The sequence below is a fragment of the Amia ocellicauda genome, chromosome 6 (assembly GCF_036373705.1).
Source record: "Amia ocellicauda isolate fAmiCal2 chromosome 6, fAmiCal2.hap1, whole genome shotgun sequence".
NCBI classification, from domain to species: Eukaryota; Metazoa; Chordata; class Actinopteri; order Amiiformes; family Amiidae; genus Amia; species Amia ocellicauda.
Genome location: NC_089855.1, coordinates 40491072 through 40599727, shown reverse-complemented (window position 1 = coordinate 40599727; position 108656 = coordinate 40491072). Strand labels below are relative to the sequence as shown.

Here is a 108656-nt window from a genome sequence, read left to right as displayed (position 1 = left end):
ATTTTGCAGTTGTCACACTACTGAAATTATTTCCCTCTAGAGATTAAGTTTAAGGTAAAAGACTCCATTTGTCTGTCCATCCATCCATCTGTCCTTCGAGTGATTTGGCTTCCAGCTTGGAGAAGCACGTGGAATTGAAAGCCTTTTAAAATGGAAATTTGGGTGATCGGCAGGCAAATTGACCTGAAATCATGTGAAATCTCTAGACGTGTTCTGTCTAAGTTCTGACATTCTATTGCCTATTTTAGTTTGTGTAGGAACATAGTAACAAATAGAATAGGCTACATGTTTTCCCCATTCAGGCTGGTGTCTATTGTGTACTGTGGTGTAATGTAAACCTATAGTTCATCTTATCTTTCTAGAACCACTTTAATACCTGTATTTCTTACACTTACACACCAACCACCTTAATCTTAACACTTGTATTTTTGATTGGTTTAACCTGTATATTAAAGATGTGGAATTAAACTACTGAGCTTCCAAGCTTCCAGTAGATGTACATTTGGATTTTAAGTCTTGGCTCTCAAACAAGTAAAAATAATTATTTTAAGTTAAGGCCATTCTTCCAATAATTAGTTTCCCCATTTCACTTAGGATTTCTTGACAAATGCACATATGCGTGCACACACACACACACACACACACACACACAGACACACACACACACACACACACACACACACACAACTAAGCATGTTTACATTCTCTGGATGCAAATGATTTGGCAGTAGAGTGTGACTGTTACCCCAGCGATCCACACTCAGAGGAAAGGCTTGAAGCAGGAACTCTTCAATCGGACTCTGATCAGCCTCTTTTAAGAGAAACAAATTGGCACACCACCTTCAATGACTTCTCCTTTTCTCTTTCAGTTTAAAAGCAATTTTGGGGGCACTAAACCCCTGAGGCTGCAGGCTGCGTTTGTTCCGTTGTATAAAAACATTGCTCGTTCCAAGGTGGTTTATGTAGATTTACTTTCTGCACGCTGACAGGACTGCAGTTCTTGCACTGTTACTGACAAAGCCTTTTGTCTGGTTGGAGCACAAGATGGCAAATCAGTTTAATTTTAATATTTAAAAATCAAGCCCATTAAACTCTCAATATTTCAAATGAAATCATGTGTTGTAGTGCAATTCTGGGTCATTGGAATTTTCATTACTCTAGGTACCGAATCTTATGTTTTTTACAGAAAACTACGGTATCATGTAAATAGCATGATAACTGAACATAACCGTAACAACCCTAATTGAGAGTTTATCGTAGACTAGGCCATTTTGACAGCCTGTATGTTATAGACTGCTTGAAGTACAGAAACATCTAATTAAAAAATATTGTTTTTCAGGTTATAAATTATAAGTAATATTATAATTATTATTAACAACAAGAATGTAAAATATCTGAAGATACTTTGTCTGCATGTGAGGGTATGTGTTGCAATATATATATTTGGATATGTACTATTTTTAAACATTGTAAAATCATGTACAAGTATGGTAATGTGGTGAAACAGAGTAAAACCATGGTAAAAATATGGTATCAACATGTGGTAACATCCCAGCAAAATAATGAAGAAAATATAGTAAAAACATGGTAACAATTGGTAAAATCTTGTTAAAAGATTGGTTAAAAAAAATGTTATAGGGAATGGACTAAGGTATGCAGGCTATTTTTGCCTTCACAAGAATTGAATTTTAAGTATTCTGCCATTGTCTTCAATAGGATTTGTGGGGGTTTTGATTGATTATAAAAAAATAATGATTGATCATATCAGCACAAAAAGCACAAGCAACATAATTGGTACCATGGTGAAACACTGAATAAAGTTTGTTAAATGTAGCGCAAGAAATGTTTGAAGAATGAGTGTATAAATTGCGTGGAAGTGGTGAGGCTTCAACCATACTGTGTCTGGTATTATAGTACAAAAATCTATAAAAAACTTTTATGAACTATATTATGAAGCAAACACAGCAGTTGTCATTAATTGTATACATGTATAATTGACACACTATGGACACGCAGCTGACTCATAATTCGGCGGTTGAAAATAAATCTTATGACTGGTCCCTCTGCAGCTGACAACATAGTGACCAACCTGTCGGGGTAAGATCACAAATCCACACAAAAATGACTTGGGAGGCAATGCAAGTGGTAAGTGAATGTATTGGTACTGTACCTGCCTCCACCAACATATTTTAGCTTGTTGAACTTGCCAGGACAGGTAAATGAGCAAGCTGGTTAGCTAGCAATGGAGAGATTTTGCATATACCCTTCTATATATATTAAATATTGTAAAACAATATTGTAAAACAATGGCCTCCAGCCTTCTACGGAGGATTGGCCAACTCCCGTGATTACGAGAACACCGGTGAGACAGCATACTCCGCGGACCTCAACATGATCACCTCTGAGGTATTGAGAGAGCTGTCTTTACCTCAGGATCTTGTGTCGTTCCTGGAAGGTCTCCGTGAGGAGGACGTAGGAACATACCTCCTCTTACCAGCCATACCTCCTAAACCATGCAGGGCATTCCATCGCTGTGTCACGTGCCAGGACAAGCTGCCCTCTGACGATGGGCATGGCCACAGCTTTCACTGACACCACCCGCTGGACCTCCCTATCCTCCTCCATGATGAGCAGATGTGGGAGCAGGGGAGCAGCCAGCCTCTCATCATCTGGGTCGACAAGGCAGCTAACACTGCACCACGAGGGTCCTTTCCCTCATCTTCCTCCTCCTCCAGCCCTGAGCCTTCCCCCTTGAGAAGATCACTCTCTCCCTCCACACTGTGTATACATGAGCGGTCTCAGGAGATGTGCCTGCATTCTCCGAGGAGGAGATCTCCACACAGGTGCTTGTGATCGTGCTCATGCTCCCCCAGATGCACTCTCCTGAGAGGCACTCCACCCCGCCAGCCTTCTAGTGTCTATTCCAAAAGACACTTAGAACAGGGGATGTGCCAACTCACTGGAAGACAGCAAATGTCATACCAATCCACAAGTAAGGGGACAAAACTGAGCCAGGAAATTACAGACCAATCAGTATCACCTGCATTACTTGTTAAATGTTGGAAAAAATGATTAGACAGAAAATTAAGGAGCATCTTATGAAAACCATATTCTTGGAGATAGTTAAAATGGGTTTAGACAAGGCAGATCATGTCTTACTAATTTATTGGAGTTTTTTGAACATGCAACTGCAGCTGAGGATAATGTGAAAGCATATGATATGACATTTAGATTTTCAGAAAGCTTGTGATAAGGTTCTACACCAAAGACTGATCCTCAAATTAGAAGCTGTAGGCATTCAGGGTAAAGTAAGTAGATGGATTATGAACTGGTTGATGTATAGGGAACAGAGGGTGTCGATTAGAGGAGTCGCTTCTAACTGGAGTGAGGTTGTTAGTGGAGTTCCACAGGGATCAGTAATAGGGCCTGTGCTTTTTCTAATCTATATTAATGATCTGGACTCTGGGATAGTTAGCAAACTTGTCAAATTTGCAGATGATTCTAAAATATGTGGCTCAGCAGATACAATCTTGGCAGCACAGGCTATTCAAAGGGACTTAGATAATATTCAGTTGTGGGCCAACACCTGGCAGTTGAAATTCAATGTGGACAAGTGCAAGGTAATACATGCAGGTAACAAAAATGTCCATTATAATTGCACTATGACAGGAATAGAACTAGATGAAGTAACGCATGAGAAAGACCTAGGAGTCTACATGGAGTCCTCACTCTCCCCATCCAAACAATGAGGGGAAGCAATAAAAAAGGCAAACAGAATGCTAGGGTATATTGTAAAAAGTGTAGAATTTAGAACAAGGGAAGTAATGTTAAGACTGTACAATGCACTAGTTAGACCTCATCTGGAATACTGTGTACAGTTTTGGGCTCCACACTTCAAGAAAGATATCGCTGCTCTAGAGGCAGTTCAGAGGAGAGCAACCAGACTTCCAGGTTTGAAGGGAATGTCCTGCTTGGAGAGACTGAGGGAACCGAACCTTTTCACCCTGGAACAGAGGAGACTACTTGGGGACAAAAATGGAAATTGAGCTTCAAAGCATTCAAGACAGAAAACAGGAGACACTTCTTCACACACAGAGTTGTCACAATCTGGAACAAACTCCCCAGCAATGTGGTTGAAGCTGAAAATTTGGGAACATTTATAAATAGACTGGATAGGATCCTTGGATCACTCAGTTATTAATGGACACCAAACAAGCACGAACTTTCTTATGTTCTTATGTTCTTATGTTCTTCGCTGATCAGGAGACAGGGAGCGTAGTCCTCCTGGAGGGAAGAGGAGGCTGAATTTAAGGCGACCTTACTTTGTCAGATGGGGGAGATGACGAAGACAATGTCCAAGCAGATGCCAGACACAATGTGGGCGGAGAGATGAGCACCACCCAGACAGGAGGCCCCACCATCGCCTCCTCTACCACCACCGCCAGTGGAGACACTGTCATTCACAACATCGCGCTCTGACGTGTTGGACCCCCCCACGTTCACTGGGAACACGGAGGAGATGGGCTCACTCCCGGAGTTCTTCACAGGGCCAAAGGCGGAGTTCCATGCTCTCATGAAGAGAGCAGCAGAGGTGGTGGAGGTTGAATGGTCCACCCAGGAGGAGGTGCCACCCAACCGGCTTATGAGAGAAGCCACATCCAAGCTCTCAGAAGCCCTCCCCCTCTTCCAAGACTACGTGGACATCATCCAGTACACATGGCCACACCCAGCCTCAGCACCTGTGACCTTCAAAAGTGCAGAGGCCATGTACGTGACGGAGGGGGCAGACTAGAAGAGCATGGGTTCTTTCCCACTGATTGGAGACTCAATGGCACGTCTGGTCCAGGTGGATGCACTGTTAGGCAAACATATCCTCATCCTGTATATGGGGCACCTGGCCCAGAAAATGAGGGAGCAAACTTTAACGGGGACAGCCAAGGAACTGGAGCTCGTGTCGGCTTACTTAACCAATCTGCTACTTGAGGGGGGCAAGGCCATGGGGTGGTCCCTCGCGGCCATGGTGGCAGCCAGGCAAAGCTCCAGGACAAGGAGAAGGTGGTCCTGTAGGATCTCTCCATTGAGCGCTCAGCCAAGGCAAAGGAGACGGCGTTGAAATAAGCCTACAGACAAGGAGGCAACCACCAGAGCAACCCTGGCCTTTCCATCATCAGCAAGACAGTGGGACAGGCCGGCAAAACCCCCCCAGAGGCCTCCCAGGACTCCTGGGTGCTAACGACCATGAGACAAGGCAACGCCCTCCAATTTCAAGCTGGCCCTCCTGCATTAAGGGGAGTGCTGACCACTACTGTCGAATGTGAGAGGCCTGTTGCAGGAGATCTCTGCAATGCGGGAGAAACAAGCGATACAACTAGTGGACAGAGACAGAGGGTTGGATACCCCTAGTTTAAAATTGATATTAATCTTAAACTGTAATATGTGTTGAGGTTATGGTTACTGTTATCAAATACACTAATACAGTAATTAAATTAATGTTTGAACCTAGGCTTGAAGAGCAATAAATAGAAACTCCTTGACCATCACCAGAGTACTTGTGTGAGGAGAATGAAAAATGGTGAATTGTAAAAAACTGCATATTTTTATTTGCTGATTTATTGGGGAAAATAGACTGTTTTTTTGGTCAAATTAGAGTATACCCACCTCTACAGTTGTCACTGCAGCACTGTGTCTGTATCCTAGTTATGGGGAAGTGATTTAATTGGCAGAGTAGGGCCAGGGCCGGGTGGGGTGGGTTGTTGATGGTGTTTTATTTACGCTACCGGGGGCGGGAGGTGGTTACAGTGCTTCTTTCATGCTAGAGGGGGGGTGCTGATGGTGTTTCTTTCATGCTAGTGGGGGGAGTGCTGACGGTGTTTCGTTCACACTAGCGGAGGGGGCTGACGGGGCGCTGGAGGGTGGCAGCCAATTGTCACGCTACAGGGAGGCAGCCAAATGTCAAAATGCCACCTCAAATTCAAGTGCCGCCACAGGCAGCTGCCTAATTATTATTATTATTATTATTATTATTATTATTATTATTATTATTATTATTATTATTATTTTTATTTATTGGCAGACGCCCTTATCCAGGGCGACTTACAACATAAGTGTAAAACAAAGTGCAAAAATACAGTTATGTAAAAGGCATCAATCATTACAAATTCAATTAAACTAAAACATAGCAATTCAAAATAATACATTTTACAAATTCCAATTTACAATTTAAACAGGCAAGTAAAGTAAGTGAGGTCCTACATCCTGGACGGTAAAAGCTAAGTGCTGTCAAGATGTAGGGTCACAGATGCGTCTTGAGTAAACGCCGGAAGGAGGTCAAGGACTCTGTTGTTTTGACTTTGGTGGGCAGGTCGTTCCACCATTTAGGGGCCAGGGATGAGAAGGAGCGGGCTCTGGAGGAAGGAGAGTGGAGAGGAGGTAAAGTTAGTCTTCTGGCACTGGAGGAGCGCAGTGGTCTGGAGGGAATGTATGGAGAGACGAGTGTCTGAAGGTAGCTTGGTGCAGTGTGGTTGAGACAGCGGTAGGTGAGGGTCAATGTCTTGAACTGAATGCGTGCCGGTATCGGCAGCCAGTGGAGGGAGCAGAGCAGTGGAGTAGCGTGTGCGAATCGGGGCAGAGAGAATCCCAGACGAGCCGCAGAGTTGTGGATGAGCTGGAGCAGCGGGTAGTAGTTGCGTAGTAGTAGTGAGTAGTTGAGTTGAGTAGTCAGTGAGGAAGGGACGGATATGTTGCTCAGGAAGAATCTGCAGGTGCGTGTCAGCGTAGTGATGTGCTGGGTGTAGGAGAGTGCAGGATCAAGCGTGACTCCTAGATTTTTTGCGGAAGAAGAAGGAGAGAGTGTGGTGGATTCCAAAGGGATCAAGATGGGGAGGTCAGCAGAAGGTGAGGAAGAGTGGGGGGAAAACAGGAGATCCGATTTGGAGAGGTTGAGCTTGAGGTGGTGTGAGTGCATCTAGGTAGAGAAAGCAGACAAGCAGGAAGAGATGCGAGAGGGGATGAGAGGGTCAGAGGAGGGAAAAGACAGGAAGATCTGGGCATCATCAGCATAGAAGTGGTAGGAGAAACTATGGGATGCGATGAGGGGGCCCAGGGAGCGAGTGTAGAGAGAGAACAGGAGCGGGCCCAGGATGGAGCTTTGGGGAACGCCTGTGAGGAGAGGTTGGGGGGTGGATGAGGAGCCTCGCCATGTCACTTGGTAGGTATGGTCGCTGAGGTAGGAGGAGAACCAGGTGAGAGCAGTTCCAGAGATTCCAAGGTCAGCGAGGCAGGAGAGGAGGATAGAGTGATCAACGGTGTCAAATGCTGCGGAGAAGTCAAGGAGGATGAGGACTGAGGAGAGGGAGGCCGCCCGAGCAAAGCTGAGGGAGTCAGTGAGCCAGGAGAGCTGTCTCAGTGGAGTGAGCTGTGCGGAAACCGGATTGCAGAGAATCAAGGAGTGAGTGTTGGGACAGAAAGTCAGAGAGCTGACGGTGGACCGCCCGCTCGAGAGTCTTGGAGAGGAATGGGAGTAGGGAGACAGGGCGGTAGTTCTGAGGAGAGGTGGCGTTAAGGGTTGGTTTCTTGAGCAGTGGGATGACAGCAGCTTGTTTAAATGCAGAGGGGAAACAGCCAGAGAGGAGGGAGGATTTGAGGAGGGAGGAGATGAAGGGGAGAAGATCAGGAGCGGTCACTTGGAAGAGGCGAGAAGGGAGAGGATCCAGGACACACGTTTAGGTTTGTGACTTAGGAGGAGAGCAGAAACAACAGCCTCTGAGAGAGGTGAGAATGAAGAAAAGGAAGCTTGATCGGAGGGAGGTTTGGGTGTGATGGGAGAGGGGGGTGGAGTATTTAAGAGCCTGCGGATGTCTGCAATCTTGGAGGAGAAGAAGGAGGCGAAATCATCAGCAGTGAGAGATGAGGGAAGAGGAGGGGGAGTGGGTGTAAGGAGGGAGGAGAAGGTGGAGAAGAGTTTGCGGGGGTTGTTGACAGTGGATTCGAAGAGTGATTGGAAGTAAGACTTCTTGGCTGAGGTGAGTGAGGAGGAGAATGTGGACAGTAGAGAGCGATAGACTTTGAGGACAGCTGGGAGTTTAGTCCTTTTCCACTTCTGTTTGGCTCATTTTAATTGCCCATGTTAATTGCTAATCTTGCCTAATGAGAGGGCTGGCCCTGTGGGCGCCCCTAAGGATGGACGGCGCCCCTAGCATTTGCCTATGCCACGGGCCAGCCCTGTGTAGAAGGACACACAAGGACAAAAGTGACAATTTAGAAGTTGAATCGCAGAGGGTGGTTGATGTGATTGGTTGACCCTTGTGTTCGAGTGATCAGGAAGGTGAAATGTTGTGGTAAAATATAAATCAGTTTCTTTTTGGACTTTTTCTTCCATGAGTTTAATTAAGAAAGGAAATTGTCTCAATCATAACAGGTGAAGGGGATGTCATCTTACCAAACATAAACTCTGAAAAAGCCTTCACTCTACATCCCATATTATACAAGCAGCCAATCACAGAGCAGCATTAAAAAATATAACTCACATGCCTAAGAAAAAACAGCCAATCAAAGAGCAGCATTTCCAATTATAAAGCACGTTTTAAAAACAGCCAATCTTAAAAAAAGTATGATATTTCTTAGCAGACGCCCTTATCCAGGGCGACAATTGTTAGAATGTATCGGGTGTGAGAGATGGTAAGGACCTTGTTAGCATGTAGGTGCAGGTAAACCAGTTCGTAAGGTAAAGTAAACAGGTGCCTGAGGACAGGAGTCACAATCAGATGACTGGACGCAAGAAACAATATTCCACAACTAGATGTTTATTAATTCTCCCTGCAAATTCCTGTAAATTGCCTTTGTTAATTGCTCATTTTAATTGCTGTAAATAAACAGAAATATATATTTTTACAATAAGATCTACATTCACTATAAACATGAAAAATACAGTTAAATGTTGATCTTAGTATTATATAAATCATCCTGAATTAATCATAAACAGAACTGGAAACTTACATCTCCGCATTGACGCACGGATGGTGTAGAAAAACGGCAAGGAAAGGAGAGGAAATTTGTTGCTTACAATTTTGCAAGAGAAAAATGGCTACCTAAGGAAATTTCTAGAAATGGCATGAATTAAATGTACGAACGTGAACACTAGAGGGCGACATCACAAGATAAATGGACTTTCTGACATCGGGTCTACGTCTTTTCATCACGCACTTTTCATTACACACGTTTCATCACGGGTGTATTTCATCACGGGGTACAGTTCATCATCAGTGTCAATTCATCACAGATTTGTATATTCATCAGCAATTTACATATTCAGTTACAAACTACACACGCGCACGGTCTTTTTTGATTTAGATCGATAATTCTTTAATGACCTACGATTCCAAAACAGACTTTTATCAAATCCAACATTGACGGTAGCTTTGGTGTGTTTTTCAACTCTTTAATTTCACCCACCCCTTAGTTCGAATGTTTTTCAACACTAATTTCTCCCCCTTTTATCGATTAATACATGACTCAGTCTGCAGTCAGTGTGAAGGAAGCTGTTTAAGTATGATCTAATATTCCACTAATACATACTGGGAGGAATACTTATATGAATCAGCAAGTACATAATATGCACTACACCAGGTGAATATTTGTAGTTTGTGTTCACTCAATGTAAGTTTTTGATGTATTAAATACTAATAACACCGGGTAACAAATATGTATATATATGTTCCTGGGTAGTAAGTGTTATTTCCTAATTGCTTATGCCTCAAAAGTATAGAAAATGTGTATTATTCCCCACAAACTTTGCTTTTGTGACCAGGACAGTGATGTTAACTATTTCCAATGAGAAATATATATTCACATATAGTCATATTAACAAATTAAAAGATGTAGAAGTGAGTAGTTTGTCGAGTTTTACGATTATACAGTATAATCGTAAATCTCGAAAAACTACTTACTTCTGAATCTTTTGTAGTCATTTTTGTATTACTTTAGTATAAATACATATTAATTTGGATTCATGTTTTTTTTCTTACTTTATGTGAACGAAAAGACACACATTCGCCCATTTTCTCATTGGAAATAGTTAAATTTCAAAATATCACTGTCCTGGTCACAAAAGCAAAGTTTGTGTGGGAATAATAGCCATTTTCTATACTTTTGAGGCATAAGCAATTAGGAAATAACACTTACTACCCAGGAACAAAAACTGTGTTACATAGTGTAATTAGTAGCGAGAGAGATGGGGAGGAGGGGGGGATAATAATAATAATAATAATAATAATAATAATAATAATAATAATAATAATAATAATAATAATAATAATAATAATAATAATACTACTAATAATAATAATAATAATAATAATAATAATAATAATAATAATAATAACTAGTCGAGAAACAGAGACGGGGGAAGAGGAGGGAATAATAATAATAATAATAATAATAATAATAATAATAATAATAATAATAATAATAATAATAATAAATTGCAAAAGCTGCACAGCGGCTATGGTTAATGTTATTGTCTGCTCTTTTTATCTGACCTATTTATTCATTGTACTCTATTGTGTGAATAAACTGCTCTTTTGGGCATCTTTTTGAATTACACTTCAATATTCTTACTTTAACCGAAGGGAACCTGTGTGGGTGGTTTCAGTATTGTTATATGCTCTATTTCACTTATATCCAACTCGAATTCAACTATGTAGTTATTTATTTCGTTGTTCCCATATATACAACAACGAAATAAATACTTGGATTAATAATATATATATATATATAATGTATTTATTCATTCATGTAGGCCTATGTATTTCGTTATTTATTTATGTATTTATGATTGCACAAATTACCCTCCTTATTTATTTACCGAATTGAATATGTACTTTGAAAAACCGACTACAACTGCCGGTCTAAAAGTCTGTTTTGGAATCGTGGGACATTAAGGAATATTCGATCTAAATCTAAAGAGACACACACTGTTTGTAATTTGTAAATGAATATCCATATTGCTGATGAATATGCAAAAAGATGCGCTCCCAATATATCACATTATATTTACGTACAAATAATCGGTATTCAAATCTTCATTGTCTTTTTCTTTACTGGGCATTGATCGAATTCATTAATTAATTATCATAATAATAATAAAAATGAACTTTCCATTCCAAGAAGTATACTAATTAGTTATCATAACTAAGATGTAGTGATAGAAATATAGAAATAGCTCTTTGTAATAGAAGTCTCAATTATTGCCTGAAGACAGATTGGTTTTAATATTAGTCGTATTACTTCTTCCTCTTAATATCATTATTTATTTTCTGAGTTACTTTCTTCTTCTTTTTATGTTTACTATGGTGGACAGCGTTGTTCTTATATAAAACGCAGCGATTGGTGGTGACGCGTTTTGTGGTGGATCTGCACTGCCCCCGAACGCAACCCGAACCGGGGCTCTTTGCAGGCAAAAAATAAACCGTATTTCCAGGACTGTTCCGGCAGCCCCAGATGAGATCAGAAGAATATATCCTAGCATGGGCGGTCCAGAAATCCTTGAAGGCTGAAAGTGAACTCGCCTGCGTTTCTCGGAAAACTGCGGAGTCACTGTGGGTCGAGTGGAAACACACAAGACCGTCATGGTCAAGGTTGCGATCAGGGTGAGATCCAGGTGATAAGTGTTCCAGCAACGACGGCCATACAGCAGTGACTGCAGTGACGTCACAGAGCCCAGACTGATCTCACAGACTAGAATCACAATAAGCAATCAACTGGCTACAACATTATTATTATTATTATTATTATTATTATTATTATTATTATTATTATTATTATTATTATTGTCTCGCCCTCTCTCTGTTAAGCCTTGTTTTCCCTTCAGCTAAGCACGTCAAAACATTTTGCCACCTTAACCAAAAAACGATGGGATTCGGAGGAGGGTGGGGCGACAGACGTCTTCTTCCTTAAAGGTGCCTTTGATATTGGCAAAATCCCCTAATTTAAAATCTCTTTCTATATATGAATGTCTTCCAATGTAGAGGGGGCGGGGGGGGTTGTTGGATTGGATTTCCTACCACAGCGCAAGGCCGTTTACCGGTTAGGTACACTTGCTCTGTTTACTATTTGAGCCCCCCCCCCATCCCTATAGTTCCGCTCGCCCTCCCATCTATCCCCCCTGATAAGCGAGTTGGGAAAGAGAAGGAGGAGTTACATCCCCCCCCATTCCTCTCTCCTCTGCTTTTGGGAAGAGAATGAGAAAAATACAAACGGGGTTGGGGGGAGGGTTGGTTCTTTGGTTCTTTGGTTCTTTGGTTGATTTTATAGGAGCGGAAAAGGCGTCACTTTCAGCACAGGGGAGAGAGTTGGATGAGTCTTGGTGAAGCGACTGGGGTTAGAAACGCACAGATCTGGGGAGGGGGGGCAGCGAAGGAGGAGGAGGAGGAAGAGGACGACGACGACCAGAAAATAAAACGAAAGAGAGAGAGAGAGAAAAAAAAGTGTGCATAAACAGAGGGATAGGAGGAGCGCTTTATTTTAGCCCTGGGTTTAAAGTCGACGCGATTGCTAGGGGGGGGGGGAAAGGGAGAGAATAACGCGGGTGCACTTATTTTATTTTATATATTTTTGGAAGGGGCGATAGAGGATGCTGTGTTTTGGAACGACGTGAGGAGATTGCGTTTTTTGTATTATGAGGATGGGAGTTTCGTTATTAATTAATTTCCCAAGCTGCGTTTGATTGAGAAGGACCGACTCTGTCTCCCTGGCGCCCCGGGTTCACGCCGGGAGATTTGGAGACGTGCTCCCCCGGTCGCCGGTGCATGTTGGCCCCGGACGGTCGGGCGCTATGCGACGGCGCGGCGAGGGAGCTTCAACCGAGGAAGGGTAAACGACACCCCGGCGTTTGAGGAGACAGGGCTCACCGCCTGCTGCTTTCACCACACAGAGACCCACAGATACACATCCCTGTCCTGTGTGGACCTGAGAGAGAATCTGGCAAAAATAAATCAGCAACAACCACAATCAAAAGCGAGAGAGAGAGAGAGAGAGAGAGAAAAAATCATTGTGGGAGAATAGTTATCGATGGCTTTGCTGCACCGCGATGGCGAGTCGCAGTCCTTATCCGCAATGAACATTTGAGACACCAAATACAGGCGATGGGTGAGTTGTCGATGTCATGTTTATTTATTTATTTTTCTGCTGTTTGTGTCTCTATGTGTGTGTGTGTCTTGGGGGGGCGGGGGTTGTATAATTGTGGACTGTATAGGATCATACTGTACTATACCCGAAAGTGACACATATGGACGTGCAAATAGCTCATAATATTATTATTACTGTGATTCCTGGGGAAAGTCGGTGTTTTTCTTCCTCTCTCTAACGCATTTGTGTTTTTTTCTTGCTACAATAGACCAAGCTGTTTAGTTAATGTCGTCTTGATTACACACACACGCACATATATATATATATATATATATATATATATATATATATATATATATATATACCCTTTTGGGTATAAGTGATGCGTAATCTACGGCGCCAGAGGTATATTAAAATAATGTCAAAACCATTTTGCAACGTAATGCTTTTCACGACGCTGTCATCTCAGTGTGGCACAAAATACGGTACAGAATCGTTCATTTTGGGGTTACATTGCGAAAATACTCGTTTGTGTCTGTTTATGTATTTGTGTGTCCATCTATCTACTTATATCCTCATGGGGAGGGGGAGTATGAGTAAGTGAAATGAATGCGTTTCATCTCATTGTCATTATTAAATTGGCAATGTTCGGAATGGCCTCGTTTGGTACATTGTGTGTTTTTTTATCTTGTTTTTTCCGTTTTGTTCTACATGTGGAAACGGTCCAGATAATTCTAGTTTTCTACAGCTGAGTTGTTCACAGGGAAGAGGCAGCTTTTATGGAAAACACAGAGAGGCAGAGGGAGAGATGCAGAAACAAACACAGAGATGGACACAGTGATGGAGAAACAGAGAGAGATGGAGAAACACACAAGCACACAGAGAGAGATGGAGACGTAAAGATATGAATTGAGCAAGAGATTGCTTTGGCAATACACTGTTTATGGGATACCAATAAAGCACATTGAATTGAAAATTGAGTCTAAAATGTATATTCTGTATTTTCGTTCCCCGTTACTGTATTCTTGAGCACTAGACGTGCCTCTCAATGCTTCTGCAACACTGAAGACACTTAGTCATGCCAATAAAGCTTTTTTCAATTTGAATTGGAATTTGAGTGATAGAGAGAACACACTACCAGAGACACGTACACACCACACACTTACACTGTCTCGTTCACACTCGCTTGGACACACACTCTCACACACACAATTGCTCAGTTATACACTTACTGCACACTCACTCACACACACACACACTCACTTACAAATGAGAGACCATTCGACCCATCATGAACATAAACACTCACATGCTCGCACTCACTCACTCACACACACACATACACACACACACACACACACACACACTTATTTACATACATGCATGCATATATATATATATATATATATATATATATATATATATAAATATAAATATACAGCTCTGGAAAAAATTGAGAACACTTAACATATATTAAATAATATATATAGTAAACTCTCAGTCCCAGCTCTGTGATTTATACAGCAGTGGCTGACTCTGGTCTCCCAAAAAGTGTGGAATGCCTCTTCTGTTTATTTAAATAACTTTCACCCCCCCAATTTTTGTAAAACAGGAAATGTCACCAGATTGCACAATTTCCTGGAGCTTGGTATAAGGGCTCTGTTATTAGGTTAATCCAGGGGAGGCGTTCTTTTGCAAATGAGTGTGTGTATGTATTTTGTATTCATCACAATCTTGTAATCTGTGCAGTGTTGTGGTATATTTGCAAAGGGTGCAATACCTAACAAATATGGCTTGACTGATTTATTTTGTGATGCTGTGGCTGGAACACAATGCTGGGTGCTGGGCTCTTGAAGTAGGTGGGGTCTAGCCCCAGGTGTACACAAAGACCATGGAATGGTGATTTGAAGGTGTGTTGATTATTTAACAGTGCTCTATCATACCAAAATAAATAGACCTACAATAACAAATGATACCCCAGCTCCCGTCAAGCTTAACTAGTGGCTGAATGGGTCCCTCCCTACACATGGATCAATAAACTGATGAACATAAAGAAAATGTACACGCAAGCCCAATCCTGCATCTGTAATCATAAGCATGTTGGTAAGCAAAGTCCCTAACCAGGTTGAATTGTCCTCCAGAATGCTCTCTGTTTGGCACTCCTTCCTACCTTTCCTTCCCGTGAAGCACCCCCTGCTTTATTTAGTCGGGGAGTTACTCGCGGGGGGGGACACGGCCCATCAGGTGCCCTTTTGCAAGTCTGGCTGCGCTATAAAGCAGTGTTACGCAGCCCTGGCCCTGGGGGCTCCACTCTTGGGTTTGTTTCTGTTTCAGCTCTACTCTCCATTACCTGACCACTCCCTTAGCTGAAGTGATCATTTGAATGGATGAAATCATGTATGAAGCCCTCGGAAGTAACAGCGGAAAACACCACTTGCCCTTGATCGCTGAGGTATTTTTGGCACCATTATCATCTATTGTCATTTATTCTGTTCCTATGCTTCCCCCCACCCCCTCCCCTTAGCACACACCAAGGACAGAACTGTTGTGTGTTGCACTTACTATATTTTACTGGCTTTGGAAATGTTTCTTAGGAGAAACTGTAAGTCATGCTGGGTAAGATACACTGCTAAAAAAAATTAAGGGAACACATAATCATCACAGTATAACACCAAGTCAATTAAACTTCAGGGATATCAATCTGTCCAGTTAGGAAGCCTAAGCGATTGTGAATCAATGTCACGTGTTTTGGTCCAAATGAAAGTGACAACAGGTGCACTGGAAAGGCAACAGCAAGACAACCCCCAAAAAGGGAATGGTTTTGCAGGTGGTGGCCACAGATAATTGCTTTCTCCTTATCCTTTCTGGCTGATTCTTCTCTAGTTTTGCATTTTGCTAGTGTCCTTGTCACTACTGGTAGCATGAGGTAGTACCTGCATCCCATTCAGGTTGCACAGGTAGTCCAGCTCCTCCAGGATGGCAGATCCATACGTGCTGCTGCAAGAAGGTTTGCTGTCTCTCCCAGTACAGTCTCAAGAGCATGAAGGAGATACCAAGAGACAGGCCATTACACGAGGAGAGCTGGACAGGACTGTAGAAGGGCATCAACCCAGTAGCAGTAATCTGCTGCTTTGTGCGAGGAGGAACAGGAGGAGCACTGCCAGAGCCCTACAAAATGACCAGTGGGCTACTGGTGTGTATGTTTCTGACCAAACTGTCAGAAACAGACTCCATGAGGGCCCGATGTCCTCTAGTGGGACCTGTGCTCACAGCCCAGCACCGTGCAGCGCGATTGGCATTCGCCAGAGAACACCAGAATTGGCAGGTTTAAAATTAACATTACTTGCACATTTTTCATGCTCAATTCATCTTGTTCGATAGTTTTTTTTCATCATGTGTGGCTTTGGATAGGCACCTACATTTTGTGCTACCTTTTTCTATATTGTGCAGGGGTTAATGTGATTGGTCTTTTTAAAGGATTCCAAAAGTATATATAACGCAAAACAGTGCAAAAACACTGCCAGTCATATCCATTACTTACTTATCTCGGGTTCTGCTCAGCCTCTGACCAATGTCACCAACCATCTTCTAAGAGAGTATGCAGTGAATGCAAAACTGTGTCCATTGGGGTGCGACTTCGCAGTATGTCCAGCTCCACAGTTCATCTAGTTGTGCGTTTGAGCGATTATGTGTGTCTGTTACATGGGTGTGGTTTTAACCCAAAGCATTGTGGAATACATGCGAAAGTGAGTGACTACAACACGCATTTACGGAAGGCTGACATCCAGGCACAGTATCAAATATGTCACATGGTTAATAAAGCAAGATAATTATTTTAAAGTACTGTACACCTATGTCCCTTTTCCCACAGATAATTTAATAGAAAAATTAAAATAAATGTATGAAATGAAATAATATGATTAACTTTTTTTTTTACACAAAATATTATGCTGTTATTCCGAGCTACTAATCTAATATTCTATAACTGACATTCATTTTTTTTTCTATCCGTTTATAAATTTGTTCAAATTAAATTGTAAATCATATTTCCTTGTAATAAACAGGTAGTTGTACTTTTAAAGGCAACAGAAATTTAAATAATTATTACTCCTAACTTGTGTCAGGACATTTTCAGCCACCTGAAGTTTCCTGACCGTCTCTTGCCCTGTGTGGACACATTCAAGGGTTCAGGGTCAAAGGTTGCTTGACCAATGAAAACACGGAAACGTAGCACAGAGGTTTGCGGAGCGGTCCATGAAAATATGGCCTTACTGAAGGCGCATTTGAAGCGCAGCCAATGGGCTTTTGTATTTCTCAAGCCCTTGCTAGCTGCACACATCTCCAATATTTGAAATCGCAATCATTGGTAAGTAGTCTTAATGCAAAAAGATTAAAACGAAAGAATTTGAGAACTTGGTAATTATTTATGGGAGTGCAGGTTTGAAACGCCACATGTTGATTTACTTTTGGGCGTGTCACAAAACATTGGCCTATTTTTGTTTTCATTTTATTAATTTTGGCATACTACTACTAGTGCATTTTGATTTATGGCAACCATGTGTAGGACACCAAGCCGCTTCCAGGTTAACTTCAAATGACATTGTTATATTGATTACAGACTGCTTTGGTCACTTGTGTTCCTGTACAGTTTGTCTGGTTTGGGGAGTGTCTGAAAGCCTTACTTACAGACGTGGAGGGTGTGTGAAAAAGAAAGGGAAGGGAGTGGTAGATATACTGAATATAATGCATGTATTATTGCACTGTGCTGAAGAAATTTAAACCAGAGATTTTAGGTGATGGAGAGAGAATGCATACAGTATCATGTTGTGCTTTGTCAGAGAGAGGGATTGTTCTAGATATGGAGAGAGAGAGACTGTAGTGTACAGTACAAAAGAGAGAGTATGTGAGAGAGAGTAAGCCTGTACATATATTTTCATCTTTAAAAGTGTATTTACTGTAGGCCTATTTATTGTTCCCATACTGTATGCCTTGACCTGTCTGTCACGGCTTTGGCAACACTGGCAGCAGTGTGGAGTAGTCAGGGCTCTCGACTACTCTGCAGAGGGTTCTGGGTTCAATCCTACGTAGAAGACACTGCTGTTGTACCCTTGAACAAGGTACTGTACCTACATTGCTACAGTAAAAACACAGTTGTATGTTTGTGTGTAAAAAAAATAATGTGATAGGCTATATTGTAAATCGCCCTGGATACGGGTGCCTGCTAAGAAATATAATAATAAATATATTCATAATTAAAAAACTTGTGCCTCGGTTCCACTAGCTTAAGCGTCCGTGCTATGCTGTGCCGGATGTGTCCGTTGTCGGACTCATCCCAGAGCATTTTGTAAAACGAAGCCGTTGTCGGAAGTCCATCCCCTGTTGTGGGAGGAGCAGAGCGATTGTGGGTTTGGTTTGTGTTTTGTTTTAAAAACAAAGACAGAAAACAACACTATGAGTGATAGCCTGATGTGGAAAGGACTTTTGTGTTTATTTGATTCTTTATACTTTACATGATTGGAGACATTTTGAAATCAAAGAGGTGGTGGGGTAGTATTATATGTCAGAAATGACATTGAAGCAGAAAAACTCAAATTAGATCCTAGTAAAGAAACCATCTTTGTGGGTTAAACTTTTGAATAAAAGATCTGGAGGATTAGTGGTAGGAGTGTGTTACAGACCACCCAATTCAGATATTCAGAAAGATGTTGCATTGTACAATGTAATCAGGACTGCATGTAGCAAGGATGTGGCTGTTATAATGGGGATTTCAATTTCCCAAACATAGATTTGGAAAGCCCAGTTGGGACTACAGAAGCAGAAATAGAAATGATTGAGATGGTAAATGACTGCTTTCTAACTCAGTTTGTCAGAACCAATCGTAGAGCATGCATTCATTGATTTTATGTTTTCAAATCAACAAGATAGAGTCAGAGGGACACTAGTCAGAGGCAAACTGTGATCACAGTATGGTTAGCTTTGAGGCATTCTTCCAAAAAACATGGACCAAGTCTAAAACAATGGTCTACATTTTTAGAAAAGCAAACCTTGAAGGTATGAGGTGGCACTTAGAAGAGTTAGACTGGAGCACACTGGGTACAGATTCAGTTGAAAATGGGTTATATTTTAAGAATATACTATTTGAGACTCAGGAGAAATTTGTACCAAAACTTAGCAAATTGAGGACCAGAAAACATTGGCCAAAATGGTTTAATTGAAGTATGCAAAAAATATCAAGAGAAAGAAAATGTTGTATAATGCATACAAAAGGGATAGAGGCTAAACAAAATACAAAGAATATGTTGAACTGCAAAGAGATCTTAAGAAAGGGATTAGGAAAGCAAAGAGGGAAATAGAAAGAAACATAGCTCTTGGTGCTAATACTAATGCAAAGAGCTTTTTTTCAATACTACAACAGCAAGAGGTCAATAAAGGAGGCAGTGAAACAGATAAAGGGCAAAAATGGAAGTATCTTGGAAAACAAACAAGATGTGGCAAATGTTTTAAATGAGTGTTTTCACAGAGGTTTTTATAAAAATCAGATAACATGCCACAGGTTAACAATCAGTCCCATCAAACTCTGAGAGATCAGGATAGATTAGTTACTAAAGGAACTAGCAGAATTAAAAACAAACAAATCACCTGGGCCAGATAATATATTTCCAACAGTACTTAAATTATGGAAATGTATTTATAGGCTGCTAAGTAAAATATTCCAAATTACACTTTTGTATTGAAGTGAGTGTGAGAGAATAAATGCATAAGTGGACATCAGACAGCATCTGTGTCTGCAGCGCTGACCTAGTCGAGCCTGGCACAGGGATTAAAGAATGCACCTGAAGTGGCAATCGCAGGCAGCTGGCATGTCCCTGATGCCAAGTGTCCCGGGCTACAGACTGCAGTGGGCTCTGCAGGCCTCCAATATGTCATATTAACACTGCTATTATTTGATGCTTGATTTTATTCGCATCTTTATTCTAAATACATTTTCTGCTGCAGAGTCATTGACTGGGCTGTTTTGTTTGCTGTCCTACTGCAGAGTCACAGTGATGGTGAACATCACAATTGGGTAAAAGTGAGAATGAGGCATACAGCCTGGCCACCGTTCACATCTCCCAGAGTGAGCCCTCAATGCCACACACAGCCCTGCATGGGAAGTAAGAGGGGGTTTTGCAAAAAAATATGTTTTGCATGTTAAAGCTAACCGCCAGTCTGTGCCATTATATATCTGACTTACCCTCCAACTGCTGAATGCATCAGTAAAAACAATGCATCTAGTAGTTTTGGAAGTCAAATGAAGTGCACTAGCAAGCCTCTCTCTCTGTCTCTCAAAGTCAGACAAAAAGCTTTATTGGCATGACCAGTTAAATCATTGCCAAAGCAGTAATGACAATTGTCAAAAACAATAAGCATAAAAGATGACAATAATAATCAAAACCATAGTAATGACAATAGTGACATTAACACAGGTACATTTATAGATAAATAAATAATTACATTGGAGTGATTAGGGTTAGTTATTCCTCTGTGTGTGTATATATGTGTACTGAGATGCAAAAAGCTAAACAACACTATAGCCCAGTGGTAGTGAGCAACCTAAATTAATCAGTGGGCCACAAGTTCGGCTGTCAAATAACCGCCTGGGCCACAAGACCCCTTTTACCACAATTACAAGCCACAAATGCCACATTTTAATTTAAAAAGAGCTATATAGCCCTAATGCAGTAAATACATGTCAATAATGTACTAAGGGATGAATGCATTGATACAATATATTAAGCAGTTGTCATAAATATACTACTTTATTATAATTGTTTTGTTGGTAGTGGGGGTAGGGTGGTCGTGGGCCGAAAGTGGATACCCAACAACTGCTACAGACTGTAGTCTTGATCTGCTTCAGTACAAAAATATTTTAGTCTTTCTTTTATTTAGATTCCTGCAACACGAAAGCAGTCAGCATTTTTTTTTTTTTTTTCTCCCAATTTGTCTTGTGCTCTGTTTTGGCAGAGATCCTATTGCTGTTTTCCCCATTGGCGTTTCCTGGAATCAGTTCTGCGTGTGATATCCACACCTCTCTCTGCCCTGTAGGTGGGGTTAGTGTGTGTATGAATGTATGTATACATAAACCTATCTTTGTGTGTGTGTGTCTGTCTGTGTATGAATATGAAGGTGTGCGTGAGTGTGTCTGAGTTCTTATTACCGCCCATAACTACTGATTATTCTAGATTGTATGGCAGAGTGATAGAAAGAGAGAGGGGGTGTTGGAAGAGAGAGATGGGGTTACAGGGCGAAGGCAGAAAAGGAAAGCATTATGTGGATTGAAAGAGAGAGAGGGAGTGAGTGATTGAGCGCTTCTGATATTTGAGAAGAGAATGAACAGAGGCAGAAAAGTGTCCATTGTCTGGGAGCTATGTGGGATTGGACTAGCTGGTACAGACTGGCTGCAAACAGTGACTCAACGACACACACACGCAGAATGACGCAGACACACACACAATGAACGATCTGGTGAAGGCAGTTCCCAACCATGTTAGCTACTCTGCCCCTCTGCCTGTGCTGTTGGGTGTTAGCATTGGTTTGTGGTAGAGCTCACATCAGATTGGCTTTTAGATGCGTTTTAAAGTGACTTCCTGTTTTTAATGGAAAAATCCCAACAACAAATCAAACAAAAGAATTCAAAATGTGAGTGCAGCTCCGAGCCCAGATGCGTTTAAAGTACTTGGGAGGCATCCCAAGCCACTCCCTTGCCCCCTCCTTCCTGGGCCTGTGGGGATAGAGCCAATATGGCCACCATCTTTGGGGATGTTACTGTTCCTCTGGGAGCGGGGGAAGGTAGCTGTGTGTGTGCTCCACGGCCCCCGTCCATGGGGGTGTATACCACCACATGCTTCTGCACAAGAGTAAACGGACCTAAATGTGTTCTACCCTTACAGAGTAAACAGTCCTGTTACCATAGGTGGTAATCGTGTTACCTTATACCCTGTTTCCACTATCCATGCTTAGGTGCACCTTGGCCAGTCTGTGCCATACCAGTACACCTTAATATGACTGCCTGAGTTTGCATTTTTTTTTTCATTTTTTGTACTGTATTTTTAGTTTCTTTATTTTGTCACAGGACACTGTATTGCAGTCTGATGCAGTGCCTTCTCCAGCAGGGTTTTCATGATCTTTTCTAACACTTTTAAATGTCTTACTGCTCCAAGCAATTGATCCTGTGTGGCACATTCTGACCATACATGAATAAGTGCTCTAATTTCATAGTTTTCCCAAGGTAAACGCACTCATTTTTTCTTGGGGAAAGAGAATCTCTAGCATCGATAGCCACCATTATTGTAGTTACAATTTCAAAATGCAGTGACATTGCATAAGGGGATGTTATAATACTTCCGCCTAGACCCGTTTAAGACTCGGCAGGTACGATATATTAAACTGTACCTCCTGAAACTCATCTGCACACAGGCTGAGGTGCACCTAAACATGGCCAGTGTAAATGGGGCATCACAGAGTAGACAGTACTGTTACTATAGGGGCTATAGATTTTCACACAATAACCCATGGCCACACACTTCCACAAACTGTGTGTGTGTGTGAGTGCAAGAGGCTATGTTGCTCAAAGATGCACAAAGCCACTGACGCAGCTAGGAGAAACAGTAACTAATCAAGCAATTCTCTTTCATTGCCTTCTCTCAATTCAGCTCCATTCAAATTAGCTTTATGGCTCTTTGGTGTTGCCAAATGTTTGCAATACACGACTGATTTATATAATGCATTTAAAATGTACCATTCTCACAGGGAAAAGCACTGTGGGACATACAAAAGAGCTGGGTTTGCCATGGGATTCCCCTAGGCTCCCAACAGCCTAGCACAGCAAGGAGGCATGCTGCCCCGACCCTCCCAACGCTGGCTATGTAGGGCAGCCTGCCACAGCGGCACTTCAGAACGCCTCCACAGTGCATGGAGGAGGGGAAGAATCCCACAGCCGCACTGGGATGGGTGCTTGCTTCAACCCCTCCCTTTATCCCATCTCTTCTGTGCATTTTGCCCTCAGGGGCCCTTTAAACCTTTATGTGCAACTGTTAGCACTACCAGGAAATGGTGCACTGCTGGTAATTATATGGCATCCTGCATTCCACACCCATGGTGTGCAGGTTCTGATGGGCTCAGCTGACTACATTCCAGGTTCCAGAGCCTTGTAGCCCGACCCTGAGTCGCAGGACTGCTGCTTTATTCCAATGCCCAGTTTCAGGTAGAGCCACCATTCACTTTAACAGAAGGTGTCTGTAAACAAACTCGAGGAGGTAGGGAGAGGATTATATGCGGTTATGCATCATTGTATTTATGTTGTCTGTTATTGATATTGTAAGAAGAATATGTAACATTTATGTTGCTTAACTGCTTTGGCAACAGTGGATTACTCCCATCATGCCAATAAAGCAAATTTGAGAGAGGGAAGGATGGGAGGGGCAGCAAGATCTCACCAAAGACTGGAAGAATGAGATGCATAGTTAAGATCTATTTTTAACAGGTGTCTGTAAACAAACCAGGGCAAATGCAGATGTTGTGGCGGGGTGGGGGGAGCGAGAGAGCAAGCAAGCAAGTGGGCGGGTGTTGGAGGGAGGAGGAGGGATTGATCTCTTTGGAGACCAGAAGGTTGAGATACATATTGAAAATGTATTGTAGTCTGTCATCTATACATTCATCTTATAAATGGCAGAATCATGGCAGCTTTATTTGCACTGTATTTGCACTGAATTTAATTAAATATTTAGATTACAGACTATGTTGTAAATGTGTCCACTGTATTTGGAATATACAGGAAAGGAGCCATGTTTTGCATACTCTGTTGGTTCTGTAAGGGTGGGAGATTGTGTTCAGGCATTTGTTTTGAAGGACAGCACTTGAGGATGCTGCAGTGAGATCGTGTTATCATGGGGCGGATAAGATGACTCGTAAACCACAGCCTAGATGGTTTCATTTGAAAGCTGGACCCACAAACCGATAGCAATTTGACTCTGAATTTCCATACTGTGAGGGAGTGGTACTCCTCTCGCGCTGTTTATCTGAGATTTGTGTTGCTCTTGCAGACAGTGCTCATACCGGGCTGTCTCCAGTCCACCCTGTGTTCTTTTCCTTCTCCCTCCTCTCCATCTTCTTCTAGCTTTCTTTCTCTGTCTTGCTTCACACTCTGGCCAGAAGTTTTGTTCAAAATGGTTTTCCTTTTAAACATGGTTAAAAGTGTGTGTGTGTGTGTGTGTGTGTGTGTGTGTGTGTGTGTGTGTGTGTGTGTGTATACACATACATACATATATATATAAATACAGTGAGGGAAAAAAGTATTTGATCCCCTGCTGATTTTGTACGTTTGCCCACTGACAAAGAAATTATCAGTCTATAATTTTAATGGTAGGTGTATTTTAACAGTGAGAGAATAACAGCAAAAAAATCCAGAAAAACGCATTTCAAAAAAGTTATACATTGATTTGAATGTTAATGAGGGAAATAAGTATTTGATCCCCTATCAATCAGCAAGATTTCTGGCTCCCAGGTGTCTTTTATACAGGTAACGAGCTGAGATTAGGAGCACTCCCTTTAAGAGAGTGCTCCTAATCTCAGCTCGTTACCTGTATAAAAGACACCTGTCCACAGAAGCAAGCAATCAATCAGATTCCAAACTCTCCACCATGGCCAAGACCAAAGAGCTGACCAACGATGTCAGGGACAAGATTGTAGACCTACACAAGGCTGGAATGGGCTACAAGACCAATCGCCAAGCAGCTTGGTGAGAAGGTGACAACAGTTGGTGCGATTATTCGCAAATGGAAGAAACACAAATTAACTGTCAGACTCCCTCGGTCTGGAGCTCCATGCAAGATCTCACCTCGTGGAGTTTCAATGATCATGAGAATGGTGAGGAATCAGCCCCGAACTACACGGGAGGATGTTGTTAATGATCTCAAGGCAGCTGGGACCATAGTCACCAAGAAAACAATTGGTAACACACTACGCCGTGAAGGACTGAAATCCTGCAGCGCCCGCAAGGTCCCTCTGCTCAAGGCCCGTCTGAAGTTTGCCAACATCTGAATGATTCAGAGGAGAACTGGGTGAAAGTGTTGTGGTCAGATGAAACCAAAATCGAGCTCTTTGGCATCAACTCAACTCGCCGTGTTTGGAGGAGCAGGAATGACCCCAAGAACACCATCCCCACCGTCAAACATGGAGGTGGAAACATTATGCTTTGGGGGTGTTTTTCTGCTAAGGGGACAGGACAACTGCACCGCATCAAAGGGACGATGGACGGGGCCATGTACCGTCAAATCTTTCCCTCAGCCAGGGCATTGAAAATGGGTCGTGGATGGGTATTCCAGCATGACAATGACCCAAAACACACAGCCAAGGCAACAAAGGAGTGGCTCAAGAAGAAGCACATTAAGGTCCTGGAGTGGCCTAGCCTGTCTCCAGACCTTAATCCCATATAAAATCTGTGGTGGGAGCTGAAGATTCGAGTTGCCAAACGTCAGCCTCGAAACCTTAATGACTTGGAGAGGATCTGCAAAGAGGAGTGGGACAAAATCCCTCCTGAGATGTGTGCAAACCTGGTGGCCAACTACAAGAAACGTCTGACCTCTGTGATTGCCAACAAGGGTTTTGCCACCAAGTACTAAGTCGAAGGGGTCAAATACTTATTTCCCTCATTAACATGCAAATCAATGTATAACTTTTTTGAAATGCATTTTTCTGATTTTTTTTTTTTACTGTTATTCTGTCTCTCACTGTTAAAAAACACCTACCATTAAAATTATAGACTGATCATTTCTTTGTCAGTGGGCAAACGTACAAAATCAGCAGGGGATCAAATACCTTTTCCCCCCCACTGTGTGTGTGTATATATATATATAATTACACACACACACACACACAATATTATTATAACTAAATATTTTAAATAACTAAATATGTTACCTAGAGAGAAACTTAATTTTACTGCCTTACTGAGATCTTGGGTCCTTTGAAGGGCGTGGGGAGAACAGGCAGTTTGTAGGGCACCTAAAAGATGCCATTTTGGCATTAATCTTCCTGTGACGGTGACTCTGACAATATAGGGGGAAGGGTACACAACTCCACACATCTTTGCGGAAGTCAGATTTTTTGTGGCTTTTTTCGGGTTGACAATTTTTTTTTTTTCTCTTCCTTAAATATCTTCCCTCCCCCTTCATCTCCCCCAACTGCAAACGCCCATGCACTGCCACCTGAAGCCTAAGTCAGCAGAGATGATGAGTCCTCTCTTCTGAAGGAGTGTTGGAGGGGAAAGGAGGTGGGGGAGGGACTAACGAGCTGGGCCCGGGGGAACCAGGAAACCGAGGTCCACATCTCTTCAGATACGAATATCAGAGCAAGAATCCCATCACTGAAACATCAGCAGGGGAGGGGGGAGGAGGGTTATGACATCCAGAAAGATTGCCTAAAAATATCAGCGTCTCTTGTGTATAGAGTTCCTGGTAAGTTGACTTAATCTTTTTCTTCACGTTGAAGAAAGTCCTATTCCAATACACAACCGAATTGGTGCCTGCCCTGCTTCTGGGGTGCTTCTGTTCTGGTGGTCAATGGCTTAATCAGAGCACTATCTGAGCTCTTCATTAACCCTTAACAGTGCTGCTGTTTTTCTTACTTTTGTTTTGGCTTGCATTATTTGTAACTGTTGATCAACGTGGGGCTCGATATGCAACCAGATCGGGGTTCTGGAGAGTAGGGAAACTCCCCAAGGGTCAGATCGGACGACTTGTAATTTCATATTTGGTCTCCGTTGCAGTTGACTGAGAGGTTAGCTGGAATAGCAGCCAGCAAGAAGGAAGGAAGGAAGGAAGGAGGAATGCAAGGCTGACGTGTGTGTGTGTGTGTGTGCGCGTGTGTGTATATATGGGGACAGTGCATCTGTGTGTGTATAGTATTAAGACCCAGTTTGAAGCTTGTGCTTTGGGGACTAGTATAGTATATGTGCCCAGACTGGAGGCAGTGCTGTGTGGACTGCAGTAGTTTGGTAGGGTCTGGGTAACTAGATAGTGTTATGGTTTCCTGTATTCCTGTCTAATGCAATCAGAAAAGCCTTTGGTTGCTGCTATCTGGGGGCTGTTTAGATTAATCTTTTTACATTCACACTGCAGATTATGTGCCATAAATGACAGCAGTAAAGCCACCAAGACAGGAAATGTCTCGGAGAGCATGTATGGAGCGCCGTTTGTGTCAAAAGTGTGTCAATTCAGCTGGCAGTTTGGCCATATAGTAGTAAATTCATCCCGTAATCTCAAGTAATTTGTTAATTTGTCCGATTTATGTCAATTAATCTGTAATTACATTGATAAAACAGACAAACTTCCAGACAACCAGGCCAACTTCCAGACAAACTTCCAGACAAACCAATGAACTTCCAGGCGAACAGACCAACTGTCAATCATGCACTGTGACAAACCCACTTGAGTCTTCCTAGCCAATAGGAGCAGACTCGCCTATTTTAACCAATAAAACTCCAGGCTCACATAAAACGGCTTCAGCCAATAATGGTGCAGTTTATTAGAAAGGGCGTTACTGGCGTCTCTGTAACCGTATGGAAATTAAAATCACCATTAACATAGGCTCGTTTATGAGAAGATGAATTGTTAGAATAGGCAAGGCTTAACCACAGATTTGCCTAGAGTAAAATAAGTATGTTTAATCACTATATATTGTACATGCAGCCTAACATATTTTTAAAATACTGTCGAAATAAGTGACAGATGTGATGTTTCTTTTTTCCTTAAAAAAGGCTTTGAAATATTAAAATATAGAAAAAAGTTTTAAACTTGGTTGTTGTTTAATGTGTCTGTACTAAACCCTTACCTAAAGTATTTATTACCGAGTGAATATAACTATTTATCTGGTTACAGCGATCTGTGTCTTCTCTGAATACATACATACATACACACATACATACATGCATAACTTTGTTTAGATGAGCTACAGATTATAAACATTGAATTCCATGAACAGCTTCAACTTCATAGAGAGGATAGAGCAGTGGCAGCTATGCCCCAGAAGTACATTGGTTTGTAAGTTTGTTTGTAAGTTGGTCTGGTTGTTTGGAAGTTTGTCTGTTTATATTAATTAATATCCACATTAATTACATAGTTGATCAGTGTAATTACGGATTAATTGTACACGAATCGGACAAATAACAAATTACTTGACAGATTACTGGATGAATTTACTACTATATGACCAAACTGCCAGTTTAATGGCCAAATTGACGAATTATGAATTTCCCAATGAACTACCAAATTGACGGAAGAACACTTTTGGCACAAACGGCGCTGCGTAAGCAAAGTGTTAGTGTCCCACGATAAACACGTTATCCACTTCTCCCCCCCCCCTGCGCAGATAAGAACAACACGGAAGGAGGTTTGTCGAGCCTTCGGTGTTGCCCCTGTAAGTCAATGGCAACAAACCTTGGCTGTCATGGATCGCAACGCGCGCTGCACACGGTAATACAATTAATAAGGCTGATTATTACAATCATCATGATCACCATACGTGATTTTTATTTTATTCAGGCTACGTTTTCCATTCACTTATTACACGAATTCAACCAAACTTACTGGGCTGCTGTGTTTTTGTCCACTATTTTAAGTAAGTTCTAATTATTGCTATTAATAATACTATTGTCACTCAGTATTCCCACCCTGGGTAAAAAGCGTCTGCTATTCAATACATCATCATGCGGTCGGGTTCGTTCATTTCGGTACCACTGTCGTTGCCTCGTTTTTCACAAAGAAGTCGAAAAGCAGTCGAGTACGAACCCCCAGATCAAGTGTCGCATACTGACCCTGTTTGTCCAGTCGTGTGAATAGCAAGAGAGTGAGTGAAAGCAAGCAAAGGTCGGGCGTCGAGAGAGACACACACACACACACACACACACACTGGGCGGAGATCACGGAAGAGACCATGTCAGGAACAGTAGACGTTTATTGACATGACAAGAGTCACTGGAACGGCCACAAGTGAGAGCGCGAGAGAGATCGATACGTATGTATGCATGTCCGCGTGTATTGATTCATATATAAATGTGTTTATTTGAGCGTGACGCTGTAATGCGAGGAGTGCGCTGGAAATATCTCGTGTCTGAACTTGCAGAACTCACGCGCCAAGGAGTTGCAAAACTTTTACGTGTTTCATAATATATGTACTTTTGTGTGCATGTAGTCGCTTTTTTACCGATACTTGGTAAACCTTTCGTTTATTCATTTAACTTATTTTCAGCTTTTTTTAGTTTCAATGCGTGTACATAATGGCTGTACGAAAGGTGAAGATCTTAGGCTTTAAACCCGAGTGTGTTTGTGTGGGCGTGTCTGTGTAACCCGAGCGTATTTGTATAAATGAGTGTGTGTTGTTGCTCCGGCTGTTGCTAGTTGAAGTTGCAATACAGTACAATATAGACCCTACGATGCAGTGCAATGTAATCTCAGTGCAGGGGGAGAAAGGAGAGGAAGACGGGAAAGAAAGACCAGGGGTCAGAGAGAGGAGTGGCTGGAGGGAGAATCCAGTCAGTGTGAGATGAACATTAGGGGGTTTTCAGGCGACAGGATTGACCCATCAGCTGCAGTAATTCTCACTGTTGACTGCAGTAATAAACCACTATTCAATAACAGAGAGCAAACACTACTTTATGGTGTAGTGCAGCTGTCTACAAGTCTTCAGCCCTGGTCCTGGAGAGAGACAGTACAGTACAGCAGGGTCTCCAGCCCTGGTCCTTGATCTGTAATCCTTTAAGGTTTATAGGTGTTGTCCATCAGTATAGAGATGGCAACCTAATTTGGTCTCTACACATTAATTCAATAACTGGTTTCAGATAAGTTAGTAATTAAGAGCTAAGTTGTAATGTAAAGCAGAAAATCCTATTGCTGCAGGACCAGGGCTGGAGACCCTACTGTACTGTATTATACACAACTTGATACAATTTATAGACACTGCCCTCTGAACTGCAGTGGGCTGGCTTGTCTGTTCAGTGACAGTTGGAGATCATAGTAATCCTCTTCTGTCATAACAGCTCTCAAAATAACACTTGTGGAATTGAAAAGAAGAAAAAACACTGAAAGATGAAAATGCACAAAGCCACAGTCTGTAGTGGTGAGAATTAATTGGATAAGGGCATCTGCCAAGAAATAATAATAATTGAACCCTCGGTCAGTGTGTGTGAGAGGGTGTGAGCATGAGGTAGTGTGTGGCAGCCGGTGTGTGTTAGTGTTTGAGTGAGTTGGTGTGTGTCAAGTGTGTTTGAGTGTGCGATATGTCTGTTTAAGTAGGACTTGTTTGTTCAGCCTGTCAGAAGAGAATTATACTTTGGCCAGCAGGATACAAAATATGCCCCTCTCTCTCTCTGTCACACGATCTCTTCCTCTTTAACACACACACACAGGATCTCGCTCTCAATCTCACCCCCCCGTCTCTCCTCTATCTTTATATCTTCTTGCTCATGAACTTCTTCCTTGTCTCCCATGGCAATTCTTACCCTCCGCCTCTCCGTGCAGTGTCAAGGTGTGTTCCCTGCCCCCTGGTGCAGTTCTCCTCGAGCGTATAGCTGCCCATGGTTGTTGCATGCCACTGCTGTCGCTGGCGTGTGCAGACCATAATGTTGTACAATGTCAAGGTCTCTCAGGTGCAGGAGCAAGTGTTGTTTCTAATGGATACCGCAAATGTCTCTGTAACAGGGTTGGAGGTTATTTATATGTGGTGGTGTATGGGGTCAAAGCTTATTTACAGCTGTGAACCTGGGCCTTACACTGCAGTGCATGCATGTAAACATGCACTGCCACTCCACTGATTGATTGGTTTTGTACGTCTCCAACCATCCCCTTCTCCTGCAGTGCATCTGGCGTGAGGTGGTAAAGATCTTTATTGGTGTTGGTGGTGGTAGTGTTAGCAGGGGGTGGTCCTCTCCTACCACAGCTATGTATTTACATTCCCTTATATGCTTTTGTGGGCTGGTCTTCACACCACATTATGGACCTGTGCACTTCCAAGGAGCTGCCAGAAGCACAAGCGGACATGGCACAATGGTGTGAGCACCAGGCTGAGAGGGGCAGTGAGACACACAGAGGAGGTGCAAAGTGAGAGTGTGTGTATGTGTGTGTGGGGGAGTGAGGGAATAGGGAACATATGTGTGTGTGGGAGTGAAGTAGTCTGTGTTTGCAGCACCTGAGCAGTGCACTGAGGGACTGGGCCTTTCCTGTATATTATCCATAATAATTCTCGCTCTCTTCCCCCCCCCCCCTCCTGTACCCCACGCCCCCGTGCAGGATGAGAATGCGGCGTCACCGAGTGTTCCTGCTGTGCACGGTGGGCCTGTGCGTCATCTCTTTCCTGCACTACTACAAGGCCCTGCACTATGTGTCCCTGCTGCGCGAGCTCTCTGCCCCCTACCCTAACATCCGCTCCTTCATCATGGTGTCCGGCTTCTTCTGGAAGGACGGGGGTGGGGCGGGTGGAGAGAGTGGGGCCAGCTTCCCCAGCGCCCACCCTGAGGGAGCCCCACCGCCCCCAGCCCCCCGCCGCGCCTCAGCCCCTCCGGGGGAGGTGCTGCCCCAACCCTGGGACAGGGATGTGGGTGAGGGGAGGGAGGAAGAGGAAGATCGGGATGGTGGCAAGAGGAGCAAGCCGGGGGAGATTGGGGAGCTGGATGCTACTGAGGTGAGATTTGTATGTTTTGGGGTGTGTGAGAGTGTGAGGTTTGGTTGGTCAGTTGGTCTCTTTCTTTTTTTTTTTGGTAACCCCTCTCTCTTGCTCTCTCACACTCTCCCTCAGGAGCTCTGGACCCAGGATGATCACGCCCCCTCCCAACCCCACCCCAACTCTGCCCCACAGACCAGGCCCAGCGCTGACGCCACCGCCCCCAGCCACCCCCAGTCCCCCCGGCCCCGACCAGACCCCATGGGGCCTCTGGGTGACCTACACCGCCGCACCTTCCAGCTGCAGGAAGACGAGACGCCATACTTCGTGCGCACACGCGCCGGCGCCCTGTGCTTCCGAGAGGGCACAGAGATGGCCCCACCCCGAGGGGGGGCGGGTGGGACCGGGGAGGCTGGGGAGGGGGCAGTGCTGGGGGTGCGGAAGATCCTGCAGGAGGAGGGTAGTCGTGCAGGTGGTGGGGTGGCAGGCACAAGGCCACGTGGTCGAGGCCGGCGACTAGTAAAGTGTGTCTGCCGCCCCGGCTGGCATGGGCCCTACTGTGGGGTACCCACCATGGTGCAGCACTCCAACCTGCCCACGAAGGAGCGTCTGGCGCCCCGCGAACGGCCCCGGCGTGTGCTGAACGCCATCAACGTCAACCACGAGTTCGACCTGCTGCACGTGCGCTTCCACGAGCTGGGCCCGGCTGTGGACCTGTTCCTGGTGTGCGAGTCCAACTTCACGGCCTACGGTGAGGCCCGGCCACTGCACTTCCTGCAAAAGCTTCTGGATGGCACCTTTGACTATGTGCGCCATAAGATCCTCTATGTCTTCCTGGACCACTTTCCTGATGGCGGCCGGCAGGACGGCTGGATTGCCGATGACTACCTGCGCACCTACCTGACTCGGGACGGGCTGGCACGGGTGGGCGGGGCACGGCCAGACGACGTCTTCATCATCAACGATGCCGACGAGATCCCAGCCCGCGAGGGGGTGCTGTTTCTCAAGCTCTTCGACGGCTGGACCGAGCCCTTTGCCATCCACATGCGAAAGTCCCTGTACGGCTTCTTCTGGAAGCAGCTGGGCTCGCTGGAGGTGGTGGCGGGCTGCACGTTGGGCATGCTGCGTGCCGTGTATGACAGCGATGGCATCAAGCTGCGCAGGCGCGAGTACTACACCCTGCCGGGATTTCGCCGGTACGAGAACATCACTGGCCATATCCTGGTGCAGTGGTCCCTGGGCAGCCCCTTCCATTTCGCCGGCTGGCACTGCTCCTGGTGCTTCACCCCCGAGGGCATCCACTTCAAGCTGGTATCGGCACAGAACGGTGACTTCCCGCGCTGGGGCGACTATGAGGACAAGAGGGACCTGGGCTATATCCGGGAGCTCATCCGCACAGGGGGCTGGTTCGACGGCTCAGTACAGGAGTACCCCCCCTCCGACCCCCGTGAGCACATGTACGCCCCCCAGTACCTGCTGGACAACTATGAGCGCTACCGCTACATGCTGGAGAACCCCTACGCCAAGCCGGGAGACCGGGGTTGGAATGGCGGCCGGGGGGGGGCAGGTGGTGGTGGGGCAGGTTAGAGAGGAGAGGGGAAGAGGTAGGAGGAGGAGGGCAGGGGAAAAGGGGGAGGGTGAGAACCCCCTAAGCCAAAAAGGGAGAAGAAATGGAAAAGGGGGTGTTATAGACTAAAAACCCTGATGTCAAGAAGAGAAGGAGAGGAGGGGTGAGTTGGGGAAGGAATAGAGAGAAAGGGAGTTGGGGGGAGTGCAGGGGTCTGGGTGTGGATGGATGGACAGAATCTTGGATGTGTGCGTCCTGATATGCGGGCGGGCGGGCGGGGGGGGGGTGCACTCCTGCCCCGAGCAGGCAGGATTTCACAAAACTACATTACAGATACACCCTCCCTAATCCCCCCTTCTCCTTCTATCCATCCACACCCCCCACCACCACAACAGGATTTGGGGGCAAGGTTGCAGGTGGGAGGGGGTTTCGAGGAGGTATGGAGGCCTGTGGATCAGAACAGCTTCTGTATTTTTGTTTGTTTTTGTTTTTATTTTTATTTTGTTTGTGTCTATGCGTGTGTGTTTTGTATTTCTCACCAGAGTGGCCCAGCCCTCCCAGAACTCCATCCACTCGGAGTCAGTATTATTGTCACGATGAGGGCAGTTACTAGCTCTGGCAGGGATGTGCAGAGACGGTGGGGAAGTGGTTCCTTGCCAATAAAGGGGGGGGGCACCACCACCCCCATTGCAGTCAGTAACGTAGGGGGGTTGAAGTTACGAACTGATGGTCATAACCGTGTGATGTGGGTGTGGGGTCTGGACAAATTGGAGGCAGGTGTAAATACCAGGGGCACAGTCCGATCAAGGCACTTGTGGGGGTGTGGGCTGCAGAGGACACTTTGGGCTCTGTGGTCCAAGGGGGCAGAGGCTTGTGCCACCCCAGACCCCCCTCACAAAATTGTGAGCTGGAGGAGCAGTGCATTGTGGGATCTGTTTGTTGCTTTGTTGAGCATCTCCTCCTGCAGGGCTCAGTGTGGGCTGGTTGTGGTCTTTCAGACAGTTGTTTATCTGGGTTTAAAATATACTGCAAGGAGTCTCTCTCTCTCATCAACACACACACTGCTGTGTGGACTATAGCTTTCACCTGCTAAGTCAATGCAAACAGTGCTAGTTTCTAAAATCAACATACACATGTGCACCCACACCCACTTAAGACACACACGCGTGCACCCACAGACAGACGCACTTTGACACACAATTTCTAACTGGGATAATGCCCTTGGCACACACTGAGGTGTTCAGTCCTTAAGCAATCCACAGCCTCCTTGGCTCACAATCAGTCGGTCAACTTCTGATCATAAGATAGTGTTATTCTGTTACAATATACTGTACTAGACTTCACTTCCACACAGTGATTTCCTATGCATCGAACCATTTCAGTAGCTGTCTGACTGCGACACTGACTGACTGTCTGATTCTCCACACTATGCACATCCCAGAGCCTCCTTCTGTGCCCGTACCTGCTGTAGTGTCACAGCTGGCAGGACTGCCCAAAGCAGCTGGCAAGCAGGTCTATGATACCAGCACAGGTGTAATTTGTTACATTGTCCTCTGATAGCTAGTGTATTTTTCTTTTATTTAACAAATTGTCTTTAGTGTTATATTTTACTTTTGTTACCTGTACTATGTTTTTCTTTTTTTTTTTTATTGCTGATCCACTCCTGGATTTAAAAAGGGAAGAGACAGGTGGGCAGACAAGCATGTGGCCTGTGGACATGGACTTTATAATTGTTTTTTGATTTTCATCTGGTGGGGGAGCCTAGGAGGCAGGTTGGCAGAAAGACACTTCAAAACCATGAACAAATGTGTGTCTGTCATTTTGTCAGACTCTCTCTCTCTCATATATGACACATGCATATACTGTGGAGTAGGAGGGTAGGCTACTTTCATTTAGTTTTCAAACTGGAATGAATATATACATACTGACTGCCTGCCACACTGCTCACAGCAAAGTGAGCCCCTTTTGTCTCCAGTCTGACTGGTTTGTAAGAGACTATTCTTTAACTTCCCTCTTGTTCACTGTGGTTACATTGTTCTGCATAGTGAGTTATCTGTAGGTCAGCTATGTTTGGCATTTTTACAAAATCACTTACTGATCACTTCCCCCTGTCTCTTGTAGGGGTGTGGTTGTGCCACATGGGGGCAGTGTGGCTCAGCAGTCAAGGCCTGTTTTGCAGAGGAGAAATGTACTGCAGCAAGAGGGACTGCACCTGCAGCAGGCCTCCTGAGTGGTCCCAGTCTGTCTAGAAGTCTCTGTCTGTCTCTCTAAATCTCCAGCAGTCGCCCTTGTGTCTGTGTGGTGTTTGTCTTTCTGTTTATCTCTATATCAGTCTTTCTATCGGTGTCTATCTCTGTCGGTCTCTTTTGCTTTCCCTGTCAGTTTCTTTATATCTATCAGTCTAGCTATCTATTCATGTATCCATCCACATAATTTATTTGGAGGCCTCCCCCCCCCGTTCCCAAAGCACCAGTAACCAACCTGTTCCTGTATTGATTATATTTTTTATTTTAAATATACATATTTTTTATGCTTATCCGGGAGCTCCTGCTTCCCAGTCTAGCCTCAGTGCAGCTGAAGTACTGCGCTCATGTAGGGAAGTGGAGGTGCTGTCTGGGTGTTGTTTACAATACAGCTCTCCTTTCAGGCAGCAGTTTCTCCCAGGTAGATATGGTATGTGCACAGAAGCCAAACTTTCAGCTGCCTGGAAGGCCCATTGGGTTGCACAGTTCGTTTCTTGTGTGATGGGGAATGGTGGTGGGTGGGGGGTGTCAGTTGTAACCACTTAAAAAAAATATATGTATATATATTATTTTGTTGTTATTACCTGTGACTCCAGCCTGCTGAATTGCACCCAATCCTGGGCCACAGTCCGTTGAAGAGTCTAGGACTTGTACACAGCTGCAGCAGGCAATGCTACCCCCTTCCCCCCCCCATGACAGACAGTGTGATGCTGCCATTGCTGTAGTGTAATAAACACTGTCCATTACACTCTACTGGTGTGTCAGGGGGAGCTGTCAATCATCTGTGGAGACACTTATTCAGCCCCAGCGAGATGACTGTCCAGAGTCCAGCTGGCTGAACTGGGCTAAGATGGTATGGGTGTGTGTGTGTGTGTGTGTGTGTCTGTCTGTCTGTCTGTCTCTCTCGCATACGACCACTGACGCAGTGGGAACACTACTGATCACATTCTCAATGGACTGCTTTGCCTTTTGGCATTGGAATCGCCACCTGCACTGGGCCGTGCACACCCCCTGCCAGAGCCCTGGACGGAGCTGTTGGGGCTATGTGCCCACAGTGCTAGCCTGTCGACGAGGGGGTCAAAGCCACTATTACTCTCCTGGGTGCCACTTTCGTATACCCTACCCTGGACAAACTCTCAGACTGAGGGAAGGAGAAGGGGGGGAGGGGAGGAAGAGAGGGATTTTACTAACAGAAACAAACAAACCCTGAGGCATATTATTTCTTCTGTTAATAATGGAGGGTGTATATTTATGAATACATGAGTACATAGATAACGCACTATTGTTCTGTATGTGAATGGCTGTACGTTAACCTTGAGCTGGGAGGGGGGAATCAAAAAAGGATTCTGTGAAAAATAAATATAATAAATTAATTTTAAAATTTTGCACTGCTGTTTGTCTTTTTACTATTATATATATATAAGTCCAATTAAGGGGGGCAGCTGTCAGTCGACTGTGAAGACCCTGATTAGGACCCAGAGAGATAACTGTTCACAGCGTCCAGCTGACTGAACTGGGATTAAGACAGAAGTGCGCTGTGTGTAAACCATGGACTGGATACTGGATAAGATGTGAATACTACGGAGCCCTGGAGGGGACATGAAACGAGTGCTCGACTCAGATCAAAAACACCGGTGTGGCAGACTGGGTAAACATCAGTCAGCTAATCCACACATCCTGCAGCGTGTACCTTAATAATTTTATTGCGATTCATTACTAATTAACAGGAGCTAAACATATTCACATATTAAGCAGGAGAGGCAAACACTCTGATATGTTATCCCTCATTATTTGTTGGTTTTCTGTTTAAAGTGTGATTTGTATTTCTCTGTAGAGGCCAATTTCCAAATGCCGTTTCTGTCTCTTACAGTGACCCGGTGACCATAAAGTCACATGACGCTATAGACGCTATAGATGACGACACTTGCGTTGGCCGACGGGAGAAATCGAGGCTCACCTCTCCCCAGCACGGCACGAAGACCGCCTTTTTTCTGGCGCCAGACACAGTTATTTATACACCACTAAAAGCTGGCAATAAAAAAGTCAAACCAAGCTCTCTCTCTCTCTCTCTCTCTCTCTGCAGTAATTGTATTTTTTTTTTTTTGTTTATGATAAAACCTCAGTGGGTTTAACCACTAAGGCTGAGGAATGCATGTAATAAGAGTGTGAGTATTTGTATATGTGTGTGCAAGTGTGAGGCAAAGAGTGAGAGACAGGCAGAAAGAAACAGAAAAGCAGAGAGAGTGAGAGGCAGATACAGACAGGCAGAGACAGAAAGAGAGAGAGAAACAGACAGTGACAGACAGGCAGAGACAGAGAGAGACAGGCAGACACACGGGGGGATTAGAGCAAGGACAGATGGCCCAGGATGAAGCAGATTTGCGCTCCATGTAATGCAGAAATGATGAACTCTGGGGGTCAGCTGAACAGTATTTCCCCACAAAAATAATTACCAATAACACAACACCCTGATTCCTGAGTATACACTGATCAGCCATAACATTATGACCACCTGCCTAATATTGTGTAGGTCGCCCTGAACCTGAACGGTCTGCGGCTACGCAGCCCCATACGCAACAAACTGCGATGCACTGTGTGTTCTGACACCCTTCTATCAGAACCAGCATTAACTTTTTCAGCAATCCTCTGTTGGATCGGACCACACGGGCCAGCCTTCGCTCCCCACGTGCATCAATGAGCCTTGGCCGCCCATGACCCTGTCACTGGTTCACCGCTTTTCCTTCCTTCGACCACTTTTGATAGGTAATGACCACTGCAGACCGGGAACACGCCACAAGAGCTGCAGTTTTGGAGATGCTCTGACCCAGTCGTCTAGCCATCACAATTTGGCCCTTGTCAAAGTCACTCAGATCCTTACGCTTGGCCATTTTTCCTGCTTCTAACACATCAACTTTGAGGACAAAATGTTCACTTGCTGCCTGATATATCCCACCCACTGACAGGTGCCATGATAATGAGATTATCAGTGTTATTCACTTCACCTGTCAGTGGTCATAATGTTATGGCTGATCGGTGTATATACTATGGGGTGTACAGTGTCTATAGACAGTGCAGTTACTAGGGGGTGTACAGCACAGTACATACACACTCATAGACATTCACACAGACATTCTTTGTTTAATCGCCATATATTCAGAAATACAAATGTGAAATGAATGCTATGTTTATTTACAGCATTAACATATGTATTAAAAATTGCACATTCATCACAGTAGAAAAACAAAATAAAACGTAAGATCAGCCAATGGGATTTTAGCACCATATTGTAGGTCAAGACATTGAAGCACCAAATATCTGAGATTCTTATCCATATGTATTATCCCTACTATTTATTTATTATGAATAAAAATTATTAAATTAGCACATCTCTGGAATGTGGTGTGAGTAAAGGCTGTGACTGGATCTCCTAGTTGAGTGTGTAACAGTGTGAGTGTGTGTGTTATAGATTGGGAGGTGGAAAGAGAAAGAGAGAGTGAAGAGGGGTTGAGTGGGAGAGATAATTATTTAAGTTTTTTTGTAATGTATTATTTATGCATAATGTATTTATTATGTATTTATACACCCCAGCTATATTATTATTATTATTATTATTATTATTATTATTATTATTATTATTATTGTTTCTATTTATAAATTGTATCTCCTTTTGTAGCGCATTGGCAATACATTATCCATGACATGCCAATAAAGCACCTTTAAATGAATTGAGTTAAGAGAGAGAGAGAACTGGGGAGGAACAGAGGGGATAGAGGGATTGAGGCCTCAGTCGGGCACCACCAGGTAGCCGTTGAAGGTGATGTAGACATCCAGCTGGTCGCTGTACACGGCGTTGTCACGCTCCCGCTTGTACAGCCGCACCCAGGCCTCGTCGCCCCGGGCCAGTTGCAGCAGGATGCTCTGGCTCTGCATGATGCTGCGCTCGCTGGGCTGGGCATACAGGATGGCTGTCTCACGCTCATTGTGCATGACGTGCAGGTAGGTCTCTTTGAAGTTCCAGGTGTGCACGTTGACATTGAAGAGGTAGACCCCGGGTAGCTGGCAGTGGAAGCGCCCACGGAACATGCTGAAGTGCTCGTGCAGGTTGACGAAGACTGTGTCAAAGACCAGGGCCTGGTAGTAGTCCAGACTGTGCAGGGCCTTACGCCGGCCCACCGAGAAGGCTGCCCGCTCCACTTTGCAGGGGTCCCCCGGGGCGCCTGCCTGCCCCTTGCTGCCCTTCGCCCCTGCTGGGCCCAGCCCCCCTGGCAGCCCCTCCCGGCCCGTCTTGCCCGCTGACCCTCGGTCGCCCTTGTCACCCTTGTCGCCTGGGGGGCCGGAATGAAGAAAGAGGCACACAGACACAGAGGCACAGAGACACAGACACACGCACACAGCCACAGAGACACACACACAGAGACACACACACACAGACACAGAGGCACACACACAGATGCACACAGAGACACACAAACAGAGACGCAGAGGCACACGCACAGACACAGAAGCGCACGCACAGACAGAGACAGAGACATAGAGGCACACGCACACGCACACAGACACAGAGACAGATACACACACACACACAGACAGATGCAGAGACACACACAGAGAGAGAGGGGGAGAGAGAGGGATAGAGGTGAATGGATGGTGGGTTGCAGAATACAAGTGATGTTCAACCCCAATCCATCCCAATCTCCAGTCCAGTTAAGCCCCCACACACTCTCCCTGTCTCTCTCTCGTCTCCCTGTCTCCGCACAGGCTGAGACACTGAGACACAGACAGAGAATTAACACAACAAAGAGAAGACTGAGCGACAGTGCTTAATGTATAAATTACGAGAGTGGATGTACAGGCCGCAACTGTTAGTGCTGTCAGTCAGGCTTGGGGGGGTGGGAGTGTGGCCGCAGTAGGGTGGGGGGGGCATTACACCACTGCCATAGCTGGAGCTGTACTTTTGGAAATGGAGCCGCTCCAGCTGCGCAGTGAGCTCTCAGAACCGGACATGTGTTCAGTACAGTCTTTTGCAATGAATGATTTTCATATTCAATTTTGAATTTATATACAGCCATATATTTAGGGAGAGGTGCCTTGGAGAATGCCATACCATACCATACCATACCATACTATACTATACTATCCTATATCATGTTATACTATACTGAACTATCCACAACTCTAGCACACTATTGTATACCAGGCAGTGCTATACTGTGCAGTGTGAGGTACCTTTGAGAATGGTGATGTTGATGTAGGGCCTGACCTCGGGGAGCAGGTAGGGGGTGGTCCTAGGGGCGGAGCTCTCTGGAGTTTCCAAGGGGTCGCAGCAGCGCCTGCAACCAGTGGGGGGAGAGGGGAGGGGTGGGGACTCTGTGGGGGGCGGGGCCCTGGTCAGCTGGGGGAGGAGCAGGAGGAGGGGCAGAGAGACTGTCAGCATGGCAGCACCTGGGGGAGGAGAGAGGAGGAACGATTTTGCTGTGTGATACACTAGTGTACACAACTCCCAGAACCACGCTGACTAGGAACAGAGAGTATGTGTGTGTATGTGTGTATTTGTGTGTGTGTGTGTGTGTGTGTGTGTGACTGGGGTCAGACCGGCTCTCAACACACCTCTGGAATGTGAGCTAAAACCACCGTGTCTGGCATTGTTAGTCTATCTATTGATCACTACACCAGTTATACTATCACTTTTGTATTGCTCCTGTAAGTCGCCAGCCAAAAAAAAAAAAAAATCAATAATAGCCGGGGGCGTGGCAAATGTCCTGGCGATTACCTTGTTGAATAGATCGGTCAAGCTTAACAGGGAAAGCACGCATTCAAAACACACACACACACACACACACACACACAGACACACAACTCGGAAATGCTGGACTTCAATGTGGGCCACACGTTACAGCTGTTAAAGGACATTTGATTGTATCAGTCACCGGCTTCTATGAATGCAGCTTCTATAACTACTACTAAATAATAATAATAATAATAATAATAATAATAATAATAATAATAATAATAACATTATGTTATATTTGGTATTTTAAGACTTTTACCCGTGTTGTTGCGACAAATACAACTACTTCTACTACTACTACTACTACTACTACTACTACTACTACTAAGATATTCACTTATATTTGTTTTAACGCTTTAAACTGATACTTATATAATAACAAATTATAGTAAATTATATATTAAATATGCACATGTGTAAGTGTGTTTTAACTATTTTACATATTTTCGACGCCCAACCCTGGTTTATAAACTCAAAACAAATCAACACATACATGCATACGCACAACAATACATACACATAGGCCTACATACATACATACATACATACATACATGCATGCATGCATGCATACAAGGGGATATCCGATTGAATCAGTACACTATAGTTTATAAGACAAACACAAAACTTACATAGATAAAAACGTACATAGACAAACACACACGCACACTCGGATGTCACATCGTGAGTGACACTACATCCCCATAACAAGTGGCAATCAAATTCAAAACCCGTCTGGAGTTTCCCCTATTTGTCCTGAAGCCACCGCAGCCTCGAATAGCGTCGCGTCCTTCTCGTTATTCCAGACCGCGGAGCTACGGGCGCATCTGCAAGCGTCTGCAAAACTCGACGCATTCAAACCACTTAAATTATACCAAATTCAATTAAATGTTTTTTAGACAACGCTCCTGGCTTCAATTTCTCAGTGTCATTCTATTCTTCTCCTTCTTCTTCTTGCACACATTTCGTTCTACTGCAGAGATTAAAGTAAAATTTCTTAGAATCGGCGGCTCGATAACTCACCTCTTCGCAGCTTCCCTACAATTGCTGTCGTGTCTTGACAGCTGGCAGAACGGGAGTGCCTTTCCCTCCTCCCCCCCACCCCCTCTCTTTCTAGTTCCCTCTTTCCCCTGTCTAATTGTGGTATTGCCTACCCCCGTCCCTCTCCTTCCCCCTTCCCTTTCTGTCCTTTTCTCCCTCTACCTTATTTCATCCCTCCTCTCTCTCTCTCTCTCTCTCTCTCTCTCTCTCTCTCTCAACCCCATTCACATTCAGATCCCATTCAAGCCCCTTTAGAGACAGTGTGATGCTGCCATTGCTGTAGTGTAATAAACACTGTCCATTACACTCTACTGGTGTGTCAGGGGAGCTGTCAGTCCACTGAGGAGACACTGATTCAGCCCCAGAGAGACAACTGTGTGTTAAACTTTACTCCCACTTCTTGATGTCCATGTTTCTAACTGCACACAATCTCTTTCTCCAACCTTCCCTGCCTGCCTGCCCCCGCCCCTCTCTCTCTCTCTCTCTCTCTCTCTCTCTCTCTCTCTCTCTCTCTCTCTTTCTCCTCCCCTCATCCCGTCTCCCAGGCACAAGTGAGGAAGTCCATTTATATCTGTTCATTCTCAGTTAAATGCTCCCCCCTTCTCCCCCTCCCACTGTTCCTTTCTCTCCCTCCTTCTCTCCCTCTCAGTTTCTGTGGGTCAGAGCTAGGAAGTTCAACCTTTCCTTCCCCATTTTGCTCTTACTCTTTCTCTCTCTCAACTCAGTTGCATGCCATATATGATGTATTGCGAAAGCATTTCCAAATCAGGTAAAAATGAAACATAGAAACAAGAATAAAATGGGGGTGGGGGGTGGGGGGTCTATAGGGGGGACTAATGTGGTTGACTCTGATCTGTGACCAGTGCTGGTCTGAAGCTGGTCAGTAGTGTTGTAGGGCCAGCTGATGGAGTGGACTTTTATCTGGGTTGAGCTCTTGGGTTTTCAGGGTCTTGTACTGCAATGAGTCCTGGGAGATATTAGTCTCCTTTTGATGGCATAGAAGGCCCTTCTGGCTTTTCCTTTAAATTAATTCCCTCCAGGGTGAAGCCCCATGGCACACTGATGGTCAGACTGAGATGAGTGTAGTGTGTGAGTGTAGTGTGTGCTGTGTTCCAGGGCAGTGTTTCATAGAGTGAAGCTATATCTGTCTTCCTGACATCTAGCCTTTTTCTGAAAGACCATGATTTAAGTTTTCTTCATATTTACTGCCAGGGCCCGGGTCTGACAGTACTGCCCTAGCAGCACGAGGTTCTGCTGCAGCCCCGTTCTGTGGGTGACAGCAGCACCCGGTCATCTGTGTAGAGCAAGAACTTGGGCTCAGTGACGTGGAGAGTGAGGCCAGGGGCTGCAGACTGCTCCAACAGCACTGCTATTTCATTAATGTAAACATTGAACAGTGCTGGACTCGGACTGTAGCCCTGTCTCACGCCACGCCTCAGAATGAAGAATTCAGTTCGTATGTTGCCAATTTTGATACTGCATTTTTTCAGTCCTTTGTGCCAAAAATAATCAAATGTTTTTTTAAAGTCAATAAAACAAGCAAAAACATTTCCCTTTTCTGTTCGTTTTTTTATGAGGCTGTGCAGGACACTGTGCTCAGTAAGGTCAGAATCCGGGCTTTGAGGATACTGCAGAACGCCTCCCCCAGGTTACAGGTTCAGTCAGTCAGTCAGTGTGTCAGTCAGTCAGTGTGTCTGTCAGTACAGGACAGCATTTGTGTCTAAAACTGTAACCCGAACCTCATTGCCATGGGACACAGAGAGAGAGAGAAAGAAAGAGAGGGAGAAAGAAAGAAAGAGAGAGAAGGGAGGGTGGGGGAGAAGCGGGAAATAACTTCTTCCCTGCTAAATTCAGCAACCAAACCAGTCTCTGTTCCTGCTGTCTAAAGTTTCAGTACTATTAATGATAATGATATTACTACTTATAATAATGTCCAATAATGTAGCCACAGTATGGATTGATGCACATCTGGCCATTAATCTGAGCTCAGCAGATCCAGATGTGGGGGAGCAACAGCTGGAGGGCAGCCAATACACACTAAGAGAGACAGAGAGAGGGCAAGAAGGGACAGGGAGAGAAAGGGAGAGAAATATACATTGAGGGATGGAGGATGAGAGGCAGAGCAAAGGAGAATGAAGTTTAGTGTCTCTGACCCATGTCAATCACCTGTGTTGTTGTGTACAGACAGTGTATAATCCATCTGCCTCTCCTTCTGCCCCTCTTCCACTCCCCTTCCCCTCTTCTCTTATTCTCTTCCTCTCTTCCCCTCCCTCTCTTGCAAATTGTCAGCACGGGTATTATGATGATGATGATGATGATGTTTATTATTATGATCATTATTATTACTATCATTATCACTACCCCTATACATGATCAATAATACACCATGCCACCCTGACTCTGTTTGCTCATCGTTCTCAGAGTAGGTCAGTATAGCTCAGATTGGCCCCCTCTATTGGTATATTGAAAATGCAGATTTAATATACATCTGCTGCTGAGGAGGGAGGGAGAGAGAGAGAGAGAGAGAGAGAGAGAGAGAGAGAGAGAGAGAGAGAGAGAGAGAGAGAGAGGGAGTGGTGCAGATCCTACTCTGCATACGTGTTCAAGCATCTGGATCCAATTAGTGCCCCCAGGGTCACAGCCTGGGACCAGATGAATATGTAAGGGCTGCGCAGAGCAGAGCAGAGCAGAGCAGAGCAGAGCAGAGCAGAGCAGAGCTGTGCAGACGGTCCCAATTCTACAGAGTTGAGTCAGAAGCAGTGGGGCTATAGAATTTCTCTCTCCCTTTCTCCACCTCTCTCTTCTTTACCTCTCTCACTCACTGTCTTTGTGTGCCTCTCTCCTCCTTCTTTTTCTTCTTCTTTCTCACTATGTCTCTAACCCTCTCTCTTCCCCGCTTTATCTCAGTCTCTGCCCACCCTCTGTCTCTCTCTCACTCTCTGGATGGATCGTTCTAAGTCTCCCTCGCCCTCAGGGGTTTCTACCTATATTTCTCAATCTCTCTTTTAGTCTTTCACTCTGTGTCTCTAAATGGAGAGAGGGAGGGGGAGGGCAAGAGAGAGAGAGAGAGAGAGAGAGAGAGAGAGAGAGAGAGAGAAAGAGAGAGAGAGAGATAGAGAAACATCCAACGTCAGCAAAAAAAAATCAATTAGCAACACATTGGAGGTATATGGTAATGGTCTGCTGATTACTCCCTCCCTCCATGTCTGTCCTTCTCCCTCTGTCTCTCCCCCTCTCTCCCCTCTCAAATGATGAATTTAAACAGGAATAATACTAAAATAGCAGGGGGAAATAAACAGGAAAACAAAAAAGGTTTAGATGCACAGTCACACAAGTATAATACACCCTTGTAATTACAGTAATTCATTATACTCGTAATATTCAATATTGTTACTACAAACCTAACTTCATGTTAGTATGGTTTAGTTATCTCAAAGTTCATTTTATCAGTCTCAAGTACCGGTTCTGGAGAGATGCTCACGATGCCACCAACAGGTATAGCAATATATTTTTTTAATGTATTGTTTTGGTTGATATCAATCTGCTATTTTATTAACTTGCTCTCAAATATCTAATGATGAAGATCTCTTGATTATACACCGATATACATCTATGCTAGTTAGGTTCAAATGTTAGATTATGCAAAAATAAATTAAGCAATGTGCTGTTATATAACAACAACACTTACAACGCAATATTTATTGTGTTCATATATAACAAATATTCAGATAGTTATCAGGTCGTCCACCCTAGTCAGCAGCTGATAAGGATGCAGGCAGAGACTCAAGGAGCGTGTCCGGGAGCAGAGGAGCGACGGTCCGGTGATGCCAGCCTCCTGCCTGCGGTGTTTCAAACGCAGATCCGAAAGATCATAGAGCAAATTAAGCTTCTCAGTTACTTAAATATTCCTATTTGGCGGCTCTTCGATGAGGGTCTCGCATGGTCTCTGGTGGGGATGCGGGGAGACAGTTATCTGCTGTCTTGGTAGTGTGGGGAGTCTTTAGCGCAGACTGAGGAGCTATTGAGGTGAATGATTCCAACACAGACGGAGCCTGCGGTTCAAAGCAGAGCACCATATCTTTATAGAGCGTTCCTGCGAGCGCTGATTGGCTTACGTCCCAGTTGTGGGCGGCGGTCTGGACCCTCGAAGTACACCCTCATTGGCGTAGGTTAGACACACCGCCTAGCGATTGGCTTCTCACCAGGTCACTGTCAGTGAATTTATACTAACATCCACTGACTGCAGTTTTGTCTAAAGCCCAGTCTTAATGCACTTTCTTGCCTACCACTTTATTGAAATAACCAACAGTTATCTAGTAGCTGGTCACTAGAATAGCACAGTACAGAGCAGTGCAATGTGCAGTACAGGACAGTGCAGTATCAATGACAGGACCTGGCTACAGCCTGGTGGCACTCATAGCTACCTGTAGAATGCTGGTCCCAATGTATTTTATGGGGTGTAGTTCAGCGCAGTGTAGTATATAAGCCCACTTAAATTAATGCTGGGGGGATACATGAAAGACAGTGTGTGTTTGTTTTATGTTACTTGCCTGCATATTTTGTCAGGCTTCCAGAACTGAAAATTATTGTTTTTCAGCAATCCCTTCCCCTGAGTTGAACCACAGACACACCCCTGTGTGTTTGTGTGTCTGTGTCTGTCTTTCCAGACAGTTTCCTTATTGAAACTTGGCAGGTGTGTGTGTGTGTTTTTCTCTCCTTGTGTCAGTGTGTGTCTGTCTCTGCGTGAGTGTGAGAATGTGATTGTCAGACATGTTAGGGCAGCTTGTGGGTCTGCTTGAGAGGCCAGTCATTCAGCACCTGGGGTTGCTAACATGTATTACCAAACCTCTTTAAACCACCCTCCCTCTCCCTCCCACTCTCTCTCCTTCCCTCTCGCACTCTCTCTCTCTCCCTGTGTAATGGCCTGCTCTATCAGAAATGCCTAGCTGTGTGGAGGCTGGCGCGGTTGGGAAAGGGCCCAATGACTTGACAGTACTGTATTACTGAGATACAGCCCAGCCCCGCACAATATCACAGCATATCATAGCTGCAACAACACAGGGAATTAGCAATTCTAAGCCCACAAGGGGGCAGCAGTTCCATTGCAATCCAGTAGCAGAGCTCACTCTTAGTCAGTCAGTCAGTCAGTCAGTGAGCTCCACTGGTAAACAGAACTTGTTTGCTCATCGGAGACAGACGATCTGGGGGCCCTGATAACACTGAGTCTTGCCAGGTCCTTGACACACTGTGCTACACACTCTCCTCTGTAGAGGCCGGCCCTCCAGCCCCCCCCCCCCCCTCTCTCTCTCTCTCTCTCTCTGTCGTTCAATGTGTCTGAACAGAAAATAAGGCTGTAGTTATTAGTATTGCAGGATTTATTTTGGTAATCCACTCCAGTACAATGCAGCTTAGAACAGTACACAAGAGTCCAATCCAGAAAAATAGAGTCCACTACAATCCAGTCCACTGCAGAAGGGTCCACTATATTACAGTACAGTGGATGTTGTCAATACATTCCCAAAATGACATTATACATTGACATAGAAAACTACACTGAAAAGAAAAAGACAGTCACAAATGGTAAAATCACAACAGAACAAAAAGCTGTACATACTGTATATGTGCCTGTGAAATTATACAGTTGTGCCCTATGTGTATGGTTCCAGAGAGGGCCATCTGAGATGTGCAGACAACATTATTGTGCCACAGACAGAGAACACAACTCGCTCTGGGTCAGACCTGTTGGCTACATTTCTCTCCCACTGTCTCTGTCAGAACTGAAACACAACCAAACTGCAACCTTCACACAACATCGCCAGAGCGCCATGTACCGGCTGGGGCTGTGACAGAAACACACTGACTTGAATACATGATGGAATTATTGGTTCCGTTTCTGTGAGTGTCCCTGTGCTGTTGCTGATAAAGTCAACCTGAATGTGACCTTTGCCCCTTTTCCACTGGCACATCCGACCCAAGTGGGACCAATCCGGAATCAAGCCGGAATCAAGCCGAGTTGGCCTGGCATGGGTTGGGTGTTTTTCCACTGCAATATCCAAACCGAGGTAAATGACGTCACACGCTATGGACGTCGAGAGTTGTGTGCATGACATTGAAAGATAGTCAGGTTTTTCAGATGACAACAATGGAGGATCTTGAGAGTGTGGTTGTTCTTGTCATTTACATTTTTTTAATTTTTTACTAAATGGAAGTGAAAACAAACTGGTCTACATTAAGCGCTTTTGGCGATGTAAAATAAAATACAGGTTGAATCTCACAATAAGGAAAATATGTAAATATGTCCAAGTCCTAGCCCATTGTCAATAGTAACACGAGTAATGCTACTATTACGATACAATGACATTTCAGTACAATTAAATATTCTGATCTTTCCCTCGTAGGAAGATTTGACTTCTATTATTAGTTTACTTGTACAAATAATTTTGTTTGAAGAATCTAATAAAAACTTGTCTAACCAACAACATGCCAAATACAAAAAAAGGCAAGAAGTACCTAACAATTTACAACTTGTGAGAAATCTACTCAGTTGTAAAAAATTTAAGGGAAAAAAGGTGAAGGCTATACAATTTATAAACTCACTTATTTCAAAAGCTGTATTTGGAATAATCCTTGTTACCATGGTTTAATTTTTAATTTAAAAGCTATCATAGACATAGATATCGAGAGAGGCCAGAGAACAAGTTACAAAAAGTTATCGGACGTTAGAAGTTAAAGACCTAACTTATAGATGAAGAAACGATATGTTATAAATTATTTTATTTAAACTCTTTGTGTATATCAATCCTATTTTTTTTTACCAGTATTTAAATAACAGTAGTAGTGTGTTAAGTACTTGTGGAGTATTTGTAATGTATTTAAACCTAGTAATAGGGTAGACTGACGTTACGTGATGACAAGTTCAGTTAACATCTCACCCCAGCCTGGCTCGGCCCCGGGCAGCACTAGGTAAGGAGCATGGCCGAAAATTCTGGTTCCGGGTCAGCTAAACTAAATTGCCAGTGGGTAACATGCCAAGCAGTGCCATCCTGGTTCTGGCGCAGGTCAGATAAGCCAGTGGAAAAAGGGTACTTGTGACCACCTCCTCCCACCCTCTCCAATTCTTCTCTCTCACCCTCTCCAAAACTCCTCTCTGTATCCTCCACCTCCTCCTCACTGCCTTCCTTCTATGCCCCTCGCCCCCCCTCTCTCCTCCCTCTGTCTCAATTTCCCTCTCTCTCTCCCCTTCTCTCTCTCAGACCCCATCCTCTTTCTCTCCCCTCTAAAGGGTGGTGGGCGGAGGGGCCAAGGGGAGTGCGCTAATCAGAAGGCCATCTCTCGGATCCAGGCGACCATCTTGGTGATGCGGGTGTAGACACCGTAGTAGTGGGGCCGTCCGCAGCCCACACCCCAGCTCACCACCCCTGCCAGGAACCAGCGGCCAGAGGGCTCCCTGCAAACCAGAGGACCCCCAGAGTCGCCCTGCAAACACACACACAGAACAAACACACACACAAAGTGGAATGAATTAGGAGAATAATACAGTAATGCATGGTACAGTGCTTTCCTATACCATCTGTCTCTGTCAGTCTCAGTTTTGTATTGGGCATCTATGGCTGCCTTAGGCAAGGACAATCCCCTACTTTCAGATCTAGACAAATTAACACAGCACCATGGGGTAAGGTTTGCCTCAGAGGAACCTGCTAGAGCTGTGTGTGTTGGTGGCAGGAGAAGTGGTCGGGTGTTTCGGGCGGGAGGGCGGCTGTGCACTCCCTGACTGGGAGCTGTGGTTTTCTGTTATAATGGACAGAGGGTATGGTTTGTAGGGGGAGTGGGGCAGGATGGGGTGAGGGTTATTTTCTGTTTTGTTGTTGATTTTTCCATTTTTTAATGTTTGAATGTTCTCATTTTGTATTAAATTAAGGCATTGTTCAAATTTCTCTCTCTCTCTCTCTCTCTCTCTCTCTCTCTCACTCTCACTGTCTCTCCCTCTCACCTGGCAGGCATCCTTCTTGCCATCAGGGTAGCCGGCGCAAATCATCCTGGGAGATATCCTGTAGCTGTAGGAATGGCTGCAGATGTCCTGACTGATGAGCCTCACATCCACCTTCTGAAGCACATTACTATTCGGCCCTGAGAGCAGCAACACAGCCAGAAAAGCGCTATCGCATAGTGTTGTGTAGTACAGTACAGTACAGTATAGTATAGCATAGTGTAGTATAGGACAGGACAGTAAACTACAGTATAGTATAGTACAGTATAGGTTACTATAGTTCAGTATAGTATACTATAGGTTAGCATGGTGTAGTATAGTTTAGTATAGAGCCCAGACTGACTATAGTGTGGACTTCCCCCGACTTTCTGTCCCCATCTCTCTACCCTTTTCTCACCTCCTTCCTTCTGAGCTCCCCAGCCGGTGACCCAGCAAAGCAAGCCGGGCTCCAGGTGGTGAGAAGGGGGTGGCAGGCAGGCGGGCCGGGCGGCAGTGGGGGGGGCCACAGCCCGGTCCAGCCTGAGCAGCGCCAGGTCGTAGTCGTGGGTCTCGTCGTCATAGTAACGGTGCGTCCGGATCTCCTGCACTGCATAGGAGGCCTGGCCTGGGCCCCCCTGGCTCAGAGACACCGACCCCAGGTACACTGTCCACTGGGATGGGGAGGACAGACTGCAGGGGCAGGGGGATTGTGTCAGAGGGAGGTGCAAGGGTAGAGAGGAGGGGACAGAGGGAGGGGTGGTGGGGAGGAAAGAGGGAGGGGAGAGTGTGGAGGAGAGGAAAGAGGAAGGTGAGTGAGAGAGAGTGGTAGAGAGAAAGAGCATGACATACACAGAGAACAAGAGTGCGAGAGAGGGACAGACAGAGAGAGGAAGGCTTCTGTTCGTCACCTGTCATCCTGGAAACAGTGTGCCGCGGAGACAACCCACTGGTTGGAGATCAACGTTCCCCCACACAGGTGGCGCCCTTTGACCCGGAGACTAGCCTGCCATGGCCACTCCCCCTCTGAGGAGTTGACCCCACCCACCACACGGCTGGAGAGATGCTGCAGCCCACAGTCTGGAGAGACAGAACGAGAAGAGAGAAATAAAATAATAATTCAAATGAAACAGGGGAGCTATCTAAATTCAGTAGACTCTCGAATATCTGCACTAATGACAGGGCGGATGGCGGTGGATAATTTAAAATCGTGCATCATCCAAAAATATCAATTTCCTGCCAAAAATATAGAGATAAATTATGTGTAAGCCTTTAAACTCACAATGCAAAGCCTAATTTAAATATATATATAGATCCTGTTGATATTCCACAACTTACAAATATTATAATGATGAGTAGAAAGGATAAAGTTAATGAACAAAATAAAACTTTGTAGTAAAGAATGTATTGATCTGCTTTTATTATTATTATTATTATTATTATTATTATTATTATTTATGTTGTAAGTCGCCCTGGATAAGGGCGTCTGCCAAGAAATAAAAAAATAAAAAATAAAATAATATTATTAAACATCCTTAAAAATCTTTGAGTTATTCATTTATGTAAAAATCTCAGGTGCACGGTTAATCCGCAAATCAGATAAACTGCATGCGGATAAAAGAGAGTATACTGCATTTATAAAAACACAACCCCAGGGCCACAGAGACAAGGCTCGTAAAATGGGGGCACAATTCTCCCTCACCACAGCGCTTCTCGTCGGACAGGTCCGGGCAGTCGGACACAAAGTCGCACTCAGGGTTGGGCTTCTTCAGGCAGGTGCCGTCCGCGCACAGGTAGGTGGTGGTGCTGCACTGCACACCTGGACAAAAGAGGGACAGAGCACAGAGCCTCAATGATTGACTTCCCACAGGGGTCTACAGCTACTGTCTCTCTCCAGGACCAGTGCCAGAGATCCACACAGTCCAGCTCAGAGACAGTGTCCAGCCTACCCTCGGTGCAGTTCACCTCATCCAGGCCCTCTAGGCAGTCGGGATGCTCATCGCACAACTTGTAGTATTCCACACAACGGCTGTCCTCGGGACACTGGTACTGAGCCGAGCACACTGGCCAAGACAAGACAGAGACATTTCCATTTCCGTTGTGACTGTGTGTCTTCATGTTTGTTTGTGGGGGGGGTGTATGGATTGTTGACCAGGGAGGGGTGTAGGGAGATACAGACAGTATGCTGGTGGGGCTGGGGGGGTGGCTGAATTAATGACAGCTATTAATACAGCAGGCTCTGGTGGGGCCACAATCAGAATAACTTAGGGCTCTGCGGACCAAAGGGGCAGTGGCTCGCACCCCTGCTGACCCCACCTGTTTGTGTGTGTGTGAAAGTGTTTGTTCACCATTTTTTCTTTCACAGATTTACAGCAGTTCACACACAGTTGCCATATGCACATGCCCTGACTGGAACACTGGCTCACTGACACACGGAATTGCTGGCTGACTGACTGGGAGGGACAGCAGAAATAGACACTAAAAGTAAGCAAGTGTGTGTATGTAACACAGGACAGTGTCCTCCTGTGACCTACCGCAGTTTCTCTCATCCAGGCCATTCTCAGGACAGTCCTCGATGCCATCGCAGGCAGGGACACACAGGCCATTGTCTGCACACAGGAACTGGCCGGGACAGGCTGGGGGAGACACAGAGACACACACAAAGATACATAAAAACATAAGAAAGTTTACAAATGAGAGGGGGCCATTCGACCCATCGTGCTCGTTTGGTGTCCATTAATAATGAAGTGATCCAAGGATCCTATCCAGTCTATTTTTGAATGTTCCCAAATTTTCAGTTTCAACCACATTGCTGGGGAGTTTGTTCCAGATTGTAACAACTCTCTGTGTGAAGAAGTGTCTTGAATGCATTGAAGCCCAATTTCCATTTGTGTCCCTGGGTCCGTGTGTCCCTGCTGATCTGGAAAAGCTCCTTTGGTTTGTGGTCGATGCCTTTCATGATTTTGAAGACTTGAATCAAATCCCCACGTAGTCTTCTCTGTTCCAGGGTGAAAAGGTTCCCTCAGTCTCTCAGAGTAGGACATTCCCTTTAAACCTTGAATAAGTCTGGTTGCTCTCCTATGAACTGCCTCTAGAGCAGCGATATCTTTCTTGAAGTGTGCAGCCCAGAACTGTACACAGTATTCCAGATGAGGTCTAACTAGTGCATTGTACAGTCTTAACATTACTTCCCTTGCTCTAAATTCTACACTTTTGACAATATACCCTAGCATTTTGTTTGTCTTTTCTATTGGTTTCCCCCACTGTTTGGCCTCAGAGACTTCTGGGTCATTCTCATGCATGACTTCTTCCAGTTCTATTCCTCCCATAGTGTAATTATAGTGGACATTTTTGTTACCTGCATGTAATACCTTGCACTTGAATTTAATCTGCCAGGACACAGAGCAACATAGAGACACACAGAAACACAGATGCACAGAGACATTTTTATACAAAGAGGATCAAAAACAAGCAAAAATGCTGCCTTGTTTTGGGAAGCTTTTGATTGAAAACAAAAAATCTCTGACTGAGGCAGTACTCCTGGTCTAATTATTGTGTCAGGGGGCGAGAGGTGCGGTACTCAATATCTTATTGGAGTGTCAGGGGGGTGAACTGGGCCGTACTCACGGTCTGATTTGTTGTAGAGGCTGTAGAGCACCTTCACTCCTGGCCCTGTGAGGGATACCTGCGAAGTCATGGATATGGTTGTTGAGGGAGACAACAGGTTGATTCTCTCTGCATAAGGCTGTAGAATGCGGTTGCCACACAGCCTGGGGCACAGAGAGGGAGAGAGGGGTCACACTGGGGTCAATGTGCTTGGGGACAATAGCAGAAGAAGAGTCACTACAGTACAGCAGGGTCACCAGCCCTGGTCTTGAAGAGACACAGCACAGCACAGCAGGGCTTGTGTCCAGTCTCACCTGCGGTTCTGGATCATCCACTGGCCCTGGGTGCAGACCTGGTTGTAGCTGGCTCTCTGCAGCTTGTAACCCTCAAAGTGCAACGCCAACCCATACCCCACTGATGGCACCTGCAGCACAGACACACTGACTGACTGACTGATACACTGACACACTGCTAGGACCGTGTCCTATATTGTATTCTGCACCTATTGCGTCTGATTGTATGAACTAATGCTTTTGAGAAGTTTATACCCCTGGGTAACAGCATCTGCTAATACATAAATAAGTAAATAAATAAATAATAACTCTGCTCCGAAATCCTGAATTGGACATTTTTAAACACATATCTTTACTTCTTACTTGCTGTTGCAAAGGGAGGTGAGAGAGAGAGAGAGAGAGAGAGAGAGAGACGGTGTGCCCATAGGGGCACAGCATGTAAGAGAAAATCTCCACTAATATGATTCTAAATACTTTTTCTCTAGTTTTTCTACTGTTCTGTTTGTAATATGTTATATGTAAGTGTAATTACAAGGATGTATTATTTATACAAGTGTATTATTTATACATTTCTAAGTGACCCCAAACTTTTGAATGGTAGTGTATATATACATATATCTTTTTTGTGATGTATGTATTATTGATTAATTCATCCTCCTCCCCTATATTATTATTATTATTATTATTATTATTATTATTATTCATGTTTTTATTTATTATTTATATCTCATGTAATGCTTTAGCAACATGTTGCATCTGGCATGACAATCAATAACCTTGAATTGAACTGACTTGAGAGGGTGGGGTGTGAGACGGATACAGAGAGTGTGAGAGACAGAAAGAGAGAGGGAAAAGGGGGAAGAGAAAGACAGACAGAGAGAGTGAGAGAGAGAGGGAGAGAGATACTGTTTTATTGTTTAAAGTATTTTACATTACAAATAAAAACATTTCAATTTTTAATACTTATGATTAAAAACTTTTTTTAAATCAATTCTTAAAATCACTTAACATTTTTAAAATCTGTGTGATTTAACGAAAACAAAATACTTAACTTCAAATAAACAAGTGCACAAAACAACAAAACAAACGTGATTAAAGCAAAACTGCTACCAATAAAAGTCAAATACATTGAAAATAACTGAAAATGCATTGGACAAAATAAAGAAACAATTATAAAGGTAAAAATAAAAAACAAACAAAAAAGGTCCAATGCATTTAAAATTAAATCCAAAACGGACAATATATTTGACAAAAGAGGGAGAGAGATAGAGGGAGAGGGAGAGACAGGGACAACGAGAGAGAGATAAAGAGAATGTCAGAAAGAGAGGGGTATCAATGGCAGTACTCACAGTGAAGCGCCATGTACAGGAGGTGTCCGGGGGGTAGTAGCTGGGGTAGTGGGGGGTGCTGACACTGCCCTGGACTCCAGACTGCGGATTTAGGGTGATATTGGCAGAACAGTCTGGGGAGGACCAGGACACAGACTAGGATGATAAGTATATATGTGTGTGTGTGTGTGTGTGTGAATGAACAGTGTGTGGAATTTAACACAGTATAATATGATATGGAGGCCTGTGATTGGGTGTCATACCCTGAGGGGGCGTGGCCCGGGCAGACAGCCGGAAGGGGTCATAGTAGCTGTACTGGCCCTGCCGCCATACCACAGACATCACCGCCCCCGAGGACATCAGAACAACCACTGGCTCCTGCCTACTGCAGCCATACAGACTGAGAGAGAGGGAGAGGGGGATAGTGTGTTTATAGAGAGGGGAAGAGGGTGGGTACAAAGAGAGAGAGGCAGGGTGAAAAGGGGGGAGAGGAAGGGAAGGTGGAGGGGGGGAAGGGAGAGAGAGTGGTGGAGGGGGAACGAGAGAGGGGGAGACAAAATGATAGGATCAGCTTTTGAGCACTGTAGAACAGCACATCTGAAGAGCTCCTCTTTGCTCCCCCTCCCTTTCCTTCCATCCCCACATATCTCCCCCTTCCAACACTTCCATATCACCCCTGTCCACCCACCCTTCCTCCCCTGTTCTCCCCTTCCTCCGATCCCCCCCCAGTGCTCACGAGGTGAGGAAGCTGGTGTGGGAGGGAGTGCCGGAGTCGTAGATGAGCAGCCGGTCGCGGCACTCAGGCAGGACCCACTGCAACCGCAGCTCCACGCGCTGCCCGGGGAGGGCCTGCAGCAGCCACAGGCAGGCTGCCTGCCGGGGGTCAGGGCCTGGTAGCTCACTGAACTCACCAGGGCGCACCGACATGTACCGGGAACAGCCTGTGGGAGAGGGAGCAATATGACTGTCTGACTGATACACTGACTGACTGATACAGTGACTGATACACTGACTGACTGACTGACACACTGACTGAGTGACTGACTGATTGACTGACTGACAAACTGACTGACAAAATGACTGACTGTGCGATGGCGAGAAATCATACCAAAAGAAGCTTTCAAGACATCTGTAACTTTGGAGTCACATTCTGCAGAAATAAATGCATAAATAAACATAATAAATAAATAAATAAATACATGCACATAATACATAAATATATACAGTGCCTATAGAAGTCTACACCCCCTTTCACGTTTCACCTTTTGTTACTTTATAGCCTGGAATAAAAATGCATTAAAATATGTATTTTGAAATGCATATTCACATTCTAGCCCACAATGTCCAAGTGAAAAAAAAAATCTAGAAATTTGTAGAACATTAATTCAATTTAAAAACTGAAATAGTCTGGCTCAGCAAGTGTCCACCCCCCTTGTAATAGCAATCCTAAATGAGCTCAGGTGTAACCAATCGCTTTCAAACACACACCAAGTTAAGTGGCCTACACCTGTGTTAAATTGTAGCGATTCACATGCTTTCAGGATAATTTGAGCAGTTCCTGTAGGTTCCCTCTGCCTACAGAGCAAAGACTCCATGAGCACCAAGGAGCTTTCAGAAGGACTCCTGGACAAAGTAGTAGCATGACTTGAAGACTGCTGTCCATCAGTGCTCCACATTTTTGTGAAGAAGAATGGTCTTATGTGGCCAAATCTCAGTGTGCAAAGTCGGTAGAGACCTATTCACAGCTGTAATTGCTGCCAAAGGTCCTTCTACCAAGTATTAAAGGGGAACTCCACCAAAAATCCATATTTTCACAGGTTATTCTATAAGTGGAAACATATTCTGTGGAGTGTGCTTATCATGTCCAGCTCATTCTATGTACCAGAAATCAGAGATCACGAAATAGGCGATGACGTCACTGGGGATTCAGAAAAGTAACGAAAATCATTAAAAAATAAAACTGTATGCACGTTCAATGGCTTTTCTGAAAGAAAGTTTGTAGTTATAAAACGTTTATTTCACCACCCAGCAGTCATGTATTTTATTATCATAAACAGTTCTGGGTGGTGAAATAAACTTTTCATGACTTTTCTGAATTTCCCCATTGACTTCCAGCAAAGCAGCTCCAGAGTTGGCACCCACGTGACATCACGGCATATTTCTTGATCTCTGATTTCTGGTACACAGAATGATCTGGACATAAGCAAACTCCACAGAATATGTTTCTACTCATAGAATAACCTGAGAAAATATGGATTTTCGGTGGAGTTCCCCTTTATTTTATTTTTTTAAACATATATATATATATATATATATATTTTTTTTTAACATAAAACTTTAATAAGTAGAAAAAAACTAATTTAAAAGCATGAAACTCTGAGGCACTGCCACAACAAAATGTGAAAAAGTTCAAGGGGGTTTTGATTTGTAGGCACTGTACATACATAAAGAAAGAATTAAACTAAAGAAATACATAAATAAATAAATGCAGACATACATAAATAATAATTCAACATGTCTAGTCCAGCACACTCCACACCAGCCTAGTACACTGCTGCACAATATACTCTAGCACAGTAGACTGCAGTCCAGTCCAGTCCAGCCCAGTGCAGTGCATTACTGCCCCCCAACCCCGGACACCCACCGGTGATGAAGAGGGAGTCGATGAGCAGCAGGTGCCCACCCAGGTTTGCCACGCTGCCCCCATTGCCCTTTGCACTCAAGCTACAGTGCAGGCTGTCGTTCACCCTGCTATCCGTCACCCTATCCTGGAGGCTCTCCGGTACTGACAGCACCAGGGAGAAGTACGCCACCACACTGCCCTCCCTGGGGAAACAAACACCCCGTGATCACAAAGGTTCTGCCCCCGTCAACTCAAGAGGAGAGGACAGACTGGCCGCTCATTCCAGAGGGGGCAGAAACACCCTTGTGTTTTTTCCCTCTGCCAGTGGATACACAATAACAGGGCAACAATATCAACTGTTTCAAATGCATCCTATACACCGATCAGCCATAACATTATGACCACTGACAGGTGAAGTGAATAACACTGATAATCTCATTATCATGGCACCTGTCAGTGGGTGGGATATATTAGGCAGCAAGTGAACATTTTGTCCTCAAAGTTGATGTGTTAGAAGCAGGAAAAATGGCCAAGCGTAAGTATCTTAGCGAAATGACAAGGGCCAAATTGCGATGGCTGGACAACTGGGTAAGAGCATCTCCAAAACTGCAGCTCTTGTAGGGTGTTTCCAATCTGCAGTGATCCGTACATATCAAAAGTGGTCCAAGGAAGGAAAAGCGGTGAACCGGCGACAGGGTCATGGGCAGCCAAGACTCATTGATGCACGTGGGGAGCAAAGGCTGGCCCGTGTGGTCCGATCCAACAGTAATCTACTGTAGCTCAAATTGCTGAAAAAGTTAATGCTGGTTCTGATAGAAAGGTGTCAGAACACACAGTGCATTACAGTTTGTTGCGTATGGGGCTGCATAGCCGCAGACCAATCAGGGTGCCCATGCTGACCCCTGTCCACTGCCGGTCTAGTGGAGTCCATGCCTCGACAGGTCAGGGCTGTTTTTACGGCAAAAGGGGGACCTACACAATATTAGGCAGGTGGTCATAATGTTATGGCTTATCAGTGTATATGTGTCTTATACTACATAGGGGGGCATTTTGGCACTGGGCAGAAATATAAGGCGCACACTCTTCTACCCCATGTTACAGATTTGTGTTTGTTCTGTAAGGGGTATTGATAGTTATCACTGGGGATTGATGCTATTCTTCATGCTGCGTACAGACAATGGGGCTCACCCACCCGAAGGCAAAGACCGAGCTGGAGTTGTAGTAGCGGGACAGGTCTGAGGACTGCACCAGCTGCTGCATCTTAGACACAGAGATAGAGCAAAAGTGAGACACACAGAGACACAGAGTGTGAGGGACACAGACACAGAGAGAAAGGGACACTGAGACACACAGAGACACACAGAGAGAGGGACACTGAGACAGAGAGAGAGAGGGACAGAGACACACAGAGAGAGAGGGAGACTGAGACACACAAAGAGAGAGGGAGACTGAGACACTGAGGCACAGAGACAGAGAGAGAGAGAGACAGAGAAAAAGAGAGGGAGACAGAGAGAGAGAGAGGGAGAGACACTGAGACACACAGAGAGAGGGAGACAGAGATACAGAGAGAGAGAGAGAGAGAGAGAGGGAGAGAGAGAGGTAGACAAAGACACAGAGACACACAGAGAGAGGGAGTGAGGGAGACAGACATACACCGCAACACACAGAAACTGACACAGAACACACACAGACAGAGAGGGAGATAGACACGCAGAGGCACAACGTCCTGGGGAGGGGACAGTCTCACTGTGTCCTGCAGGGCTTTGGCCTCGGCTCTGAATGCAGGGCTGCCTTGGGAGGTCAGCTCCTGGGAGAAGTTCCTGTTCAGAATGCAGAGGCTGGAGGTGTAGTGCAGAGACACGCGGCGTTCCAGGACCCACAACCTGTACTCTGTAACACAAGGCAGACACACTGTCACTGTAACACTGCACAGACACAATGTCACTGTAACACTGCAGACACACTGTCACTGCAACACAGCACAGACACACTGTCAATGTACTCTGTAACACAGCGCAGACACACTGTCACTGTAACAACACAGACACACTGTCACTGTACTCTGTAACACACCACAGACACAATGTCACTATAACAGCACAGACACACTGTCACTGTACTCTGTTACACAGCACAGACACACTGTCACTGTACTCTGTAACACAGTGTGTCAGTCACTCAGTCATTCAGAGTGTCAGTCAGTCAGTGCATTAGTTGTGTTGTTGTTCTCAGCTCAGAGTTTTAATCCCCTCAGGCTGGGATTTCCACTTTTGTAGAGGTTGCCATGGTGGCAGTTTCTGTTGCTTGGCAGAGCTGCCACCTGTGCCTACAGCCATGCCCCGGGGACCTGGGCACACCGGAGCACACTGTACAGTCACGCAGCACAACTCCTTTTTGAAAAACATGCAATTATTTCCATCCCTTGTGAAAGAGACCATAGTGCCCTGAGGTACTGAGTACAACCAATTAATTAAGACCTGGGCAGGTGCACAAGCTCCCACTGCTTACCCAGAAAGTACCAGGCCACGACCCCACCCCCAGCCAGCAGCAAGACAATGCTGATTGGTGCAACCACCCAGCAGAGCTTGGGAAGTCCCGCCCCTGTCCAAGGAGGGGGAGGGGCCAGTCCATTTTCACCTGCCTAAATGAGAGATAAAAAGATGAAAGACTACAGAAATGTTCCATAAGCACAAAAATCTTAATTTTGTGAACAGGTGTGGCATATCAAGAAGCTGATTAAACAGCATGATCATTACAAATGTGTACCTTGTGCTGGGGACAATAAAAGACCACTCTAAAATGTGCATGTTTAACATACAACACAAGGCCACAGATGTCTCAAGGTTTGAGGGAGCATTGGCTGCTGACTGCAGGAATGTCCACAAGAGCTGTTGCCAGAGAATTGAATGTTCATTTCTCTACCATAAGCCGCCTCCAACATTGTTTTATAGAATGTGGCAGTATGTCCAACCGGCTTCACAACCGCAGACCACATGTCACCACACCAGCCCAGGACTTCCAAATGCGGCCAGCCACCTGGACAAACTGTCAGAAAGCATCTCAGGGAAGCTCCTCTGCAGCTCCTCATCCTCACCAGGGTCTTGACCTGCCTTTAGCTCTGGTGGACATTCCTGCAGTCAGCATGCCAATCGCACACTCCCTCAAAACTTGAGACTTGAAATCCATAGATTAGTGCCCAATTAATTTATTTTAAGTGACTGATTTCCTGATATGAACTGTAACACAGTAACAGTTTTTAAATTTTCTGAATTAAGAAATGCAAAACAGAACAACACCAAAAGGGGCAACTTCCTTTGTGTGAACAAATCCCGAGGAGTGTTAAAACACAACAAGCCTTTTATATGTTTTAACACTTTCTCCCTAAAAACTACGTCAACACAAAACCTCGCGTTAATGTACGCCAAAGACTAAAAGCACTTTATTCGAGGTACACTTTTTAGTATATTTAAAACTCAGAGACTGCCTGCCAATGGATAACGAAATGATACTCACAAACATACACACACACACACACACACGCTAAACACACAATATAAAAATACATAATATAATAAATAAATAATAGAACGTTATGTTTTGCTGTACTAAATAAACATGTCGAATATTACGTACCGAGTGTGTTCTCTTGTTAGGTTTCTTTCTAACTACTACTACTACTACTACTACTACTACTACTACTACTACTACTAATAATAATAATAATAATAATAATAACGTACGTGGTTAGGTTGTTCTTTCGCGGAGTTGGCGGCACCTACCAAGTCAGTAAATCCATTTTCTCCAGCCATGCCGAGTGCCAGGGCAGCTGGAAAAAACTAAAAAATGAAAAGATGCGAATGATGTCTAAAACAAAGAAATAACAGCCTTTTTTCCTTTTATTTGTCGTTCCTTGTGTGTGAAGACGGAGTCAGAGAGAGCCACCAGGACTGCCACAAAATAATACATACATAAATACATAAACACAGAAATACAAAATGTCAGCCCTCATAACAGACTTTGACATCTCTATTAGACTTTAAAAAGTCCATGCCTCCACCATTTGTTTGGAAATTCAAAGGTCTCTGCGGATCAATATCTCTCTGCCTATGTCGTGTTGCCTGCCAGTATCCTCAACTGGCTGTCAGGGAGATGACATCCAGAAACTACGTTACTTAAAAAACAGAAATACATAGTTTTAAAATATCGAGTTCAATAATAACTGTTCTGGAAATAGATGAGTTCCAGATGATACTTTGCACCTTACCGGTCTCTCTGTACAGCTCGAATATAGACAGGTGTGTGTGGAGGTGGACAGACAACCGACGCGTAACACATTCCCGACGAGGTCCTAATGCCCAACTGTATTCATTTGATTAAAATGCAGTTGTTGTCGTTTGTTTAGTTTAGTCAGTCAGTGTGTCAGTCAGTCAGTCATCTCTATGGGAAGCTTGCTCCAGGCCTCCACCACTCTTCGCATCCTTCACCTGTTCTCAGTTCTTAGACCTTGCGTCGGAGAAGAAGCAATATTGCATTGTGTTCAGTCCACAAGGGGGCAGCAGACTCACATTGTGCAAGACTACAGGGCTATAGTATATACAATACAATCTAATGTGCCCCCCCCCACTGCCACTCACTCACCCAAGCCCCCCACATCTTCATGTAAGTGCCTTAGCCCTTCTGTGGACAAAGAGGTAGAGCTCGCTGGCCCACATCCCAGGTGCAGCGCTTCTTGCCACTGGGCTGTGCACTAGATGACAGAGCATCTGACTTCCTGTACAGCGACAAGAACCCGGCGCAGTCTCCCTCACAGGGTGGCAGGCGGCGTCTCTCCCTTCACACTTGATTTCTTTACTCATTTTCTGTCTCTTTCTCTCCCTCTTTCCCTTTCTCCCCATCACCCTCTCTCTCCCCTCTGGTACATAAGCTTGGACAACCATTCACAGCTGTAAATAACCTTTGACCCCATTCACAGCTGTAAATAACCTTTGACCCTTTTAATGACCCCTGACCCATTCAGAACATCTCTAAACAAATCTTAAGGTCCATCGAGAATGGCTGTGAATAACTGTTGACCCCATTCACAACTGGTATACCTATGGCTATAGGGCATTTACCCCAAAGATGGCTGTAAATAACCTTTGACCCCAACCTTAGCTGTAAATAACCCTTGACCCCATTCACAGCAGTAAATAACCTTCAACAGCCATGGTATAGGTCCCACATTAACCCCATTGATGACTGTAAATAACCCTGGGAGTGGGGTGGGGGTGGGAGTGGGGGAATAACAGCTCCATAGACAGGCCGGTCCAGTCAGCAGTATTTTATTGACTTTAAAAACAGACAGGCTGTCAGTGAGATTTACATCTAAGGTATCCTAGCAGCACACTTTCAGTTCTTCTCTCTCACTCTCTCTCTCTCCATCTCTCTTATTCTTAATTAAATATTTCAATACAGACTCACAGCCTGAGTGAATGAAATAAACCACACAAGAAAATATATTAAACAATTAAAAAGGACACACTAATAATAATAACAATAATAATAAAAAATACATATCTGATACTGAAAAAGGAAAAAAATATATAAAGTTGGTCTCTTCTTCTGTTTTATTTATAGTTGTTTGTAAGAAAAAGCAAAAGGGCCCAGACAGAATCCTGCGCTTTCCAACCCTTCCATATGCAATAAAGACCTATTTGTTACATTTTACATTTACTTAACAGCTCATAATTAAAAAAACATTCTGTTCAGAAATGTACCAAGGGTTGTGAGGTTTTGGCAGCAGGATAATACTGATATGATAGGTAGGGCTCCCAGCTCCCATGAGAGACAGTGTCGTCTCACACACACTCAGTTCAGTCAGATGGACTCTGGACAGTTGTCTCTCTGGGGCTGAATCAGTGTCTCCTCAGTCGACTGACAGCTCCCCCTGACACACCAGTAGAGTGTAATGGACAGTGTTAATTACACTACAGCAATGGCAGCATCACACTGTCTCCAATGGGGGTCTGGGAGCACTGCCCACTGCAGCTGTGTCTAACTGGCTTTTGGTGTCCTGGATTGAAGGAAATACTTGTTGCTCAGAATAGGGCTGCTGGTCAACCTTTTGCAATGCCTGTACAGAACAATTTTTTTAAAACTGGGTGGAAATGTGTGCTCCTATGTATCTGTCCCCCTATGCCAAAAAAGTCTGTAAAACATACAGGCTGTATTTGAAACCTATGGCAGTCTGTCATGCATATATATTTTTGTATCAGTTGAAAATGAATCAGTTACTTGCTACAGTACACTTGCAACACTTTTTTTTTGTATATGTATCACAGGACTAGAATATATTTCAAATACTTCCCACATACTGGAAGCAGACCAAGACCAGAATGGCAGAGGGAGACAGACAGCATGTCCACCCTGTGTTAAAGAAGAGACGATTACTCTGGATGGACACATCTGTGGTCCTCTATAGCCCATAGGAGCGATGTACGCAGTTGCTCCTGGAGGGCTACAGGTCACGACCCTGACTTGTTCGCTACACTCCGAGACGTCTACAAACAGCTGAAGGCACAAACGTAGCTTATAAAATGGTGCTGAGAATCGCAGCAGGTTGTCTTGAGACTTTTTTTTGCAATTATCCGTTCTCCTCTTTTGCTACAAGGTGTTCACGGGCAGCTGTAGCTGAAAAAGACATTGGCGCATGTTAGCTGTCATTGATTGAAGGTCACGCCCAGGGAGGTGCCATGCCGCCCCCACCCCCAACTACTCCTCATGGAGCCCAATCCCACAGCCACACTGGGATGGGCACTAGTAGGGTGTAGATTACCATTGTAGGCTGCTGTGCATTTTGACTACAGGTGCCCCTTGAAGTTGTTGTCTGAATTTTAGCAAGTAGACAGGAGTGACTGTCAGGTGCAGGAAATGGCATAGTGGGTGTGTTGAGGGACTGCACAGCTCAAAATGAGTGGCGCCCCAGGAAAATGCAGCAAGTTCAATGTAAAAAGAATCCTCTCCACTCCCGTCCTCTCTCTTCTTTCCCCCAACTCCTCTCCTCTCTCATCTGCCCTCCCTACCCTATTTCCCCTCCCATCAGACGGACTGGTTGCTGTAACAACCCTGCACATCCCTGACCGATAGGTACCCCCCTCCAGAAGGCTCCACTCCTCCACCACCACCACCGTCATCGCCAACCCCTTGCCCCAACCCTCCCAGTCCCCCCAGCCCAAATGCCCCCAAGCCCAGCCCTCTGAGGTGAGGGGGGAAGGGCAGATGGGGCAGGAGTATGGCAGAGTGCGGCAGCTGGGGCTGTTGCTGGGGCAGGCTGTCCTGTCCCAGGGTCAGGGGAGGGAGGAGGATGAGTGGGGGGCGGAAGAGGCCGGGGGGAAAGGGGGCAGGGGGCGAGGCTGGACCCCAGCCCTGTGCAGACACCCCACCTCCTGCCTCCTCCAGCCGCTTGCCCTGAGGGTCAAGTCTCTCATAGGAAGAGCAGGGGCAAATCGGGGTGCACACCTCTGCATCCTCCCCATCCTCTCCTCTCTGCCTACTCTCCTCCTCTTCCTCCTCCTCCTCTCCTTCCTTCTCCCCCTCCGCCTCCTCCACCACCCCAGGCTGGTAGCTGAAGTACACCGGGCAAGGCTCTAAGTCGTAGGAGCCAGGATGTTGCTGGGAAAAAAAGTAGCCCATGTTGGAGAAGCAGGAAGATTGGCCACTGCTGTTGCTACTGCCGCTGTTGCTACCACTGCTGCTGAGCTCCCACGGACCCCTCATCTGCAGAGGGTATTCCTTGGGCCACAAGCATGTAGTGTCTCCCTCTCCACCTCCTCCTATTCCTCCCTTCTTCTCGTACACCTCCACTGGTGAGACGCACTGCTCCTCGCGCAGTGTGTCGAACGACTCCGGGGTGAACAGTGGGCTCAGCCACTTCTGGGGAAGGAGTGGGAATGGGAAGGTTAGGGATTGTGTCGAGTGTGTGCATATATCTGTGTGTGTCCAATTCAAATGCAAGTTGTTGTCACTGTGTCTGTACTTAGTCAGCATCTGTCTTTCTATTGTATTTTAAATCTTGATAAAATAATTTGCCAGTTGGAGTTTTCTGTGTATGTCTCTCTCTTTAGGTCTATATCTTTGTGTGCATATATGTGTCTGAATGTGTGTGTGTGTCTGTGTATCTATATCTGTGTGTCTGTATGCCTGTCTCTCTGTGTGTGTCTATATCTGTGTGTGTGAGTGTTTATATGTGTGTGTTTGTGTATTTATATCTGTGTGTGTCTGTGTGTTTCTCTCTCTCTGTGTGCTCATATCTTTGTGTGTGTGCGCACCCCGCCGCCCCCCGCCGTATGTGCATGAAGTTATATATGTGTGTATGTGTTGTCTCAGTGCTCAGTGTCTCAGAACTGAACTCAAAGCTCTACAGAGAAACCACACCAAGGCTCAGTCTCAGAGAAGAGATATCCTTGTGGAGCCTTTTGTGCGGTCAGGCACTTCCTCACACTAACACACACTTACACACACACACCTACACACACAGACTTTCACACACAAACTCTCTCTCACGCACACAAACACACACTCACACACACACACACACAAACACACACACACACACACATTCACCACAATAACGGAAATCCAGAGAAATCTAAATGTGACCCTGTTAGGTTGGAAAATATAGTGCAGTGACGTCAGCTGGAGACAAACGAAAATCTCTGGGCTGCAAGTTTCTCGGAAAAAAGGTGACATACAGAAAAAACGAAAAAAACAGTTGGTACCAAAACAGAGTGAGAGAAGCTGACTTGACTCTTTCTTTTGGAGGAGCAGCACCAGGAGAGACAGAAGGCAGGCAGCTTTGAGTATGAGTGAGTGTGTGTGTGTTTGTGTGTGTGTGTATGTGTGTCTATATTTGTGTGTGCCATTGAGACAGGAAGTCAGCCTACAAAAGACAGGAATTTGGAGTACAAATTAAAGGAGGTTTCACTGAAGGGAGAAGGGGGTGGATTTCTGTCAGCAACAATAGTGCAGTGGAACTCTGTCTGGACCATGATTCATAATATAATACTACCACCTCCCCTCCCAAAAATATAATAATAATAATAATAATTATTATTATTGCACTATTTAAAATTATTATTATTCATATTTTTATTTTTACAATTATTGTTATATTCACTCTTGTTAATCAAAGCGATCTAATTTTGAAATATTATAACTTTTTATTACTATTATTATTATCATCAACATTATTATTATTACCTCTCTCTTGTTAATTGCAGCTCCCTAAACGAGCTTGCTTGTGTTGCCCCAATGAAGGGACTCACAGGAAATGGCTGTCATACTAAATCTATACCAAATGCACCATCTTACAATTCAACCACACCAATCCTCCTTGCTCCCATTCTCAACATCCCCTCCCTGCCACCAATTTCCCTTACCTGGAAGTTTCCCTCATGCACAGACACCAAGGGGTCGAAGTATTTGGAGGGGTCTGGGACGTGGAGACAGGTCCCCTTGTAGGCCCTGGGGAGGAACAGCAGCACAGACATTGCATTGCATCCTCATCTGTCTAGGATTGTATCAACCTCTTTGTGTCTGTCTTTGTGTGTGTGTGTGAGTGTTTGTGTTCATCTGTCTGTGTCGATCAGTCTGTGTTAAAGTGGTCGTTTCTCTCACTTACCATCTGGGTTTCCTGTAACCGCAGATGAGCACGGTGCAGCACAGCCCAGCCGTTGCGCTGATCGCCAGCACCAGCATTGGTATCAGAGAGTCCTGCATATCGGGGCCTTCCATGACTGCAGGGAAACAGAGGCAGGGCTGTGTGAGGATACTGCAGTGTAGGGTAGTGCAGTGTAGTGTCCCAGTTGTTGCCTATATGGTTCAACTTGCCTTTGTGGATGCCATTCACCCTGTAACCAACGTCAGAGGTCCACTCAGTGATCGGGCTCCAGTCACTCCACTGGCCCTCAAATCCCTTGTTTAGAGTGGGCTGGACTCGGACCCTGGCCTGGTACTGGGCCCCCATTTGCAGACCCCTCTCGTCCAGCTGGAGCCTTTTATCTTCTGTCAATTCGCTGGAAAAAGCTTCCTGGAACACAAACATACACACTCTAACACACTGACAAAACTCACACACTTACACAGCTCACACACTGACACACTAACACCCTGACAATACTCACTCACTTTCACCCTCACAGACTGATGCAATGATGATCCCACTCACCTCCCAGCTCTGGTTCCTGCATTTGAACATGAACTGAAAGCTGCGTGGCTGGATCAATTCAGACACCAGGGGCCCCTCATGCCAGGACAGCACGGACCTGTTCACCGTGGGAGCTGTGGGGGGGTGCATTTTCACTGAGACACAGGAGGAGAGCAGAAAAACACACTGAGAATGAGTATTGAGAAAATTACTACACTGTACCACCGTACTGTACTCTATACTTTATTGCACTGCAGTGTAATGTACTGCACTGTGAGCACTTTACCACACTTTCACATCGTATGCTACTCTATTATACTGGGCAAAACTAGCATCTTATTTTCTCAACTGTATTTTATTACCATAATGCACTATTCTCTAGACTATCACATTTTACTACTATATACTATAGTATTAGACTACTGTCATATTCCAAACTGTATTATACTGTACTATCACACTCAGAGACAGACACACTCACTCACAGACTCACTCACACACACACACACACACACACACACACACACACACACACACACAGGCTAGGCTGCTGTCTCAGGGCAGGAGACCCTCACCATTGAAAGGAGGTCTGAACCCAGAAATCTGGGCAACTGGCTGGCTGGAGCTGGGACACTGCACAGAGATCTGAAGGTTATCGATGTATGAGAACACCTGATCCTGCCACAGAAAGAGAGAGAAAGTGATAGAAGTAATGTAACAGTGCAGTGGAATATAGCACACTGCAGGGAAACACAATGTCATGTAGTATAGCATTGTACAGTTTAACATAGTGTAGTATAGTACAGTATAGTGTAGAAAAGTGCAGGATAATATAATATTGTGTAGTATTACACAGAGCAGTTCAGTATAGTGTATAATAGTATTGTGATGTACACAGTAATATAGTAGCTTTTACTGCAGCATAGCATAGTACAGTGTAGTGCACTACAAAACAGTATAGTATAATATAATACAGTACAGTAAAGTACAGTACAGTGTACTGCAGTACAGTATAATAAAATTGAGTGTAGTACATTATAATACAGTACAGTGTAGTTCACTGCAGTACAATACAGTGTAGTGTAATATAGTGCAGTACAGTACAGTGCAGTAGATGTGTCTTACCTTGGGGTTCTTGCCGAAGCACATGGTGCAGCTACGGAAGGAGGAGTCTGAGTCATGGGAGGCTGTGAGCTTACATTCAGCCTTCAACTGCTTATTCCATCTGCACACGACAACAGCACAGAGTCAGTGTGTCAGTCAGTCAGTGAGTCAGTCAGTCAGTGTATCAGTCAGTCAGTCAGTCAGTCAGTCAGTCAGTCAGTGGTACATACTTGTCTGTGTGCAGAGTGCAGTCGGAGCTGGGGTGGCCAGTGCTGTGCCAGTGGCAGGTGATGGCGGTGAGGTAATCAGTCACACACATCAGGCTGGGGGGGTCTGGACGGCACAGGGCAACACAGACATTCATCACACAGCACAGCACAATACAGCACCACAGCACAGTACACTATAATACACTATTGGACAGTACAGTGCAGTACTGTGAATATGGTACAATTATGTACAGTACAGTACAGAGACAGAGACAGAAAGAGAGGGGGGAGGGGCAGGGAAGTACAGTCCAATTCACCAGTAGTGTAGTATCTCACTGAACCAGGCACAGCTACTGACACTGTAGAGAAACACAGCACAGACTCACCTGGGCTGGGATTGGTGTGAACTGATGCTGTTGCCAGGGTGACCAGAAGAGCTGTCAGACACACAGACTTCATCACTGCACTGTCACACTCATCCTGCACAGAGAAGGGGGGGAGAGAGAGAGAAAGAGAGAGAGAGAGAGAGGGAGAGAGACATGGGAAAGCAAGAGAGAGAGGGAGACAAGGGAAAGAGAGAGCATGAGAGGAGAATGAAAGTAAAAGGAAGAAAATGAGATGTATAGTGTTAGTTGCAATGACAGTGCCAAAATCCAGTTCTGACAGATTCAGTTGCAGTACTGAATTCGGTCACTGGCATCAGACACTATTGGACAGAAACAATTAACAGAAACTGAACTCTTGAGATCTTAACTAAAGCAATAATGAATACTATACAATACCAGACAACACTGCATAAAACACAATACAATACTGTACTGAACACAATACTGAATACAAAGCCACACAATGTAACAACAAACCGGACCATTCAGGATCTCTATACCAGGCGGTGCCACCGAAGTCACAGACTTTTCACTTATGGTACTGGTGCACTGCTAGACTTAGTCTAACAGACTAAGAGACAGTTTTTACCTTCAAGCAATACAACTATTAAATAGTGATGCTAAATAGCAAATCAGCAAATCCAATTTAACGTAACTTTTTTTGCACTAGCTGTCCTGCACTCTTTTGTACACTTCACGTTCATACTTTTTACCTCACTGACTGTACAGGCAAGCCGCTTGTATATACCATCAATATTGTACATTAGATTGCTGAAATTACTGAAAAAGTTTAATTTTTATCTTTTATTGTAATTTTTTTCTTTTTTATCTGAATCGTTGATTTGGATATGTAACTAAGCATTTCACTGTTAGTCTACACTTGTTGTTTACATGCGTGTGATGAATTTTGTATATTTTATTTGATTTATAGCTGATGTACTGATGGCCAGGACCAGGTACGTGTAGCTTGTGCAGTGCTGTAGTGTGGTGCGACCCAGGATGAAGTGCTACCTGTTTCCCTGAGATCTGGCTTTCTTCTGGAAAAACATAACTCTGGTCTTAATTGTCAGTGCCCATTTCTGACAGTACTGAGGGCAATAGCAGGACCAGGACATCTATGTAATCTCTGTCTCTCTCTCTGTGTCTTGCTCCCTGTCTCTCTCCCTCTCTCTGTGTGTCTCTCCCTCTGTCTTTCTCTGTGTCTCTCTCCCTGTGTCTCTCTCTCACTGTCCATCTGGCATATAAGTCACAGTAAAGTCACACCAGCAGTGCAGCAATCCCAGAGTGAATGGAGATGGAGTTTGAAAGTCTTGGCAGCATTTTTTCCTCTTGTTTTAAAAAATGTTTAGGGGGAGGGGGGTGTTGTTCATTCACTTACATGAAAAAAAGAGAGAGAGAGAGAGAGAGAGAGAGAGAGAGAGAGAGAGAGGGTGGCGTGCTGCTGTTGCACAGTGAGACTCTCAGTAGAGGGATGAGTAAGGCCACACAAGCAGCCCAGTCATATGGAAACCCCCAGAGAAATAAAACTTGCGTACAGAAACTGCAGGTAACAGCACAGCACAGCACAGCACAGCACAGTACAGTACAGTACAGTACAGTACAGCACAGTATAGTACACAACAACACCGCGCAGCTCAGCACAGCACAATACAGGGCAGGGCAACATGTTCCCCTCCATCACACTTTGTGCAAAAGTTCACAAAGATTCTTCAGACACATTGTATTCACACAATGATTGTACTGTATTTTCTGTACTCTCCTGTGTCTCTCCAGGACCAGCACTGGAAATCCTGCTATTTTGTACTGTACTGTACTGTGCCTCTCCAGGACCGGACTGCAGTCAGCTACTGATACAGACATCATAAAACACAAAGCAGCTATAGAGGACAACACAAATCTCTTACCTGCAGAGCGAGAAGCACAGACAGAATCTCTTTCGCTCTCCCTTTCCCACTTTCCCTCCACACAGAATCTGTGCCACCAATGCCCAGTGGAGCCAACTGAATGGAGTACTTTAGACAAGAAAGGATGATTTTATCTTATCTGGAGTGGAGAGGCTGGTGCTGCTCAGTCCAACTTCAGTTTCAGGCTGAATCCATCTTAACCTTAAGGTTTCTGTTTCTTGCAAACAGCCCAGATCAGAAAAAATCCCTTCCCACACACAGAGACTGATCTTCAAACTCACTCACTGTACAATCTCTTCTCTCTCCCAGATATATACTCAGATCACTGTTAAAACTATTTCAACACAGAGATGTACTTAAACTAAATTAAAACAAATATTCACTCCCTCTCTCTCTCTGTTTTTTAGATCTCAGATTACATTCAAATCCTTACTAAAACAGATTAAAACAGCTCCCTCTCTGTCGCACGCTTTTTCTCTCTCTGGTTTCCCTCCAACTCTCTCTCCCTCTGTGACTTAAATCTCTGTTAAAACTGTTCAAACAACAATATGTACTTCTACTGTACTGAACTTAACTCTGCGCTCTCTCTCTCTCTCTCTCTCTCCAACTCAATGCGGGAATCAGCGTCAGCAAGTTTTGAAGAAACAAGTGGGCTGGCCAATCTAAAACATTTTCTCTCTCTCTCTCTCTCTCTCTCTCTCTCTCTCTCTCTCTCTCTCTCTCTCTCTCTGTCTCTCTCTCTCTCTCAGGAAAGTGACCTATAGCAAACTGCAACAGACCCCTCACCCCCACCCCCGAACTGTTGACCTGATTGACAGATAAGAAACACAATACAAGCCACAAAACCATTAATCTAGAACAATAGTAACTCAGGAAGGAAACCATATGTTGGACTCTGCTGAAACACGCACTAAATCACACACACACACAGACACACACTCTCTCTCTCACACACGCACTCACTCACACACACACACTCTCACACACACACACACAAACACACACTCACCAACACACTCACAGAAAAAACACACTCACACACACACAGGCACACACCCACACACATACTCACATACACACAAATACACACATATTCGCACACACATATTTACACACTCACTCAAGACTATAAGAACACACGGCCTCCAGCCCTCTACACACAGGAATATAAATAGCGTACGAAGCTCTTTCAAGCCACTTCCTCTTCTATTTGTATACGTGTTCTGCTACAGACCCAGACCGATCATACGCACTGTGCTGAAGGTGAGAAAAGACACACTCACATACACTAATAACGCACACATACACCAATAACGCGCACACACACTCATACAAACAAACAAATATGCAGGCTTACTTGATAAAATTCACTACAGGACCATGTTCAAGTTATCATGACTTGACTGGGGCATTCCCATAGTGTCACATGTACAGGCCTATTCTGGCTCAACATGCCTTCAGGGAATACCTCAGTTACCGTGCTCAGTGGCCCTGAGGCCTGTTGACTCTGGTAGACCATGGTTTACTACACTCAGTGCTAGGTGTAGTAAAGCCCAGTGAAGGCCCGTTGGACAAGAATACAATACATTACACTACACTGTACTGCACTACACCACACCTTGGCTTGACTCAAGTTAGGATTTATTAGGCTCTAATGACTGGACAATATAACCAAATTTCTTCCTTTACAAATCGCTATTACAAAGTGGACATGGTTAGTATACACCATTAGTAGATGTGTAATAAGCATTTAGTAGCTGTTACTGGAGCTCTTGTAACCTGCAGTGAACATGAAGGGGGTTAGTTGGGATTGTCTCCAATGATGGGGGGATTGTTGGGTATAACAGGCAGCCAGCGTAGGTCCTATGTGACTTATTGAGTTACATTGTGTCATGTGAAGACTTGCTTGAAGGAGGAGGAGGAGGAGAGGAAGAGGAGGAGAAGAAAGATCAATAGGAGAAAGATCAGTGTTGATTAAGGTCTAAACTACCAATATAGTACACTTACTACAAATACTACTACTGCTGCTGCTATTACAAGTGCTACTATGGTTGCTACTATTAATATACTGTTGTTACTATTAATACAATTGTTACTATTAATGCATATATTATGCTACAAGTCCACTGTTGCTCCTGCTACCACTGATGCTACTACTATCAAGACCCAAGGCTGCCTTGAGCTCATGATGGTTTCTGACACATTGCCAGCCCCCGGTCTCAGCGTGTCGCTCTGTCTTCCTGCCCCACAGCACTGCTGCTCCTCTTGCACTCAGACACTGCTCTCTAAAGGTCACTTTCCTGTCTTCACAAGTGTGACTACGAGAGCGTGTGTGTCAGGTTGTGGGTTTGTGTGTGTGTGTGGGGGGGGGGGGGAGGGGGACAGTGAGAGGGTGTGTGCGTATGTTTTTTTCTGTGTGTGTGTTTATTATTTTCTGCGTGTTTTTTCTTTGTATGTGTATTTGTGTGTTTCTGTGTATGTGTTTCATTGTGTCTCTGTGTGTTTTTTTCTTTGTACTTATGTGTTTCTTTGTGTGTGTGTTTTTCTTTCTTTGTATATGTGTGTGAATGTGTGTTTCTGTGTATGGGTTTCCTTGTGTTCTGTGTATGTGTGTGTTTCTTTCTGTATATGTATTTCTCTGTGTGTGTATGTGTGTGTGTGAGTTTGTTTCTGTGTGTGTGTTTCTTTCTGTGTGTGTTTCTTTACATATTTGTGTGTATTTGTGTGGGCAAGAGTGTGGCTGTGAGGGAGTGTCTGTGTGCATGTGTGTGCGCATGTGCATGAGTGTCTGTGTGTGCATGTGTGTGTGAGCGTGAGTGTGTGTTTGTCTCTTGTACTTACATCCGGTATTAACACTGCCTCTGAAAAACCATAGAGACCTCAAGGTATGATGGAAAGAGAGGTGGGGGAAGGTGGGGTTATAGTAACTTTCAGCCCAGCAGGGAATCATCAGCGCTTGTAAAACAGTTTGCACTATACATAACAACTGCTGCAGAGTTACTGGTACTGTTAAGTAGTTAATATAATGTTTTGCCAGTGTGTATGTGTTAGGGTTTGCGAGTGTGTGTGTGCGTCTGTGTATTTGACAGCGTAAGCGCATGTGTGTCTGTGTTTGTGTGAGAACTACTAGTATTGATCAGCGCCTACAGAATATTGAACTTATCCACATAATTCAATTGGTCTCCTAAGGGCCTTTCTTTCTGTGCCGTGAGAAGTCTGTAGCAGACAGAGACACTTGGTTCCCAAAAGATTGAATGTTCCTTGCCGTGACACTTTCAGGGGATGAGGTAACCATGGTTACATTGATAACAAACCTTCCTGTTTTTTCTGAGAGTTGTCCACAATGTCACAGAAGTGGTGAGATCGAATCTAACCAAAGAACCTGAGAAAGGGTCATCATATTTACACATGACATATCATGCTGATTGTTCACTAGCCAAGGCTGTTAGACTTGCATATCAATCAGCATTTATTAATTGATTATGAATTGATTCTTCCTATCTGATCCAAGGTCTCAACTTATAAACTCTGCACTTATTTTTCTTGTGGCTCTGAACCTTCTCTGAGTCTGGGGATCCTCTGTATCTCTGTCACCTGTTTCTTTAGATTATTTTATTACCAAATAAGCATCTTATTGTTTCGTCATTGTCCTGTAGATTCCTTAGGGTGCATGTGTCTGTGAGTGTGGGTCTGTGTGCTTCAGGAAGGAATCAATGTAACTGGAGACTTTTCAGGTGGCTGCGCGAGGCAGAGTAGCATTTGCAAACACATGCACAGCAGCAGAACACACAGCCCCTACATGAGCTGCAGGTGGCAGGGCTCAGTCACCTCCCACTCACTCCCTAATCCTCCCATTTCAGAAGACCATTGAAATTCTGAACTACATTACAGTTGCTAATTTCTCCTTCTGTGTCCCCTATGTATCCTTTATAACCACTTTATTCGCTGCAATTTGTTCGCTCTCACTGAGAGCTTTCATTGGATACAGAATACCAGTTGTGTCCCGAAATGTCACATGCACCCCACCAGGTCTCAACACCTATTTCTCTGCTCCAGCCGGCCGGCCACTCAACGTTTCATTCCACACAGTACAACAATGTGATTTAAGAATAAAAGTCATATACATTTGAACTAAATCAGACAAGTATAGTTGCACGGGCCACACCCTGTATCATCATGTAGAGCAGTTCTCACTGATGGTGCAAATGGAAGCACAGACACAGTCAGTGCGCAATAAGAATCCGCACTCATGGCTTTTCACATGCCTCAGATATTAGTGTCATATATGGGGTCTGAGTGTATAGTATACATATATCTCTTTATTAGTTGCATAGTTCAAGTATGATTCAACTGTGATATAATATGAATGAGATGCAGGTGGACATTGTGTGGGGCAGTGGACCCATCGCAGGTTGACATGTGTGGGTGTGTGAGAGTGTGTGTGTGTGCGTGTGTGTGTGTGTGTGTGTGTGTGTGGCATTCTGCTGATGTAGGAGCTCAACTCTAAAAAAGAAAGAAAAAAATCACACATAACAGGAAATAATAAATGCTGTTTGATCTCGACCACACGGTTGTTTTGTCAGAGACAAAAGACAATGGTGACCCTGCTCTCTCACTTTTTTCTCTCTCTTTCTCTCTCTGTCCCTCTATCTCTCTCCCTCTCTGTCCCTCTTCCTCTCCTCCTTCTCTATCTTCCCCCACCCCCCCTCTGTCCCTCTCTCTCTCTCTCCTTACCTGTCCTCATCCCACATTCTTCTGCCCTTGTTTCTCTCATTGTAATTCTCCTGTCTTCACCCAGTCTGTTCTTGTGAATCTGTAGATAAGTCAAAGTCTTGATTGAGTGCCTTTAGTCACTGGTGTTCTATCAGTGGGCTTGAGGTCAGGCAATGAGCCTTGCCCAAAAGAGGTTATTGACTCAATGGAATTATGCTCTACTGGAAGGTCAAGCTTCCAAAAAGAAGAGAGGGGATAATCTGGACCGATCTTAGTAATTTTTTATCAAAATGGAATTGCATTTTAAAGATGTGTTCTATCAACACAAGAAGCACTTGACATATAAATGCTGTATGCAGCAGCAATCAGATAGAATGCTTTAGTAAAGGTCATATATATATATATATATATATATATATATATATATATATATATATATATATTTTATCCTGAAACTAACTTCTAGAAATCACTCTTTAACAAATTCACTAACATTGACATCCTTCCCTCCCACTGCCCAACCCGGTACAGATCAGAGTAAGAAAAAATATCAGTACTACTGGATAAGAGCTGAAGTCACCGTACCCTGGCTGTTCAGAGTATTTATGTGGCATGTTATCTTTTATTTTTCAAAAGACTGTAAAAGTAATCCACCTTGTGTAGCAGTACATATATTTAATCATCAAAATAAATTGCAGGGAAACAAATCGGACTCCCGCTACATGGGCCTTGCCAAATTTATGACCAAGAGGCTGTTTTACTGCGAAAAGTCGAAAAGCAACAGATTTACGAACCTAACTCCATATGCTAATTTACATTAAAAAATGGTGTTTCAAATATCCAGCACCTAAAGTTGACATAAACAGGACCCTGCAGCTCTTATGAACAGAATCTGATCAAACTGCCATGTAAAGGAGGCCAGGGTTGATTCTATTTGCTCCTTATAAGTTATGGAATACAGCAATTGACCTTTCGCCCTGCCCTGCCCACTTAGTTACTGTTGCTACGCCAGTCAACCTGCGCTGCTTTGTAAGCGGGAACTACTGTAAACAGCTGAGCATGGAGTGGAAAAGCATCATATTACCGGTCAGTGTAAGTGAGTAATACCTCCGCGATATCCTCCAGATTGAGGCAAAAGGGATTGCAATACGCAGTGGAAGGATATGTTCAGACTATTCAAATCAACAAGGAAGCAGATATAAATATAATTGAAGCACAAGCATACCGATCTCAATCAAATAATGAGAAACCCCATAAACTCATCCTAACATGCGACCAGCACAGCCTTGTGGAGCAGTCATGCTCTTGCACTGCCGGGTCAGTTCTGTTTATCTAGCTATTACAGAAATCTCCTATCAGTCAACATCATCCTATCACCTGTTAAAGTTAAGCCTACGAATGCCTAGACGTAACAAGCTAAAATTAGAGGTAGCTCGCTATCCAGCTAATGTTAGTAGTAGCAAGTTAGTTGTATTAATGGTCACGTTAGCACAGATAACTATAACGTCAGTGTTAGACAACATTGTTGTCCAAGGAATAATTATGTATAAATGTTGACAAAAGTATTTCACAACCCAAGAGAAGTCACTGTAATTAGGTGATGCCCATGGCTAACGCTATTTAGGGGGGCTTTACCCCCCCTGTATTTTCTCTCAGTCTCCCTAAAAATAATACGGATATGAAGTAACGGGGGCGGTCAAATAGTCCGACAAAGAACCATTAGCCACCCTTTGTATTTTCACTCACCCCCCCTAAAAAATATTACCACAAAAGAATCGAAGAATGAAGGAGTAACTTCGCAAAACACTGTGAGCACCCCCAATGCAGCCCCATGAAGCCTAAAACCTGAAGTCTAGAACCGCTGCTGGCGTTAGCTAGACAATGACATCATCATTAGCCACCTAACTTACCTATTAATATGACGCTTCTCGCTCTGCGCAGTTGGCGCCGTTTCTCAGATTCTGTTGACTCTTCTGAGAAGCAGCTCGGCCGACGTGACTTGCTTGCTGTCCAATGGCATCAGTCAAATATATTTCACAATGTACCTCCCTTTCCGTAATTGTTTCTGAAAATGCTGCAGCAGCTGCTTTATTTTTTCAGCACTTCTAAATCTCACAGCCACTGCAAATCTCACAGCCCCTGCTTTATTTTTTCAGCGGCTGTTTTATTTTTTCAGCAGTTGCACTTCAGGGCCACCGTATGCAGGCACTCTCTGAATGAATCACCAGAAAGCAAACCCTTGCAATCATTTTAGCTGCTGCACCTCCAAGATTGTCAAACGTGTCACATATGTATGATGAAGTCCTCAGAATAAAAACACTTACGCCAGCTCCACATCAGCATCATCCACACTGTTTTTCCAGTCTCAATATGATGTTTCATAATAGAGGTTCTACCTGCTGCTGGTGTACAAACATGAGAATACTGACCCAGTATACCTCACAAATCATGTTTCTTTAAAGACAGAAAATAACTCACTGCTTCTTCAATCAATCTTTCAGTTTCAGGCACAAAGCTGGCTTTCTGTTTTTGTTCTGTCACAAAAGGAACCAGTGTAGCACTAGTTCACAAAAATGTGAATTGAGACTGGGCACCAAAACTAAACCAAGCATCCAGATGTACTTTATCAGGCTGAAATTGATGCTTCTGGCCTTTAAAGACATAACTCTTTAAGGTCAATCAACAATTCAGTTTCAGTTATGAAAGCCAAGTTGTCTTTAGATAAAACAACAGTACGGAAAGGCACTATCTTCCCATGTATTCCAATGTAACTACCCCCAAAGGTGTACTGTGTTCACCATTTGCAACCTACAAAGGATCTTTGGTTCACGGTAGCAACCTTCTGTCATTTTCAACCGTAAGCCTGTCATCTTCATGATGACATATATCAAGATGATCAAAGCGTCATGCATCAAAGTGTATTTAGACCTAATATCTAGTAATGCTTTACCTCGCCATTGCCAAACACCAACGGGCATCACCAACTGCCACAATTGAAAAGTGGACCCCTTCTCAGAGCTCATGCCTGGAAACTCCTGAGTAACAGACCCTTCCCTCAATATACTAAATGCGTACCTATACATTTTCTCAAGCCATCCAATGGCACAGGACATTCATTAGGACTGCGACTTCCAATACACTTCCAACACAAAACACTATATGAAAAACCTGACTTACTATTAAGAATAGTTTGAAAGGTTTTATGAGGATATTATACTGTACTACACTGTACTGTACTATTACTGCACTACACTACACTATACTGCACATTTAGTACAGTTCACTGTACTCTACTATATTATACTCTACTACACTACTATAGTACATTATACTATAATACCCTATACAACACTATACTATACTAAACTATAAATACCATTCTATACAATACTTTTCTTGGGAACACTACACTACTCCCTGCTTTGTGACAGGGTGTGCTACTGTGTTGTGCTATACTGTATTATACTGTGCTGTGCTGTATGGTGACAGGCTGTGTTACCAGTGGCAGCTGGTAGGTTTCTTGTAAGGTGGCGCAGAAACCTGTCAACCACCCCAAACATACACACCAACAGATACACACTGTTAGGGGTAAAACAAAAACAACCTAATATTATATTGAAACTATTGTTTCCATTTAACTTATCACAATTCACATTATAGCAGATTAAACATAGACTATATCAAGATGATCAAAATTAAATCTTGAAACTATAAAATACAAATAAATAACTGAAATAAGTAAATTACATAAACTCAAATAAATAAAATTTACACACCCACATTTTTACTGTATGATTCAGTATGTGTTCTGTATATGTGTGAGTGAGTGTGTGAGAGGGATGGTGTGTGTAATTAACCCCCCATACACACACACACACACACACAAACAGATACACACTGCCAGGTGTAAATACAATTACAAAATATAATTAGTTTTGCACTTTTTTTGGGAGTGCCCTTAAACACAGTTGCAGTCTCTAGGTGTTGCTTTAATGCACTGTCCAAGGATGACATCAAATTCTCTAAACGTCTGGGTTTTGTGATAATTCACTCTTGTCATTACAGCCCACAGTTAGCTCAAAGGCCCTGCAACATTTGACACAGTCAAATAGTTTTGTTAAAGCATGTCTGTTCCTGTCTACCTCTTAATTGTGCTTTTGAATTGCATTTCTATAGCCTCCTCCAGAGGCATGTTGGGTATGTTAACTTTACTCAACATCCCTAACTTTACCACATTCTGCATATGGGTTTTACCGTGTTCGTGCTTTTTGGTCTTTTCAGTACAGGCCAAATCCTCAGATTAAATTGTCAGAAACAGCAGATAATGGAAAGCAAAACAGCACTTTGTGTGTTGTGCACCCGCACAGCCAGGGCTTTTTATCGTGTCATGTTCTACACAATGTCTGGTTCAATACAAAGCCCTAACTCCTTGTTAAGCCTACTTGCAGTTTAAACAGATCCCTCTCTAAATATCAACTGCTAATCAAAATGGTAGACACAAGACAAGACAGCAAACAGGTCCAAATCGCAAATGCAAAACAATATTCATAGTCCATATATCGAAAGTTCGTTTTACCGAGTCAGGTTCACTCACAATCAGGGTCATATTCATGGTCGAGGATCGCTGTCAAAGTGTGGGTGTATCCATCTATTTTTGCTTGTTTCTCTCTCTTTCACAATCCTTGTCCCTTCTCCAGTGGATACTGAGATGCTCTGCTGGGGTTGCATGGAGGTTTATATAAATATAAATATAGAAATATTTTGTTCAATATTTTGGTGTTAAATTTGTTGCCCCAAATGGGATAAATAAGAACAACTCAAAACTAGGCTACAATTCTGGCATAAATCATAACTACGCGTTGCACATATCATAAGCAGGGCGCTGCCTCCCGGAAGCAGAAGAACAGGCACAAAATAAGCATAACTAGCAATTTGGCATTACAAAAAAAAAATGTCATCCATAAAATGCACATTTGCTGTGGATAATAACAACTAAGAACATTAATAAATGTCAGAATTATGCACTTAAATATCCACAGACCATTTTATGCTTTTATTTGTTTCTCGTGTTCTGCTATGGTGGGGTGACTCCCAGAGCCCCTAGAGGATGATCTGCCCCTGTATGTTACTGTGTTGTGCTGCAATGGTGACAGGGTGTATTTCTGTGTTTGTTGTGCTGATAGATGTCCACCCCTGTCCCTCCACTATAACGTTCCATCAGTGCTGGGCAGGTCAGTCACACTACACTGTCATCCCTAGGACACCCCAGTAATACAGTACCATCTGCTCCACAACCATAACCTCCACACAAGAAAAAAATCTCTGATAGAGCTGGCCATTACTGACACAGATGAGAGAGAGGGAGAGAAAGAGAGATTTTTATATAAGCTCAATTAACTCCACTGCAGTGCATTGTGCAAGCACAGTCATCTGGTTCAGAGCACTTATATGGAAAGGAATTAATTTAAGGCTTCCTGGTTTCCCAGAAACACAACAGGAAGTGGTAAGATAGGGCTATAATAGGATGACATCACAGGAAGTGACAGCAGGGTTGAGGGGACGATGACAAACATTCAAATTTACCCTTGTCACCACACTGCCAAATGAAATCCCGGCTAAGAAGTAATTTTGAGGGGAGTGGCTGTAACTTGGATAGAAACACACACATATACACATACACAGACTCTCTCACACACTCACACACATACACATTCTTACACACACACACACATACACTTGCACAAAGCCAGAAGGAAACATAGCAGCCTGTTTTTGTGGTTATTATTTTTAAAATTGTGTGTCCCACAACAGATAGGGTGTGATAAAAACAGTTCCGTATCTAACCTTATCTGAATTACTGGTATCTTAAAGGTCAGTTGAAGAGTGAACCACAGACTGCCCCTAGCAACTGGAAGTGTGTCGCATTGCCTCAGACTTCAGTTTTTCTCGATTGCTTGAGCATATTTCTAAAAAAAAATGTACTTTTCAAATCAACTAACATGCACCCCAAACTGAAACACATTTGGCCAAAATGACGCAAATCCTTTGCAAAATGCACTCAGACTCTCAAAACAGCAAATACACGTCACTAAATCAAATCAGTCCATCAAAACAGTATCATTTGTCATCAGATGACAAGTTCTTTCCATCAGCTACTTCACAATGGCACAATAAACACTAACTATGCATCAATATGGCATGGCCATCCCTGTACATGCTCTCTTTGTCTTCGTCTACTTGTTTGTAAACAAAAGCGTAAATGGTCAGTAAACATTTCACCCCAGCATGAGCTGAAAGTAGATACAATTTCACTCAACAGCAACAAATACTTTTGACATTTTTTTTACTTTATTCAGTTGCAGTAATGTTTTTGATACATCAAATGAAGCTGGAAAAACATTACAGTAAATATAAATCAAGTCCTCTGAAGATACACAGGACCAAGCTGATTACAACATCACCAAAAAATAAATTACATAAAAAAGGCAAAATATTCTGTGTAATTGTTACAGAGTTTGGCATATCAGGCCTCACCAGCTCTCTCTCTTCAGGGTGTACAATTATATACACAATTATATTGTACAAGAGGTCGAGGAATACAGTTAGGTGTGCTGTAGTGTATGGGCCAACAGTAAAGAACACCTTCTGGCCTGAACACTGATTGTGGCTCTGTGACTGATGAGGCTCCTCCCACGTCTGCTCACTCTGGGCAAATCATCCATGTATATGACACATTTGCCTCAAGGGAAACACAAAATGCACATGGGTAGCCATTGTAACTGTCTGCAACTAAATATTGTAAGGAAATGCATGACTGTGATGATACCTGACATGTACAGACTGGAACTTCAACTGTGGTGGATGACAGAAGAATGCTTTCCCTGGTGAAGAAAAACCTCTTCACAACAGTTGGACAGATCAAGAACACCCTCCAGGAGGTAGGCGTATCTGTGTCAAAGTCAACAATCAAGAGAAGACTTCACTAGAGTAAGTACAGAGGGTTTACCACAAGCTGTAAACAGGAAACAGGAAGAGCAGATTAGAGTTTGCCAAAAAACATCTAAAGAACCCTGTACAGTTCTGGAACAACATCCTATGGACAGATGAGACAAAGATCAACTTCTACCAGAATGATGGGAAGAGCAGAGTATGCAGAAGGGAAGGAACTGCTCATGATCTGAAGCATACCACCTCATCTGTGAAGCATGTTTTGGCATGGGCATGTATGGCTGCCAAGGGAACTGGTTTCCTTGTATTTATTGATGATGTGACTGCTGACAAAAACGGCAAGATAAATTCTGAAGTGTTTAGGGATATATTATCTGCTCAGATTCAGCCAAATGCTTCAAAACTCATTGGATGGCGCTTCACAGTGCAGATAGACAATGACCAAAAGCATACTGCGAAAGCAACCCAAGACTTTTTTAATGCAAAGAAGTGGAATGTTCTGCAATGGCCAAGTCAATCACCTGACCTGAATCCAATTGACCATGCATTTAACTTGCTGAAGGCAAAACTGAAGGCAAAATGCCCCAAGAACAAGCAGGAACTAAATACAGCTGCAATACAGGCCTGGCAGAGCATCACCAGAGAAGAAACCCAGCATCTGGTGATATCTATGGGTTCCAGACTTCAGGCAGTCATTGACTGCAAGGGTTTTGCAACAAAGTATTGAAACTCACAATTGAATGAATGTTAGTTTTTCCAAATACTTTTGAGCCCCTAAAATGGGGGGACCACATATACAAATGGGTGTAAGTCCTACACCGTTCACCCAATTTGGATGTGACTACTCTCAAATTAAAAATTAAAGTCTACACTTATAACACATCTTGATTATTTCCTTTCAAATCCCGTGATGGCGTACAGAGCCATAATTATGACAATCGTGTCACTTTCCAAATATTTATGGACCTAACTGTATATTGTATAGTACTGTAATACAGTGAAGTAATTTATGGTCACTTACCTATTCCCATTTCTTAATACTTTGCAATAATTATTGATGCCGCAGTTGACCTGCTTAGATTGGGCTGCACCCTCTGCCCAGCCTCTCGCATTAAAAGGCCATGGTTTATAACATGGTCAGCGATAGTGGCACAAATGTCAATGTAAACATCTGCTCTGTGTCTTTCCCTTTGAGCTTCGGTTTCTGTTTAGTTACCACTGTGCAGACACACCACTCTTCCTCTGTGGGCTCCTGGTTGTGGTGCCCCTCTTTCTCTCTTTTGTCTTTGCTTTCTGATTTGCTCCATTTCTTGCCAACACCAGCTTACTGGTGACTTCTTTTAAATGCGATTATGGACTGATTGAACAATTGAGCAATGAGGATTTGCACATGTGCAGTAGAGATTCACACTTGTGGGTGTATGTGTTATCGGCTGTGATCCAATGTTCTAATTTTGTTTGACAAGAATTACGCAATAGGTTTTTGTGTAGAGATTCTTGTGTAGAGAGTTGTGTTTACTGTTCTGCACAAATGTGCTATTATGTGTTAAAGCAAACATACAGTAACTGACTTACTGTGTTGCAGAAATGTGTACTGTTCTGCTCATCTAGGTTATGGTGTTGGTCATGTGGACCACAGTTTCATTGACACTGAGTTAGCAAGTCAGCCCACACCTGAATATTATCTAAGACCCATTGAATTGCCTGTGCTGCCAAGATTATTTCTGCTGAGCCACCTATTTTAGTATCATATGCACATTTGACAAGTTTGCTAACTATCCCAGATCCTAGAGCCCAGATCATTAATATAGATTAGAAAAAGCACAGACCCTAATACTGATCCCTGTGGAACTCCACTAACAACCTCACCCCAGTTAGAAGCAACTCCTCCCTCTGTTTCCTATACATCAACCAGTTCATAATCCATCTACTTACATTACTCTGAATGCCTACAGCTTCCAATTTTAGGATCAGTCTTTGGTTTGGAACCTTATCAGAAACTTTCTGAAAATCTAAGTATATCATATCATATCAGCTGCAGTTGCATGTTCAAAAAAATCCAGGTGAGACTGATTGGTCTGTAATTTCCTGGCTCAGTTTTGTCCCCTTTCTTGTGGATTCGTATGACATTTGCTGTCTTCCAGTCAGTTGGCACATCCCCTGTTCTAAGTGTCATTTGGAATATTTGAGTTAGCGGCCTATAAATAATTTCCCTAATTTCTTTAAGTACTGCTGGAAATATACCATCTGGCCCAGGTGATTTGTTCGTTTTTAATTCTGCTACTCCCTGTAGTACCTCCTCCTCATTTATCCTGATCTGTCTCAGGGTTTGACTGGACTGATTGTTAACCTGTGGCATGTTATCTGATTTTTCTGTTGTAAAAACCTCATTGAAATACTAATTTAGCCACATTTGCAACATCTTCAAGATACTTCCATTTTTAGCTTTCACCTGTTACACTTCCTCCTTTACTGACCTCTTGCTGTTATTGAAAAAAGCTCTTTGCATTAGTTTTAGCTCCAAGAGCTAAAATATCAAATCAATGCATGCTCTCTCTCTAGTTGGTTACCTGACAGGCTACACTAATACAAAGACTTGATTGACAGAAATGGCTTCAAAGACCCAAATTAGCACTAGACAGGGACTACCCAGTTTATCATAACTACGTGTGGTTTGCATTCAGACTGTTTGGCCTGGCTGTAAAGGCCGCAGTTTGTGGGGAATGTGATCATAGTAGGTCTTTCTGCCCCGACTTTGTTTCTCCAGAGCTGCCTTCACATGCATTTCCACTTTAGGCAGGAGCAAAGTTTTGGCAACTGGAAGCATGATCCTGGTGCATCTGGAGAACATCTGTTGGGCTAGAGAGGGTAGACTTTCGTGCTGCAGGTTGCACAGCCTAAGCAATGCAGCATAGAAGTCTGTCTTGTCACAGAGACATTTTTCAAGTAGGTGTTTTGCACTGCACGCTCTGCCAAACCATTTGACTGTGGATACAGGGGACTGCTAGTAACATGTTTAAAGTCCTATGTCTGTGTAAAGTCCTGGAACTCCCTGGATACAAACTGCTTTCCATTGTCTGTCATTAGCTGTTGTGGAATGCCATGGAAAGCAAAGTGTCATTTCAGCTTCTGGATCACAGAAATGCTCTTCATGTCCGGTAGGTAGTCGACTTCAAACCACCCTGAGAATGAATCAACAAGGACCAGATGCTGTTTTCCATTGCATTCAAATATGTCTGCAGCCGTGAGTGACCATGGAGGGTCTGGAATCTCATGGGGGCTCAGTGGTTCATTGGTCTAATAAGGCTTTAGCACAGTGCATGGTGCACACAGAGAGACCCAGGGGTGTCCTTGGTGGAGCTGCTGGGTGTAGTATGACTGTAAAGAGGAGGGAATAATAAGTCTCTGGCCACGTAGTTTCAGTCCATCCTGTACTCCTCTCTCATGGAGTAGAAAGTACGGAGGTCATGGGGAAGCTCTCTTGCTGTTGAAAGTCAACCCCTCATGATGATGTTGTGGAGCCGCCTGCACATATCATCTGCCTGTAGTGCTGCTCTGAGTTCATCTGTTCTCCGTGTTGAAAGTACTTGAATTGTCATGATGTCAAAATCCTCTTCCCCATCAGCGTTTTCTGTGGTGGGCAAATTGGCTCTTGAGAGGGCATCAGCCAAGTATAGTTCTTTGCCACGCTTGTAAATCACACTAAGGTTATAGCACTGGAGCTTGAGCATCATTCTCTGCAGTTGTGGTGAGGCAGTGTGTAGAGGCTTTCTTAGAATAGTGATGAGCGGCTGGTGATCTGTTTCAACGGTGACTGGGAGACCATAGATGAAGTTGGATGATTTCCAGGCAGGAAAAGACAATGGCTAAGAGCTCTTTCTCGATCTGGGAATATTGAGTTTCAGTGTCATAAGGATCCTGGATGCAAAAGGCACTGGCCTTTCATGCTGGATACACACTGCCCCGAGTCCATGTTGAAATGCATCTGCTGACAACACGACAGGCTGTTGGACTTTGAAGTATTGTAGCACTGGTGTGGTGGAGGGCAGCTCCTTGAGCTTGGTTATGGTATGCTCGTGCCAACACCATTTCGCATCCTGGTGGAGGAGTTGGCGCAGGGGTGTGATTACTTTGCTGTAGCATGGAATAAACTTTGATAAGTAATTTGTCATGCTGAGAAAGTGCTGCAATGCATGTTTGTCATTAGGTGGGAACATTTGCAGGATGGCCTTTGTCTTTTCGGGATCTGGTTTTACTCCATCTGCAGTCAGCAGGTGACCCAGAGTTGAGCTTCAGCTATATGGTCCTGATTCTGTTGAGGACTTGATGGAGATGGGCATCATGCTACTTGACTGTGTGCCCCCAAACAAGAATGTCATCAACTATTATTTCACATGGTTGCCCTGCAAAGAGCTGTTCCATGCACTACTGCCCATAGATATGCCATAGGGCATGTGCAGGAATCTGTATCTGCCTATTGGAGACAAGGTTGTCAGCCTTGAGGATTCTTCATTGAGGGGAATCTTCGAGCGCATACTGTGGGTGGTATTGCATCATCAAGCCTCATGTGATAGACAACTGGAAGTTTCCTAATAATTTGTATTATTTTTAAACCTTTATTTAACCAGGAAAGGCTCATTGAGATTAAAAATCTCTTTTCCAAGAATGTCCTGGCCAAGATAGGCAGCAGCAAGTCATTATATAAAAATGACAAAATACAATATAACATATACAAGTACTCTAATAATAAGAAATACAAATAAATCACAACCAATAATTTATAATCACAGAAAAAGCAAATTAAAAACATTGACAAGTCAAGGAATCAGCCTCAAAATCCCTCATCAATTATTTAAAAATACCAAGAGGCATACCAAGCTCTTCCAATTTAAATCTATTTTGTAAGGTGTTCCAAGCTGATGGGGCAGAGTACATGAAAGCCCTTTTTCCAAAATCCATTCTGACATTTGGGACAATTAGCAAAATAATGTCCTGTGAATGCATAAATAAGAAGGTAGCAAACGCAGAATGGCTTTATAAATAAAAATATATCTGCAGGTTATAGGGAAGGCCAGCCACAGTCAAAAAGGTCTTTGAATTCTTGCATCTCAGATGTTTGTTATTGTAGGTTGTGAACATCTGGCCGAAGGTAGATTAGTCTCAGTGCAATACTGTCTGAGAGGCCCAACAATGATTTCACATCTTTGTCAGCCACATGGAATTGAAACCTGCCTTGCATGCAGTCCGAGGTGATTATGCATTCTGTGTGAATAGTCTGCCCATGATTTTCCCTACCCTTATCAACATGACTTCAATACATATTATTAATACAGTTCATACATTAGCTGATCTCTGTGGGTGCATTCCCAGTTCATACATGCGATACACCTCCACGCAATATGCACATGTATTCCATTTACAGATAACCATAGATTGCTCTAGTAAAATACCCAGCTGTATAAATGGGTACAAATGTAAGTCACCCTGGGTAAGAGTGTCTGCTAAATGATGAATAATGTAATGTAATGATTATGGTATCCACTAGAGTTGGTATGGTATGGACAAGGTGGGGGGGGCTACTAGTAGAAGAGGAGCCTATAGAGCAATGGTGAGAGAGAGCTGTACTGCACCTACATGAGTGTGACCTAGTGAGAAAATTCATTATTACTATTTACTTTGTTGTTTGTTTTTTTGTTTTCCTGTAAATATTTTTGCACCTTAGGTTTTTGGGATATGTACTGAGTAGTACTGTAAATAAACAATCCTTGCACCGAGGGCTACTGTGGCTGAGACATTATTTGTATGAGACTTGGGTAGCGCCTCCTGACATACACATTGAGGGAAAAAAGTATTTGATCCCCTGCTGATTTTTTACGTTTGCCAACTGACAAAGAAATGATCAGTCTATAATTTTAATGGTAGGTGTATTTTAACAGTGAGAGACAGAATAACAACATAAAAATCCAGAAAAACGCATTTCAAAAAAGTTATAAATTGATTTGCTTGTTAATGAGGGAAATAAGTATTTGACCCCTTCGACTTAGTACTTGGTGGCAAAACCCTTGTTGACAATCACAGAGGTCAGACGTTTCTTGTAGTTGGCCACCAGGTTTGCACACATCTCAGGAGGGATTTTGTCCCACTCCTCTTTGCAGATCCTCTGCAAGTCATTAAGGTTTCGAGGCTGACGTTTGGCAACTCGAACCTTCAGCTCCCTCCACAGATTTTCTATGGGATTAAGGTCTGGAGACTGGCTAGGCCACTCCAGGACCTTAATGTGCTTCTTCGTGAGCCACTCCTTTGTTGCCTTGGCTGTGTGTTTTGGGTCATTGTCATGCTGGAATACCCATCCATGACCCATTTTCAATGCCCTGGCTGAGGGAAGGAGGTTCTCACCCAAGATTTGACGGTACATGGCCCCATCCATCGTCCCTTTGATGCGGTGCAGTTATCCTGTCCCCTTAGCAGAAAAACACCACCAAAGCATAATGTTTCCACCTCCATGTTTGACATTGGGGATGGTGTTCTTGGGGTCATAGGCAGCATTCCTCCTCCTCCAAACACGGCGAGTTGAGTTGATGCCAAATAGCTCGATTTTGGTATCATCTGACCACAACACTTTCACCCAGTTCTCCTCTGAATCATTCAGATGTTCATTGGCAAACTTCAGACGGGCCTGTACATGTGCTTTCTTGAGCAGGGGGATCTTGCGGGTGCTGCAGGATTTCAGTCCTTCACGGCGTAGTGTGTTACCAATTGTTTTCTTGGTGACTATGGTCCCAGCTGCCTTGAGATCATTAACAAGATCCTCCCGTGTAGTTCGGGGGTGATTCCTCACCGTTCTCATGATCATTGAAACTCCACGAGGTGAGATCTTGCATGGAGCCCCAGACCGAGGGAGACTGACAGTTATTTTGTGTTTCTTCCACACTGATCATTTCTTTGTCAGTGGGCAAACGTACAAAATCAGCAGGGGATCAAATACTTTTTTCCCTCACTGTATCTTTTCACCTTGGGTGTTTGGGACATGTACACTGTAAATAAACTATCCTTGCTACTGTGGTTGAGCCATCTTTGTTTACGAGTCAGAGTAGTGCCTCCCGACACACACGCACACACACTCTGACTGATAGACTGATACACCGTCTCACCTTGCTTTTACAATTTAAAATGTAAAACATGCTCACAGATTTCATGCCCTTATTTCAAAACATGTATTTATGTCCTTATTACTTGACTGCCTTATTCTTAGTCAAGAATATAAAAAAATCATATGAACAAACAAACTTGGAAACAATCTTTATATTCCTGTAGGATCAGCAGACTCTTATACAAAGATTAATGTTTGATTGTAAAAATATAGAAGATAATGATACACAGTGACTGACTGATACACTGACTGCCTATTAACCAATTAACTGTATTAGTGGGGTGGAGGGGCCACCGTGACAAGTCACTGTTGAATACTGGAATATTTTGGGGAAAAACAATATCACTGTTTGTTTTTTTAATCCATTTAGAAAACAATACCATCAAGGTTTCACTGGTCAAAATTTATATTCAAGTGAAATTGTTTTTAAATACAGTACATGATTCTCTGTTTGTATTCATATAACATTTTCACATACAGTGGCTATAGAAAGTCTACCCCCCATTGAATGGTTTTCACATTTTGTTGTGTCAGAGCCTCAGAGTTTCATGCATTTAAATGAGGATTTGCTTCCACTTGTCTACACACCATATGCCACACTGGAAGGGAATTAATATTTTATTGTGAAATATATATATATATATATATATATATAAAAATACAAAACAGAAATATAATAATTTGGTGAACATTTTGAGGGAGCACAGTATGCTGAGAACAATATTTAAAGAAACAAAAACAGTGGTTTAGATTTCACAGTTTTAGGGATCAAAACCTACCCCGGGGTCTGTTATATAAATCAAATTTCACTTGTTTTAAATCACGAGGAAAATCTCAACAATAATAACAATAATGTAAAACAAAAACAACAAAACCATATTTTTTAAATATGTAAACATTATCATTTTGCAGCCACAGTTTAAAACATACTCAGATACAGACCAGAAATTCACTCATTAAGAATATAACAATAATGTCACTATAGGTAACTTTTCAATGCCATCTTTAGTCGGCTTCCATGGAATAACATTTAATATTGTCACAAGAAGACCATAAAAGAAATGGAAAGAAATACCGTTATCAAATTACTTTAGTTTTAAGAATAATTAATACTACTAGATGTTATAATAGCTAGTTACTAAAAGACTAACTACTGTACTGGTTACTTGTGCTAATATTAGTACTACTGCATTCAGCATAAACTACTGCTAATAATAATACAATTATAATAATAGGCCTAATAATAATAATAATAATAAAGAGGGGAAGCAGTACGTGTGATGGAATTTTTGAGTGCTTAGTTAAGATAATATCCGGAGAGTCTACCTTAGTGTATTTTTTTTTTTTCCGATCAGTGTGTAAAGTCATTGCACAGCACTACCGCTAGACAAACACGAAAATCAAACCTACCGCTCACCCTCTCTCAGGCCTGTAGCTGTGGGTAGGATTGATGTGTATATTATCTCTCTGGCGTCTGGTGTGGAGTTGATTCGGATTGATAACACCTATTCTACTAGCTTCCCCCCCCTCTTTGTTTCCTTATCTCCACACCAGTTTCAGCACTGTCAAAAACCTGAAACTAGAGCACGACTTCTGAAAGCTCAGGGTTTCTGTGGCTGGAAGATCGCATAACCACAAAAGGAGGTGGTCTGGCACAACGTTAGATATTATTTCACTTCTTCAAAAAAGAAAAAAATGTCAAAGTGACTAGAAAACCCCCTTTTTCTCTCTTGTTTCTTCAGATTTTTTGTGTGTGCGTTCTTGTGTCTCTCATTTCCTTTTCTGTAGTTCATGTGCGTGATTCTGCTTTTTCCACCTTGTCAACGTCTAACCAACAGACACGTCAAGTGCCACATAATGACTCCCCACTGGGCCTATTCTGAATGGTAGACGCCATTTTTAATTCTCATTTACTGAACTGTGTGCCCGATGTCTTAAACAAAATAAATTTTAACAAAAGGGAGAAATTGGAGGATAAACTGTGATTGTGACTGAAACTATAACTGTTTCAATAGAGAGAGAGATAGAGAGGGGAAATTTATGTTCCAAAACTGTACTGATGTGCTATCACACTGTTCAGGAAAAGTTAAAAACATTAACTCTTACATACAATATACTAGTTCCCAGAACAGAAACTTCCCTGTTGATGTCCTGCCCTGTTTGTAATTATTTTTAAATAATACTTTTTGCGAAATGAAGTAATGAAAGTTTGAATTAGTCCTATTCTAAATGTGTTCTTATACATCACAGTCTTGTTTGCCACATATAAAAATACTATTTTCTGGCTGTACTGCATATAGTATTTACGATATTTTATTTTACTCATGCTTTTCTGTATGTACTGTTTATCGCTTTATTTATGTGTTAATGTTATATAATACACCTTTTTAAATAACACGTCTCTACAATGTCTAAACTTAGCACCCTGTAAGTGTTTAAAGTTATTTTCCTGAATAAAGTTAATATAAATTTTAATGCATTAAAAAAGATAAATAACCATGAAATGCTTTAATATTGAATTCGGGTTTATGAATAATCTTTGACTGTTTTCAATGCAAATGTGTATAGTTAATAATAATAATAACAGTATTACTGAAGTGCACTAATACAAATAAATACAAAATTAATGTTAAGCATTACAAAACTGCAGTAGTATAATCAACACAAAGTAAAATTTAACAAATTGCAAAACTGCAGAAGTACAATTGTAGTAATATAATTGTAGTAAAATGCAAAGCATACAACCTAGTTCAAAGAGGTAACAAGTGTGGACATGATGCAGTGAAATCTTTATCCTGCTACTTACAGTGTAGGCCTCTTCAGGTTGAGCCTCACTATCATCGCCTGCTCATTGTGGGCGACCCTGCTCCTCCGGCTGAATCTCACTCTCACATCGGGAGGTGTCGCTGGGCCTCGCACCCTGGCTGCATGTGGGGCTCACTCACCAGATCAGTGTCTGGTTCTGGCAGGGGTTCATCACTGGCGCCCTGCTCGAACTGTGGACGAGTCTTAGTGCCTGTTCACTACTCGTTGTGGGGCAGGGCAGAGCTGTGTGCACAGGCTTTTGGTACAGCCTGCTGAGTTTGAGTCTTCGCCACCCTAATCTCATTCTCAGGGAAACTCAATGAGATGGTACCCCACAGTCCCTCTCTTCTTGCTGAGTGTGGCAATTCCATTTTTAATTTATTGTTTTTAGTAACACAGAGGCGTTAATTCTATCCACTTATTTGATGCCAATGTAGCATTTTGTGCATTTTGCTACTGGATTCACTGGTGCAAACAGTAGCGGACTGCCCATTTGGAGCACTGGGGGCGGTTTTGTATCTTAGCTACAATACAAAAAAGAGTATATATTTATACATTGAGGGATTTGACATGGCCCCATCCATCGTCCCTTTGATGCGGTGCAGTTGTCCTGTCCCCTTAGCAGAAAAACACCCCCAAAGCATAATGTTTCCACCTCCATGTTTGACAGTGGGGATGGTGTTCTGGGGTCATTCCTCCTCCTCCAAACACGACGAGTTGATGCCAAAGAGCTCGATTTTGGTCTCATCTGACCACAACACTTTCACCCAGTTCTCCTCTGAATCATTCAGTTCATTGGCAAACTTCAGACGGGCCTGTACATGTGCTTTCTTGAGCAGGGGGACTTTGCGGGTGCTGCAGGATTTCAGTCCTTCATGGCGTAGTGTGTTACCAATTGTTTTCTTGGTGACTATGGTCCCAGCTGCCTTGAGATCATTAACAAGATCCTCCCGTGTAGTTCGGGGGTGATTCCTCACCGTTCTCATGATCATTGAAACTCCACGAGGTGAGATCTTGCATGGAGCCCCAGACCGAGGGAGACTGACAGTTATTTTGTGTTTCTTCCATTTGCGAATAATCGCACCAACTGTTGTCACCTTCTCACCAAGCTGCTTGGCGATGGTCTTGTAGCCCATTCCAGCCTTGTGTAGGTCTACAATCTTGTCCCTGACATCCTTGGACAGCTCTTTGGTATTGGCCATGGTGTAGAGTTTGGAATCTGATTGATTGATTGCTTCTGTGGAGAGGTGTCTTTTATACAGGTAACTGTATGCTCCTAATGCTCCTAATCTCAGCTCGTTATCTGTATAAAAGACACCTGGGAGCCAGAAATCTTGCTGATTGATAGGGGATCAAATACTTATTTCACTAATTAAAATGCAAATCAATTTATAACTCTTTTGAAATGTGTTTTTCTGGATTTTTTTGTTGTTATTCTGTCTCTCACTGTTAAAATACACCTACCATTAAAATTATAGACTGATAATTTCTTTGTCAGTGGGCAAACGTACAAAATCAGCAGGGGATCAAATACTTTTTCCCTTCACTGTAGATGGGTGACAAATTAAAGGAAAAACCAACAAAATGTCTCAGTAAGGTGTTGGGCCACCACAAGCTGCCAGAACAGCTTCAATGTACCTTGGCATAGATTCTACAAGTCTCTTCTAAATTATATTCCCTCATTTGGTGTTTTGATGATGGTGGTAGAGAGCGCTGTCTAACACGTCGGTCCAAAATCTCCCATAGGTGTTCAATTGGGTTGACATCTGGTGACTGTGAAGGCCATAGCATATGATTCACATCATTTTCATACTCATCAAACCATTCAAAGGTCCCACATGCCCTGTGGATGGGGGCATTGTCATCCTGGAAGAGACCACTCCCATTAGGATAGAAATGTTTCACCATAGGAAAAAGGTGATCACTCAAAATAACTTTGTTATGATTTACAGTAACCCTTCTCTCTAAGGGGACAAGTGGACCCAAACCATGCCAGGAAAATGCCCCCCCCCCAACATAACAGAGCCTCTGGACCCCCTCACTGTAGGGGTCAAGCAGTCAGGCCTGTACCGTTCTCTTGCTATTGCCACACATGCACTTGCCCACTTGTCGAGAATATGGTGAAGGATGACTCATCTGACCATATCACTTTTTTCCAAATCTCTGTAGACCAGTGCCTGTGGTTTTAAGTTATATTCATATATATATACACCGATCAGTCACAACATTATGACCACCTGCCTAATATTGTGTAGGTCCCCCTTTTGCCGCCAAAACAGCCCTGACCCATAAAGGCATGGACTCCACTAGACCTCTGAAGGTGTGCTGTGGTATCTGGCACCAAGACGTTAGCAGCAGATCCTTTAAGTCCTGTAAGTTGTGAGGTGGGGCCTCCATGGATCGGACTTGTTTGTCCAGCACATCCCAAAGATGCTCGATTGGATTGAGATCTGGGGAATTTGGAGGCCAAGTCAACACCTTTGACACGTGATTCATCAGACCTGACTGGTCTGTGACTATGCAGCCCCATACGCAACAAACTGCGATGCACTGTGTGTTCTGACACCTTTCTATCAGAACCAGCATTAACTTTTTCAGCAATTTGAGCTACAGTAGCTCGTCTGTTGGATCAGACCACACAGGCCAGCCTTCGCTCCCCACGTGCATCAATAAGCTTACATCCCCCATTACATATTTTTTCTTACGCAGCCCTTGGGGGCAGCCCACAGCAACACAGTTTGGGAAATGCTGAGCTAACTCAATTATCACATAGCCACATCACAATACAGTAAACATACCATTCTTATAAAACACTGTCTTACCCAATCATGTCAATAAATTAGTTCAAATTTCAATACCCATTGTAATTAAGGCACAGACTGCACATATTTAATATATTGATCCTTATATTGGTAAAATAATGAACAACATATAAATTACATCCCAACAATAATAACTACCATTTATTTTAAAATAAATATGATCACTCTGTCATGGTCCCCTAGCGCTCCCCCTCTATCCCCAGTAGGGCCGCCATTTCCCTGCCTTCTCCCTGCTTTCGTCAACATTCCGGTCACCCATGTGCACTCCTGTTCTATCCCTCTGTTCCCATTCACCCTGAACCTCCCAAGCCTGGTTCCTGCTCCCCTTTATAATCCCCTCACTTCCCTCAGTCGGGGCAAAGTTTTGTCAGCTCTGCCTGCGACTCTGAGCCCTGTTCCTTCGAGCCCTGTTCCTCCGAGCATCGCCCCTGACCACGACCACGTCTCAGTCTAGCCTCCATTGCCCTGATCCGCCGGTACCCGACCCACACCTGTCCGACCATCCTGCGATCCAGCACTACATTTGGGTCCCCTGTTCCCGAGCTCCCCGAGGGAAACGTGACACACTCACCATATTCCACATTAAAGAATCAAATCTGGACAATTGATTTTTTTAATGTCTGGATATGGCATAATTCATGTTGACATTGCGAACAGCAGTTTTATGTTCTGATATATGTATCATATATGTATGTGTTTTTTTAAGTTTAATTTGTCCTATATACGCTACCCCACAAGGACATTTAAGCATAGAACCTACATGATTAGAGTTGCAATAAAAAAAACGGAATTGAGTATTTATGTCCTAAATGTGGATGAGTAAAGTATTTAGTAGTATATGTATTAGAACAATGTGTGTATTAGAACAGTGATCTGCCAAAAGGATAATTCCCTTTCAGTTAATAACCAGTTCCCACTATATAGGTGGTCTGTACATCGAGGAGACAACTCTATCTTTTACATTACTGCCACGCTTCAAATCAAATCTGGGAGTAGAGGTAGTAAAGGATTTTATTTGAGGATCACATTACAGTATTTTCCAGTGATTCAAAACATATTTTTAACAGTATTAGACAAATGATTATGTTAGTTACAAAAGTAATTCCTTGTTCCCCTGAAACTCTAGCTTTTGACATAAAACTAAAAGTCAGATGTAGCAACACGTAGAAAGCTAACCACCTTATTCGGTAGTAGTGCTGCTATCCCAGCAACGTCCATGCAAAAGACACAAAAGACCATTTCTTGAAACCTTCACCCATTTTCTCAAAACTTTAAACACAAAACCAAATCTCCAAACTACATTCACAAAACCATTGACTCTTCTGACAAAATCAAACAATCAACTCAAAACCATTTCATCTGTGCTCAGAATCAAACAATGCTTTCAGTAGGGTGGTCGATGGATTTTTTAAAAAATAATTAAAGCTGTTATACACTTAAATTGTTAGATTATGCTTTAATCTAACAATACCAAAAAAACAAAACGAAACTGTGACTTTAACCCTAATAAATATGTATTTTTAGGTACCAAAAACGTTTTTTTTTTTTTTTAATCAAATCCGCCATCTTGGATTTTATTTACCTGGCGTCGTTAAAACGATGTTTTAAAACTTAATAAAAACAAAAATATTAATAACCACCACATTTATCATAGTACATTTATCATACCCTTGTCTAACGTTTGGATGTGATAGCTGATTTATTTGTAACGATTTGTGTGAACTACACCTCAAAAAATTGTGAAATGGTCCAAATTATCCAGCGTTTGGCGATAAACGACAAACGCAGCTCCGCGCAGCCGCTCCGAGTGTTCAGATTGGAATGTCGCAGCAGAGCGGACGCACTGATCCTCCTGCATTCCACGCCATAGCCGCCGCCATTCACACAGACTGCGTGTGCATCGGCACCATAGCGCTGGACGCGTGGACTTTAACATTGATTCGCAGTGTTGTTAGTATTGCAACAAAAATACTGATTTATACAACACAATAAAACGTTCCTACAGTATAGTAATTGTATTAGACGATCGGTTTAAATTGGTTTACTATTGGTCATCATCGTGTCCTGTTAAAACTGCGTATCTATTGCCAGGAGAATTGCAATATGTTTGCAGCACAGCACTGCAACGTGATCACGTACCAAGAAGAATAACTGCAGGCACAATGAAAGGCTGTTTTCATATGCCACTAACAAAACAATTATATCAATGTTTTATAAATACCACATTGATTTGTAAATAGCTTACAATGTAACTGCAAACAGTTCAGAAAATAATATTAAACACAAATACATACATTAAAATCAGCAGGGAATTCTTCCCAGAAAATAAAAATCAACCATGGAAACTTTTTATTTAATCAACACTTTATTTCAAGTTTTCTGAAAGAAGAATAACAAACATCACATTTCTTAAAGTTAATGTAGCTCTACCTTCATATAAATTTTTGTCCAATTATGTAATATGGAATAGCATTTCCTGTTGCTTTCTTCTCTCTCAAAAATCCCCACATTGCTCTCACAACTGGCATTTGTTTTTGGAGCGGACTGCAACTTACTGTGCAGCTCTGCTGATACCTCAGCATACCGCCCATGCTCAAGGTCAGGGGTTCCCAATGTCTGGCGATGGAGGGCCAATTTGCCAGTGGTTGCTTGGGATGGGGGGGCCGCAATAGAAAATTAACCACCAATGAAAACTAAATATGTCCCAAATCATAACTTTTTATTTCTTAACATTTCTGTTAGGGAACATTTATTCAATTGTAATTGTTGTTTTATTATTTTCCCCCAAATTACATGTGCATTTTGTAACAGAAAATGTTCAGAAAGTGTAAAAATATAGTAAAGGTTCAGAAAAGGGGGAGTTGAAGGTTTGCTTTGGGGGGTCGCACCAAACATCCTCGAGGGCCGCACTTTGGGAACCCCCTGCTCTAGGTGATCAGCTAACATCCTGCAGCACACTTTAACAAGACTAGCTAGAATCAACTCCACTACCTGCACAGTCATGCTGTCAAAATCTGCAGTTGTCTCCTCTGTAAGTTTCTGAAGGACAGGCTACACACTCACTTCACAATCATCAAACATTTGAACATCTCCTCAAACAAAACTCTGTCCGTCTGACTGCCATGCCTTCAGTTTGCAGACAAGTTCCTGATACCTGTCATTCATCTGAAGAACATGCTCCTTTCCTTGACAAAACTCTCAAAAGAGGCTGTCACAATTTTACAAATTAATCCAAGTGCCCTACATCCTGACAAGTACTGTCTAACATTTAGATCAGCAAAAACAGCTTCCACCAATTTGTTTTCATGCTGAATTTCTCTACTGAATTCCAGCAAATCAGTGTACAGGTAAAAAAAAACAGCTGCATTGAAAAACGTAACGTTCATTCTGTTACCTTTGAATGGTACCAGTGGCGCAAATTCAGATTTATCCTTGCCTAACATAAATGTTTTGAATTGCACTGGTTTTCCACTTTTATCACAGCCTGTTTCCTGCACTGCCTTGCATACAGTTCTGATCAATCTAACTGTCCTGCTTTCTCCTACTGTTTTGTGTACCCAATGTAAGCACAAACTACTTTGTCTCCACCAAAAATGAATCTCTTTCAGATAGAAGTGTTACATCAGCCTGGTAGGCCAAATCATCAACTAAATGCAATCCACAGAAAAGCTCATTTACAAGTCTTAAGTTTAACCTTATCAGCCTCACTGTGCTGTCAAAACAGCACCTCTTCATTTAACTATCTAACCTTGTCTGCCACACGTAAGCTCTGTTGACCATCCATTGCAGATTTTATTTTATAGTAATTAAGTTCCATGATCTCTTATTTTACTATGCATCTGCTTCTGCATATCTTCCTTTAGCACCTCAATGCTCTGCTCAAAGTTAGCATTAGCCAATGCAAGGTGATCTTTCTCCTCCCTAAGGTGAAGTGCCTCTCTCTGCATTTCTTGATTTTTGTCATCCCCACATCTATTCCCTTTATTTCTAACACTCGTCTGGGCTAATTTGTCTGAAACGATTCTCAATCTTCAACACAGCCTCATACAACCAAACCCCCTTCTCTTTCCTCTGTATCTATTCAGCCTCTTTCATCTGCCAGAGCTTTACATTCTGAGGTCAAGTCGTTCACCAGCACCACCACACACTAACACTTTCACACACTCAAGCACCCACACATTTGCAATAATCCCCCATCCCCAGCATGCCCAGGTCCTTTTAGCACTTGTGGATGGCATGAAGAATGACATCAATGACTCGTCCATGTTGTTGATGGTTTCAGCTTCTGTTCTATGCGTTTAGTGTGCATCCTGTCAGATGCAACCTCAGTCCAATAGACCCTAATAAGGCTTTCTGTTAATTCAAATGGAAGTGGATGCCAGTCTGGGAAGTGATGCATGCTGGGAGCTATTGTGTCCGCCTCCGCTCTCTCTCTGCTGGTGAGTTCTTGTTGTTTGTTGTGTTTTTCCAGGTGTTTCCTGGCATTGTCAATTCCTGATCTTGTTGGGGATGGAGGAGGGTTGGCAGGGGGGTTATTGAATAATCATTATTCCCATCCAGAGCGACTTAGTAAACACTGTAATTGCTTTTACAAAAATGGTGGAAGTCTCTCTCTGTTTCCATCCTCCTCCTCTTCCTCTTCCTTCTCCTCCTCCACCCCTGCTTGATATCCCTCTGGTCTCTTTCTTCCCCCCATCTCTCTATCCCACCTACTCTCTCTCTCACCCCCTCTTCTCTCTTTTCCCTCTCCTCTTCCCATCTTTGTCCCCACACTCTCTATGCCCTCACTTTTTCCCCTCTCACTCTCCCTTCCCCACTTCATCTCTCTCTCTCCTCACACTCTTCCCCTCACACTTTTCCCCTCTCTCTCCACCCCACCCTCCCCCCAACCCTCTCTCGCACTGATGTTTCTTCAAACATGGAGACATGGAGAGAGTCGCCCCTACGCTTGACAGAGACTTTTAGCCACCTTTTTTTACAGTGTTTCACAATTGCTAAGACACATTTCTTGAAACCTTCACCCTTTTACTCAAAACTTTAAACACAAAACCAAATCTTCAAACTACATTCACAAAGCCCTTGACTCTACTGGCAAAATCAAACAATCGCCTCAGAACCATTTTATCTGTGCTCAAAATCAAACAATGCTTTCAGATCATACACACAGCCAGTCAATATATACATACTACAGAGCATCCATTAGACACTACATCAAAAAATGGAGAACACAGTGTCCAGGCCAAGTAATTACAGAACAAAAATATTTGTTTGTAGTAAATGCATTTTGCAATTAAAAAAAGTAATCACAACTTAGTACAGTGAATTTACACTCACCTAAAGGATTATTAGGAACACCTGTTCAATTTCTCATTAATGCAGTTATCTAATCAACCAATCACATGGCAGTTGCTTCAATGCATTTAGGGGTGTGGTCCTGGTCAAGACAATCTCCTGAACTCCAAACTGAATGTCTGAATGGGAAAGAAAGGTGATTTAAGCAATTTTGAGCGTGGCATGGTTGTTGGTGCCAGACGGGCCGGTCTGAGTATTTCACAATCTGCTCAGTTACTGGGATTTTCACACACAACCATTTCTAGGGTTTACAAAGAATGGTGTGAAAAGGGAAAAACATCCAGTATGCGGCAGTCCTGTGGGCGAAAATGCCTTGTTGATGCTAGAGGTCAGAGGAGAATGGGCCGACTGATTCAAGCTGATAGAAGAGCAACTTTGACTGAAATAACCACTCTTTACAACCGAAGTATGCAGCAAAGCATTTGTGAAGCCACAACACGTACAACCTTGAGGTGGATGGGCTACAACAGCAGAAGACCCCACCGGGTACCACTCATCTCCACTACAAATAGGAAAAAGAGGCTACAATTTGCACAAGCTCACCAAAATTGGACAGTTGAAGACTGGAAAAATATTGCCTGGTCTGATGAGTCTCGATTTCTGTTGAGACATTCAGATGGTAGAGTCAGAATTTGGCGTAAACAGAATGAGAACATGGATCCACCATGCCTTGTTACCACTGTGCAGGCTGGTGGTGGTGGTGTAATGGTGTGGGGGATGTTTTCTTGGCACACTTTAGGCCCCTTAGTGCCAATTGGGCATCGTTTAAATGCCATGGCCTACCTGAGCATTGTTTCTGACCATGTCCATCCCTTTATGACCACCATGTACCCATCCTCTGATGGCTACTTCCAGCAGGATAATGCACCATGTCACAAAGGTCGAATCATTTCAAATTGGTTTCTTGAACATGACAATGAGTTCACTGTACTAAACTGGCCCCCACAGTCACCAGATCTCAACCCAATAGAGCATCTTTGGGATGTGGTGGAACGGGAGCTTCGTGCCCTGGATGTGCATCCCACAAATCTCCATCAACTGCAAGATGCTATCCTATCAATATGGGCCAACATTTCTAAAGAATGCTTTCAGCACCTTGTTGAATCAATGCCACATAGACTTAAGGCAGTTCTGAAGGCGAAAGGGGGTCAAACACAGTATTAGTATGGTGTTCCTAATAATCCTTTAGGTGAGTGTATTGTATACTGTAAGTACTGCAAGTAATTGACGTAGATGCACTTGATCAAACCAATTGTACAGAATATAAGCCACTTCAGAGTGCACAGGTGCGTTGAATGTTGATACCAACAATGGAAACAATCTGAGAGGCAGAGGAGGAAGAGTACATGTAAGAGTTGGTGGATGAGGAGGAAGAGTACGAGGACGAGGAAGACAATGCAAAAACTGCAAAAGTCCAAAGAACAAAGAAAACTCTAAATGAAAAGCACATTACAGTACACTCAAAAATGTTGTGCAACTGCAAAATCACAGTCAATGAGAGATTCAATGATTAATTAATTCCCAGATTGAACACTGCTTCATCTACAAAAATGTATTCATGGGACCTTTCCATGGAATCCAATTCAAACACTCTCTCTATATAAAAATAGATAAATAAGTAGTTTAGTAAGTGATACAGAAAGAGAGACTGCTGCAATAGTGTATTTGTATGCACTCCTGATTTACATACACTACAATATAGTGCAGTTTACAGTAACAGTAGGCTAGTAGCATAGAATTGTACTGTAAGCATCAGCGCTGAAAGTGTCTGAGTGTACACTTAATTGCACATACTGAAATCATAGATCTTTGACCCTTTCTGAGTTGCGCTCAAAGGATACTCTGAAATTACTGTTCTTGGTCTTCCTCGTCCTCATACTCTTCCTCCTCGTCCACCAACTCTTACACGTACTCTTCCTCCTCTGCCTCTCACATTGTTTCCATCCATTGTTGGTATCAACATTCAACGCATCTGTGCCACCTGTGCACTCTGAACTGGCTTATATTCTGTACAATTGGTTTGATCACATCATCACGTTCAGAGTTTTCCAAGAAGAGTGAATGAGATTTGCAAATAGTGTCTAAAGTACTTTTTACTTGTTAAAGGTTTTGCCAAAAGGGTGATTGATTCGACAAATGGTTTTAGGCCACTGAGCATTTGGTTCAGAGAATGGGGTTTAGTGTTTTAGCAATTCAGAAAAACTGTAATTACAGTTACAATTCCTGCTTTACACTCAGTTTCCAATTCTGTATCACACTTTTTGCAAAACACTACACACAGTTCTCTACATTCAAAATTAAAATCTCTGTAGTCCCTTTGGAAAGCAATGCCAATCACAATGCCAAGCTCTATACACCAATTGGCAACACCCACTCCTCACTAGTTGCTGAATTATTCACTTAGAAATCAGAGCCTTAGCACTATAAAAGGCAACAGATGAGCTCTCTTGTTTTGGAGGAAAATGGAAGTCAATGGTGAAGCAAGAGCTAGAGGTCTAGGTCTAGGAGTAGGAGTAGGAGTAGGAGTAGGAGTAGGAGTAGGAGGACGAGGACTAGGATGTTCAGCCCAACCTGAGCTGCTACACAGTTGCATCTATCACCCATGCATTCAGAAATGAAAACCGGTAAGTTACCTAGCATCTACACTATGCTCTTTATGTATGTATACTGCAGTCAGACATATCAGTAGGCCTATGTTACTCAGTGATTGTTGGCCAATGTTACAGTAATGTCATTTCATATTGAAAGAAAAGAGATTTCAGCTTACTGTAACCAATCATATCATTTGTGGATCTTCTGCAGAACTGAGAGACGGTCAGGCCATGGTGGAAGACAACGGCTGTTAACACCAGAACAGGAGTCTGCTATTGTGAACATGGTGGTGGCAAACAATACCATTAGACTACAAGAAATCCAGAACCACATAATTGCAGACAACACAATATCCAATAACATTCACCAGGTGGGCTTGTCTACATTGGACCATGTATTACAGCGCAACCGAATCCAGATGTACTGTAACACGTCTACAGGGTGCCATTTGAGCGAAACTCAGAGTTAAAGAATAGCGCTATGAATATGTGCAAGTAAGTACTATACTGTAAATTTACTATTATACAGTATCAGCACTGTATAGACACATTACAGTACTGTAATCCAGTGTATTGTACCTCACCATATTGAGTGCTCTAGGTCTATTTCACATATTGTCTTGTCTGTTTCAGAGATTCTTGGAGCTGGACGCCACTGCTATTTAGCACGTTTATATTTACATTGATGAGACTGGCTTCAACCTAGTCAAAAGAAAGGGGACAGGGACGCAACATTATTGGCCACCGTGCCATTGTGAATGTCCCTGGACAGCGTGGAGGGAATATCACCATGTGTGCAGCCGTTAGCCAGCAAGGCGTCCTCCATCACAATGCCAACCTTGGTCCCTACAACACCGCCCTTCTCATCATAGTCCTAGACACATTACATGGCATCCTTATTCCAGCCGAGCAGAGGGGTGGACCAGAGCAGCCCAGGTATGTTGTCATCTGGGACAACGTGAGTTTCCATCAAACTGCTCTGATCCGCAACTGGTTCATCGACCAACAACAATTTATTGTTCTATACCTCCCACCATATTCCCCATTCCTAAACCCAATTGAGTTTTTTTCGGCAAGGCGATGGAAGGTGTATTACCACCATCCCCTCGCACGTATGCCTCTTCTCCAGGCAATGGAGGATGTATGTGGTGAAGTTGATGTGAGGGCTTTCAGCAGCTGGATCCGTCACTGCAGATTCTTTCCCCTGTTTCGCCAGGGAGAATATCGCTTGTGATGTAGATGAGGTGCTGTGGCCAGACCAAAATAGGAGGTGGGATGCAGCCTTATTTCTTTTGTTCTACATTCTGCATGTGTTTTTGTCTTTGTGTTTAGAGTTTTGAAAGAATGAGTCCCTTTCATTTTTTATTTTTGTACAGAAAACCCTTTATCTTATTGAATGTTGTTCTCCTGTTGGGTATGGAAAGTGTTACATACAAAACAAAGGTGTTCACAAAAACTGCATTTTGGAAATAAATGTTACTGTATGGCATATGTGTGTGTTTATTTATATGTATGTATGTAGGTATACATATATATATGAGTAGGTATACATATACACTCACCTAAAGGATTATTAGGAACACCTGTTCAATTTCTCATTAATGCAATTATCTAACCAACCAATCACATGGCAGTTGCTTCAATGCATTTAGGGGTGTGGTCCTGGTCAAGACAATCTCCTGAACTCCAAACTGAATGTCTGAATGGGAAAGAAAGGTGATTTAAGCAATTTTGAGCGTGGCATGGTTGTTGGTGCCAGACGGGCCGGTCTGAGTATTTCACAATCTGCTCAGTTACTGGGATTTTCACGCACAACCATTTCTAGGGTTTACAAAGAATGGTGTGAAAAGGGAAAAACATCCAGTATGCGGCAGTCCTGTGGGCGAAAATGCCTTGTTGATGCTAGAGGTCAGAGGAGAATGGGCCGACTGATTCAAGCTGATAGAAGAGCAACTTTGACTGAAATAACCACTCGTTACAAACCGAGGTATGCAGCAAAGCATTTGTGAAGCCACAACACGTACAACCTTGAGGCGGATGGGCTACAACAGCAGAAGACCCCACCGGGTACCACTCATCTCCACTACAAATAGGAAAAAGAGGCTACAATTTGCACAAGCTCACCAAAATTGGACAGTTGAAGACTGGAAAAATATTGCCTGGTCTGATGAGTCTCGATTTCTGTTGAGACATTCAGATGGTAGAGTCAGAATTTGGCGTAAACAGAATGAGAACATGGATCCATCATGCCTTGTTACCCCTGTGCAGGCTGGTGGTGGTGGTGTAATGGTGTGGGGGATGTTTTCTTGGCACACTTTAGGCCCCTTAGTGCCAATTGGGCATCGTTTAAATGCCACGGCCTACCTGAGCATTGTTTCTGACCATGTCCATCCCTTTATGACCACCATGTACCCATCCTCTGATGGCTACTTCCAGCAGGATAATGCACCATGTCACAAAGGTCGAATCATTTCAAATTGGTTTCTTGAACATGACAATGAGTTCACTGTACTAAACTGGCCCCCACAGTCACCAGATCTCAACCCAATAGAGCATCTTTGGGATGTGCTGGAACGGGAGCTTCGTGCCCTGGATGTGCATCCCACAAATCTCCATCAACTGCAAGATGCTATCCTATCAATATGGGCCAACATTTCTAAAGAATGCTTTCAGCACCTTGTTGAATCAATGCCACGTAGAATTAAGGCAGTTCTGAAGGCGAAAGGGGGTCAAACACAGTATTAGTATGGTGTTCCTAATAATCCTTTAGGTGAGTGTATATGAGTAGGTATACATGTGGCAATCTTTTACAGCCAGCTACAGTGTAACAATGAAAATACAAAAGGAATAAACCTACTGATGGGATATTCATAGTAGTGTTTTGGGTTGAGCACATCAGTGTGTTGTTGGTTGGTAGACAGATCTATTCATATGATGCGTGTGTTTGTCATTTTGATGCAAAAAAACATTTTGGAAAGAGAGAAAACCGTTTTGAATGCAGTGTTTGCTTTTGGTAGAGATTTGTAGAGTTTTGCATTTTGTGTTTGTGGTTTTGTGTTTTGTGTTTAGAGTTTGGGGAAAATGACCCAAAGATTCAGCAAATTGAGAAAAACTGTAAAGGTGTCTGTGCCTGTCGAGGACTGACTCTTGTAAATAGTAAAGCTTCAAACCTAACCAGAATTAATTTGTTGAATTTAAAAATGTAGTATTCCACCTAATTACTGCTATTTTTAACAATTTTTTTGTCCCAGTCCATTCCTGGGTGCAAACAAAACATTTTTGTATATTCACAGGCAGCTTTAACACAGAGAACTGAATCTCTCACGAAAATACTTCTACCTGGTGGGCACCTCTATCTATCCCCTTGTCCCCCATGCCTGGCTCATCATGTCCCTCTAATTTTCACCTGCAGAAACCACAGTAACGACACACACACAACATACTGCAATCCATGCACTCCACATAATAGTCCCAGATTGCTACACTATATTTATAAGTAAATGCGTCACTTTTCAGCGAATTTTCTAGAGATTACATTCTGGCAAATAGTTAACGGTTGTTTTAGGAGAAACCTGATACTATGAAGTCTGACTCAATAAAGGAAGCTGTCAAGTATTAAGCTCTCTAACCCCAAGATAAGAACAAGATTATATCTATATGAAACCACGTCATGTTTTCCCCACAGTCACTGTTTACCACTGTACAGATAGGTTATTTTGATATTTTACTGTTATCGGGTTGGGTCTCTCTCGGAATCTGAAATGACACTATGACTGTCAGTGCAATATCATTGTGAAATAGTGCAGCACTTTGGCTTATTTGTTTGTGGGAAAACAATGTATAATTATAATAATGGCCTATGTCTCTCTCGTGGAGCTATTTGTAGTCGCCTAAAGAATGGACAGTTTATTTAAAATGTTGTTGTTATGCTAATGTAGGTAAGGTAGCTGGAAACTATGTCAAATAAAGTTAAACATAATCATCCATCTATTTTCTAAACTGCTTATCCTGGTGAGGGTCACGGGGAAGCCAGAGGGCGCAAGGCAGGAATACACCCAGGATGGGACGCCAGTCCATCGCTGGGCAACACACACACGGGACAATTTAGTAAGGCCAATTAACCTAACCCGCATGTCTTTGGATAGTGGGAGGAAACTTGAGTGCCCAGAGATAACCCACGCGGACACGGGGAGAACATGGGAACCCCACACAGACAGGCCCCCCTA

General features: G+C 43.5%; 4 protein-coding genes across 10 annotated transcripts; 1 reads left to right on the top strand and 3 right to left on the bottom strand.

The window, feature by feature from the left end:
- Positions 1 to 12215: 12215 nt before the first annotated feature.
- Positions 12216 to 37007, top strand: mgat3b (beta-1,4-mannosyl-glycoprotein 4-beta-N-acetylglucosaminyltransferase b). 5 transcript variants are annotated; one of them, XM_066707152.1, is made up of 3 exons: positions 12245 to 13143; positions 31443 to 31833; positions 31948 to 37007. In XM_066707152.1, the coding sequence occupies exons 2-3, from the start codon at positions 31444 to 31446 to the stop codon at positions 33397 to 33399; spliced, it is 1842 nt and encodes a 613-aa protein (XP_066563249.1). In that variant the 5' UTR covers positions 12245 to 13143; position 31443; the 3' UTR covers positions 33400 to 37007. The 5 variants fall into 5 exon arrangements, 4 of the variants coding, with proteins under 4 accessions (XP_066563249.1, XP_066563250.1, XP_066563248.1 ...); XM_066707153.1 differs by lacking the exon at positions 12245 to 13143 and adding an exon at positions 26467 to 26615; XM_066707151.1 differs by lacking the exon at positions 12245 to 13143 and adding an exon at positions 28525 to 28631.
- Positions 37008 to 38744: 1737 nt separating this feature from the next.
- On the bottom strand, positions 38745 to 42526 carry c1qtnf6b (C1q and TNF related 6b). The gene is made up of 3 exons (XM_066707154.1): positions 42433 to 42526; positions 40849 to 41064; positions 38745 to 39947 (listed from the first exon to the last, which is right to left on the bottom strand). Exons 2-3 carry the CDS (start codon positions 41054 to 41056, stop codon positions 39406 to 39408), a joined length of 750 nt encoding a protein of 249 aa, XP_066563251.1. The 5' UTR covers positions 41057 to 41064; positions 42433 to 42526; the 3' UTR covers positions 38745 to 39405.
- A 5281-nt stretch (positions 42527 to 47807) lies between these two features.
- On the bottom strand, positions 47808 to 62296 carry tmprss6 (transmembrane serine protease 6). 2 transcript variants are annotated; one of them, XM_066707147.1, is made up of 18 exons: positions 62004 to 62296; positions 60772 to 60904; positions 60011 to 60153; positions 59456 to 59523; positions 58285 to 58466; positions 56749 to 56790; positions 56377 to 56581; positions 55904 to 56040; positions 55662 to 55774; positions 54334 to 54443; positions 54041 to 54183; positions 52948 to 53049; positions 52363 to 52476; positions 52116 to 52232; positions 51325 to 51493; positions 50835 to 51106; positions 50441 to 50577; positions 47808 to 49926 (listed from the first exon to the last, which is right to left on the bottom strand). In XM_066707147.1, the coding sequence occupies exons 1-18, from the start codon at positions 62070 to 62072 to the stop codon at positions 49768 to 49770; spliced, it is 2415 nt and encodes an 804-aa protein (XP_066563244.1). In that variant the 5' UTR covers positions 62073 to 62296; the 3' UTR covers positions 47808 to 49767. The 2 variants fall into 2 exon arrangements, with proteins under 2 accessions (XP_066563244.1, XP_066563246.1); XM_066707149.1 differs by having other exon boundaries at positions 62043 to 62296.
- Positions 62297 to 63568: 1272 nt separating this feature from the next.
- On the bottom strand, positions 63569 to 78862 carry LOC136751490 (interleukin-2 receptor subunit beta). Of its 2 annotated transcripts, none has more exons than XM_066707146.1 (10): positions 78673 to 78862; positions 70146 to 70239; positions 69781 to 69883; positions 69572 to 69671; positions 69022 to 69124; positions 68468 to 68601; positions 68131 to 68329; positions 67922 to 68036; positions 67680 to 67764; positions 63569 to 66174 (listed from the first exon to the last, which is right to left on the bottom strand). In XM_066707146.1, the coding sequence occupies exons 2-10, from the start codon at positions 70216 to 70218 to the stop codon at positions 65341 to 65343; spliced, it is 1746 nt and encodes a 581-aa protein (XP_066563243.1). In that variant the 5' UTR covers positions 70219 to 70239; positions 78673 to 78862; the 3' UTR covers positions 63569 to 65340. The 2 variants fall into 2 exon arrangements, with proteins under 2 accessions (XP_066563243.1, XP_066563242.1); XM_066707145.1 differs by lacking the exon at positions 78673 to 78862 and adding an exon at positions 72050 to 72759.
- Positions 78863 to 108656: the final 29794 nt, after the last annotated feature.

Excerpts from the sequence above, each read along its gene's own strand:
- LOC136751490 (XM_066707146.1), bottom strand. The coding sequence starts at position 70,218 with ATGAAGTCTGTGTGTCTGACAGCTCTTCTGGTCACCCTGGCAACAGCA. Across the intron at positions 69,884-70,145 it reads TCACACCAATCCCAGCCCAG|ACCCCCCCAGCCTGATGTGT; the intron begins GTGAGTCTGTGC and ends TGTGCCGTCCAG. Across the intron at positions 68,037-68,130 it reads GGTGAATGGCATCCACAAAG|TCATGGAAGGCCCCGATATG; the intron begins GCAAGTTGAACC and ends GTTTCCCTGCAG.
- c1qtnf6b (XM_066707154.1), bottom strand. The coding sequence starts at position 41,056 with ATGCTGACAGTCTCTCTGCCCCTCCTCCTGCTCCTCCCCCAGCTGACC. Across the intron at positions 39,948-40,848 it reads CAACATCACCATTCTCAAAG|GCGACAAGGGTGACAAGGGC; the intron begins GTACCTCACACT and ends CCGGCCCCCCAG.
- tmprss6 (XM_066707147.1), bottom strand. The coding sequence starts at position 62,072 with ATGGCTGGAGAAAATGGATTTACTGACTTGGTAGGTGCCGCCAACTCC. Across the intron at positions 54,184-54,333 it reads TGGATGATCCAGAACCGCAG|GCTGTGTGGCAACCGCATTC; the intron begins GTGAGACTGGAC and ends TCTGTGCCCCAG. Across the intron at positions 52,477-52,947 it reads CCTGGATGAGAGAAACTGCG|TGTGCTCGGCTCAGTACCAG; the intron begins GTAGGTCACAGG and ends TGTCTTGGCCAG.
- mgat3b (XM_066707150.1), top strand. The coding sequence starts at position 29,120 with ATGACAAGAGTCACTGGAACGGCCACAAGTGAGAGCGCGAGAGAGATC. Across the intron at positions 29,173-31,442 it reads AGCGCGAGAGAGATCGATAC|GATGAGAATGCGGCGTCACC; the intron begins GTATGTATGCAT and ends GCCCCCGTGCAG. Across the intron at positions 31,834-31,947 it reads GGGAGCTGGATGCTACTGAG|GAGCTCTGGACCCAGGATGA; the intron begins GTGAGATTTGTA and ends ACTCTCCCTCAG.